Source organism: Mya arenaria, chromosome 9, assembly GCF_026914265.1.
Source record: "Mya arenaria isolate MELC-2E11 chromosome 9, ASM2691426v1".
Lineage (NCBI taxonomy): Eukaryota > Metazoa > Mollusca > Bivalvia > Myida > Myidae > Mya > Mya arenaria.
The window spans coordinates 34353905-34474928 of NC_069130.1; the positions used below are offsets into that span (position 1 = coordinate 34353905).

The 121024-nt window shown below is 35.2% G+C and overlaps 2 protein-coding genes across 7 annotated transcripts; one reads left to right on the forward strand and one right to left on the reverse strand.

Moving 5' to 3' along the window:
- Positions 1–18536: 18536 nt before the first annotated feature.
- Positions 18537–81054, reverse strand: LOC128203656 (activated Cdc42 kinase-like). Of its 5 annotated transcripts, none has more exons than XM_052905161.1 (20): positions 80967–81054; positions 68347–68514; positions 67435–67517; positions 63410–63619; positions 62020–62172; positions 61503–61694; positions 61017–61114; positions 59968–60094; positions 54045–54194; positions 47402–47508; positions 43158–43306; positions 39058–39222; positions 37628–37766; positions 35089–35209; positions 33821–34045; positions 33483–33509; positions 31620–32877; positions 26406–26439; positions 24036–24087; positions 18537–23633 (listed from the first exon to the last, which is right to left on the reverse strand). In XM_052905161.1, the coding sequence occupies exons 2-20, from the start codon at positions 68486–68488 to the stop codon at positions 23388–23390; spliced, it is 3678 nt and encodes a 1225-aa protein (XP_052761121.1). In that variant the 5' UTR covers positions 68489–68514; positions 80967–81054; the 3' UTR covers positions 18537–23387. The 5 variants fall into 5 exon arrangements, 4 of the variants coding, with proteins under 4 accessions (XP_052761121.1, XP_052761119.1, XP_052761120.1 ...); XR_008256002.1 differs by having other exon boundaries at positions 23556–23633; positions 26375–26439; XM_052905159.1 differs by lacking the exon at positions 26406–26439 and having other exon boundaries at positions 31436–32877.
- LOC128203657 (enhancer of split m5 protein-like) lies at positions 80027–111318 on the forward strand. Of its 2 annotated transcripts, none has more exons than XM_052905164.1 (3): positions 80027–80098; positions 109639–109731; positions 110054–111318. In XM_052905164.1, the coding sequence occupies exons 2-3, from the start codon at positions 109678–109680 to the stop codon at positions 110723–110725; spliced, it is 726 nt and encodes a 241-aa protein (XP_052761124.1). In that variant the 5' UTR covers positions 80027–80098; positions 109639–109677; the 3' UTR covers positions 110726–111318. The 2 variants fall into 2 exon arrangements, with proteins under 2 accessions (XP_052761124.1, XP_052761123.1); XM_052905163.1 differs by lacking the exon at positions 80027–80098 and adding an exon at positions 108776–109025.
- Positions 111319–121024: the final 9706 nt, after the last annotated feature.

Genomic DNA, 121024 nt, shown 5'->3' on the forward strand with positions numbered 1-121024 from the left:
TAACTTGAGAACGCTTTGACCCAGGAACCTCATACTTGGTAGGTGTATTGGTCATGACCAGCAGATGAACCCTATTGATTTTGAGGTCAGTGGGTCAAAGGTCAAGGTCAGTGTGACCTTAACATGAAAAACGGTTTCCGATCAATAACTTGAGAACGCTTTGACCCAGGGACCTCATACTAGGTAGGCTTATTAGTCATGACCAGCAGATGAACCCTATTGATTTTGAGGTCAGTGGGTCAAAGGTCAAGGTCAGTGTGACCTTTACATGAAAAAGGGGGCATAAAAACGGTTTCCGATCAATAACTTGAGAACGCTTTGACCCAGGAACCTCATACTTGGTAGGTGTATTGGTCATGACCAGCAGATGAACCCTATTGATTTTGAGGTCAAAGGTCAAGGTCAGTGTGACCTTAACATGAAAAACGGTTTCCGATCAATAACTTGAGAACGCTTTGACCCAGGGACCTCATACTAGGTAGGCTTATTGGTCATGACCAGCAGATGAACCCTATTGATTTTGAGGTCAGTGGGTCAAAGGTCAAGGTCAGTGTGACTGTAAGCTGAAAAAAGGTTTTCTGATTGTCCATATTTTATTTTCTTATATAGTAGACAGTAGAAATTTATATGTCACTAAATGCATGAGTTGAAGTATCAGTTTTCAGTGAACATCTAGTTTAATTATGCCCCCCTTCGAAGCAGAGGGGTTATATAATTGCTTTGCACATGTCGGTCGGTCTGTTGGAAGACCAAAGCTTGTCCGAGTGATAACTCAACAATTCCCGGACCTATGGTCATCAAACTTGACATGAAGATTAGGTATGACCAGTAGATGACCTGCCTCATATGCATCCAATGACAAATCAGCTGTCATTTCAGTCCATGCATATTTCATTCAATTGTCCAAATATTTCTGGCAACTTGGCGCTCAGGGGGCATAATGTTTGACAAACATCTCTTGTTTTAAAACAGCATCTCATTCGTTTTTTTAACACTTTTTTTAATAAGATTTTGATCAGCTTGTAAATCCGTTATCTTCTTTTTTGTTTGATAAACTTTTACAAAGTAATAAGACTTATTTCATGATAGTTTGATGTCGAGGATGACATTCAGCCTATGGGCTTCAGGCAACAGTTCAGATGTCAACCCCTTTCACCTCAGGACAACCGTTTTGACTGTTACCCAAATAAACATGAAATTACTGTATACTGAACACTAGTTTTTGTTATCCTTTTGTGGATTTTTGTTTTTGTTTTAAATATGTCTTATCAATCCATAATTTCAGCAGATGGACCCAGATTTGTGCAGTGCAGAGAGATTTCTGAATCAGATGCTGTGGAGTTCAACTTATGCTTCATTGCTAAAAATTGGAGGAGTTGTCTTGACTGAACTCCCATGCGAAATCTGCACCCAGGGCATGGATCTTGAACAACAGTGATATTTACATAAGAAGATAAAGAAATACATCAGAATTAATAGAGACAAAGCTTACCCTAGACCATCTCAACCAAAGCAATGAACACACTGTAACCTTTTCTTCTTACAATTTCTTTTGATGTATCTGTCATTAGTGATGAAACGTTTATCGAGTATAATCGATAAATCGTCGCTGACAATGCTATGTCCCCGACAATTGATAGTGGTTGTCCAAAATCGATGTCGCTAATGTTACTTCCAGGTACTATGTATTTTTTCTTACGTAAAAGAAAGAATAAGAAGAATAAGGAGAGCTATCCTACTCGCTCGAGCGTCGGCGTAACCACTTATGTTAATGTTTGCGTACCACCTCAAATATTTTTAAAGTCCATTGACATATGGCTTTGAAACTTTGCACACTTGTTCACCATCATGCCCCCAAACTATACACAGGAAGAGGTAACTCTATCAAGCATTTTGACAAAATTATGCCCCTTTTTCGACTTAGAATATACGTTAAAGTTTGCAGACCACCTCAAATATTTACAAAGTCCATTGACATCTGGCTTTGAAACTTTGCACGCTTGTTCACCATCATGCCCTCAACCTGTTCACAGGAGGAGGTAACTCTATCAAGAATTTTGACAAAATTATGCCCCCTTTTTTACTTAGAATTTATGTTAAAGTTTGTGTACCACCTCAAATATTTTCCATTCAATTTATGTAAATATCTCAGCACATCATGTATTGCATTGAAATCTAATCCAACAGTGATCCATGCATTCTTCGACAAAACTTTTCAATCCATACACCGAAAACCGGCGGAATAGTCGAGCGCGCTGTCTCTGTGACAGCTCTTGTTTTTTCTTTCCGGTAATATCTCGTTGAATTCATTTAAAGAAGAGATGTCACTCTTTTACACAAATGGGGTGAATGTAAACACTTTTCCTGAAATACTTTCAAACTCTCACAAAATTAAACATTGTTTTTAATTGTTTATAAATTTATAACACCTAAATAATCTGTCCCTATGGTGTTGTGGGTCCAGTCTTGCCTGCAAATACTGGGGATCCCATTGATGCATTCTGTTTTTGAAACCTTTTTTGGTATTGTTTGATATTAAGCTCAGGTTAACAAATATTTAATATGCTTTGACATGGATAAAATGCTATGATAACTTACTTGATGCGGTGTGCATCATTTTGCAATTGATGTGCAATTATCAAGTTTGTGTTTAATTTTGTTGTTATGTTTTTTTCGTTAAGTTATTAAAGACAGAAAAAGGATAGGGATATTTACCCTCTGTTGCAAAAATCATGACTATAGCATCACACATACTGATTCCAGGTCAAACCATTTAAATGATCAAGATTATACTATGTATAAAGAATATATTCCTAAATGATATAATGAACTTTCGATTAGTGTTCGATAGTAAATCGAAAAACTTGGTCCGTTTCAATTTGATTATCAATAGCAAATGGAGTCTGATTTTCAAACACTATTTGTCTTACAATTGATGTATGGTAGGTTGAAATATGTTGGTATACAATTTTCTATCAGGGTTCCCATGGTCAGGGGGAAAAGGGTTTTTTCAAGATCAGGGAAAAGTCATGGAATTTTGAAATGGTCAGGGAAAAATGATTTTTTGACAAAAGTCAGGGAATTTTATGATGAAGGGGCATTGGTCATACAACTACTCTCATTTAGTGACAAAATGCTGAGGCAGTTTCTACCATTTTGTATTATTGTTGTCATTTTTAAAGCAACTGTGCACCAGATGACCAATTTGCAAGAAAAAAAGATTTTTTTTGAAAAACTGACATAAACTTGGTATTTATGTGTACAATGCATTGAAACTTACAAACTAAGTACCTCATAGTTTACAATTTATTTAAGTTTAGCAGTTATTTTGTATTTTTCCATTTAGAAAGTTTACTGGGAATGTATACCTAGTAGAATTCATTCCTTATGCGTGATTGGCTAGTTGATGTTATCAAATTGTCCTGAGATTTATTACAGAAAAAAACTTTTTTTGGTGCCAATCTGGTTTACAGTCCCTTTAATATATACAGTTTATACACACATTTTGTACTTTATTAACCAATAGCTTTATATTGCTTTATATGCTTGTGTAAAAGTACTTGTGGTATAAGCTCATGCACTTTATATTTATCACAGGGTGTTTGTAAATTTGTGAGCTGAGTTACTATGCATATATCACTTAACTGCTAATATTAGAGCATTGTAATGCCATGTATGAGCTTGATTTGTATGTTTATGATTCTCTTAATTCATTCCTAAGTATTAGTATCAGTATTTAATAGCTTTTACTGAAATGACCTTAAGGAGAATTTTTATGATTATTATTTATACAAGTTTTGTGTTGAATCCATCTAAAAATCATACAGAGAAAAAAAAATACAATTAAGGGCAGATTTTGTTTTAATTTAATTGTTTGTCTTGTTTTATACTACCAGTAGAATGAGTAGATACAAACATTTCATTGGCTGGATTTTTTTTTTTACAATACTTTTTGAATCTATGTGATAATTTTTAGATAATACTTAGGATGAAGAGGGAGATTACTAAAAAAAAAGACTTAACATAATATTTATTGAAATAGTACAAGGAGGTAAGGGTTGGCTATGGGGGAGGAAGGAGGCCAACATCTTAAGTACATTTCATGCTCATATATGACCTGTATGTGATACAAACATTTCATTGGCTGGATTTTTTTTACAATACTAATTAAATCTATGTGAATTTTTTGTAGATAATACTTAAGATGAAGAGAGAGATTACTAAAAAAAAGACTAAACATAATATTTATTGAAATATTACAAGAAGGGGAGGTAAGGGTTGGCTATGGGGAAGGAAGGAGGCCAACATCTTAAGTACATTTCATGCTCATATATGACCTGTATGTGTGGTTTTGAGCACGTGAATTGGTCAGGGTAAATTGAATTTAGTCACGGAAAAGTCAGTGAAAGGTCAGTGAATTTTGTTTTGCCATCTTTGTGGGAACCAAAAATTGACATTCATTGTATTATTCGCCTGTGAACATTTTACAAAATTCCCTTGATAGCTTTACTTTAAAGATGATCTCTTATTCCTAAATAAAATGTACCACAATTAATACAAATGTTTTTACATACCATAAAGGACAAATACATGTCAAAAACAATAGTTCTTATGAAGGATACACTGTTAAATTTTAAGGAAACGTGCAGAAAACACAATTTATACATTATGAGTGGATAGTAGATCACAATCTTTTAGAACTCACCAGTAATTTAATATTTTTGCTTTTTCAGCTATTAATACATGGATATAATCATGTTATCAGTAATTAATAATTTCTGTAAATGCATTATGTAGTATAAAGTAGTTAATCACTCAAAATTTACATGTTATTCATGTGTATGAATTGAATTCGAATAAGAGTGTCACTTTAAAGTAATTTCAATTAATTTTTATGTCTGCCTGAATCATCAATTTGAAATTCAGTGTTTGACCCACTTTATAAGAATGCTGAACTGCAATGCCAAAACAAAACATGTAATATATATTTAAATGTGTATTTAGTTTTGTCATGGTAACATTTCAGTTTGTTTTCTTTATCAAAATTATTATTTACTATCAATTTGTATCTTAGTAAAATAGGTGTGTAACAAAAGAACACAGTTTATTATTAGCTTTCCTATAGTTGATAGAGATTTATCAGTGAAATTAAACTACCATCGTTTTCATTTAATTATTGTGATTTTCTACATTTGTCTTTAAAATGGTTGAAATTTGTGAACTGACTTAGGGCTATTCCATTTAAACATATAACTCCCGGGGGAAAGGCACTTTAACAATATACCACCCCCCTGCAGAAGCAAATTTACCCTTTCAGGGTCAAAATTAGCCAAAAAAGACATCCACCCATATACATGTACTATTTAAATAATTGCCTTCCCTACATGAGTTATATGTTTACCAGAATAGCCCTAATTGGAAAAGGTGTTAAGTGTATTGTTTTTTTACTAAGTTCGATAATTTCTTTTGAAATTATATTGTGTATAATGAATATTGCTACAAAATGCATAAATACCAGAATAAACCTGTTAATTGTATTACTATTTCTGAATCTTTGGAATGTAGTTTTTTTGTACAACAATGATCCACTTTGGACATAATTAAACTCATGTCTTAACATAACGTTCATCACAAAAGTAAAGTTTGTGCATATTATTGAAGCGTTTTAAGTCACGTGATGTATGGTCAGTCGAGGGGTTAGCCGGGAATATGCACATGGTTTAATTGTATCAGTCATTTGTACGCTAGACTAATAAGTGGTTAACTTGATTTTATTCAAATTTGAGTCGTTTAACCTTGGCACAAAGATGTTTATGCATTTTATGTTATTATTATAATCAGAAAATTGTTAAGTTCATTTGGAATATTTATATAAACATGTGAATCGTTGGTTAGAACAAAAAAAGGTCACAAAATTGAAATATTTTAAAAAGTATGATGAATAATGATTGAAATACAGATACATTTTGATCTCATAGAAATTATGAATGATATTTGAAGCATTATGGTATCCAGGAACAGTTTTCCAGAGTTATTTTACAAACAGTTGAAGTTTTGATCTCTGGTTTTTACCATGACTTGGAATATCATAACGTTGTATTATTCGAACATTGTATATAGATGTTGTATGGTAACAATTTTTGGTAAATATGTATATTTGTAATTTGTTTAAAGTTTGCCCGAGAAGTTTAAATTGATCGCAAGCCTTGCTCAAAGCAAAAAAAGTGTTACTAGCCGTGTGTTTAGTTGTGTTAAGATATAACAAAATAAGTATTATTACACATACTCTTACCGTTAAGAAGGTATTTCTAAAACGACTGCCTAAATTACTTTTGTAATTTGAGAAGAATTTTAATGCCTATACTTTTGTAATTTTAGTGTTTTTTAAATGCCATTACCTTTGTCATTTGAGTAGATTTTTGTGCCTATTATAACTTCAGTAATTTCAGTAGTTTTTTAAATGCCTAGCTAGTTGAAATTTCTCGAAACCTCCTAACAGACTTAAGTAGCTTATTATAGTTAGCAAAAATGCATACTTTTATTGGATTTTGATACATAAAAAATGGTCAATTGTAATTGACAATTCCTATTTAAAGTAGACTAATACTCAAAAGAAGTAAATATAATGCAAATTATTGAAAAAAAAATAGTGAGCTTAGCTTAGTCCTGTTATAAGGGACTTGAGAAGTTTCGAGAAATTGGGGTGATCATGATTGTAATTAAAGTATTGATTAATGCCTTTATTTTTGTTGAGTAGTTTTTGAAGACCTGTTGTTTGATCCCTGGTGTTTTTCATATTGTATTGCATATTATTGTTGTTGCCATGGTAACATTGTTAATGTCAATGAAAGTATTATCATGATATTTCTAGAAAATTGTCACCATTTAAAGATTATGTTATTTTGTGTATGATATAATTATACAACAACAAAACATATAAAGACATGAAAAAACAGGTTTTCTTCCATTATTATCTCTAAAATTGCACCATTTATAAAAATGAGCCAAGTGGTGCATTCCATCAGCAAGTTTTCCATGTCCAAAACCTTTGGCCAAATCAAGATAATTGTATAAGGCCTTGTGATGCATGTTGTCGCAGGGTTAACTTATTATCTTGGACTAGAATAGTGTACAAAAACTCGTGGCCAATTGTTCTTTTTAATCATGTTTCGGAAAACCCCAGGTTATATGATTAGGGTATGATGATCTTGGCCGTCGTATGTTCACATCTTCGTCTTCGCCTATATCCATCTATAATAACCCAGCACATATGTTGTGCACTCAAGATAGCATGCCATTTTATTAATCAGAACACACAAAAACGCAATGACGCTAAAAAAGAGGTGTGACTCAAATTCAAACTGATATGTAGGTGACGGCAACTGTTTTGGGGACAATTTTTAAAATGACAACTATTGAAAAATAACAGCATTGCTTATGGTTAGTTTATCAAGGTCAGTTTTGAGGTCTGTCTCCAACATGATGCCATAACGACTTAAATGGTGTTTAAAAATGCCATATCGTGTGACATGAAATAGAAGTGACAACTAGTGGCAGTCAAATCCTGACACTGAAAGACTAGTAGAAACAAAGTGAGATACAAGAGATCAGGGTGCAATATCCTTAATCTATGCAAAGACATCTTTGTTCTTTATCGTGCTCAGCATGACGCCTTAACCACTAGGCCACGGAAACAAAGCAATCGAACCACTGGCACCGGATTTTCAAGGGACCGGCCAAAGTACTTCGAGCCTCGAGTATATCGAGACAAGCGGGATGGCTTACAGAATGTTATTTTTTTATTTGTTATTGGCTACGCTATCTCCCCAAGAGAAGGAAGAGTATTTATTGGGCATAGTTATGCACCCTAAATTTCGTAATATGACTTATTCGATTATTAGAAAATATCATTTTATTTTTTATTTATAATAAAAATACATTTATGCGAAAACAAGCAATTGTAAACAGTGGGTAACACAAACATAGCTTAAAAGTTATATCAAAATGCATAGTAATTAAGGGATGGATAACAATTAGAGACATAACTTAAAGTGATGGCATGTTTATTCAAACTGTTAAACCATTTAAATTCGATAATAATTATAATATCAGTCAAGCAATTTTAATCGATTAGCGCCTTGTGCTAAATGAAGCCATTCAAACAAATCAAGGCGTGAGATTTTTAACTGAACCCGCGAAAATGACATCGACCCAAGCAACCAAATCAAAGTGTGAAATTCTTGTTTGGGACCGCGAAAACCACTTCGAGCGTGGAGAAATATCGACCCTCAAGATATCGAGCCATCCGATCGAAATTTATATGAACAAAGAGTAAATAAAAATCGGTCCTTTTAATTTGGTTTGAGCCAACGAGGATATTGAGCCATGAGATATCGAGCCAACGAGTTTTTGTACTGATTTGTCTATTGTGCCAGTGCTGTCATTTTTTAGCTCGACTATTCGAAGAATAGGTGGGCTATACTACTCGCCCTGGCGTCGGCGTCTGGTTAAAGTTTCAGGGCAAGTTGGGATTTTCACTTATAAGTCCAATACCTTTTATTCAATTGAGTTAATACTTCACACAGTTGTTCAGGGCCATCACATGATGAGGTTAGATTACTCCATATTATTCTTTACACAGATTATGGCCCCTGATTGACTATGAAACTCAGGTTAAAGTTTTAGGGCAGGTTGGGATATTTATAAATAACTTTTATACCCTTTGTTCAATTGACTTAATACTTCACACAGTTGTTCAGGACCATCACACAATGAGGTTACATAACTCCATATTATCCTTAATACAAGTTATGGCCCCTGATTGACTTAGGTTAAAGTTTTAGGGCAGGTTAAAGTTTTATGGCAAGTTGGGATTTTCACTTAAAACTCCAATACCTTTCATTCAATTGAGTTAATACTTCACACAGTTGTTCAGGGCCATCACATGATGAGGTTAGATTACTCCATATTATTCTTTACACAGATTATGGCCCCTGATTGACTATGAAACTCAGGTTAAAGTTTTAAGGCAGGTTGGGATATTTATAAATAACTTCTATACCCTTTGTTCAATTGACTTAATACTTCACACAGTTGTTCAGGACCATCACACAATGAGGTTACATAACTCCATATTATCCTTAATACAAGTTATGGCCCCTGATTGACTTAGGTTAAAGTTTTAGGACAAGTTGGGATTTTCACTTAAAACTCCAATACCATCCATTCAATTGACTTAATACTTCACACAGTTGTTCAGGGCCATCACATGATGAGGTTAGATAACTCCATATTATCTTTTATACAAATTATGGCCCTTGATTGACTATTGGACTTAGGTTAAAGTTTTAGGGCAGGTTGGGATATTTATTAATAACTTCTATACCCTTCATTCAATTGACTTAATACTTCACAAAATTGTTCAGGACCATCACCCAATGAGGTTACATAACTCCATATCCTTAATACAAGTTATGGCCCCTGATTGACTTAGGTTAAAGTTTTAGGCAAGTAAAAGTTAAGGGCAAGTTGGGATTTTAATAAAAAAAAAACTTCTATACCTTTCATTCAATGCACTTAATAAAATTCAAAATTATTTACGACCATCTTACAACAAGAAACATAACTCCATTTTAACCCTAAATACAAATTATGTCCCTTGAATATATATATATATATATATATATATATATATATATATATATATATTTATTTATTTATTTCTTTTCACAGGCACATTTTTACATTCTTAACCAGTTTTTTACCAAGGGAAAACAAGGAGGGCTATACTATATGGTCATTGATTTTATTTTTTTTTAATTTCTTTTGAAAGGCATATTTGTATATTTTTTACCACATTTTCATAATGGGAAATCAATTTATTTGAATGACTTGCGTCATTTTTCGGGTGGTGGGAGGGCAGCATCAAAGTCACCTTATGTATTGAATAATTTTAGTTAGGTTTGACATAAATAGACCAAACTTGGTAATATTACATTGTTATTGTATTCACTTCTAAGTCAAAGCGGCGAAGTTGAGCGCGCTGTCTTATGACGGCTCTTGTTTAACATTAATAATTACTGAATTACATTAAACGACTATTACCACTCCCTATCACCAGCTTGAGGGATATTCAATGTTCCAAGATGGCTATACACAAGATACTAAAACGGTGTCATATCCAAATACTGGTAAGACTTCGTGTCAGTCTGTGGTGTTTATATATTCTATACTTTCATTGTCATGATTATGATGATGGTGAGTTTTCAGTAAGGCGATCATGTGTGTGAGCATTCGGCAACACAAGACACACCGGGGATGTGACAAGGTCAAGCCATAATGCGGCCGGTGCGTAATACTTGGCCCAATTGTCCCATAACGGTCAAAGACATCGTCGAGGGACGTTATGAGCACGAGGGACATTTATCACAACCCGCCATGTTGTAACCTTGTTTTAAGTTAGACATAACCACATGTCAGTCTGACATAATAATATGCAGTAAGACATAACCACTTGTCAGTCTGACATAATAATATGTCAGTAAGACATAACCACATGTCAGTCTGACATAATAATATGTCAGTAAGACATAACCACATGTCAGTCTGACATAATAATATGTCAGTAAGACCGCATACCAGTCTGATAAAATGACATTTCATTCAGACATGATAAAATGTATGTAAGACATTATTGCATGTCAGTTAGATTTAATCGCATAATATGTCACAACATAAGACAGCTGTGCCGTTGTAACGTTGTAAACTGACCCCCATAGAATAATGACCCCCCGGTCATTATTTTATATAGAAAAGTGACTCCCCGGTCATAATATTATGACTCCCCCACACGTAGAAAAATGAAACATAGAATTGTGACCCCTATAGAATAACGACCCCTAACCCTAACCCATCTAAGGTACACTTACAACATAATTACCCCCACCGATTGGTATCAGAGGAGAATATGGCAATGACACCCGTCCGTGCCTGCGTATGTGCGTGCGTACGTGCAACATTTTCTTCTGTGACCGCAACTCTTCATTCATAATTAGACGGAATTGATTCAAACTTTCAGGTATTACTACTACCGATGCCTAGTTGTGCAGAAAGAAAGAAAATGAATTTGCTCCACCTGTTCGGGAGTTATGGCCCTTAAATTCGAACATCATCTTATTGTCATGGGCGTCACAGATCATAAAACATGGGACTTCCCCACAACCGATTTGTATATTTTATGCCTTATATTGATATAATTGTTTACTTTTTCTACTTAAACAAGCCTGAAAAGTGACACAAATACCCCAAATCCAAAGAAGGATGTCTCTTCAACATTATACTGAAATTTGAATAATTTCTAACGACGAGGGGCGTCACAGGTAATAAAACCACTGGGCTACCCAACACCCGTTTCGCCTATTTTTGGAGGTATATATGAGTGACATATAGGTGACAGGTTAAGGGTATTTGACATCACTTACATGGGTGGCATAAAACATTGTGCTTTTCCACGTTTGAATTGCCTTTTTATCAATCTTGCACTCCAGAAAATTAACTATTTTATCGTCAATAGCATTTTTTCGTAATGAGCCCGCGAGCCCATGCTATTACGAAGTTAGTGTAACACGTAGGATGCAATTACACTACACTATGCTTACACTACATTGTACAGAAGGTAAAATAATTATTATATACATATATGCGTAACATAATGCGATGTCACAAACGTATCTCAACGAATCTTGGAAAAATCTTGGAAAAATAAAACTTAAGCCTGTTGAAATACTTGAAGCATGATACCTTTATATAGGTAACAATTAAAACATGTTCTAAACAAAAAGTAATGCATCTTTAAAGCCAGGGTTTCGTGATCTATGTTCAAAGTATTTTCTACCGTGAAAGTTGCAGGGGGTTCAAGTTGCAAAAGGATTTCTTTATGTATCCCCATTCCATTAGGTCATGTGTTTCTATTGGCAAAGGTTTGATACGGTGAAACAATATCCCTTTAGTGAGACTTATCCGCTTTAATAAGCAAGCGCGCCATCATTGCGCCACGGAGGCTCACGGTCAAGATCTTTCATGTGAGGAAGCTAACCAGCTAGCTTGCAGAACGTCGGTGGTTCTACCAAGGTGCCTGCCCGAGCCTGAAGATTGCCCGGAGAGGCACATGGGGTCTTCCTCCACCGCCACCATGTATAGCTGGTATGTCCACACCATAATTTTGTTATGCTACCGCAATTCGATGGGTAGAGTGCATTAAGGTGGCTTGCCAGTTTTCTTTGACGTCGGTCGACGTAACAATGGTCGAAAAGTAAAGATAATCGTATTGCCATGATTCCTCGCTATGCATATACAATCAGACCTTCGGTTAATTGTGTACGTTTCTGGGTCAAAAACAAGGTCACAATTTTTGCCTAACCCTCACCAAACTTGGTCAAAATGAATATGTTAATGATATTTAGGTCACGTTTGAAACTGGGTTATGTGGGGTCTAAACTAGGTCACGGGGTCAAATCTTCGAAAAAAAGTGCGAATGTTGTAGAAATAACATTTTAACGCGATCTTCACCAAACTTGACCGGGGTCATAAAATTATGGCCCTCGGTCATATTATTATAACGGGGGGTCATAATGATATGATCTCCGATTATGACCACCGGTCATAAAATTATGACACCCAGTCCTAATAATATCACGACTCCGAAGGCAAAATGAAGAATTGTTATCCTATAGAACAACAAAATATCATCTGTTTTCTTTAAACACTGACCCTTGTTATAATCCGGGATTCTCTTGATCTTTCAACACACCAAATATTTGTACTCTCAAAATAATCCATTGAGTTTATGGACCATCAATATAAATGAAATGTTTGTATAATGTTGTGTGTCATGGTCGAGTCTAAAAGGACGGGAGGCGAACTTCGGATCCACAGGTCGTGGGTTCAAACCCTGCCCATAACAAGTTTCTTTCCATCAAAGTGTCTTCAAACCATAAAAATGTGCTTGTCGAGGGACGGTGTCCACAATCATACCTAACTTTTAATTAAATTTGGTATAAGCTAAGATTATACACATTACTATGTTTTCAATAACTCAATTTTTAGACTTAGTACGTTTATTTTTAGTGAATAGAAAGAATAAGTAAGAAATAGAAAAAAAAAATTATTTGTAAATAAAGCCTTACGTAGGTTTTTTGTTTTACATTTTTATAGCAATCTTTACAAGATATTGTAAACCATCGGGTAACGTCGCTTACAAGGTCATGTCTGGGACTTTGGGTGCCTATTAATGCAATCTCATTAAAATCAGATCCCCAATACACGCTTCACGACGTTACGTACATAACGTAATGAAATGAAGTGAACGTCACGATATGATTTTAATGAGATTGCTATTAATGACACTGTCATCTGTAAGACAATTTTCAAATAAGCTTAAAGCTGCTGAGCCTTCGATTTTTCGAGAACTTTAAAATTTCTTTTTAGCATTAAATTGTGTTTTTCTTAGTATAATTGTTACAGTAAATAAAAATACAGCTTACTTGCATCACCTTATTTAAGTAAATAAAGCATTATCGTTAAATGAAGCAAAGTAAATCTTTATTGCTAGTTCCGAGCATCGGTGGTATCGGTTCACTCTATTTCTAATTTTTAATAGATGTACGCTTATTTCTTAGCGGGGCCTCTAAGTTATACTGCTGTTTCATCAGCTGTAGACGCAGCAGCAGCAGCAGCAGCAGCAGCAGCAGTAACAACAACAACAACAACAACTATAAGCAATAGAAACACGACAGTGACCTGAATTGATATTGAGTATGTTAGTAATAGGTTAGGTGGGGGTCAATATTTTATAGATAAAATCGGGGGTCATTATTTTATAAGGGGTGTCAGTATTTTAAAGAAAGGGGTCATTATTCTATATTAAATAATGACCGGGGGGTAATTATTCTATGGAGGTCAGTTTACAACGTTACACCGTTCCATAGTTGTAGGCCTCATTACAAATGTGCGGCTTGTCAGTGGTAACATATAGTTTGGTACCAAGATTCATGTGAACACCTTGAACGGTTTACGGTATGGTCAATATATGGTTCTTTTGTGAAGGTCGACACCAAGAACTGACCAAAAGTTAAAACGTACGAACAAAAACTAATATCTGTGTACTTTACATAATTATGGTTTATTAATTAACATAAAGTATATAAAACAATTGTATTCCCGCTTCACCTTGTATCCGCCAACTTTGTCTTTTCGGCCTCTGTTGGTGGCTTCAAATCTGAAATGAAAATATTCAAGGAAATGAAACATTTATACATAAACTATGTCCATAAATTTTTATGCTGTTTCAGTGCTTAAACAAACAGTAAGGGAAATAGCACATGCAAATAAAGGGTTAAACTTTGATCATTTCTTGATTGAATATTAATATCGAATTGAAATAGCTAAAACATTGAACTCGGTTCTTGAGTTTGAATCTGCCTTACCCCTCACATCCCTCTTCTTCCTCTTGATGCCGACTGTCTGCGCCGGCTCCGCTATCTCGGCGACTTTCCGGTCGGTCAGATTTGACCGTTCATTCGAAGCATGTTCCTTCAGGCAGTCCGGTACGCTCGAAAGCATGATTGTGTGAGGGCCCTCGTAGAATGGATTTAATGGATTTTCTATTATAAAGTCTTCATCAGGATCCCTGCGAACAGTGATATTGTTCTGATTGTTCCTTTCTTGATCTTGCTTTCCCTAAACCAATGTGTTTCGGGCAAACGCGTAGAATGGATTTGAGGGATCATCTATTATAAAATCTTCATCAGTATCTTTGCAAGCTGTGAACTTTTTTTGACTGTTTCTTTCTTGTGCCTTGCTTTCGTAACCCACCGTGTTTCGGACAAACGCGTAGAATGGATGTAAAGGATCTTCTATAATTAAGTCTCCATCAGGCTCCTTGCCAACTGTGACATTGTTTTGACCGTTTCCTAATTCTTCGTACTGTTTTCCGTAGCACATCGTAAGCCCGGAAAACGCGTACCTTAAGAGATTCGCAAGTTGCGGGATTTTTTCTTTCTTTACGCTTCTGGATATTCTTCTCCAGAAACTATTTCTAATCTGCAATTCTTCTTTTTCGCCTTTTTTCGCTTACTTTCTCTAAAATATCGAGAGCTGTGATTCTCGTGTTTGACTGCTATTATGACAGATAAACGTCTGGCATGGCAACGACGTCATTTTATGACGTCAATTTAGACTGGTATCTAACGTTTACGTTAATGTACGTACACACATAGAAGAAAATCATAGGAACCGTTCTACAAATATCTTGCTGAAATGGCGTTATTTTCACATGGAGTTTTTATTTCAGTTTTAGTAAGATAATTTATTTATTTTTCCTTAACTGATTTTTTTGCGCGGGGAAGTTCACGGCCTCTAAACGCCAGCTCCACCACTTTACGGTGGTGCAAAAAAAAAGAGCTGTGGACACTTCCGTGGTGGAGCTGTGCCCATTGTTTACATGAACAAATGTGAGTATGATTTATATTTTATTTGATAATTTTATTGAACGGACATATTTCGAAAATCGAAGAATGTGGTACCGTGTAAGAACACTTCTACTGTAGGCTGGTTACTATTTCGTTTCAATATTGTGCAAACTGTGGTGCCAGGAGCTTTTCTCCCGAATCAGACTTGTGCATATTTTGAGATCTGATTGCAGAGCAAGTACATTTCGGTGCTTACACACCCCGTAAGAACATTCTCACGCATGCAAACATAACTGTTATATATAGTACCTATGCCGGAACACAACAAAACTGATAAGCACTTCTTAAAAAGGAAAAATGCACATATTTATAAAAGTGGTGGCGCTGTTGCCCTAGTGGTGGCGCTATCGAGTTTGTTTTGCGCTTGAAGTAATATGAAAAGTTAACGCTTTGGGAATGAATACAAAAGTAGCTATGTTTATCATTCACATTCTCCGATTTTCGAAATATGTCCGTTCAATAAAATTATCAAATAAAATATAAATCATACTCAAATTTGTTCATGTAAACATAGGGCATAGCTCCACCGCGGAAGTGTCGACAGCTCTTTTTTTGCACCACCGTGAAGTCGTGGAGCTGGCGTTCAGAGGCCGTGAAGTTGTTGATTAACGTATGAAACTAAATTCATTTCGCTTAGCAATAGATTATATAGACATAGAACACGCTGATCGGGGAATTCCGTCAAATTAACGTTGAAGGCTCAAAACCACAGTTCTTTAACCCCAAGATCTGGATGTTAATACAGGAAAAAGAGTGCTTGTGTTCATATACCTGTGTGGTATCAGTATATTTTTAAAGTTGCATAAAAGAGAAGAAACAGGTGCTCTTTTTGCACGCAGCGTAACCTTGTGAAGCGTGTTAAGTGGAGTATGATTTAATAAGATTGGCTGGCGAGCTGCGTCAAACTCACCCAAGAAGCTGAACATTTTAAGTCGGAGTTGACATATTGTAACCAAACACAGTCTTGATATATGGAAGTGTTTATGGTAACATTTCATGAGATTACATTTGGGACTCTTAACGTTATGGTTAAAGTCACTTTCATAATTTTTAAAAGTACGGTGCCCATATGATGAACGAAACTATTATTAAGTTATTCGATGGACCCCCTACATGTAGTTTGACGACCGACCGTCCGCCTGCCCAACGACATGCCTCGTTCTAATAACCCGGTTTTTGTTGAAATAAAACTGGTTAAAAGCGGTTGAAACAGAATATAGTCAGTTACGGTTGACACCTGCCATATCGTGATCAAACTTGGTATATAGGATGGGTTTATAGAAACCTTTCATGGGATAGCGTTTGGGACCTTAAGGTCAACGTCAAGGTTACTAAATATAGAAAAACGGTTCACATATTGTGACCAAACTTGGTATATGGAAAATTTGATGAATTGCGTGTTGGGCCCCTAGGGTCAATGTCAATGCCACTGTTTCTAAAACTAGAAGAAAAAAACAACACACGGTTGAAACTGAATATCTTTAGTTATGGTTCACATATCGTAGTTAATTTGGTGTATAGAAATCGTTTTTAGACCTTTCATGGGATTACATTTGGGGCCCCTAGGCTCATGGTCAATGTCACAAGTACTTAACAAGAGGACCAAAATGGCCCTATATCGCTTACCTGAGTATGACCAACAAATCGGTGGTTATTAATGATGTTGCTGCTTGCTAGGCAAGTCCATGGTTGCCGAGTAATTTAATGTTTGATAAGGAGTTATGTTAACAAGAGTTAAACAGACAGCATAGCAAAAATGTGATATTCAGATTCAACAACACATGTGTAATGGTTCAGTGTGTGAATACCACGTGGTAAATTGCGTCATAAATGCTATGTCGGAAGGCAATATTTTGTTCGAATGAATACTTTAAACAAAGATAACTTCACTATTTCTTTGCCATAGCGCAGTCTACGCCGCTTACGGAGTCCCGCCTTCGGTCTTTGACTAGAGTTTGATTGAGAGTTTAGTTTCTTAAAACTCTTCGACAAACCTTTTTACAATACGGCCGTCTGAGGGAGCACTGTCAAAACATTATTTTTGAAACAGGTTTGTCGAAGTGTTTGATGAAATTAATCACCTTATCAAACTTCGGTAACAAAACGAAGGCGAAGCTCTTTAAGCGGCATAGACTGCCCTTTGTTTTATTTAAACTAGTGTAGTAGAAGTAATGTTATCTTTGATATAAGTTTTTTATTGTAAGCAACATGTTGCCTTCTGACGTAGCATTTATGACGTAATTTGTCACGTGGTATATACACACTGTGGTTTGTTCTTCTATTATTCCTTCCAACTCCCAATGAATATATTTGTAGTGAAGATCTTTCTAAATATAAACTTGTGACTCCTGGGGCGGGACCACTTTCGACCCTAGGGACATCATTTGAACAATCTTAGTTAAGGACCACTACTTAATTTTGTATTTATTAGGCTTTTTAAGCTCTTATGTAGACTATGTGTTAGACAATTGGGCTGATATTCAGAGCTTTGTTATAGTTAACAACATTGTTAAAGCTTTACTGCTCAACATGTCCCATGGACACACCTGTGATCTATAGTATTTCTAACATAATTTGAGACAACTGTTTCAGCTGTGCTAGTTTCTTTTCAATATATAACAAGGTACATAACAATCCTTGATAGACATACCAATTTTTGTATATGTAGTATGTATGCACTATGCTGTTTGTGGAGTTTTGTGCTGTTCTTCCATGTTTCTTGTTTGTGATTTTTTTTGTTTCTGTCTTCTATGTCTTTGGCGTTTACCCAGTGCCATTAAACCAGGTTTAAACTTTTTGCTACTGAGCTTGTTTCTGTGGTTTTTCACATAAGTATGCATGATCAAATAGTTCACCTTCACAAGTTAACAACATGCTTGACATAGTTCTTAAGAATCGGCCCGATGGGACTGTAATACAGACTATGGTTTTTGATAGTATTAGAAATGGGACATGTGTAATATAGTGAAAATATCTTGAACATGGGTTCAAAAAATAACAACAGTTACATATATAAACAACATTTTATTGATTATTTAATACAACATTACTGAAATACAATTAGTAAACTGACATAGTATTGTCTGTAATGAAATGACTAACATTATATTGGTAAATATGGCACTGATATGACAGGAAAACTAATGACATATACAATTTACAAAGGCAGAAAACTACACAAATGACAATGCCAAGGGCCCCATTCCAATATGTTATCTTAGTCCTTAACAGAGCTGACACCAAAATGGAGTTAGGCCTAAATTGTTATGATCTTTTAACAGCCTTACAATCTTTCTTGATTGGAAAGGGGCCCCGACTTGTTACAGTTGTAGGCATATAATTATCTAGGAACAGACATATAGGAGGGTTTATTTTATCTTTTAATGTCTTCAATTTTTTATTTCTTTAGCGACTAATGCCATTTTAATTATATATATATATATATGTAAGTTTTAGAACAATATTTCAGTGTTGAAATTGTTAGGCAATTTTGTTTTAAATGCCATTGTTAACATGTAGCTTGCTTTCAAAATTCCATCAACTTCAAATTGAAATGAGGGCATTTCAAACATTTTTTCCCCAAGAAAAATTGCATTGAGCTGAAGTTTATTGAATGTCTTAAAGGTTTTGTATGGCATCATATTCATCTGAACATATTAGGTATTCATAATGAAATAAATTCGGTCATACCATATTAAGGCTTTATTAACTAATAGTCTGCAACCACCACACTTAATTCCATTATACTTCATAAATACCATGGGACAATTGACTTATAAAATCTCGTTGCAATGAATATGGATGAGGCAGGGGAGACAACTCTTCTTCTAATGGATTCGCATGTTACAATTATATATTTTTCAATACCCCTGTAGTATCAGTCAGGCGCCATATCCTACTGGTCTTGACTACTGCATTGATTATTGTACTGAAAAGGTGGACCCGATTAAATTCCAGCAATCGCCAGAATATCGTAAAGCATCTGATACCCTGCGCAACCAATGAAACTACCTCTTAAATTATTCATGATAACAAGATTTTCCAAGCCAAACCGTCCTGGGTTCACAGGGAAGTATTGTGTAGTAATGTAACAGGGTATCTGATGATGCACTTACTGAATGGTTGTTGCAATAACATGTAAACGGAAGACATCATAGGAAGTGTTAATGTAAAATAAGATTTGCACAATTTGACCAGCAGTCTTCATGAAGCAAGGTGATAACAAACATAGTTAAGCCAAACATTCATGTTATCAGAATATATTTATACTGAATTCCAGCACTTATAACACAGGAAATTCTCATTTTCTCATTGGCAAAATGATGTATAAATATAAATAATTTAAGCAAAACAAGAGTGATGTGTTTAAGACTGCTCTAACAGTGTGCGTCAATGTTTATTTTCAACAAAATATGTTCATAAATTGCAATCAGCAGTGAAGCTTTGTTTTTAACAAACTACATGGCATTCCTTTAAAGGGTAACAGAACACAAGAACAGAATCACAAAACTAAATGGGCAGATTGTTCAGAACTTGGTTAAAGTTAACAATTTTGTTTACAGTTAACAATGTTGTTAACATCCTTGTTGTTAACTTTCAAATCTTAACTGTTTCAGAAGTTCAACAGATACAGTTGTAATCTACTATATGTTTAACAAGATTTAAGACAACTGTTTTTGCTGTACTAGTCTTATTTAACTCTACATAATGCAAAAATCATGAAATATTTCATGTTTTAGAGTTTACAACGATGTCGTTAATTACGTTGTTAACTTTGACAAAGTTCAGAACATTCGGCACAATGTATAACCTATCAAAGTGAAATATTCTTATTTCACACACAGTGTTGCCATACACTCTAAACAAAAACAAAGAATTTGCACAAGAAACAGTGAAAATATGTACAGTGTTATAGAGATTATTGCAAATGCATTTGGCAAGTGAGGGACTCAAAAAAAGCATACACATTCATGGTAGAAGCAACAAAGGAAAGGTGAAAATGCATTAATCCATAGAGATAGGATATTTACACAAATAATTGTAATAGCAGACTCATTAGTGAATCTTGAACTAAGTGTTCAGCTTTGAATCAAACTTTGTATGTACTCTCATATTGCAGTCAATTCTTTTGTAAGGGTTGATATTTTTCAAATCCAAATGGGTAGCTGTTCAAGTTCTACACCAAAGCTTAACACTTTCTGATAACAGTGAGTTTATAAATTGACTTCTAAGTCTATTAGGGTAGAAAACTAGAATTAAATCCAACAACCTGGAAATATTGCAATGACAAAATATTAAGGCAGAAAGTCATGTCATATTGAGCACTATGAAATTATGATCTAAGCTAAGGATTGCACATGTCCGCAAAATTGTACAGCAAAGGTGTATTTAGTTCTCCTCCAAGATAATCATAACAAACAGATCTACTGCAATAAGTTAACTTCTCATGGTTTTAATACCTTTAGCACACAGAACCAACAAATATCATCTTAGTTTCAAGCAGTGTTTGTTTAAAATCAAAGAGTTTTACTCTTTTTTTTTGAAACCAGAGAATAGTAAGCAGAGCATCTTAATTTCTGATTATGAACTATTTAAAAAAAAGAGGCATTTTTTTCTCCACTAAGGGAATATAAATTAATTGCTAGATTTTCATCCCTGCCTGCCCCCTTTTTTTCTGCTGCCCCTTAAATTTTATTGACTCAAAAATGCTGAACTAGGTTTTGTATTTGTTCATCAGTCCGGGAACAGCATTTACTTATACCTATGGTGTTGATGTATAACATTTAAATGTAAAAAAGGAAAAACATGTTTATGGTCCCTTATAAAAAAGAAAGAGCATGAACACATATTCAACGGTCAAACAGTCAAATAAGAAAAATAGAAAATATAATGTCAACCCCTGAAATTAAAAAAAAAATTTTGGATGAAAATCTAGAAATTAGTTCCTATTGGCCTTACAATGTATGTACCTGAATGAAAGCACACAACTGAATAAGAAAGTCTAATAAACAGAAGCATAACAGAAAAAGATAAAAAAAAGTGAAATTCAGATCTGTATCCATGAATATAATACAAACTAAAGTGATTATCATACATAAAATAAATGATTAATAACATCTGGGCAATCATATCAACGACTATCATACCATCATATTTTTTCATACTTTATTCTTGGTTTAAGTGCAATACATTTTTTTTAAAAGAATAGGTTGGCTGAAAAGGTTGCACTTTGATATTTGAATTTGCAACTTAATATGTGAATTGATATCTGCAACTTCAGCCTTGACAATTGTATAAAACGTTGACAAGTTTTCCACTCGTTATCTTTTCGCTAGTTGACTCATTGAACTATTTGATTAATAAGTCGATACAATTGGATGAATATCGACCAATCAGTTGACTCATTGAACTATTGGATTAATTAGTAGATACAATTGGATGAATATTGACCAATCAATAGCCATTTTGGATAACATTGACCAAACCAAAAACTTTTTGTTGTATACATTAAGCTGTCGATTTTCTCGATTTTACGGTATTTTGTTGTATATCCCTTGATATGATGACCCAATGTAGAGTTTGCACAATGTAAGGGTAATTACTATCCTAGGATATATGATCTAATTAATAATATACAGTGTGTTAGTAATGAAATTTAACCCTGGGTGTATCTATGAGCTTATATTAATAATTATTTACACATTAAATACAAATACAAAAACTTTCATTAACTCCCCATTTGTTACAGTATGGAACAGTTGAAATCTCATGAAATGTTACAATGTTGAAAAGTAGTAAAAAGTATGATTCTAGCTTAGAAAAAAAATCAATAATTATTTCCTGCTCAGGTGTGCACTGGATGATCTTATTCATCATGTCAACTTTAACGTGGCACCATATTCAAAGAGTATCTTGAAAAAATCTCAACCATTTTTTTTTTTATTTTTTTTACTTCCGTGCTATATATTTTTATTTGATGCTACATGCATATATTTAGCAGAAAGAAGTCTAAACATGGAGTTATACAGCTCTGGAAATTGTCAATTTTAAATATATAATCTTAACTAAAATGTTTTTTTTAATACACCCCGATCAATTTTACAGCATAGTGCTGAGGGCTGAGTGTGAACAAATGTCAACGTTCGTCCGTTCTGTTTCAGCTGCAAAAAGGGGGCATAACTCAACCATGATTCAATCCAGAGTTATGGGCTTTGCAATGCATGAGCATATCGTCTCCGGCAACATCTGTACCAAGTTTCATTTGAATATCTCAGGGTTTTGAGTTATGGTTAATGATTTTGTATGATGATGATAAATAACGCAAAGGCTATGACAATATCTGACCTTTGACATCACTAAACAAAACAACCTCTCCAGATATGGCAGATATTCTAATAATTTAAAGCATGGCATTTTTACATACTTCTCATTTATACATCTCAAAAGTAGTCTATGAACAGAAACACTTAACAAGTATTTGTACACATTTACAATCAGCAATTTAAAGTTAACAATTCATGAACACCTTATACATTATGAAGTGTTATGTACAATAAAGATAGATACATGTAAGTCTATATAATGAACTGTTTGGTTGCATACGCAGTTTAGTGTTGAACTTTGTTGCGATATAAAAAAAAATCACAACTAATTTTGCTCATACAATGGACCTTCAAAATTCAAACAAACATGACCTTTTAGAGAAAAGGACAGTTCAAGGTCATTCATACATTATTCCACCATATACTAGTATAATATTCACCTTCATTAAAGGTCATGTATGACCTTCAAGACGAAGGTCAAGGTCACATACAGATAATGCAACATAACTAGTTTTACTGACTAGACACCACCATTTCACTACACATCCACACACTCAGGACTGGGTGGGGTAAATCTACCACTGCGTGTCGGTGAGGCTCCATCAGCGTTCAGGAGGTAATCTGCAGCACTCTGAATATTCCAGTCACTTGCTAAGAGGGCCTCTTTGCACCTACTAGCATCCCCCAGCTGAATGCTGAGTAATTGTTTTAGTTTTATTAGTTTAATAGCTTTGTTCAAGTCTTTAGTATCATGCAGGGCCTCACGGCAGTCTTCTCTCGTCACCTGGGAAATTGAATTGGTGAGATGTAAATATTAGTATGATTTATATATGTAAGCACTGATGGCCAGCATGCCCAAAACATAGGAAGGATAGTAAAGTTATCTATTTCAAAGCTTGGATTTCTTCTTTAATTATATCATAATACACATAAACCAAATTCTGAAGAGCAAAACCAGTGTCCAATAAATAAAATGAAGCAGTATTTGTTTCATTTTGAAGAAGATTGTTCCACCCTTAAGGTTATCCCAGCTGCCTTACACCACTTTGAGGTTAAAAAGATTCAACATGAATAAGTTAGATACTTACTCTTATTCTTTGAGATATTTAAGCTAAAAGTTTTTGTAATAATATAATTATACACTCAGTGTGTTCATAACATTTTCTTTAAGGACAACAATACTTACATCACTGCCAAAGAGTTTTTGCATCAGTTCTATTTCCTCACCATTCTTCTCCCTGAAATAGGTCAAGGTCACAAAAGGTTAACTCAAGGTCATCAAAATGAATTGAAGGCCATCAGGTCAAAAAAGGGCATGTTCAACTTAATGGTGACAAATCATGCTTATGAAGACACAAAATGATAACTAATATGAAATATGACTGACACAACATAAACTTTACTACCATTAAATTGAAAATGAATGAAAATTTGGCAAAGGTCAAAAAGTCAAGGTAAAATAATAAGTTTCATTAATTGCATTTAAAGACAAAATGCGGTACTTCATGTATTAAAATAGTTAAAATAAGTTTATTCTTTATAATGTGCTACAAATTAAGCACTCAACCAGAATCCCTTTCAGATAGATTTATTCTTTTTATTATTCTCATTCTTGAAAAAAGAATTGTGCAGGACATGCTGTTAAAACTGTGAAAATTTACCTCAGTACCAAATGACAGAATTCAATTGAATTAAACAGAGCTACACAGCTTAAATAGTTTTATACATATTTTACATCAATTTCTATTCATTTTTCCATGTGAATGTTTAGGTTTCACAAAAAATCCCTCTTAACATTATCAAGAGTCGGTGTTTACATTCATTTTTCATTTGCTCAAGTTAAACACCATATCCCCATGCCGTTGAAAGATATGAAAATGTTATTTCTGTTTAAAACATGCATTTTCAAATGGTTATCTATCGAAAATTGTTATCTCCACGAAACAGTCTGGGTTTCCCGTAATCTCCCCGGTTTTTCTATAATTACCTACATTTTACCACGAATTCATGAGAGCAAAAACCTCATGAAATGAAGAATTCCAAGAAAGGCTAATATGGCCGGGATCTGTATGTGTACTGTCAACAAAATAAAATTTATTCTAAATTAAAGGTTCTAGTTTTAAATTCAAAGAATAACTAGAAATGTTTTTTTTTCTTTATGTGCTGTCTCCGAAAACTGATGTTTTCCCTTAAACAGGAGCTTAGTTGAAGAAAGAAATATTGAAGAAGGGAGGAAAATAGTTTTAACATTCGCATTTTAAAAATAAACAATGGAAGATAATTCTGCAATGAAGTGCCCTTGAGTTATAGTTCTTGCAAGGTGAACAACATCAGACTCTATCTAAATTTTAATCAATTCCTTCATGTGGTTTTTGTGTAAAGTGCAAGAACAAAAAAAAAAAACATTATAAAAGAAATGAACAAAGGGAGATAACTCTTGAATAAAGTGTCCTAGAGTAATAATTCATGCCGAAGGATCCAAGAGATATAAAGAATATCATTTTCAAATATTATCAACCATTTTCTAATTTCTCTGTGTTAGTCATATTCATTTAATAAAATGGTTTCATTTTAGCAATTTGTGCCTGAACATTGCTAATATGTAATTCAAATGTTAGAAACCTACATGTACTGATATATTTATACAATTAATTTTTTAAGCTAAATTAATCAAACTTTTATCAAGATTTGATGTCAATAGTATATGATGTCATTATATATTTCCCAATCCTACATCGGTACACATGGAAGATAGCACTAGCTAACAGGCAACAGGATTACACAATATAATCTATGTACCGGTATATTATATAATTTGATTCACTTCACCTCATAAATATTAATTATCCAAAACAAAATTACACTGTGGGCCCCATAATTTATCCGAAAGCTGTTAAAAAATGTCCAAATAAGCATAAGACCTCTGTATTGAGGCCCTGCACTGCATTTTTGCTGAACTTGTGAAAAAATTGAATTTAAATAGATTAAAAAAAATAATATCAAACCAATTCTGAAGCTAAGTAATAGTGCAAGAATTTGGGCTTGTTGAAAAACAACTTATTATTTAATTCATGTAATCCTGTCTACTGTAGAAAGAAACTTTAGTTTTATATAGTTTTTATATGAACACAAACATGATATTCAAGAATACATCAGACAGTAACTAGTGCTAGACAAAGACCGCTTCACCCGAGATATAAATGCACCATTTTTTATTACAATAATGGCGTAGGACAAAGTCCTTGAGAACAAAATGGGGGGATTCATGTGAGAAATATAATTGTCAGATTAATTTCAGGCACAGGCGTTGTTAATTTACATATTCAGGTGTGTTTTGAAGAGTAAAAGGAGTTAACGATTGCCTTGCACGCATATAATAAATGAAATCTTTGAGAGAGACAGGACAGTTTTTAAGATGTTTGTTACTTATATAGACATCAAACAAACTGAGAAGATGATTTATAATTTTGCAAGCTATCAACTATCATATTTTCCATGCAACGTGTACTTATTTTAAAACTGAACTGTTTTATTTGAAAATCTTGATTTTCCTCACAATTCAGTTACTTCAGGGGCCAAGGGAGGTGACTCTGGAAAGCAAAAACACACAGTGGGTACAACACAGTTACCTACCTTTGTCCAAATAATATTTTTTGTGCAGAAAAATATACATGGAAAAACTACCTCTTGTGTCCAAATATCTGACATCCAATTTATAATTTTTATATGGGTGTGAAGTTATGGCTTTTGATGAATTACTCATTTGACAGAGGAATGGTTTATATGACTTTTAACTAAACATCAACAAATTTTGCAGAATATCAGAACTTAACAAATTCTAAGAGTAGCATATTATTACTTCAAGTAATATGAATCTTTGAAATAGTTTTAAGGTTGACATTTGTTTTTCTTGTGGGAATTATGAAAGGATACAGAGGTAGTTTTACTAAGTGTTAATACACAATGCAACATACTGGTTTTTGAAGCTGTTTAAACAAAATAACACTTGAAATGCATGTTAATAACATAAATATTGTTACAACTAGACAAGTCTTTCAATTTAGCATTTCACATATGTATAAACAACAATTTCTGAAATAAGGACGTCTGTTGCATTGTGAAAGAAAATTTCTTTTTTGCAGTGACAACGATGAAAATGATGGTGGTGATGATGATAATGATGAAAATGACGGTGATGATAATGAAAATGTTCACAATGAACACATCCTGTGTTTGCAAAGTGTCACTGACGTAAATTTCAGAATTTATTCTAATCTCCTTTGGATCAGAAAATCACACTAAATGAGTAATTTCTAGCTCAAAATCACTTGATCTTGGTTTAAGATGTCACAGGCCTGAACTCGCTCATGTAATCCATGTATTATTTGTGCAAGAATTGTCCTTTTGATTCAACAACTTGAAAACCCATCTCCTTGGACCCTTGTAAGATGCCACTGAGCAAGACCACAATTAAGAAAATAAATGTTTCATGTTCCTCTACCACCTTTGTTCTTCTTTTGTAACTTCCAACCCCTCAATTCCCTAATGTTATGACACACCCACCCCACAAAAAAATATATTGTGCGGTTAAGTTACATCTTGTCCAAAACCAGGTAGAGTAGGTAGTCTTTTTTCATTAGACTCTATGTATGAGCATTATTGTCCTCATTCAAGAATGGCGTTTAAGTTAGCTGGAGTATAAAGTTTTTTAACCACAGCACATGTTAAAAAAACATGCACTTTAAAAGGCCTTAAAATAATAATCACCCTACTAGAAAGATAAAAAAATTCAGGTGTAAGAAATTTGTGCTAGTCCCTCTGGAAACGCCAAACAGATATTTCTTTAATTGTGGCCCAATTCAATGTTTTTTTCTGCCAACATTGATCCAAGAAGATGGTTTTCTTGAAGAAGTTTGAATCTCCGATTGTTCTTTTCCGAAACTATCCTGAAATGAACTGGAACACACAAATTATAGCATTATTTTCAGCATGAATTTCATGTCTTATCAACAGACAGTATATTTGTACAAGAAAGTGTAAATTATGAAGACTTGCCCTTTTTAAAAAAGCTAATATTTTAATTGATAAATAAATAAATAAGAGTAAATACACCAAAACCCCAAAAAACATTGATAAAAGTGCATGCCATTTTCCAATGAAGACATTTCCATCACACAAATGAATTTAATTCACAGACACAAATTAAGAACTTCCCAACAAGTGCACAGAAGTATCACAATGACAAAAAACTCCTTTTCTAAGTTTCTCTAAATAAAAGTTATTGATGTGCTACAATAACCAGAGAGTTATAATTGCACTAGACAAAGCCAATATTTCTCTAGATGCAAAAAATGCAAACATTTATTGTTATCAAACATTAATGAGAACAGATTAAAGTGAAACAAAAAATAACTTGTAAAGTCTAAAAATCATTAATTCCACGCTCTTATCTTTAGTCCAAATGAAATGTGTTAGAAAATGTCTTCAATTAGATCATGCAAGATTTTCATGCACCAAAAATGCGAAGTAACAAGCATGCAGAGACACGATGAAAACACAGGCAGGGCTTATAAGCAAAGCGCTCTTCATTTTAACATTTCACGGCAAATTTGACCTATATGCTCAAATTGAATGGTCAAAACTGCAGAAAATTGTCCAAATGAAGAGAACTTATATTGTTATTTAACATCCCATACATCTTTCAGGTCCAGCTTCAAATTTGGTCAATATGTAAGTAATTAAGCTGAACTTGATATTTTTCATTCCTATCAAAAATCGTTTTTTAACAAGATATTTCAATAACTGCCTGTTGTATTGAACAAATAAAGCTAAAAATATTTAGATTAGCAGATCAATGATATTAGATGAAAATTTTAATTTTAAATATTTTTGGTGAAAGCGGCATTAAAATCAATTAACAGTAAACCAGACTTACGACAAGAATTGCCATGTTTAATGTACATTAGATTAACAAATTTCCTTCAAGAATGAAGTGATTGATGTTACACGTATAATGAGAAAAATAGTCTAAATGAAATGCTTAAGAAACCTCTCTAACAAAATAAAATACAACAGATAAGTATACTTGCATCGAAATTTGCGATTTCTTGATGATTTTATAATCAACATTTTTTTCTAATGTGAAACAATTGATGTATGAATGATCATGAAGATGACGATGAAACAAAGCAATACGCGTTGAATACATGGGATATTGATGCAATATCAGAAGTTGGAAACGATGGTTTACAAGCAGATGGCTTACAAGCAATGTTTTGCAAATGTAACTACAGGAGAGCTACTAAGTCTACACTAAAGCTTGTCTGGGTGTTATTGAGTTGTACAAGGGACAAAATCGGAAAAAAAATCTTATCTAGTCGAATAATGGATGTTAATGGAAAAACTTATATTTAGTATTACTATACATGTGTGTAATGGCGCCTGTAACATGTGTACAAAGTTTCATCAGAATATCTTGAGAGATTTTGAGTAAATGCCAATGTTTAAAGTTCTGCATTCTGTTGTCCTCTTTTTTTTCTCTAAAGAAAAAACTATAGACAAACTAATTTTTTTAATGATATTCTTACTTAAGAAATGAAAAAGACTTGAAACATGTGATAAAATAGATGAATGAATGTTATGAGTTTATCTTGTTGGGTGACTGTAGAGTTGGTGCTATTCATATACAAAGGCTCTGTCAATGTTAAACTCAACTAAAATGAGTAAAAGAAAAGTTAGAAGAAAGCAGTACACCACAACGACAACTGTGAATTTAGGTGACAATTTCACGGCAGAAAATACAAGGAACGTTAAAACAAAAGAAGTTAGGACAAATTACACATACAGAAGGAAGTTAGGAAAGAACATAATATTAGGTTTTTTTTAGGATCGACAAAATGAAATACCCACAATATAGTTGAAGTGCTTCAAGATATTAACATGCATACTACTAGATTTCAGAATTTTTTAAAATGCTTCTTGAAACTTTCCCCTATTAAAAACCTTTTAAAACAATTTTAAAAGCCCTATTAAAAAATAATAATATTGTTTTAAAGCTGCACACTCACAGATTGAACGTTTTGACAACTTTTATATTTTTTGTCTTGGAATGAGCCAATTTTTGCGAAAATCCATGGATACCAATTAAATAAGACTGGTGACAAAAAATTAGATCGCAGATATTTGTACTTAAGTTCAAAAATTGATGTTTTATGCATTTTTCTTATACCGTTAGTAACGGTTAAAGGCATAAAACATTAATTTACGAACAGAAAATGAAAATCTGCGATCTAATCTTTGGTCAGCCATCTTCTATCATTGGTATGCAGATATTTACACAAAAATTTGCTCTTTGCAAGACAAAAAATAAAAAAGTTGTAAAAACGGTTTATCTGTGAGAGTGCAGCTTTAAGTAAGCAAGAAATATTTAGGTGTACTCACTGTATTATTCTCATGATTTTTGTGTGTATTTCAGTGAAAAAAAAGGTGTAACACATATAAGAAAAAATACTGCAAAAAACGGAAGTCAGTGAAAGATATAAAAAATCCACAAAATATTACCTATCTAGAGCAAATTCAAGCAAGTCTTCGTAACTAACACCATCTGTACACTTATACATTGCCATCATTTGTGGCGATTCCAGTTCTGATTCTTCGTCCGGTTTTGACCGACTTCGTTGAGATATTTTTAAAACATTTTCAACCCAAAATGGGTCCATTCGATCATAAAATCCCAGCTGCTCCAAGTTACATTTAACATTTTTAATACCGAACATCCTAAACCCCCTTGGAAAAGTGGAAGAGCCTGACAAACCTCCTTCACTAGACAAGTTCACTTGTTTGGTACTTTGCAGAATAGGGGTGGCAGGCTCGAAGACATTGTCGTCAAAATCTGCATCAATGTCATTCATTGCTATAGCAACGTGATAAGAAGGAGGAGCCGGAGCGAGAGGTAGGTTTGCAAGAGAGCTTGTGTCAAAGTCTGATAATAAAAAAAGATTTTCAGTCTGCACTCCTTCCACCGGAGTGGGTGGGGGTGTTCGTAATTTGTAACTATAACTAGAACTTAATTTTGGCTTGTTAAAGTCTGGTAAAGGAAATGGTTTTCTGTATTTCTCCTTACTTACAACCAAATTATTCACAATATCCGGCAACTGTGATCTTGAGCTAGAAATATTTTCATGACTAGGCGAGTTTAACGTCACATCAGGATTTTCACTCATTGGAATAGGATATGGTTTTTTATATTTCTCACTTTTCGAAACTAATTCTTTAATTACCATATCCGTAAACCTTGAATCTTCATTATCAAATTTCCCATATAATTCGTGAGATTTATTATTAGAATCTGCAGTTTCAATTTGACTATCAGTGACACTTCGCAGCACAGGCTTTGCGGCATTATTGTACACATTGACACCAGTGGAAGCATTAGCCTGGTTAGTAGGTGAATCTACAAGCAGAAGCGGGTATTTCCTTTCCCGTGGCTTGCAGTTCAAACTGACAGTCCTCCGCGGGTTACGCTGAGGAAGTGGAAGGGGGTTATTATAGTTATTGGATATGCTATTATCACAAATGCTAAAAGACCTGGGGGGAACAGCCGGGGCACTGGATTCAGCCTCATCGGTATCAGGATACGCGTGTTGACCAACAGTTTCCCCTATTTCCCTGCTTGAGTCCATGCTAACTGAATGTTGAAGCGACGACGATGCCTGCGTGGTTGTAAAATGAAGCTTGGGGTGTCGAAGGGTGGGTTTATTTGTACTCATACCTGATCCAGCCCTTCCCCCTCGCACGGGAATAACCCCGCCTCGCAGCATACGTAACGGGTTTGTATCAACTTCTTCCTCAACTTCACCACTGCTCGCCGCTGCAAAAGTCTTTCCTGGTATACCCTGTGGTTCACGTAGATTTCTGTTGGGTGTTGTTTCACCATCGCCAGATGGTCCTCTTTGATGATCCAAAGAGCGACGAAGGCGACTTTCACGTGCTAGTTTACTCATAATCTCCCTTGGCGACGGGTCTGCCATTTCTTCATCGAAAAATGTAAATTTTGATGCTGATGATTGCGACACGTCTGATTGACTGTTTGATTTCTGCCCTGAATCCATACTCGTATTCAAACTATCCATTTTACCACTATCACTAAAGGTTTGTGAATTCCGGTCACTTTTTAAACTCTCCTCTGACCGTTTCCACTCAGGTTCACTAATAGCGAGTGGCGCAGATATTTCAAACGCATTGTTTCTAGCACTTGTTGTTTCATGTGAAGAGGGTGTGTTTTTAGCACTATAATCAGTTCTATCAAAATCTTTGGCAGGAACAGGAGGGGGTGTTGAACGAACAGTAGGTTCAACTCTGTGTACCAGCTCCGGCCTAGGTTTGGGCATTGGCGGTTCGCCCCTCTTAGGCAAACTAGGTGCTGATATTTCCGGCCTTGGGACAGGGGAGGGCCGCTCAGGAGCTGCAACTCGGCTAGGAACACGAGGTACCACCGGGGGTGAGGCCGAACTTCGATTGGATATTGACTTAATTGGCGAGGCCCGATCTGGGGTTCTCGATACACTAGAACTACTAGAGTCTGCAAAAGCAAAATTCTGCCCACTACTGCCATTACTATCAAATGATTCTCGTTTATTGTCAGCAATCGACTTATGCTGATATCCACGTGATCCCTCCTTTATCGATCCATGAACGACTAACGCATTATACGCTTCTTGTGCCTCAGCGGGAACTTCTTCAGCCTCTTGGTTTAAACTTTCTGAAAATGTTCTTTGTCTTTCCTGCTTTGGACTTTTCTTAATTGAGGCTTTAATTCTGTGAATCAGCCTCGGCGATTCCGAGCCAGCGTCAGAATGCTCAGAGTTTTGCGATTCCTGTCGCATCATCTGCGATCGGCCAGAATGAGAGGCAAACTCGTTAGCAATGTTGATTGCGTCTTCCATCATGCGCTCGTCTGATGTAGACATAGGTTTAACCTTTGCCTGAAGTCGGTGCCCGTCTGGTTTTACAGCTGGTTTTGGTGCCTCCTGAAATAATACCAGTAATTTTGAAAATACACCTCAGTTTACTTCATTAAATCAAGATAAAATATAAACACCTATTCAAACAAACTTTTAACATGTATTTTACTGTACAGCTTACTTCAAGATTAAATTAAAAGAAAATCTGAAAATTTTGAGAAATAAAAGTTTTTCAGATTCAAGCAAGCGCTGATCTTTGTGTAGTATAATTTCTTTATTTTTTATTAAATTCATATAAAAAGTCATAAGTCATATTAATTGTTTCAAATCTTAATTACACCTGTATCCCATGCAAAATACAATCCAATGAATTAATGTGATCACCGGCATCCACTTATTGTTAATTCTTGCTGTGTCAATTTTAAAGTGCATGTTGTGAAACAAAGTCTTTTTTTTATAATTGATTCAAACAACTACAGTAATTTCGATTTCTAATAACACCTCATCTGCCTACTAAAATGGGTTAGTCCTTTCCTCAGCCACTAAAAGGTACTAAATATTTCTCATTTGGACACAGCCTGTGTGCAACCAGTGAATATATATCTGTTACTATGGCAACAGTTTCCATGACAACAGTGATACAACGCAAGCTGTGGTTTCCACAAACTAACCTTCTGACTTGCAAACCTTCTTGGAGCCTTAATGCAGCATAAATGTACAGAATATGCATATCAAATTGCCTTGACATAAATCATTACAAAATGTTTAAACATGAACACAATTTTTAAAACTTGATTAAAGTGTGAAATTTGAAGTAATTATGAACAGGAACATTAGTGATCAACCTATTTAACTATTTAAAATTGTTTCGACAGTTCACATGATCATTGTAAAAATCAAGTTTTGTTCGAAAACTCAAATAACAACCCTCTTTCTTCCCATATTTCTATCAGAGGTATGAAACTGGCAAAATTATTAAATCACAAAATAAAACTTTTTCCACACTTACAGCTCTAGGTGGCCCAGCAGGGAGGGGTGGGGGTTGACCCCGGGGCTCAGTGAGGGGAGGTGACAGGGACCGGTTCCTTGCTGGTACTCCAGAGCTAAATACATCCTCCTGGGAGCCACGAGAGCCAGTTGAAGACTTTTCATTGGTTGATTCTAGCTGGGACTCTTTCTCACTCAAGGCCTTAAGAACTTCGTCCATGAATGAGCCACCAAAGTCTAGGGATGACTGGTACAGAAAAGAAAAAAAATCTTTAATAAATTTCAAAGTGAGCCTTGTAATTTTCTGATGACAATAAGGCTGGGTCCATATTCGCTAACCACGAACAATTTTAGTCCAAAGATTGAGTCTCAAGATTTGCTTGTACATTTTTTATTGGAAATATAATAAAGCTTAAACTGGCAATCTATGTTGCAAATACAATGTTAAACTATTATTTACACATTTTCAGTAAAACAAACCTGATCTATAGATCATTTATGACATTTAAGAATTTGCTTTTGTGAGTCTGCGTCAAGTTAGAAAATGAAGAGTTAAAGAATGCATAATTATCCAGCAAAAAAGAGATGCATGACTGGTATTTATAGCTATAAAATGATTGGTTCATTCTAGTTCATTCATGCTGGGAGCCAAATTACTCGCATGTTTGTCTGGTTTGCAAATGATACGGGTAGAAGGCTGTTTGCTTTTTTAACTTGATAACTTTAGCAAGCAATATTCCAAACATTAATGATTCAACGTCCAAAAAATGAAGCATTTATCAATTTTTGTGTTTACGATCTTGTCTTTCCAAGTGAATGGAATTGCCAGACGGATTCTGATTCAACAATTAAAAAGTATCCGACCAGAAATCCTGCCACACTTCCATTTAATCATGAGTTATCAAAAAGTTTTTGCATGTGCGCTGGCTAGTGGGGAGACATTCGAGCCAACACTGAGAAAGTTAATTTAGCTTCACTAAACAAATAAGTTGTTAGCCAGACTGTGTCTGGGGCCTAATGACGCAGTCTCAGCAAGTCTAAATGAAGACTCATTAAAAAAATTCATAAATTAAATTTCAATGAATCATCTTTATTTCTGTCTAATTTCATCATCTTAACTCCACTAGGAAAAAATTACAATGAAATGAGGATTTGCACTAATGCCACTTGAGGTCAAACTCACCCTTGAGATGGTTTGTAGCCATGTCCCAAGGTTTTTGCCGAATAAATGGTTTCTCAAGCACATATTAACTAAAACTTAGGAACTATAAGTAAGTTTCAATATCTCACCCCGAGGTCAGGCATTTTGAAATCCGCCAGAAGAGAGTCATCATCTATGTCCAGGTAGCCATCTCTATCATCGCGTTCGTCTGTCCGTCCCGTTGTAGATTGCAATGACTCGACACTGATCCTGTTATTAAAATGTTAATCTGATAATTCTGTCAATTCTTCAATCGGTACTAGATGTTTAAGGTATATTAGGGAAGTTTGCAAAATTTAACATAAAAAATAACAAATGCCATTTTATCATTGCATTAATATTACACAGTAGTTATGATATATTTTTTGAAAGTAAGCGATTTATTGGTCAGTTTAGGCAAAGGTTTTTGACTTAGCAAGTTAATCTGATAATTGAATTTGAAGCACTCTAGGCAGATTTAACTGAAATTCGTGATTTAACGATATTTTGTTGTCTGCTCGATATTTTGTCTTCTGCTCGATATTTTGTCGTCAGCTCAATAATCTGTATTCTGCTTGATATTTTGTCATATGCTCGTTATTTTGTATTCTGCTTGTTGATAAAATGTCACCAGTATTTGTATTTTTAATTCATGTGATAACATTAAAATAACTTCTTCTATCATACCTCACATGACATTGTGGTTACAAAAGTACATATTCTCGTCATGAAGCATGTTTAATGTCAAATACAACAATTTTTAATATGAATTTTAGTGCATAGATTTTGTATTTTTAGATTGATAGATTTTATCTTTAAAGACAAATCAAAGCTGATACAAAATTGAAGGCAAAATCCTTAAAATCATATATCATTGTTATTTCTAGGTTTTACTTTGAAAGATGCAGCTGTAATATTGAAATCATTGCAAAAACATATTTTAAACAAATTTTATGACTTCATAAAATGTTCATACAAAATTGTACTTTATTGTTATCAAATTTACATTTCACTGGAAGTGTAACAAATTTACATCAATAGTCTAGTTTCAACTTTTATTGCCCTGAATCCAGTACGGATAATAAAAGTGCAAGAAATGAAGCAAAAGCAAGGCTGTTAATATGCCCAGAAGTTATAAAAAGAGACAGAAAAAGCAAGTAAAGAAGAAATTCCATAGTACGCCTGGTTATAAAAAGATTATAAAAACATACCGGTACTTTAACAAAAAACATCTGTTAATTTTCCTCTGTTAAGTTATAACAATTTCAACTCAATTATATTTAGAGTTTTAATGTTAACTTCATTGATTCCTACTAGTTCATCTCTTTTTCTCAATAAATCAAGGGCAATAACTCATTTATAATAACCGTGCAAGTTATGGGCTTTGCTATATGTGTATTATAACTACTTGTAACATTTCCAAATATTATGTGAATGTCAAGAACAGTTTTTCAAGTTATGACCAAGGTAAAAGTTTGCATAACACTGATGACAAAAAGGCCATCACAAACAATACCTCATTATTTTATCTTCAAACTTTAGAACTCGCCGAATTGAATATGTGACCTGTGGAGAGTGCAATGGTCACCTTGACCTTTGACCTACTTATCAATGTTTTTTATAAGGGGCATCTACTGACCATGACCTATCTCTATACCAAGTTTAAAGACTCTTTAACAAGTCATTCAAAAGGAATCAATCCGAAACCAAAGTGTGATGATGATGATGTCGGACAAAGTAATCGCTATGGTGTTGCCGTGCTTTGCAGACGACACTAAAACACTCTGATAACCAGAACGAAGAAGTCAAGAAGGCTGAAATGTTAGTACATCTTTGGATAGAAGCAGTGTTGTTATACAAGAAAATATTTATGTTGTGCAATTTCTACGTACTTGTCACTCCTGTCCAGGGGGTATGCGCAAAAGAAAAGTAAACATGCTGATAAGTTTAAATGAAACATAGCTGGATAAAAACAAAACATGAAATATAGCCAGATAAAACTAAACTACTAATGAAGCCAGGTAAAACTAATCTTCAAATGTAGCCAGGTAAAACTAATCTTCAAAAATAGCCTGGTAAGACTAATATTCAAATGTAGCCAGATTAAACCAAACTTCAAAAGTAGCCAGGTAAAACAAAACTTCAAAAGTAGCCAGGTTAAACCAAACTTCAAATTAGGCCAGGTAAAACCCAACTGTCAATGTAGTAAGGTAAAACCAAACTTCAAATGTAGCCAGCTAAAACCAAACTTCAAATGTTGCCAGATAAAAGTAATTATCAAATGTAGCCAGGTTTAACCAAACTTCAAATGTAGCCATGTTAAACCAAACTTCAAATGTAGCCATGTTAAACCAAACTTCAAATGTAGCCAGGTTAAACCAAACTTCAAATGTAGCCAGGTTAAACCAAACTTCAAATGTAGCCTGGTTAAACCAAACTTCAAATACAGCAGTATGAACCAAACTGATACATCAATGTTTCATTATGTTTAATGTTTAAGTTCAAATCTTAAATTTTTCAACACTTACTAGCAAACAAATAGGTTAAACAAGTTCCACATGTAACTAATATACCTAATAACATTCAACATTCTCAACACACTAAAAGTGATCATTCCAACCAAACAGATTTATTTAGTGCTAGACATACCAAGATCGTCCAAATCCATTGGTCCTGTGCGGTCCCCCGTTCAGTGACGAATCAGACAGACTGAGATGTTTGTTGTCCTTATCTGGGCTGTCGGACATGCGGGAGAGGTTGATGGAGTTCCGACTGTCGTCAAGCTTGCCTGGAAAAGATTGGACATTGATGCACATCCAAGCTTGGAAGAAAGATGTACAAAGCTAATAAAATGGACATGACCTTCAGTAGTGATGGCATGACAATCAACATTAGTCAAATTATCGGCCATGGGCGACCAACAAAGGCATGAATTGATTAAGGTCATCAGTTCTAAATTGTCATCAAACTTTATTCTTTTACTTAAACACTTTGTTAACTTTGTTATTAAAAATATGCTGGTCAAATTTGAAACATATAATTATAAATAAGAATATTAATTCAAACAAAAAGGTTACTTTCAGACCAAGATTTATTATGTAAATACACTTAAAACTATTTCAATGTAATATTTCATTTCAATAATGGATTATTGTTGTCCCTATCGATTAAATGATCATTTATGTTTGTCTCTATTGATTTCATGATCGATTAAGTTTGTCCCTATCAATTTATTGATCATTATGTTTATTTCTATCAATTTGATGATCGATAATGGTTGTTCCTATCGACTCAATATTGAAATTTGTCCGATAGGAACTACCATTATATAACCGATAATCCAGCCCTATCGTTTAGACTAGCGACCTTAGTGAAATTTGCCCTAAATTGAAAGTTGAAATTACAAGTGTATCATTTTATTCTATAACTATAAGAACTAAATTCGAGTGGTGAAAGCGAAAAGGTTCTATCTGCTTCTTTATTTAATGTCACTTAGAACCTTTTCGCATTCACCCCTCGTAATGATAAGGTCAAAGCTTACCAAATCACATGTATGGAAATAAATTACATTTAAGTGCTTTATAACAACTGTATTTTGAAAGTTTTCTGGTGCATCAACGTCATCCTCAAATTCTGAATGTGTCATCAGATGCATTTTTAATTGTTTACATCGCTTGATTAAGTAAAATGTTGAATTGCACCTGTCTTGACAGAATCAACATTGCAAATGATTCTTGTTATCAAAATGAATTTTACCACATAATTAATCTTGTAATCTTTCTGACAAATCGGTATTTTAATAAACCAGCATCTAAAACAAGCAACAAATAATCGAAACTCAGATAACATTGTCTCCTGTTATCCTTAATTATTAGAGATAACACACAAATTCCTGGCAAATAATCTCAAAGATGAATCATTACTTGGAGTTTTAGCAATATATCTGGAAACTGTAATCCAATGATATTAATATCATTTAAAAACCTGGATAATTGCAACATAATTATACATTTTGCACTTTTCAATTTCCATGCTACAGTGGTAGAAAAAATATGCATAGAAAATTAGTTGAAGCTAACCTATAGAAGATGTTTTAAGAGGCAGTTTGTCGTAATTATCTCCTATGAAACCAACATCTCCAAATATGGCCCCATCGTAACCGATATGTCCAGTGTGTCGGAGGTCATTCTGGGGACGACTGATCATGTCCGGGCGAATCTTCTTGCTTCCTGAACGCTTTGAATCTGAGAAATAAAGTATCGTAACATATAATAAATCTGTCATAAGTCTGATTAGGGCCATGATTTTGTTATATTTATCAAAAATAAATGAACAATGATATAGTGTAAAATACAATTTCATATTGATAAGGAGCCATTGAATATGATCTGATATTGAGGCCTTACCAACCGAGGTCAATATGTTTTTCTGCCAATAAATATCAGATCATATTTCAGAATTCTTTAGTAAACAAATGCTTTATGATATAACAATAAATCCTAATTCATGATGAACATGCAACAAAAAACATAAGCAAGAAATAGGACAAAATAAAAAGTGTAACAATACATTAAATGATGTCATTTCCTGAATTACGCCCTTTTGTACATTTTACATGACAGAGTAAGTCAGAGATGACACCAATGGATTTATTCTAGCAACGTTTGCGCTTACATGTCGTAACTGATTACACGGGTACCAATTAGATGTTTATTGTAGATCAGGAATATGTACAGGGAAAAAACCCACAAAACACATGAAATATTAGATATTATTTGTGTCACTGATCATTTGCTGGACCAATCAGAAACTGTTTTTTTATAGATCATATACAAAACGAGTTTTAATCACATTCATCATCACAATCATAATTTTACAAAAACACTCATAAATATCATTCATGTTGAATACTTGCTATATGGTTGGGCAAAGTATTTATAATAATTCATGGAGCTGAGGCCAAAAGGTACCAAGTGATATTAAAATTTAGGTGTTGGTACCTTCCTACCTTAACCCAGCAAATTATGAATCTATGAAGGTGTTTATTGACAATGCAGTACAAAGCATAAATACTTATCAATTATTCAGTGTATTACATGCCTTTAATATCATTCAATGATTCCCTTAAGTTTGAATAAAATATTGATAAATTTGGTGACAGCAATTGTATTCGTTATTTCTATAATTTTCAATTAGACTCGATAATAAACAAGAGATGTTTGTCAAACATTATGCCCCCTGAGCGCCAAGTTGCCAGAAATATTTGGACAATTGAATGAAATATGCATGGACTGAAATGACAGCTGATTTGTCATTGGATGCATATGAGGCAGGTCATCTACTGGTCATACCTAATCTTCATGTCAAGTTTGATGACCATAGGTCCGGGAATTGTTGAGTTATCACTCGGACAAGCTTTGGTCTTCCAACAGACCGACCGACATGTGCAAAGCAATTATATAACCCCTCTGCTTCGAAGGGGGGCATAATTAAACTAGATGTTCACTGAAAACTGATACTTCAACTCATGCATTTAGTGACATATAAATTTCTACTGTCTACTATATAAGAAAATAAAATATGGACAATCAGAAAACCTTTTTTCAGCTTACAGTCACACTGACCTTGACCTTTGACCCACTGACCTCAAAATCAATAGGGTTCATCTGCTGGTCATGACCAATAAGCCTACCTAGTATGAGGTCCCTGGGTCAAAGCGTTCTCAAGTTATTGATCGGAAACCGTTTTTCATGTTAAGGTCACACTGACCTTGACCTTTGACCTCAAAATCAATAGGGTTCATCTGCTGGTCATGACCAATACACCTACCAAGTATGAGGTTCCTGGGTCAAAGCGTTCTCAAGTTATTGATCGGAAACCGTTTTTCATGTAAAGGTCACACTGACCTTGACCTTTGACCCACTGACCTCAAAATCAATAGGGTTCATCTGCTGGTCATGACCAATAAGCCTACCTAGTATGAGGTCCCTGGGTCAAAGCGTTCTCAAGTTATTGATCGGAAACCGTTTTTTCATGTTAAGGTCACACTGACCTTGACCTTTGACCCACTGACCTCAAAATCAATAGGGTTCATCTGCTGGTCATGACCAATACACCTACCAAGTATGAGGTTCCTGGGTCAAAGCGTTCTCAAGTTATTGATCGGAAACCGTTTTTCATGTAAAGGTCACACTGACCTTGACCTTTGACCCACTGACCTCAAAATCAATAGGGTTCATCTGCTGGTGATGACCAATACACATACCAAGTATGAGGTCCCTCGGTCAAAGCGTTCTCAAGTTATTGATCGGAAACCATTTGGTATTCCGACTTTCATGTAAAGGTCACACTGACCTTGACCTTTGACCCACTGACCTCAAAATCAATAGGGTTCATCTGCTGGTGATGACCAATACACATACCAAGTATGAGGTCCCTCGGTCAAAGCGTTCTCAAGTTATTGATCGGAAACCATTTGGTATTCCGACCGACCGACCGACCGACCGACCGACAGACAGACAGACCGACCGACCGACATGTGCAAAACAATATACCCCACTTTTTTCAAAAGGGGGCATAAATATTTATACATAGTAACACCCAGTCGCAATGTTATCTAAACACTCAAGAAGAAAGCGAACCCACTTAGTTAAGTAGTGCTCGCAAAAGCGTACTTATGCATAAAGCTAAGAAAAGATCAGATGCATGAAATATTTAAACTTCAGACATGAGGAAATAAGTACTTGCTTCTTCAAGCACCGTTCAATGTGATAGTTCAGGGTGTTAACACAATAGCAGGAAATAATGATTTAAAATGCTTTTTTTTTAGTTGTATGGTTTCAGATTTGTGTTAAGAGGGAATTCATTGGCCACATGCAAAGATTTTACGACAATCTTTTTTTCAAAGATAGAAAACTGAATAGGTCTTTTGATGTTTGTAGAATGACTATAATAGTTTGAGGGTTTAGCGCACAATGGACGCAACTCCTTCAATTTCTATTAAAGTTGAGCCAGTCTTGCACTGAACCATCAAATTATCGAGTTTAAACTAGACCTCTTACTAAAGAAAGATTCATTATTATTTGCTTCATTATAAACCCATTTTACTAACTTAAAAAATTACCATAAAACTTTCCTGAAATTTCACTTTGTTCAGAATGTACTTTTTATTTCATGCATGTACAGCATAAAATCTATCAATTACATGAATTTTACCAAGTTTGCATTTAACCATGTATTTGCAGAGTGTTTGAAGTGTTTTAATATGAAATAACACATCTTGAAAAGACTCTTAAAACAGCTTATGAAAACAACCTTGTGTTTGTATTTCTAGAATCCTGACAAAGAGATGTTCAATTTAATGCTCCCCTCCCACATTTTCTACTGAAAGCAAGAACTCCAGGGGGCGGTTTTATATATCACGTCAATGAAAACTTGACTTTCAATGTGTGTGATAAACTCCATGTGTAAGCAATAAGTTTGCCTATAAGAAACTCACCTGTTGTTTGTGTTAAATATCATAGGTAAGCAAGAAGTTTCCCTATAAGAAACTCACCTGTTGTTTGTGTTAAATCTCAAAGGTAAGCAAAAAGTTTGCAAATTAGAAACCCATAATGCATCAATGTAAGAATTGAAGAAACAGTAAATAAGAGCACAACAAGCGGGTTCCAATGCTCTTCTTTTTGTGTCTATTCACCAAGGAGCATAACTCTTAAAGGCCTGGATCAGGGGTTATCCCCTTCTATGCATTCCCTGTATAATGGCCTGGTACCACAGCAGGGTTGCTTACAGATTTGTTAAACTGGTCCTTTAAAGGTGCACAATAAATGTTGATTTTTTTTTAATTAATAGCTACGTCACAACAAATTTCCCTGTTAAAAAAGCGCCAAAATATCGCTTTTATTTTTTTATTTGTACCTAAATCATATGCTTGATTTGTCTTGATCTTTTTATTAAAGACAAATCAGATAAACATAAAGTGCATACAAATTGAAGAAAACTATTTTTGCATAAACCTATATTGTGCGCCTTTAAATAATTTACCCAACGTGATGAGACTTGGTACCAATGTCCACTGTAACTGTTTAACATGTGTACCAAGTGACTACAACAATGATAATGAATGACATCTAGGCAATATGACCCCGCCCCCAAAAAGAGACGACCTTAATCATTATACCTTTTCTTGAAATAGATTTCTTTGGTGTTGAAGAATCCGGGCTGCTTTTGGGCTCAATAAATGGAACAGTATTGCAAGGGTCAAAGTAGCCCGTTTTTCCGCTCATTAGGGCTCCCTTCCAAAGTCCTGGTACAGGGGGCTGTGAGGGCCTGAAATGTACAAATGGACTCTCAATAATATTTCAGGGGGCAAACTAACCTGCTCTTCTGCTAATTTGGGTTCCTTCCATTCTTACAGCCCTGGCAGTGAAATGAAGGAATGGGCTCTCTTTTAAGGATTACAGAAAGACATTAGGGATTCCCTCCAATTCTTGAGCAATTGTGCAATGAAAATTTCAGAAAAGACTGTAATACAAATAAAAAAACCTATCCCGAAGTAAAAAACACTTAAGGCCTAAACAAAAAAAACATTTGGTTCGGGTAACCCCACCCTACCAACGGCATAGGTGCCGACCCTACTGTTTTCAAAATCAGATAGTAAAAATAATTAAATTGTGTTTTAATATGAAGTTTAAAACCTATAAAGCTTTTTACAAAATAAAACTTTCACTATTCCCCAATGATAACAATATCTTATATAAAGCCTAATAAAAATATAAAATGAAAGGCCTACGTACCCTACCTGTTAATAAAACGGGACCATTACCAAACAATTTGAATTATTTTGGCCTTATTTGTACCATATCAACATACAAACATTCCAATTTTCATAAATATGGTGCACACATTCACAAAATAACCTGAGGATTTTTTTTTTGGAAATGTGAATACATGTAGTAGACTAAACATCTAGTGAATAGAAATGCATAATTTTATGAGCCAAGTTTTGAGTAGTTATACAATTTCTCTACACTCCCAATCAATGGATATGTCAGAAATGGGCGCACCAGACAGATATGAAGGCCATTAGGGTGCATTCCTGGCTGATATTGCAATCATTTTGGCTGTGAATTAATTGACAAACACATTTCTAAAGTGCTGGCATGCTCCAGACATAAATAAATTATTGCAAACAACCTGACCCATTTTTTTTTTATAAAAAATATTTGTATATTTTACATTTTATGTTTGATATTGCAAAACCACTCACCCATTTTTTATATATATATATTTCTTTTCATTTGCATATTCTTACATTTTATGTTTAATAAAAATAAATAAATTAATAAACAAGAGTCCCATGGAGGGTCTCAATGACAAAGCTCGTCTGTTTTTGTTTTTTCTCAGTCAAACAAGGGGCATAACTCAACAATTATTGAAACTAGAGTTATGGGCCTTGCTGTACAAGTGAATATTGTCTAGGGCAACATTTGTACGGAGTTTCGTTTGAATACCTTGATCGGTTTCTTAGTTAATTATGACCACAGGAAATTTTTTGCATTCTGACACAAATAGCCTATGACATAATACCTCAACCTTGTTTTGCTAAAAAACATACTTAATTAGAACTGTATAGTAGTTGAAGCGGAATTGTAAAAAAGTTAAAATAATGGTCGAGCAGTTTCATGAAAAATCCAAGGTGTGATTTCCTACCAAGGAACACCTAAAATTCTTTATGAAACGACCCCAAATATTTTATGGTGAGATTAAGTGCAGAAACCACTAAACAAATCACATACCATCAGAATATTAAGATTTATGATTGTATTTTTCACAGTATGAATACCAAAAGAACAGGTCTTAACTATGAATCTACTATAAATAACAGCCCACTGTCTGTCTATATCAAAACACAAACTATCCAACTCTGTCATAAAGATTAACCATGCTTTACCTCATTTAGTGAATTGCATAAAACTACAATTACTATACAAACATTAACCAGTGTATTTATTTAATGATCCACTGAAAAGTATATGTATATGTATAAATATATGACTCAGAGAAGCAAATTTGAAAGTGCAGAAACCATCTTAAAATCTCTTGCAGAAAAGATAAACCAGGGTTTCAAGCATGAGTCACAGTCCTGAATATATATATACATCTTTTTGACATGTCGGCTTATCATGTTACGCACAAAACAGGAGTGGTGGGGGATAATTATTACAACGTAACATTTCACGATTAGGTACTATGTCACCTTATGTGTTCAGTTTGAACACACTTAGCTTTACCTAATTTAGGTAGTGGGAATGTGAGTGGGGGTTTGTGGTAGTGGGGAGGGGCAGAGGGGGCGGGGGGAGGCTGAAAGTATGTAATGAAATGGTATGATAGTAAAATGTCCTAGAACTATGAAATATAAGCAATTTTACTTTACAGGCAGAGGTTCAATACTTTAAGGTTGTCCTGTCAATTTAGTGTTAAGCGCCACACTCCTAATCAAGGCCTCTCAGGTTTGACTCCCAGCCTAGTTACATGTGAGTTTGGTTTGTGGTCACCAAACTTGGTAAATGAGTTTTTATTTAGGTTTTTACCACAACTTAAGACCACACGCTTTCACAATATCAAGCCTTACTTAACTTTTCACAATAGTTGTAAAATAATTTAAGTTTAAACTGACAATTACTTAAGCCAAGGTGATAGATTTGGCTAGTCATACTGGCTGGTGTACATGTCAAGGTTTAATTGTTTACAAAGTTTCAAGTGAAAGTTTATTTGAATGTCATGAATGTATTAAGCATGAAGCAGCCAAAAACAAGCTATATTAAAAGTACGACTTGGATTTGTTCCAAACCTACAAAGTGTATATTACAGTCAGAGCAAAACTGTTAATGTGTTATTGGGAAAATAAATAAACAAATTCTCTGACAGTGAATAGGAAATACAAAAGGGAAGTTTTAACCTAAATTTACATTAGAAAAGCACACTTTCAACTGTTTCCTCAAACAACTAAAAAAAAACCTCTTCACAGAGTTTAAACATGAAAGCGGAGGAGTGAACCAACCAACTCTCATCTGGGGGGATTTCCGGTAGAAAAAGGGGCATTACTAAGCCATAACTAAAGCAAGAGGTATTGGCCATGCTATACAAGACTGTGCATATTGTCTGAAGCAACATGTGTACCACATTTCGTGTGAATATCTCAAATGTTTTTTTGAGTAGCGCTTTTTTCACGCAAATGATGCCACAGTCAACTAGGGGAGGTTCTAGGGGAGGTTCAGTCTTTAAATTGGCCTTTAAGGAGGCACACTTTGGGAGTGCAGCTAATAAAATATGCCCGCTTCTAAAATAATTATACGAACAATACATGGTTTTATTGAGTAAATTGGGGCTTGAGGTCGTTCCCAAGTAAAGATTTAGCCATTCAGCCATAAAATTGTAGTCTGACATAGTGCATTCAAGTGCATTTTTATCATATTGTTTCTCAAATAAAGACATAAAAAAATTGACTTGAATGATTTTAGCGGGTGTGTGTGCTACTTGTGCCTCTGTCTTAAACCGCTTTAACATTAAGCTATCATTTTTACCCCAGCTTTTTTCTTCCAAGGACAGACAAGCTAATAACAGCTTTGATATGAAAATGTTTGGGTAAAGAAATACATATGCAAATGTTGATGAAATTAAACACTATAAAATACAATGACTCCAATTTAACCTAGAATTAGTGCAAACCCAACCATGACACAATTTGCATTGCATTACAGTATATTAATTACAATAACAAGGTTACTATTTGTTACATTTGGCTGCCTACCTGGGCAATTTGGCCCTAAATAAGCATAATTAATGTCTGTTTTCCATGTTATTACCTTATGCAAGACTGGCTGCAGATATAGTACAAAAGCAGAATGTTTATACGGTGAAAAAAAAACCCGCAGAAATATTTGCATATCTTTTTTTAATATTGAGGTAAATATCTGGCAACAGTTTACTTTATTTCGGAGTGAAATTTCTCAGGCAATTATCTGAATTACAAAATGAACATATAACTAAATTAAGTGATGTCATATGAGTATTATACTCTGATTATTAGATCTGAATTTAGATTTTGTCAAACAAATTTAACAAGAATGATGCAAAGTGAATGCCAACCTTTGTATGTCAAAAATGGAACAGGGCATAATTCAACAACTATGACTTCGGCAATGTTCATGTATGTACCAAGTTTCGCTTGAATATCATCAATGGTTTTAAAGTGGTGGCCAAAGGTAAAAGGTTTTGCACAACAACACCAACAACAATGACCCCAAGACAATGACAATATCTCATCCTTTTTCTTCGAAAAACAGAGGACCTCAAAATAGAAGTCCTTGGTCTATTGTACAGCAACTAAAGTCCTTATTTAGGTTTTCAGAAGGTTCTTACATTTTGTCGAGAACCGATATGACGTCGTATGCCCGGTAATAAATATAGTCTTTTGGCACGGTGACTTCTGGAAAGTCTTTCACAGCCTTGACCTGTGTCGGGCGCATCTGAAAATATAAGTAAGACAATTATATAATAATATAGTCAGATGTTTAAACACTTTCGATTTTGTTAATTTACACTCCATTGTGGTGTGTGAGGGGTTAGATTTTTATATATAATAGCAATATAGTTGAACATTTAAGCGACTTTTTTCACTTCAACTGATAGGATTGTGATGGGGGGGGGGGGGGGGGGGGGGGAAGGTTTCATCTCTAAATAAAGCAAACATATCCTTATCTAAGAGCATGTCACCTGGGAAAGAGAAAGTCTATTTAAGGTGCAATATGATATCAAGATTAATCAATTTTCATTTCAATTTCCTTATGTATATGTTCAATAATACCCTTGATTTGTCCTTCAAATGATATACATTTCAAATCTTAACACCACAACGCTTCTTTTCAATGAATTCATATTTAAACAACCTGGACAAGTACATTCAAAATACACAAAACTGACATGAGAAATAAATAATCTTATTACAAACTAGGAGTATTGAACTTTCTGAAATGCAATACCATATTATGAATATTTGCAGAAGTTATTGTCAATAGAACATGTCCCTACAATACAAATTTTTGATCAATATCAAGTAAGAACAGAGAAAATATGCACAAAAAACCCCTCATTTCCTCCTTTATACAAATTATATGTTTTACTAATTCATACAACCATGTTATATAAACAATACATACCAAATCCTTTTTATGTTTTTTACTTTTATTCATATTTCTCTGTGGTTTATATCCAGTTTAGACAATCCAACGTTTAATGACTCACAAACAGCCAATGCTATTGCATTCAGAGTTCAATCAATCAATCGCTAGCGGAAGTTGAAACCGCGGTAATTCCTTATACAAAAACATTCATTATCCTTTTTGACAGACTATCACAAAATATTATTTTTTTTATTTTTAAACTTGTCTTAATCATAAAAGTCAACAAACACCAATTAATACACTCAAAACACTTTCCTCCATACACGTAACACTATCCTATATCCTTCATACACAACTGTATTATAAACTATCCTTAACTAAAGAGAGAGACTTGTACTTTATCTGAAAACGTCTCGTCTTGTAACAAGTAAAAAGGAATGTCGTAATTGTGAGCTCTCGATTATTCAACAACTGTTGCATTGCAAGCCACAACTAGTTAACCACTTCATGATCATCCTGTAGCATGACGATATTTCCATTTTACAATCAAAACACCGAACAATAACCGCAAAGAATAACTTTCACATTGAGTGTTTACACTGCTTTCACAGTTTTACTTTAAATATGTGGTCCGTTTCTCAACAATTTAGATGCTATTTAATTACGCACCTCAAGATGTAAATAAATGCGTATTGTTAGTATATAACAACGACCTATTAACTTAAATAAGAGCAATGAACTTAATTGACTGTATACCAGTCTACCTTGGGTGTGTAAAAAATCTTGGCTCGGTATAATGTTTACAAAGCATTGTATTGTTTACAAAACAGAATAAAAGACAGTATTTAAAAGAAACACACACTAAAGCTTTGCATGGCTCAAAATAGGGAAAACTTATTAAGCTACAGTTCTGCAATTTCAGGGAATGAAGAAAATATCAAGCTGCATAGAGGAATTTTGCAATGCATGTACACTTATGATATTGCTTTTTCTAATCAATATTTCTGAGTTGATATTTAAAACACCTTTTTTGAAAATTAGAGCTTTATTTGTCTGCTTAGCCAAAGTTTATTTCATTGTGTAGGTTAAAGATGCATTCTTACTCCCAAATAAAATTTACCACAATTAATACAATTGTTTTATTATACCAAAAAGGCTGAATAAATATCCAACAAACAATGGTTCTTATGAAGGATACCATGTTTAATTTGAAAGAAAGGTGCAGAAAACGAGGTATTTCTACCTTATGAGACGATAGTAAATCACAATTAATCTTTTAGCACTCACGAACCATTTAATATTTTTGCCTTTTCAGCTATTTAATACACGGTTACAATCTTGTTATCAGTAGTTAATATTATCCATAAATGCATTATGTAAGTAGTTCAAGATTTATCACTCAAAAGTTATGTTTGTTATACATGTGTATGTATTGATTTTGAATAAGAGTGTCACTTTAAACAATCAAAAGGTCGATTTGCTCCACTCACTAAGTATGTAACTAAAATTCTTGATATAACAATATTTTTGTCATACATTCTTTGATAAAATTTCCTAACAGTCAAATGACTCATAGATAATATACAATCGTTATGTGAATAGGTGTACATTTTATGACAAAAACATTCTAATCAAAGAAACACTACCTCAGAAATATGACCTAAAATAATAAAAAAAACATCGCAGTATCAAAGCTATATAACAAATCCAGTGACCCATTGATTTTAATGGTGTCCTTTTCTAATTGAAGCATGATCAAATTACAAAGAGATGAGATTGCAATCAATGTTTTGTCCATGCAGTCAAAACAATAACATTTTCAGGGGAATGTACTCTTGTTAAATTTCAATTTAGTCTGATCATTATTATGTGTCTTTTAAGTTAACAGTCTGATTTGTCAGATTTGAACTATTTTTTATGATAAAACATTTTTTTACTAAAAAATAACTCTACAGAACAAAATTTTGCTTAGAAAGAAATTATTTTAAATGGTCTCACATAGCAATTACTTCAGCAGATATTTTTTAAAGCTGCACTCTCACAAATTGTCATTTTTCGTAATTTTTGTCTCTGAATCAGCTTATTTTACAATCAACGCCTATAATTCATCAATCATATAAGATAAGTCACGATAGAAATGATCTCAATTTGGAAAATGACCAATAATTTCAAGAAATAAACAAGTTGTCAAGAGGGTCTATCTGTGAGAGTGCAGCTTGAAGTTAAAGCATCCCTCCCCCCCATTAGTGTTCAAGCATGTTCCTTCTGGACAGATGCACATTTCATCATTTTAAACGAAATCCATTAAGCAAAATAAAACCGCCAAATTTGCATTAAGTAACAAATTTAACAGCCAGATTTCCATTTATTTATTATTTGATTTCAATAATTAGGTTCATTATTTAGAAGCTCACGCATGCCCAATGGCTAGGTAAGAGGCATCGAGAGGCATTTTGTGCTGAACACTAAATAAGTAAGCATTTATTTTTGGTCTTTTAAGTGATAAATGAGGGATTGGCTGTGGCCGGCCTGCGGACTTATTTACTTAAAAGACCAAAAAATAAGAATTACATATATTCATTTGAAAAAGCATTTTAAAGCAAAAAAAAAATACCACAAACACCAGAGGTTAAGACATAAAGACATTACCACAAACCAACTGTATATCTTATTTACATTGTGGTTGAAATACAGTACAACCATTTTATTTTCTTACCATGACTATCTAGTGGAAAAAATGTGACATTTTTTACATGACAATTCAAGCATACAGAATATATATTTCATGTAAACATGTATATACATATATACTTATATACATGATATAAATTCAAAATAAAATTGGTAAATATATAACAATTATATGAATTTGAACATAATCTTACCAAAACATTCCAAAGAAGAGTATTCATTTCAAGGTCCGAGTCCAAATAACTTCATTACAAGCCACTCAAAATCACTTTTAACTTTAAACTGGTATCATTTTCAAACAATCAAAACTGTATTGATTTAAAAAAATTGAAGCCATAAGGTAAATGGTTAAGCCATTTCATGTATTCAGACACATGTATTGTCAACAGAGGCCTTTTTTAATCCCAGTTAGATCCGGTATATAAACACCAACTTAAATCCATTTCAATTTTGGACATAGATATTATCTCGATAAAAAATTCAGTTCATGAAGATAAATTACAATTACAATCAACCTTCGCTAAGTTACCATATCATCATTTTCAGTAAATACAAAACATTCCTAAGTCATGTTTGTGCAGGGTTCGAAAAACGGCCAACGATTTACCACGAAAATAATTGATCTATAATCTATCAACAAACCTTTTTAGTAACAATGCTATCTCCCCAAAATAACGGAACATACAATGCTGTATCAGTTAATTACGATACTGCAAAAAAGCATTAACCGTCAAACAGCCAAAGGACAATTACAATTTATAAAACCCCAAAATACATCAATGTCATTATCGTAACATTTTTTGTCTCATTGACACCCTGGATAATACAATAGCAAAGCTGATGTCACAATTTACAATGAACGATTTGAAATTGACAAGTTATGCTCACACAAAAATACTTAACATGCGAAGGTATAAGTCAACAATCAGAAAACTAGATAAAAATCTACATGGACACTGGTCACACACGACATTAACAGGCTTCAACTTCAATGGTGTATCAAAATGATGTCTGTAGGCTATTAAACCATCCTTTTAACAGTTAAACAATACTCATTTTGACAATCCTTGATGACACCATTCATGATTTGAACTGACAGTTTATAATAAATTTGAATGAAACAAATTCAAGCACTCATTTGAAATGATGACACAGATTCATTATATTTACAAAGTGGTAACAAGCCTTCAATATTATCAGAAATATTATCAAGATTTTTATCTATCATTCTGATAATGCTCAAACATAATTAGCCACAGCAGCATCCAATCATTCAATTTTACATAACCACCTTTGCTTGACTGCATTATCATCATTAGAATCATTAGCATCACTAGAATCATTAGCATCATTAGCAGCAGCAGTAGCAGCATCAACAAACCAACACAATTTTACATAACTACCTTTGCTGAATTGCATTTCATCATTAGCAGCAGCAGCATCAACAAACCAACACAATTTTACATTACCACCTTTGCTTGACTGCAATATCATCATTAGCAACAGCAGCAGCATCAACCAACCAACACAATTTTACATAACCATCTTTGCTGGACTGTGTTATCATCATTAGCAGGAGCAGCATCAGCAGCAGGAACCATCACAATTTTACATGACCACATCATCATCTTCCTTAGCAGCAGTAGAAGCAACAGCAGTAGTAGCAACAGCAGCACCATTATAATCAAATCAACATTAATACACTGACTGGTCAAAGGTCACAAACAAGAGTACCAGAAACAGATCAATATGGTTGTCTGTTTTTTTCGTTGCTGAAGAAGGGGCATAACTCTTAACCATTATTCAAGCCAGTTATGGGCCTTGCTAAACATGGGCTACTGATAATATGTATTAAGTTTCAAGTTAATACCATAAAATGTTTTTTCTGCTATACCAAAGGTTATATTTTTGCACGCCCACAACAGCACATGCAAGTCAATAACAAAACCTTGACATTTCTCTTTGAAAAATCTATAAAAAAACAACATGCAAGTGTAAATGGTTCATAATTTTACTAACAGGCCTTAGTATCAGTTACTTGATTACAGTAAATTAACATAACACTGTTTGTCAATAAAAGTCACTTAGACATGTATATAGCACTTGCAGTGGTTGGAAGTTAGCACACACATCTAGTATAAGCTTGGTTTTGCAGATAGCTTCAGCAAATTGTACAAAGCTGATTAACTTTCTGATTTAGTCAAAGTTAGCCAATATGTTTATAGATTGGTCAATATTTATCGGAAAAAATATAACTAGAGCTGTCACAGGAGTGACGAATACCCCCAAATGCCGCCTGGACACAGGAATGGCAAACCATTCCTTTGAAAAGAGGCCATAACTCCAAGGTTACTGCACACTGCATCTTCTTTTATCATGCATGTATAGTTTTATTTAAATATGTTGGGTAATTTAGAAGTTACACTGCTGACAAGAAAAACTAGCCTTTCATGAGTTATCGTCCGGAAACCGTTTTTCTATTTTTAGTAACAGTGACCTTGACCTTGGCCCCACCAGCCCCAATATCGAACTTGACCTGTATCTTCTGATGTTACACCTGTGTACCAAAAATTGTTCAAATCTGTCAAGCCTTTCATGAGTTATCGTCCCGAAACCGTTTTTCTATTTTTAGTAACAGTGACCTTGACCTTGGCCCCACCAGCCCCAATATCGAACTTGACCTGTATCTTCTGATGTTACACCTGTATACCAAAATTTTTTCAAATCTGTCAAGCCTTTCATGATTTATCGTCCGGAAACTGTTTTTCTATTTTTAGTAACAGTGACCTTGACCTTGGCCCAACCAGCCCCAATATCGAACTTGACCTGTATCTTTTTTTTTTGTTACACCTGTGTAACAAAAATTGTTCAAATCTGTCTAGCCTTTCATGAGTTATCGTCCGGAAACCATGAAAACCGACAGACCGACCGACAAGCTCACTCCTATATACATTCAGACGGTCAAAATTGTACTTGCATTTAGGAGGAAAAACATTATTTCGTGGTGATGGTATTTTGAATGATTGGAGTTGTTGCTGCCTATGGTATTAATGTGCTGTCGACTACAATCATCATTATTATGTCTGAGTACTATTCCTCAGTGTCCTTAAACACTTGTCAATTTTGTACAAAAATGAAAAGTTATATTTTTTTCTCTCTCTTTCTCGATTAGGCCAAAAAACAATACTAACTTGTGGAAATAGGATGTACATTTCGCCAAAAGTTGGCCTGTGTTCAGCATTCTGGTCCCAGCATTTTAACATGAGATCATAGTAGTTCTTTGGGCATAAGTCTGGCCTGTCCAATCGCTCGTGGTTAGGAGAGTCTATGGCGTCCAGGATCTGAAAAATATGGTAGGTTATTATTTCACTTAATGTTGACAGGACTGGCTCAAAATAGAACTGGCTCAAGACTGGCCATTTTGGGGAAATGCCGTACCTTATGCAAACATGATGCTCATTATCGACACGATACTGGTTGTCATTTAACCATTCAATTGACCATTAAAGGGATTAGAATTTCCTCAATGAACAATTGCACGTGGTTACATTATCCAGTGGCCAAACAACCTTCGACAAGGGACCAGGCTGGGCAATGCTCCCATTCCGGTCATGTTAATTATGACCTTGAAGTGATAAAAACCCCACAAAACTAATATAATGACATTTATCAACGTTACAATGGAAACTACAGGGACAAGCCCAGTAGTCAAATATTTAACGCTTTCCTTCATAGATGCGCCTTATTTGGCTTAAGTCAATTAACAAGGGGATTAACTTAGTTAACTTTGAGTGGCAGACTTGGTCCCGATTTCTAGTAACAGGCTAATAAGCTTGCTGTTTCATTTCCTTTAAGATGAAATAATAAAATTGAAACATTATTAACATACATATAAAAAAATATATATCAAAGGCAAAGACTTTGAGGAGCAATGCCAGCATCACTTCAATTAATCTGTTTCATACTGTAGAAATGTTAAGCCTTAGACTCACACTCAGATGCAATTCAGAACATCTGTTGGCTAAAAATCTCAGCAACAGCATGTCTTCAAATGATTCCAAAAATAAACACAGCACAACAGATTTAGAAAAGCCCCATAAATCATCGACTCATTTCTAAGAATCCTATTGTTCTAGGAACAATTTTGTTCCTTGGAGGGATTTCAAACAGTGCAGTGCTACTGCTGAAAATAAGGTACAAAAATTGCTCTAGGATTCAGATAAAATGTCCCCTGGATCCATACTGTTCTTGAGGGAGCCTTTACAATAAAGGAATTTAGTTGTTACTCCATTTATCTTAACTCTGTATAAACGTCTCAAATGGCAATTCATCAATTCATTTTTATATCCGCAATTTCATGTTCATTTTCAATGTTCACTAAGAATAAGTCCATACAAATATGTAGCAAAATAATGAAACTATTAGACTAAGATAATTTCAATTTACGACTAAAATCGACTAAAATCTTTTTTAAAACGGCCACCAGATGCTACATGTAAATTTGTTATTTTGTAATGCTTTTTTTTACCTACAAAAAAACAAAACAAAAATGAACGAAATCCAGATTTCCACGAGGCTCTAGAAGTCTTTGAGATGAGTATGGAATCTTTCTGGATTGACAGCCACAAAATAGCAAAGAAGAGTGGCTTGAAGTCTCCAACATAAATATTTACATTTTCCAACAGATACATAGCATATGGCTATAAACCAGCCTCTTAAGTTTACCACAGAGAAGAATTCATGGTATGTTACTTCATGACAGATAGTTTATACTGGTGTAAAACAATACTGAACTAGGTGTTAATTCATTATTTCATACCACCTAATATGCTGAAATGATTAATCGGAATAAGTAATTACACACTTTATTTCCTTGATATTTTTCAGGCGAACATCAGCGTACTTTTTTTTCTATTTACAGAAGTCACACACACACACTAACACACACACACACAAACACACACATGCATACACAAACATACTATGATGTGCATTATTATGGTCGATGTCCCCTATACTAGCTAATGTATTCAAAAAGAAAATTTTAAAAATATAAATAAAGTTTTTATAACATAAAATATTATGTTATTTATGAATTGATAAATAAGAAAGCAAACACAATTTTGTTGTTGTTGTTTTTCCACACAAACAAGGGGCATAAATTGACAATTATTACAGCATGAGTTATGGACCTTACTAAACATGTGCATACTGCTGACTCTGGTAACATGTATACCAAGTTTCATTTGAATACCCGAAATGTTTTTTTTGAGTAATGGACAAAGTTAAAGTTTTGGAATGCCGACACAAACAACGACACCAAGGCTGACAAAATACCTCAACTTTTATTCTTCAAAATAAATACAGACAACGTCAAAATGCAAGTTTATTTTGGTTATAGCCTAAAGGACTGAAATCATAGGCTGGACTTGATAAACTTGACCTGAGGAGAACACCAAAAAGTTAACAAAAGGAAGACAACTCCTGCAGCTACTGAAAAACTATAGGCCGGGGAAGGTATGCGTGTATATAGTGAGTCTTATATTCAATAGTGGGCCATTTCTTAAAACATTAATCAAAAATCACTCACTGAAAAATTTATAGTACATAATAATGAGGACCTAATTCTTATGGGGAACATTACACTTATTTTTTCTAAGGTCAAACATATCAGTATTCAACGTTTATTACCTAGTTTCTAATCTTGAGTAATAAAATGACATTCGAAAATGCCATTTACTCTCAAATTTCTAATTTATTTGAAACTTAAACTGTAAGTGAAATTCTGATCAAATTTTGCAAATATTTGTGTAACTAGTCTGAAAAGATTTTTGGATGATTTTTTTTATGATATATTTTTACATTTTAAGTTTATTTTTTAATTAGATTTCTGCTAAAATAAACAGTTTTTGGCAGGAAGTATATAAAATCTAATGCTTTTTTTTAAACTTTAAATAAAACAGGTGCAGTAAGACTCAGATATGAAATGATAAATATAACCGTAAAACAGTGGCTGATACACTGGGCTTTAAATCCTTTGATGATTTTTTTTTTTACATAAAAACAACCACATATATCAGGGATGCAATGCATATTTGTAAAAAACAGAGGAAACAATTACAAAAAGTGAGTATCGCCATCTCAGGAAAAATCTTTTTTTGTATAGATCAGATAAAATGCAACAATTTTAATTATGAAGTTTTGTGAGGCCAAAAAGTTGTCATCCCTGATATATTTGTATCAATTAAAACATACACTGACATTGCTTTTTATTACTTATCATATCTAATTTACGTAAACATAGTGTTATTTATTATATCTTATTAAATGAATTAATAATATATATACATTATTATTGTTATTCTTTCTGTAACTTCAATCATAACTTTCTACTCAAAAAAGCATTCATCCGACCAATTTAAACAAAAATGATCGTAATCGTTCGCACTGTTATGCTTTTTGCACATAAATCTAGCCTAAAAGTGCATATTCCTGACAAAGCTTGAGGATTCATCACGATTCATTATCAATGATGATGAGGATAATTGTTTGTTTCAGTGCACGATTGCAATATAATTCACTGAGAATGCACCAAAAGCTATAGTTCACGAGTGGTGTAGCTGAGAGTAGAATATTTACTCTTGGTGTTCACAAGGTGAAAAATGTTGCAATCTAACAGTGAAACAAAACAAAAAAATTAAATTATATGCCTTAAAAAGATATGAAAAGCGTGCCAAATTGTAGGTGAATGTAACATCATTTAGAAAATGATGTCATGAAATTGTGTCCCAGCCCAAGGTGTTCTTACATTTAATTTGAAAATGAGAACCAGCTAAAATTTCAAAACAATGAAAAATATGCTATTTTATTGTGTGAAACTGAGATAAATTCATGTAAATCACTGGAAAGCATAAAATAAAAAACAACATAACTTCTCTTTATTCACCTAGGCAATAAACTCTAAAAATGATGAACGCAAAAAAATGATGAACTGTATTTTTTTTTTTAAATTCATAACCTTTGTCCTAAATTCAGCCAAGTACATCAACGATAACACAAATTTTAATAGCTGTTATCAAGGACTTCATTTTTTATCAAAGATGTATAAGATATTCCCAGCACTTAATCCCCCCCCCCATGCCAAAACCTGTCAGAAAACCAAATAATTAATGACAATATACAGGAACTGATTATATCAGCATAATGAAACTTCCTAGAAAATGGGTTCATGTATATATTTTTGAACTTGAAACAACTGAGATTTTCATGGGTCAAAGCTAGAAGTTACAAAAATCTTCTATAGATTAATGTTAGTTAGTACCTTCTGGGATGAACCACAAAGAATATTTTTAGATTATTTTTTATAGCTGCATTTTAACAGATAAACTGTTTTGACATTTTTTTTTATGTGAATGAACTAACTTTTGCATAAATGTCTGAAAACCAGTGATATAATACTGCTGACAAAAAATCAGATCCCAGTTTTTATATTTATGTTCAAAAATTGATATTTATGGTTAAAAGCATTACTAACGCTTTAAAAAATGAGTTTTCCGGCAGTTTCCCAAACAAGTGAGATCTGTTCCATTGCGAGTCATCTTATTTGACTGAATTGAAGGCATTGATACCAAAATTAGTGGATTCCCAGACAAAAACTAAAAAAAGTCGAAACTGTCAATCTGTGAGAGTAGATGAACATAACACTGAATAAGTATATACTTTTTTCATTTAAGCCTGATTATGAAGACATCTGTAACTCATATGAATCACTTTCTATGTCTGTTTCCTAGGTAGAAACCTGTACTGAAGTCTTGTATTTTAGAAGACGAGAGAAAATAACCCTGGTTTGTCTCAAGCCCATGACCTGTTGAAAGAAAGGCCGACACCTATACCACTATACCATCCTCATCTTATACGAAATAACTATATCATTGGTTTCATCCTTAAATCATGAAGCTGTTCTCTGAACACTGTTTATATGGTGTTATTAGAATCATAAACTTTGCAGTAATACAATGATTAAATATCATCATAGCTATTATGACGTTACACAAGCCGTAAGATGGATTTTTGCAAGCAATGTCACACAATTTATATAGGTGTAAAATAATATACAAATATTCTTCTACAAACCATGCTTAAATATGTATCATCTTCATATTATTTTTCCATTTTTACTCTTTCTTATGGAGAAATACATCAAAGGACATGAACAGAAGCCGCTTACACTTTAAACCAAACAAGAACAACAAAATGGATGCTGAAGCTTATCTGTTTTTTGATGGCCAGACCAAAATTATGACAATACTTCAGATTTTTTTTCTTAGAGAAACAGATCAGCTTTAAAGAGATTGAACATTCAACAGCCTTATACGTAATTTATAGGTAGATAAAAAGTTTACAAGCTGCAGAGAAAAATGTGTTTATAAATTTTACCAGAAAATGAAGATAAACGAAGATTCTAGCCTTAAGATATGTAATCTTCATAGGTAGGGCATTCTTGAGATTTAGTTTTAACTTTCCAAGAATAAATTTACCTTAAGATAACCTGGATCAATCACTATCTTCCTACAAAATAATGATCCTCAACATTTTTCTCAAAACTGACATATATATTAACAGGAAACATAAAATTGGGGCCATGTAGTACAACTCAGAAGCTTAAAGGAAGAAATAAAAATGCCGCAGATTGAATTGCATAGTTAATCTGCTGAACAGACTAAAAAGGGGCAAAACTTGATAAATATTTAAGTCAAAATTATTGACCTTGCTATACATGTGCATTTTGACTCTATAGACGGTAACATGTGCGCCAAGTTTCATTTGAATTTTGAGCTTAGGCGAAGGTTAAAGTATTTGCCCAAGAACAATGAGATCTACTACGACACCAACCCATGAAAATACCTGGACTTTTTCATTGTAAAAGAACAGACGAGCTTAAAATTATTATGAGGTATTTTTTTATCATAGAAATCTCTTTGCTGGCATGTATGCTGGTTGCTAAAACAAAACACAAAAAGAAAATCCAACAAAATAAACCAAGTACCTGTCAACACCCTCTAGATATTACGAGGTAAACACAGACCCCTAAAACATCCCAATATAGCTTTATACCTGTTGTCCACTAAGGCCAGCCCAGGGTTGGCACCCGTACGTGAACATTTCCCATAGAGTCACGGCAAACGCCCAGACATCACTGGCCGACGTGAACTTGAGGTAGTTAATACACTCAGGAGCACACCTGCAAATTGATTTCAGTTATCAACATACGTAACCTTTCAACAGCAACATTTCATCAAGTTTCTGAAGTTTAATCTTTATTTAAATACGCTTGCCAAAGTTTGGCCCAACTAATTAACGAATTCCATAAACTCCATGCTCAACAGATGTTTTCACCAGAGCGATAGGTTATGTAACCCATTTTGGGAAACGCATATACATGTAGCAAGTTAAATATAATTTGGGTCAATGTCGTATTTTTCTTTACATTAATTACAAGGACACAATGACAATGATGGCACCAAGGGTATAACAATATGACCGTGACCTTTTCTGAAACAAACAGACAAGCTAATATTGGTTGACATTAGCGCAAGCCCTGCACTGGTTAAATGCGTGCCCAGCTTGCCTTAAATTCTGTATTTTATATAGCAGGGCTTCTTAAGAATGTTGATGCCAAGCACACGTGTCTGAATTTGGGCTTGTTCACCCAAAGTCTAATTTGATAGATTTTGATGACTATAGCAGCTATTAACATTTTGAAAAATTGTAGCAGTATAAACATTACATGAACATAATTAACACTCTAACAAGAGTACTGTACAGTGATACCCAACACTTGCCTGTTTTTCTGTCAAAAAAGGGACATAACTTGATGATTATTACAGTCAAACTTATAGGCCTTGCAAAACATTTGCGTATTGTCTCTGGCAACATGTGTACCAAGTTTCATGAGAGCTTCTTAAAACTGTTTTCAAGTTATGGTCAAGTTATGGCTATGGTTGAAGTTTTGACACAATGTCGCCAACGACAACACCAAAGTTATCACATTACCTAAACATTTTTCTTCTGAAAAACAGACAACCTTAAATGAAGAAAAACATCCCTGACATGTTTTAACTTAAATAAGTCTACAGTATTTATTGACAGCCTAAAGTCCATACCATGCTATAGGCAGTTTGAGGTTGATGGTGAAATTACTCTGGTAGTAGTCCTTCCCACGGCCCAGGGCTCGGGACAGACCAAAGTCGCTTATCTTAATCTGAAATGTAGGATAAATGAAATTTAATCTGACATTTTTTAGCTTTTTTCTTAAAATAATTTATTCATGAATTAACTACATAATAGCGGGCAATATACATGAATATAGATAATTATTTCGAAGTAACAATATAGTAGGATTGACACAAGAGCACTCATGAAGATCTTAAGTACTCGCAGCTTTATATTTTAGTAAAGTTAAATAATGGGCATAATTTATCAAATACTTTTAGCCACAATGATGTGACTTTATTGAAATTACAAACACAATTATCATGTTCCATAATAATATCCAGACATAAAAAAGGTGATATTTACAAATTTAAATTTCTCGTATGGCAGAAATCCATTTTAAAACTAAACAAATCAACCTGGTTTATTCTACTTACAATATCCTTTGAGAACACAAGTATATTCCTAGCAGCCAGATCCCTGTGTATCAACCTCTTGCTCTCCAAATATGCCATACCATCGCTGATCTGCTGAGCAAAGTCACATAGCCGGAGAAGGGGGAAGTCTTGCCTCTTCAGGGGGTCTTTCAGGCAGTCTAGGAGTGACCTCAAGGGGGCTAGCTCCGTTACCTTAGGGGAGAGAGAAAGAGACATATCTTTTACACCCTATGTGTATGCTATGCTTTACAGGCTACACAAAAAGCATGGGAAAGGCCTGACAAATCAGTTAGTCTTTCAGGCAGTGTACGAACAACCTCAAAGGAGCTAGTTGATAAAACATTTCAGAAAAAATCATCCAAATAATAAATTCAAAACTAAAATAAAACCTCCCAACATACCAGCATAAAAACTCACAAGTAACCAGCATAAAAACTCCCTATTAACCAGCATAAAAACTCCCTACTAACCAGCAAAAAAAACTCCCTACCAACCAGCATAAAAGCACTCTACTAACCAGCATAAGAGAGTTCTCTTTATCCAGCACCACGCCAAACATGTGCACAATATGGTCATGGTCGATGGTCTGCATCAACCCCGCCTCCTTCAGGAACTCCTGGGTTCCATTCTCTAACCGATCCCGACTCAGGCACTTCAATGCTACTTCAACCTGTAAAGTACAATGAACAATGGAGCTGTCTATCAACAAGTATACTACAAAATATCGTAAGCTAAAGAGTTTACGTTAAAAATTGTGTTATAATCACCAATTGAATTTAAACTGGTACTTTCAATATCTCACTATCTGTTACTTATTTAATTAATCATACTATTTTATTTTGAAGAATATAATATTACTTCTTCGAACTACCAACTTGAGAAAGTGATCATGTGATAGAATGCTTGATGATAGGGTCCCGCTAAGTTTGCATTTAAATGTTGCAATTATGGTTAACCCATTTTGTGTTCTATCCCATTCCTGAGTCCACATACTCCTCTGATTTCTCATTTACTCTTTAACCATTCACTTCAAGAATAACTAACACTCCCTCATCCCCTCATCTTTCTTTGCTGCCTTTTTTATTTCTCCCATTTTTCATCCTGCCTTTGGATCCCCTTTTGAATCCACACTAAACACCTCTTTAACTATCCCTCTACTTTTAAGTTTATCTAGTATTTTTACACTTAACTCTTTCCTCTTTCCACTGCCGTCCAAATCCCCTGCTAACAACTCACCCTTCAATTATCACCCTTTTTATTGAGTTTTCTCCCCTCCCCTTTTCTGCTGTACAAATTCTATACTGCACCATTATCAAACCTTCTATATCATTTTCCATAACCACTACCTTAGAATCACCCTTTTTATCATTTTCAACAACTTATTTGAAGAGTGAAATTCACATGTTCCCCCTATTTTATTTTTCTTCAAATACTGTTTACAAAGACTACTCACCTCCTTTGTTGTCCAAATCCTCAGCTGCACCACACACACCCCTTCTTCCTATTATCAAGGTACATTCATTCGCCCCCTATTTTTACACTTTTCCACCATTATCTGTGCCCCCGGCCCCTTCAGTGCCACTCCAAACACCTGTTTCCCTATAATGTAGTCACTTAAAGTCACCCACTATTTCCCCTTTCCCCCTATTTCTCACCTTACCCCACCCCTCCCTCTGCTGTGGTCCAAACCCCTGTTGCACCACTCCAAACTCCCCTTCTCCCTAATTCTCACATTGCCCACCTCCCCTGTGGTCACCCGACACCAGCTCCAACTCCCTTTCTCCCTACAATGGAGTCACCTAAATCACTAGATCCCCATTTTAATCACACTTTCCCCCTCCTCTGCATACTCTCCTTCTACATTCTATTGAGGCAACAGTAAGTCACTAATTGCCCCTATTTCTCACCTTTTCCCCCTCTTCTGTGGTCCAAACTCCCTGCTGCACCACCCCAAACTCCCCTTCTCCCAGCGTTTTCGTAATCTCAATCAGGTCTGAAGAGATGATCTGCTTCCCTGTGGGTCGTATGTAGGATATTGGGCGTGATATTCGATGGTCTGGGGGAGGGCTCAGTGTTCGATTAGGGCTGCTAGTCAAGTTTGCTTTATCCATCAGAGCCTGTAAAAGATATAAGTTCATAGTTGTTATTAATTAACATCATTATACAAAATTCATCAGCAAATTATTTATAAAAACTAGTGGTGAAGACTGCCCTATTTTTATAGGTTGAACAAGTGCAAATCTATATCCGCCCCCTCACCCCAATTTTTGTGGGGGGCATAAAAATGGGGAAAGAAATATCATAATTATATTAAATGTAAGATTTTTTTACCAATCGTCCAAACAGCACCATAGTTTATAGATGGCAAGAGGCATGTTGGGTTATCTGGCTTGTGTCATCTGGCTTGTAATTAATCAGCATTTGACATTGTTTTAAATTGCTACTGTCTCAACTGCAAAAACTCTAGAACTGTGAATGAAACCATTGTACTTTTTTTCAAATAGATTAGCATTTTGAGGTTTTGAAGCATTGAAAAGCGGTGACCATTACTCCGCCCCAATCCACCTTTGCCTTCAATTTAAGTTTGGAAATATCAAGAGAATGCCTGAGTTAGAATGCCAGACCGCATTGAAACTAAAATTAAAGCCATTTGGGTGAAACACTTATCATGATTGACAGCCGGAAACAGGCATAGCTAGAAATGCCACGATGGTGCGGAGACTTCCAAATGCACCTTCAATCCAATTTGAAATGTTCACTGTGACTTTTCTAGTTTGGGCAGTATAACATGACCTCGTCGTAGGTGCAAAACTGCAATGTGAACATGCTTAGTTTATTCGCTAAGTTGAATCAGGTAAGTTCATGATATGTAGTAAATCCACACAAAAATTAATTCATAATTCATTAATTCATAACCATGCCTTCTATACTGGTAAAGAACAGCTGACCCTGGCAAGAAAAACAGATGCGTAAAATATAATCTAATGAACCATACCATGAAAATATACATTAAGTTTAATGGACCATGCTTCAGTTGTAGTACAGTAGCAGGGGATTTTTTCAATGTACCGTAAAATACCTTATGTTAACAGTTTATGTACATTTTACCTTTTAAAATATATACCTGCCACTAATTTCTAAGCCGATTCTAGTCTAGCTTTTTTTTTCAAAGTCAGGTGAGTTCAGCCTGAAGTTTAATATACGACAGAAAATGCATCTAGCTCACTAGTTTGGTGCAGAAAATGTAGTTAAAAGCTCATTATTCAAGGGCAGGTAATGCAGCTTAAAGTTTACTATTGAAAGGCAGGTGATGAAGGTTAAATCTCACTATTCAGGGGCAGATAATATAGCTTACATCTCACTATTCAGGGGCAGATAATATAGCTTACATCTCACTATTCAGGGGCAGATAATATAGCTTACATCTCACTATTCAGGGGCAGATAATATAGCTTATATCTCACTATTCAGGGGCAGATAATATAGCTTACATCTCACTATTCAGGGGCAGATAATATAGCTTACATCTCACTATTCAGGGGCAGATAATATAGCTTACATCTCACTATTCAGGGGCAGATAATATAGCTTACATCTCACTATTCAGGGACAGCTAATATAGCTAACATCTAACTTTTCATGGGAGATAAATAAGCTTACACTATTCAGGGGCAATTTATGAAAAATTACATTTGATAAAGCTCTTTTATCCAGATGGATAAAACATAAATTCCCTAAATTCATATTGTATTTTTATATGAAATAGATCAGGTTTTAGGCAACTTTGGTAAACATAATACCTTTTAATACAGTATGCATTCCACAAGCTACGTTCACTTGGGAAAATTATTAAAATCACCAGCATTTTAATAGCATGTAAGGGAACATTAAATAAATGATAATTTTTACTGTTTTATAGACCATACCTTGATAACAATATTGATACAGACCATCATTATGAAACTTGATGGAGCCACCGGCATTATAAAACAGTTCTAATCGTTATAAAAAATGGTTTAATATCAAGACCTTTATTGTTTTAATGTCAGAAAAGTTAAACTTGATCATCTTTGGCCTATATTAATTAATAAACAAAATTGCTTGTATTTTAGAAATATCAAACTTTCAATAAAGGATTTTAGTGGTCACTTAATTTAGTGGTCACTTAATTTAGTGGTTACTTAATTTAGTGGTTCCTTAAATTATCTTATATCTGTATCAATGTCACAAATGGCAACAAGTTTTTTTGTTGTTTTTTTCTCATCTTTGTGTTCTTTTTTTAATACTGACTTAAGTAAAAGTCAGTCAAATATTTAGCAATATATGGGAACATACGTTTTTTATAATGTACATCAAAATAATGATATGTGAACAAAAAATGGTATGTGTAAAAAAATGGTATGTACAAAAATGGTATGTTTACAAAAAATGGTATGTGTACAAAAAATGGTATGTACAAAAATGGTATGTGTACAAAAAATGGTATGTACAAAAATGGTATGTGTACAAAAAATGGTATGTACAAAAATGGTATGTGTACAAAAAATGGTATGTACAAAAATGGTATGTGTACAAAAAATGGTATGTACAAAAATGGTATGTGTACAAAAAATGGTATGTACAAAAATGGTATGTGTACAAAAAATGGTATGTACAAAAATGGTATGTGTACAAAAAATGGCATGTGTCCTTGACTTAACATGTCAATCACTAACATCAAAGAGATTCAAAGGTAGGGAAACATTAGCTGCAGTATTCTGTATACTCATGGCCTTATAAATAAACATTTTTAGTCATGGTCATGATTGTGATTATATGCCATCTAAATAAACACTGGAATTCTATTTTCTGATTAGGTATGCACCACCCCCCCAAAAAACTGGAATTCTATTTCCTGAAGGGAAATGGCCAAGTGAGGTACTATTTCGGTTGATGAATAGCTACAAAGACATTATATCTTAACCTGACAGCTTTCTTGTAATATATTATGTTATTGTGTAATCAGATATTATTTTTGTATTTCTATAGAGTATCCTCTTGCATTTAATACATAGCTTGAGCTTGCTATGTCAACTGTCCATTAATATGATAACTTGCAGGATTTGCATAATTGTTTTTCTTACATAAATCTAAAATTATATTTGAGACCAAAATAATTTTATTTCATATTATGTGGAGTCTTTGTTCAAGTTTAAAAGCAATCAATATCCCCCAAAATATTAAATATAAAAAAAATATCTAGAAAAATAATCAATATTAAAAAACAATAAATAACCCCCAAAAATTAGTAAATATTCAAAAAGGTTCAATACTCAAAAAAAAAATCAATATAAAAAAATCAAAATTCATGGAAATGTCAATAATAAATAACCAGTTCTGATAGTTTTTCACAATGCAGAACACAATATTTGTTCAAACAACAACAGCCTTTCATACTTAATAAACACACTTAAAGAATATTAAGACCGTGTAACCGTAACCATATAAAGTAAAGTAATTCAACTTCACAACAGTACAATAAAGCAACAAAAAGAGAGACCTCCACTGGGAAGAAACTGCCAATTAATTTAACAGCATGTTGTTATGATTGCATTCTTTGCACTGGGACGCAAAGAATTTGCAACAATAAATAGAGATTGGGCATGCTTTTTGTTGTCACTGGAACCTTTAAATGTCAAGTGCTTTGTATGAAAATATCATACCACTATTTATTCAACAAGATTACATTTTTCAGTATTTATTTACACTTTGAACCACAAAATATTTTTTTTAATAAATAGTGGTATGATATTTTTAAGGAATCTAAGTTTTTTGATTGGACTGATTATTTTGATTCTTTCCTGAACACACGATTAATGCTGCCAGTTGCCAAAAGCCAAAAGTGCCCTCAAGGTTTTTCTGATTCCAAGAGGACAATTTAATAAGAACCTACCCTTTTAAATTTCTCCAGTTTTCCCTGAGGACATTCCTTCTTGTAGAACTTCTTAAGGCGCCTCATCTCCGGCTTGGTCATGCCTGAAGTACAGGTACATTTCAGTTGGACGTTTAAAAATATTAATAACGATGCTGAAACAAGTTATTACAGCATTATATTAATCTGAGAGGGTGGTTCTTGTTGTGGTGGAAACTGGAGACCTCGAAAAAAACCCACTTGTCTTGCTGGTTGATCACAAACCACAAACTCACACGTGGCCACCCTGAACGCCTTGGCGAGAAGGGAATGCACTTAATCCACTGTGCTAACAACGGCACTAACTGGACAATTACACAATTTAATACATTTTAATGCAATGTGCTGTTTCTGAATATTCAGTTTCTTCGATGTAATTATTGGCTAATTATGTAGCTTATTTATGTTGCAAGGCTTGTTATATGGAAAATTCAACCTTCAAATAATTGGCTCAAGTGCTTGTTATGCAATATTTGATTACATAGGCACAGACTCCTAAAGCATTTACATGTTTGTAAGACAATATTGAAATACAATGCTTTTCTCAGCACTTAAAATGTTCATGCAGATTAAGAGAAAAAGGCAATTGGAAGGCTTAATGGCTTTTAATACATTTGTAAGGATTTACAAGGATAATCTATTAGTACATCACCAATCCTGCTTAAGCAAATCCCAAAGCCCATTTGCTGTATCTCAAAAAAGGGGAATAACTCGACTGTAATTAAAGCTAGAGTTATGCATGTGCATTATAATGGACTTTAGCAACAGGCATTCCAAGTTTCATTCGAATATTTTAAAAAAATTGAGTGAAATTGAACTGTAAAAACAGTTTATATAACATTAGTATGATAAAATATCTAAGACTATTTACGAACTTAAGCAAAAAACTCAAACCTATAGACAGTAGGTCCTCCTCTGCAACGTATTTAATCTGAGGCACGGACGCGATTTTGAGCTCGTTCTTGAAGGCACTATAGTAATGGTCCAACTCCGCTTCCAACAGGAAATCACGGAGATCTCGGATTGACGTTCCCATCTCCGAGCCGTTAGTTACTCCAACCACTGAAAATAGACAAGGGGTAGTGGTTGGGAAATAAAGTCATACTAGGTTATAAATCATAATTTCATCTGTTCAATAACGTATTATTTGAAGATAAACAAATGGCTAAAACACGGTATTTGTCCATTTTATATTTTTTGGTTGTTATACATAGATTGAAGGAAAGTGTGTGATTTCAAACTTAATTCTTTGCAGCCAAAGCATGTAACCTAGTCCACTCCTGCTGGCCTCCAAATTTCAAGTGAAAATATCAATTTGTATTCGAGTAACAGCAAAAAACATATCCCAAAAATGGCCATTTTCAAGCGTTATGCTGTCTCATTTGATTTTTTTATATATTCAAACTGTTATATATCTATTTTGCATGATGATTTGGAAAAAATGCATTACCTCAGCTTATAGAAAATTTCAAGTGCTAAATTTTGGTGGGTAAATCAAGAAAATAGACAAATTATTACAGAAAATATGACTTATTAACATAAAGTGGTGCTTTTGCCAATTTTTCAAAATCACAATAAGTATCCCTTGTTATATGCATGAAAAACATTGAAAATTCACCCATTTACAAGTGATAACTGTTTTGTAAGACTGATTATTAATCAAACTTCCAATTTTTTGTTGCTTTGGGCATTCATGATTCACATTCTTAAAAAGAAGGAGGTTCACCTGTAAGATTTTCAGGGTTAAAAAATCTGTAGAGTCCGTAACCATGGGTTTGTATCTACATATGTATTAATGACAGAAATGTGGCATTCCACAAATAAAAACCTCTGTATGAGTATGTTTAATGGCTGAAATATTTTTGGAATATTTTGATTTTAAGTTGCATTTTTTTTACATATTTAATGTTACGGACACTACAAAATCTGCCTTCAAATTTTGATTTGAAATTTCCATTGTTTTCAATAGCATATTTCTTTATATTTTTTCATGGTAAAAGCAATTTTTTTATTGTGCAATATTGCATCATCTTTTAACTATTGGAAAATACCAATAAAACGGCTGATGCAACAATATTTCTGATGAATTATTGCATCATCCAAAACAACCGCCTTTCTAAGAAATACAACAGTCCAGCTGTAATGATGGAATCAGCTAAGAAAATGGCTTATTTTGGGTAATAGTCGGTCAGATTCCAGCAAGAAGTCCTTTCAAATGGAAAACACTAAAGGTGTTGGTTCCAGTGATGCTCTAGGTATGTATTATCCTTATCTAAACATTCCATGCTATGTTATGTAGGGTCCGTAACCAAAACCGAAACCATATGTCTGTACATGATGCCCTGAATTAATGCAATTGTCCACATGAAATGCACATGTTGTGATGCTTATTTGTTAAAATTGCCATGCCCAACATATAACAAACTAAAATGGTCTTAACAGGTTGTTTAATGGAAATCCTATGACAGTATGACACACAATTTCATTTTGTGTAGCCTATTACGGAGCCGAGATGAAATATTTTTACATAAAGATTGGCGTGTATGCCAATGAATACAATCAGTGTTATAATATACAGATCACAGACACAGTGGATACTTGTTAAATGTACAGAATTGAAGCTTAAGTAATATTTGATTTGGACTTGTACTCAGGTTACAGACTCTACAAAATACGGCCACTTGTTTTTAAGTCTACTGTAAGTATGTTCAAAAACATTTTTATGAACAGAAACAATACAATTGAACCATATAGGGACATTTATACCTTTTGAGGTTTTTCTTTTCACAAAACCTGTCTTTATATGAAGATTTATATACCATATATATTAATATTCTAAGGTATACATTGAACCCAACCGTTTAAGGTTAATTAATATTCAGAATGTCTTTTTACAGAAGAGAGCCGAAAATCATCACTGCGATCCCGGAAACTTGAAAAAAATGCTGAAATGAATGCTGAAAAGAATGAAGACATAGAAAAGAAGCAAAAGGAGAAAAACAGGCTAAAAGTCAAGGCATGGAGAATGCGTCAGAAAACAGAAAACTCCACAAAATATTCTGAAATCAAAAAGAAAGACACAGAAAGAAAGAAGGAAGCTCGAATGAAAGTGAAACTCATGGCCAATTCAGATCCTGAATTAAAAGCCTCCTTAAGAAAGAAAAAAGCTGAAGAAATGAAAAGATACAGACAGAGAAAAAAGATGAAAACAACATGTTCTTCTGAAGATCCTGGTGTTAAAAAGAGTAAGAAACCGGCTCTGGAAGAAAAAAAGAAAAAAGCTGTAAAGCGAACACAAGCCTGGAGAATGCGAATTAAACTTAAGTCTCCTACAATTCCAATTGTTAACACAGTTGATGAAAATGACAGTCATGGAGAAAGCAGACAGAACAAAAGTAACTTATCCCGTGCAACAATATACAGACGAGCGCAAATGGTGAAAAACATTCTGCCTAGGACACCAAAGAAGAAAGCCGCCATTTTAAAGAAGCTTATTGAGTCACCTTCAACATCCAAAGTACTTTCTGACCAAGGAGTAACAATGACACCAGCTTGTAAGAAGAAACTTGAAGTAGCAGATGCTATAGTGAATTCCTTGAAAGAAAGTATTTCCGAAGTAAACATTGGTGTTCGAAAAGACAGAGAAAAGAAACATGCATATGATGTAATACGTGAATCAGTACTAAGGAAATACAAAAAGATCACAGTTAGTAAATATTTCAATGTGTCTTACAAGACAAGGAAGATGAGAAATGAATGGTGGAAAAAGAAACAGAGAAAAACAAGATGTGATGTGATAAGTGATCATGTGAAACAATCAGTGAAAGAGTTCTACCTGAGTGCTGAAATTAGCAGAGAGGTGCCATCCAAACGTGATGTTGTTAGAATCAAAACTCAGACTTGTATGAAAGAAACACTACAGAAACATGTGATGACAATGACACTAGAAGAAGCACACAAGTTATACAAAACAAGAAGAAAAAGCTGGAAACGCATATGTGTGGCCTGAGAAGTCAGACGTTTCTCAGGAGCCAACAGAACATATCATTTCAAAGCTAGAAGCTCCTGAACTTGTCAATGAAAGAGGTCATTTTAAATTCAATACACAGGAACTCAGCAAAGTTAAAGTTAATCTGTTGAAAATACACAAACATGTGTATTTCAAATAGAAAATGTTGAGCATGTGTTGGTTCTTACAATGTGTAGAGTCCGTAACCGTAGTGCAGTCTATTTCTATCTCATACAATAAATATGTTCTATTGATATAAACAGCAGAAACTGACTATACTTGATAGGAAAAGTGTTTATTTTAGAAAAACAATGTGCTTGGGGCACTTGGTTCTACAAACTTTAAAAGTTACAGTTAAAGTTGTGTGATCATTTTTGTCATTTTTTAAGAGTTCATCGCAACTGGGATGAAATATGTTTTTTTTTATGCTTATCTCAAGCAGAGATTTTATGCATTTGTTTGTTAACATTCTAATTGTTAGTTTTCTGTGTTAACCTGAATAATACAGACTTGTTTCCATTAAAATCTTTGTTGTTATATGCCTGTTGTAGTGTCTGTAACCTTACACTGACCTGTATGTAAAAGTCGCCAAAAAAATTAATTTATAAAAGCGACTGTAGGAAAACAAATATCATTTCCAATGACTGAAACTTTAAACTAAAAATGGACAAAATTTCATGGCCCTGCATGGAAGTTCATTTTTCCACCTTGGTGAGACACTTAGGTGGACAAATACCATGTTTTAGCCGAAAAGTAAACCAATTATTGGACATCCCAACCACTAAAAACAGCAAAGATCAAAGATGGCAAGTAATTAAACTTGCTGACACAGAAAACATTTAAACAAGAGACATAATTCAACATAACTTAATCAGAGTAATGATTCTTGCTGTCAGTGTTATCATTTAAACAAGGGAGGTAATTAAACAAGTATTCAAATAAGGGAGGTAATTCAACACATATTTTCATCAGAGGAATTGAACTTTCTATTACTTCACACATTTAAGCAAAAGACATAATTTGACAATAAATCAGGTCTTTAGTAATGGAATTTGCTGTAACTGTAATCATTCAAACAAGGGACATTATTCAACAATACATTAGTCAAAATAATAGAACTTGCTGTCAATGTAATTATCTAAACAAGGGACATAATTTAACAATAGTTTAGCAAGAGAAATAGAATTTGCTGTCATTGTTAACATATAAACAAGGGACATAATTCAACAAATATTTTATCGAGAATAAGGGGACTCTCAGTCATTGAAAACATATAATACAACAAGGGATGATATCAATAAATATATTGTGAAAATGATCATTAAACTGTTAATCTTATTTTAAAGGATTACAGGATTAAAGACCAGATAGCCAGCTAGGTAATTCATGCTAATCTCAGGCATTCCTAAACATATCCCCTTTGAACTCTTGACTCCTATAATTCCTCCATGTGGTCAGAGCATTAGTTTATATTCTGGACAGTGGTCAATAAACATTAAACAGATGGAAATTAAACAAGTTGGTCAAAGATCAATATGAGTAAAACCAAATGAGATCAACTTGAAGATAATTTGCATCAATTAGTATAGATAATTTAACTAAATTCAAAAACCAAAACAATGTACCTTTATGGGAAAATTACAATGTAGTCTTCTCAAAACCAGCAGTCAAATTATGTTTAAGTGCAAGTATGTTAATAATTTATCAAATCATTTCCATATTATGGCTGGGGTGTTTTTCATACCCCACCCCCACCCCCCTGTCAACTGTTAGTTTACAAACTAAAAGCACTTAAAGCATTGTTTAGACCAAGAATGAGATCTTAAAGTGAATACCCATAATAAGACCTCCCTGGCTCTTTAAAAGACTTACAAGAGCATGAATGTTTAAAAGCACATTAACAGTAGTTATAATCAGTAAAATTTCCCTGGATCATGGACTGTCCGAGTATACTTCACAGTTTTTTTATTGCTGGATGCACACAACATTTTGAACATATAAATCCTAACACACGTAGATAAAATATTCCAAAAAGTATATATATATAGGAATTTATTTTATCAAAGTCATTCTCATTTGCTTATAATCAATAGACTTTTTCACAGCTACACAGAATCATGTTATAAGTCACCGCAAATAAAATGACACAAATCTGTGGTATTCGAACAGTAAGATTAAAATATCAAAATGCCATAATCGTGCATATTATTTCACAAACCAGAACAAAATCTTTCAGCAGCTGTCCTTAAATTTAACGCTGCTCTAGTTCCAAAATTCACCTCGCGCGCCTAATGCAGCTGCCTTTGGTTCTCATGCACACTTCTGACAGCATGCCTTAAATACAGCCAATAATTCTATCTAATACATAATTAAGCCCACCAGCTATGTCAAATTGCATTTAATCAAGCAGTTTCACTTTCAATCTAAGTTTGCTTTAACATGAACACAATAATGTCATGCAGCTTTAATTGTTGTCATGAGAACGTTTTTCACCATTTTTTTCTCCAATATCAAATTTTACAATGCATCTTTTACTTTCATACCTCACATTTCACTCAAACTTGCAGGATATTATTAAATTCCAATACAAATATAAAACGTAAAAATATTGCAATTTTACAGCTTAATTAACACTTCTCAATCGCAAACACTTTATACTAGCTGTCAAATATTCTAAACCGACAGTGCAGCAAACTTTGGAGGGCAGTAAAAATATATGACGAAAAACAAGACTGAATCCCATTACCCTTCTAAATCATTGATAATTCATCCCAGCATTCAATTTCCGCATTGATGACAAAAGTAATTTGATTGAACCTATTCAACACCAACCAAATGGCATTATCTTCTTCAAAATTGCTAAGGACTTTAATTCCATTTAGCAAGGTCAACATCTTTCAATACATACACACTAATCTCTTAAGTCCCAAAATAATTATAAAACCAACAAAAAATGTCATTTATCTATCACTAGACTGTAGACAGTTTATCATAATATCTAAATACTTGAAAATGTCTGCCGTATTGTTCAGTTAGGTCTCCAAATAAGACATTAGCAGACTAACAATTTAAGAAAACATTTACTATACCTTAAGATAAACCTCAAGTGTTTTATTATTATTTCAGCTACAGACCATAAAATATATTTATTGTGTCAGAAAATAGCTCATCAATATGTTTTACTGTTATTATATATCCACAGTTTAAACAAGGTTTTATGTATCTTATAATTTACAGATATCATCATGCATAAAACTGCATGTTACTTTTGCAAATTTTTGGTACAATTAAGTTTGACAGCTTCCCAAACAAAACAGTTGAAGCATTTATGCATAACAACAGTTTTAATTGCGATGCTCTAAAGCTGCACTCTCACAGATTGACCATTTTAACAACTTTTTTATTTTTTTGTCTTGGAAAGAGCAAATATTTGTGTAAATATCTGCAAACCAATGATATAAGATTGCTGACAATAAATCAGATCGTAGATTTTCATATTTCTGTTCAAAAATTAATGTTTTATGGTTTATGAAAAATGCATATAACATCAACTTTTGAACTTAAATATGAAAATCTGCGATCTGATTTTTTGTCATCAGTCTCATATAAATGGTTTCCATGGATTTTTGCGAAAATTGACTCGTTCCAAGAAAAAAAAAAAAGTTGTCAAAACGTTCAATCTGTGAGAGTGCAGCTTTAGGTACAGATAAGATAAAGACTCAAGCAAGCATGAATTTTACTTTAATGTAAAATATATATACAAAATTGCAGCTTAAGCTTTTGCAAAATTTAACATTATAGCTTAATTTGACTAATATTTCAATTATTCTCAGGTCAGAATAACATTCATATTTGGTTGAACTCTTTTTGATCAACTAATTTATTTATATTCTATCGTTAAATCAAGAAAAAAAACAAAGAGTTTGCTGGTAAAAAAAAACAACGTTGGTCGGGTACCCCCCACCCCCAGGAGGGCACTGATCCCAAAACATACCTTTTTTTGTTTAGGCCTTATATGACAAAAACATCGAAGACAATACCCTCAGTTGGAATCATTTATAATCATGATAACGTTAATGATAGTAGATACAAAACTTCTACGCAGTACAATTTATATATATAAGCCACACTGTTAACAGTCACAAAATCAAGGAATGCATTTGTCAATTAAATCGCACACAGCCCTGACATTTGTGCCTCCAGTCAATTTAATTCATTTATTTCATTCACAAATTTATTACATCAAGACAATGAGCCTTTAGGCCAAAAAATAAAGAGTTTAGTTTCTCAGGCCCCACAATTAGCTTATTACATCACGCTTCGAAAAGGAAAATACAATTACTAAAATAGACTTTATACCATTTTCTAGCCCAAAACATTAAAAAAAATATTTCGAAATTATTATAATAAGATTATTTTTAGTCCATGATAATTTATCATTATTACATTAAGACTGCCCACTATATCGGTTTGACATACACTGTACACATTAAAAATATGTGGTTTAATTGGTAACAAGACTAATTTGGGAAAAAAAAAAATCAGTAAAATAAAACAAGAAATGCCACTATGCGACAAAACCTGGTTTTCTATGATTGACAGAAGAACTTCAGCCTGTGTCTGTTTTTCTATTTTTAGTAACAGTGACCTTGACCATAGGGACCCCAAACACAATCACATGAAAGGTATCCATAAACTCTTCCTTTATACCAAGTTGGATCAAGATATGTCAACCCTAACTGAAGTTATTCAGTTTCAACCGTTTTTCTATTTTTAGTAAAGTGACCTTGGCTCTAGGGACCCAAAATGCAATCCCATGAAAGGTATCCATAAACTCTTCCTGTAGACTAAGTTTGGTCAAGATATGTGAACCCTGACTACGTAGTTATTCAGTTTCAACCATTCTTCTTTTTTTAGTAAAGTGACCTTGATCCTAGGGACCCCAAACACAATCCCATGACAGGTCTCCATAAAACTCTTCCATTATACCAAGTTTGGTCAAGATATGTGGACCCTGACTAAAGTTACCAGTTTTAACTGTTTTTCTATTTTTAGTAACAGTGACCTAAACCTTGACCCTAGTGACCCCAAACGCAATCCCATGAAAGGTATCCATAATCTCTTCCTATAGACCAAGTTTGGTCAAGATATGTCAACCCTTACTGAAATTAATCAGTTTCATAGGCGAGTTTGACGCCGCCGGCCGCCCTGCTGCCGCCTGAACAACAACGTTCATCATTCTAATAACCAGGTTTCACTTTGTGAAAACCTGGTTAAAAACTCACGTTTCTTCCCTATTTTTTCCCCAAAAATGTGCCTGGGAAACTATTATTAGCTTTTCTTGGCCTAACATTGGCCTTCTATATTACGTACAATGTTGTGTCTTTACAGTTGTGTATATTAATTTAAATTTTGTATTATAAGAGGATGTAATCTCCTTCCACCACTGTGCACCATTTAATACTTCTCCGCTTTCCCAAAATTCTTCATAATAAATGATATGTAACTATTTTTTGTATACAGAATAATTGCCATGTTTGGGTTTCTGTGTACCGCATACCGCCATCTGCAGCCCAAAAAACTGGAATACTGCATTAAAAATTGAGGGCGAGATTTCCATCATATACACGAATGTTTTGTATGATTGATTTTTTGAACCTTTTTTCTTGGTTGTATCAAGAAGTATTTTGAGGTAAAAAGTTTGGCTGGAAATGTTTCACTAGTTTAAATCAATTTGTACATTAAAATTTAAACTCAATTTATGACACTCACCCAGTGGGCATTGTATTTACTTGATCTCACCAATGGCCTCATTTTTCTCAAAAAATAATACTGCTGACTTTAATTTAATTTGCATAGTAGTTACACTGTACTGCTAGGAAAACAAAACCCATGGACATTTTTTGGTATCAAGCTGACATTTTAGAAAACTGAATGTTACCATTTTTTGTTTTGCTATTTAATTAAGAACAAGACCACAATTATATTGAAAACATGATTTACAAAGTCATAGATTTAATCTGCACTGAATTTCATGGGAATTGACTGTCAACATAATAGATTTTTATACTGCAAGACAAGAAATCATCAGCATTTAGACAGAATTTAAACTGAAATTAAACTTCAATTTACATAATCTTAATGTGTGTGCTGGCTGAAATATTGAAATAAGCACATTTGTTTAACATATCATAACATTACAATGGATTGCAGAAATTGCATTATAAAAGCTTGAATTAAAGCGGATTTGTATGGATTTACCTTCAAGCTTTCAGAAAATTTAAAACAAATATTTTACTATTTTTATATGACTTGTAACTCCCAAGTTTATCCCCCACCCCCCAAAATTTCAAACACCATAAAGCAGCGCAAAAACATGTGCTATTATGTTGATGACAACTTTTGGAAAACTGAAATAAAGTGATGTTCCAATGATTCATTATGATAAAAAATTGGTTGGTTGGGTCGGAAATTGGCAACAATCAATTGTACTTGGTCGATTATAATCAAGATTTATATTTCAGGACATATGCACTTTCGCTTACACTTAGTCTTGGAACTGTGCATGACGTCGTTATTGTTCAAGCTTATCATTCTTAAGTATTAAGCATATTGGCTAAAAAATAGTAGTTTTACAAAATGAAAAATTTGTCTTTGTATTTCGCTTGCTCGCTCCAATTTTACTCACTCACTCAATATATGTAGAGCAAAAAAATAAAATTGTGTGGTCTGAATGTAATTATTACTTAATTTAGTTGTGCATTCAACTCTCATCCTGATACATAAAAGGTCAATAACAAAAATAGTTTGGTTACGGTTACTAAGCAACTATTTTAAATTCAGGTCGGTAGTTAGGTTTGTTTTTATAGTACTGTAATAAAAATTAGGCTTTATTTTATGTAAGAATGTCATTGTCATTGTTTGGTAATAGTGTTTAATTAATCTCCTGTATAATTAAAGCTATTAAAAACACACATTTAATATTCATTTCCAATTTTATTTTTTTAACTGTCACAGACTAAAAATGGCTGGGTCGGCACTAATTAATTTTGTATGAAGGATGGGGTATTACCCAACCAAAAGTGTTTTTTTTGGCCTTAAATGAATGGATTTAAGGACATGTAATTTATTTAAACATACAATTTAGCTAGAATTGAACATCTCAATGTAAAATGAAATTCCGGTGTCCTTATTTGAAAAGCATGTTAGAAAGATGTTAGAAAGATGCCGACTCGGTATAAAAAGAAATCTAAAACCATTTCTCCTAGTTATTATTAAACACTTTTAAAGCAAGCCATCTTTTTGTGTCTTTTACGTATCATTTTTGTAAGCCATCTTGAATAATAATATCATGCTAACCATGACATAAATTTCACCAAGTAAAGTACAAAATGTTTTTCAGATTATTTTCGCATTAATTTATTCAAATATGTCAGAAACCTAGCTTAATTCACCATGCAAATAACACCATAATTGGTAAATATTTTGACTCAAATTACCCTTGTGACTCCTTATGACAATTTTCCCCCTGACCTAGTTTGTATTTGGTTACAAAAATGAGTCCCTGACATGAAATGATGTTCTAGGGGGGAGCAGAATTCACACTAGAGTTTCAGCCATATTTAGGAACTTCTGTAACACCTGAGTGGGGTAACGCCATGCATTAAAGCTGCACTCTCATTGATTGACAGTTCTGACCAAAAGGGCCAAAAAAAACCACTGTGACCTTTTGATTACTTTAGCTCAGAGGAGATGACTAACAAACATTGCACTTCGTGAGTGGACTTCTTCCTAGCCAAGTTGACCTGGGCTCGATTCTCAACCAGAATGCATGTGAGGATTGTTTGTCACCTAACCAGGCTGTTCTCTCAAAGATCATAAGATGGTGGTCTAGGGAAAAAATGATTACCTCTTACAGCTGATCATCCTTGATTTGATACTGCCACCTATGGTTTCCCAAGCCCTGGGTCTGTTGGCCCTAATGGTTAACAATTTTCCTTTGCTTCATAATAAGATCAAATGATGATCAAAAGGGTTTAGGGTCTCAGGGCTCTCACTAGGCTGAAAATTTTGGGAGAAGTGACTTCTCCCTTCAGTCAATTTAGGGAGAAGTGTGGAGACTTTAGGGAGAAGTGATACTTTTCATAACACCTGATACAAAATCTATGCCATACCACACACCTCAGTTTATATTCACATTCAAATTGATTGCTATAACTATATAAAATGTTCATAAAATAATGTATCATTTTTGGCTCAGCAAAAGTGTATTTGTCAATGTCACATAGTTTATCTCCAAATAGCATCTAAAATGAACCAAAAAAATACATCTAAGGATTTGAAATAATCATAATGACCTCATAAATGAACTGTCAATAAAGTAGGGGGACGAATCTTGTTTTGGTACATTCGGGATAGGGTACGAATGTCACATTCAGCTGTGCTGTTATTTACTTGTCTCTGGCTAAATAATTTTAAATATGCTGACATTTAAGAACCAAATGACATTTAAATCAGTGTCCTTGATGAAAAATTTACCAATACATAATGGGAAGTTGAAAAATTAAAATTGTTCTGACAAAATGGTGATCTCGCCGATTTTTTTGGACATCGTAACTGTGACAGGAGAAAATTACTGTAAGTAAACTACATAAAGCAAAAAAATAAATATTATTTTGTGTTTACAAATAATTTTTTACATGAACAATTCACTAAAATCAATCAAATATTTGGTGATACGTCATGTTATTGATTTTCTTAGCGCCTACTTGCCGATGGCCCGAGATGGCTATGACCGTCTGCTTCAAAAGCAACAATGTTTATTTGTCTTGCATTGTTTGTTCAATACATATATTTATTACTTTTTAACTTAAATTAATGCTTGACACGATTTTCATAATTATGTCTCCAATTCTATCTCATTTTAACGAACTTATATCATTTGATCAGGATCTTCTGAATGTACATTCTGATTGGTTAACTTTCAATAGCTCCGCCTACTGGCGAGGCTTTGGTAATTGGATGACACGGCCCAATTATCGGATTAGGAGATTAACAATTTGTATGAATGGCTTATTGTGATGTTTTGACTAATGGGACATTGGCCAAATACTCGCTGATTGACAGATTTACAATGTGCTAAAATTTTCGGCAAAGTCAATGTCGCTTTGATGATACAAATGGGCGAAGTCTGGGAATTTTAGGCGACCACTTCGCCCAAGTCGCCCCCTCGCGAGAGCCCTGGGTCTGTGGTAATTTGATTGTAATGGGTCCCAATAAGGTTAATATTCAACAACAGTTAAATGAAGGCGTTCCCAGGATACACAGTAAGGTTGAAACAGGAGTCCCCAGCAAGAAAGTTGCGTCAGGGCCTCTGTTTTTTTGCATCAGGGAAATCCCTACCAAGACTCCTGTCATTCTCCTGTTGATTATGATTTAAAATCTTGTAGAAATTATATTATTGATTTTTTTAAGATTTAAACAACATTCGAGGGCAGTAACTCACCAAAGGGAGATAATATCACACAGTGTTAACTGCTGATCAGCACAGCCAGACAAACGTCCTTGGTCATCTAGCTAAGGTTATCATCTGAAAATATAGAATAATTGCAACATTGTAACATCTGTTTGGAACAAAAATCTATAAGCTGAAAAATTGATTATGTTCAAATAATAATTATTCCATTTTTGCTTTAAACTCAGAATTTCGCTGATAAAATTTACACATCATAAAAATGTCAGAGCAATAATTTGGCAATAAAAAGCTGAGAACCACCAATGTTGAAAATTGTGCATTTGAAAGGTTTAAAATTTAAAAATTGTATATACATAAAATGCAATTGAATAGAAGTTCAATGAAATATGATTAATGTTAGCAACAACCCAACATATTGCATACCAAAATGAGGTTTAATGCAACTTTATAGTAAAATAATATTCCTCAATAATAATGATATTTATGTTTGCTAAAACTGCAGTAAATCAAATATTTTAAAAGCATACACTTCAAAAGATATCATTAGGTACATAGAACGCATTAACATCTTAACTTATTCCATAAATATCACACGTATATAAACACATACCATATAATCTTTGTAATTAGAATACCAATATATCCATAATGATGTATGAATGTGCTGGAGAAATATTTTTATGTCATCGAAAGAATGTTATCTTTCATATCAAGCAACGAATGTAGATATATATTAGTTCAGCCCAGTTTTTCTCACATTTTATATCTGCTCACTATTCCGTGAACAGAATAATATACCAACTTACAAACCCAAGTACGTGCTTATAGTGTATAGTATGTATTTCTATATGCTTCGATAAATAGGTCATTACATGACTTAATTGTGTCCGATTTCATTTCTTTCACAGTCCCTCAATGACTATATAAATTAGAAATTAATTGAATTACACTTTGTGCATGAATGCATTAACCCTATTTTCATAAATCAGATGTGTTTCTCATATCTTTGTAATCAAAACCCTGAACACAAAATACCACTTAAGCGAAATAGTCAAAAACACACAACTACATGAAGAGCAGACTATCACAATATTAGTATAAAACTGTATGTACATCTTTATTTGCAAGCTTTTCATTCATTCATTCACTCAAATACTGTCACAATGCATTAGTATAAAACACTATGTACATGATCTTTATAATTAAGCTATACATTCATTCATTCATTCACACAAACACACTAAAGGAGAGTAGACTATCACAATTAATGCATTAGTATAAAACAGTATGTATCGTTTGAAAATAAGCAATCCATTCATTCACTCATTCAATGATTGGAGCCAGAATTTTGCAAGACCATCAATTATTCAGAAGACAAAGCCTATTCCCACTTTTCATGAGTGACTTTAGTATCACAACTAGAATTCTGTCGAATAGGAAATGCATGTTGCCAAGTCGCCGAAGCCCTCCTCATAATTGAGTCCAAACCTATGCAAGTTTTCGACAGCACTGATTGAAGAATTAGCTGCTGCCACCACAATATGTCGCCAACAGCCGTTTACAAAATTATGTAATAGCTATATGCCACTTTTTAAGGCGATAGTTACAACGCAATAGATAACTGCCTTCAGAACAGCATTCAATATTATCTAAAAGGAATCCAAAGTTCTAAGAGACCACAAGAATCTTAGATAACCCAAACAAACTGGCTTATGAGAAGCAAATTTATATTGATCCACAAAACCAGCTTTAACTGGACTTTTGGCTTTAATATTTAACTGTACAAATTGTCTAGCACTTGAAAAGTCAGATGTTCACGGAATGGTACTGTATATATACATGACAAGTCTGAAAACTGAACCATTTTCCAGAAATTGCATGCAGAAGTATTATAAGCCATAAAGCCCTAGGAACAGTGGTGAGGTTGTCCAGGTGGTCAATAAAACAGTTGGATGACCACCTGATTTCCACTTAACAGGGCACTGAACCAGAATAAATAACTGGGGGCAAAAATAAATCTGTACAATACATCAACAGAGCATCTTATATTTTGAGTGTGTTTAATTCTCATGAATAAATGATAAATTAAAATCCGAGGCCTGCGTTGAAACCATGTTAGCAACAAATACCGAATCACTAATTACATTTAATCACTATATAACTCATCATTGTCAAGTATCCTAATGAACAAGTAGATGAAACAATGTCAAAGATCTCATAACAAATCTGCCACAACTTCACAAGAGAACCCACAACAAGCCCACAAGAACATTGCAATATATGCAAGCAAATTCATGAGACAGTCCTTGCAAATCTAAACCAAAAACATATCACCCTAAGATAATTTACAACAACACACCACTGGAACAGCTAAGGCATGTCATCCAGATGGTCAATAAAAACAGTTGATTGACCATCCTTGTGACCATTTCATAGGATACTGAACCAGGAAAAATACCTACTGAGCAAATAAATAATCGTATTTCATAAAATAATGAACAACTTATGTTTTTCAAGTGGTTTGTTTATGAATTTTAAAAAGCAACTTAAATTGAAGTGAGAATCATAAATCTGATTCCTGGGCCTGCGAATTTAACAGCTACCAATATTAAAACACATCAAATTTACCACAAAATTACCTTTATTAAACCCTTTCAAAGAAACCACATCAGACGATGTAAACATCTTTGAAGACTTTGAAAAGACCTTCGAAATCATCAAAACATAACAATCTGAGTGTGACCCCACTCCCCACATCCCCCACCCCAAGGAGAAGACATCTACAAGGGAACCTGGCTTATCTCCCGGGCTCAATTACTCAAAGATATAAAAGACCAGGTGTTGTCATAACTTTAGTGTTGTAGTTAGTGCAATCTTTGATAGCATACAATAAACACTTGTGCATTATAAGCTACTGCTGCTTTTTGGAGAAACGTTTGATTGCAAATCTAAATGTAATTGCATCTGAATAGCATTTTTAATTAGAAGACATGATGAGTCATAGTTTCTTTTTCTTCGAAAATACACTAGATCTTAAGTACCACTCTAGATTTTATGTAGGGAGGTTAATTTTGTCAGGTTAATTTTGTCTCCCCAACAATGGCGGCATACTCCGGCATACTCAGAAGTGTGATAGCACATGCATGTCAGGATGTCTAAGGTCAAACCCTACACCATATGTTGCAGGGAAATGTGTTTGGTGGTGAAAAGCAGGAGCATATTTCAGCATATCTGTTTTTTGAATCTTGACACTTTCACTGAAACATCTGTTATTCCACATCAAAATGTTTTGATATTTTTCTTATTCAAGTCGTGCACAAAAAATGTAACAGAACAAGAAGTACAGAGGCCTCAACCCGAACCAACAAATGGTGCCAAATGTTTGGAGCATTGACGGATTGTGAAGAAAGCTTCAATGATCTTAGTTAAGTGAACTATGATTTCCAAATTTTGACCTTAGTAAAATTTCAATGTAACATGCATAATCATCAGGGTTCTGGTGTCTGACTTGAAAGGCCAGGAGAAAGTGATCTTAGTGGGGTTTAACCAACAAACTGGGTGAGGGGCGGACACCTATAGCTCTAAAGGGTTACTTTGCAGATGTACATTTATACATATAGAGAACTCAGGACACCAATTATCTTGGTTTCTCAAATTCTGGATATTATTTAGCAGGGCTTAATTGTTGGAAGAATTTAATGCCAAGCATTAGTGTAAGAAGTCAGGCTTGTTCATTCAAAGTCTGATTTTGATGACTGCAAAAAGAGACTGCAGAGAATGCTTCCTAGGCTATGTAAAGAATAATTTGTAGCAGCAAGTTCTAACAACATTACACACACACACACATGGATCACACCAATAGGAATAGGTACTCCAACAGACAGATAATCATTCATCTACAGACATTCATGTGTTTACAATACCATCTGTGAAGACTTCAAGTTGTTTATATTCATCTAGTAAGAAATCATTACATTTTGAAACACAGGTAACATTCCAGGCTCTGTAAGATCTTTGTTCACCTTAATGGAGTGGGTTAAAGAAAAATCCAAAGTTATTTAAAAGCAGTCAAATGCAAGTATTTAGTTCAACAAGGGCCCTTTATTTGCAATGTATTCAGATTTTAGATTAAAGTCATTAAACATTGAGACAGCCTAGAAGGAACAAAATGCTGAAATCTCACAATTAGCTGATATATTTTGAAGAGAATGAAACAGTCAAGCAGCCAGAAGCAATGATACTAAACCAGTGGCCAGATTAAAAGAGAAACAACAAGTTGCAGGAATGCTTAACATTTCCTTGTGGCTAAATAACACATTTCAAGGGAACTTAACATTGACTAATGAAGAAGCAGAACATCTCAAGGGAGCTTACTGTTGCCTAATGAAGAAGTAGAACATTTCAAGGGAGCTTACTGTTGCCTAAGGAAGAAGCAGAACATCTCAAGGGAGCTTACTGTTGCCTAAGGAAGAAGCAGAACATCTCAAGGGAGCTTACTGTTGCCTAATGAAGAAGCAGAACATCTCAAGGGAGCTTACTGTTGCCTAAGGAAGAAGCAGAACATCTCAAGGGAGCTTACTGTTGCCTAAGGAAGAAGCAGAACATTTCAAGGGAGCTTACTGTTGCCTAAGGAAGAAGCAGAACATTTCAAGGGAGCTTACTGTTGCCTAAGGAAGAAGCAGAACATCTCAAGGGAGCTTACTGTTGCCTAATGAAGAAGAAGAACATTTCAAGGGAGCTTACTGTTGCCTAAGGAAGAAGCAGAACATTTCAAGGGAGCTTACTGTTGCCTAAGGAAGAAGCAGAACATTTCAAGGGAGCTTACTGTTGCCTAAGGAAGAAGCAGAACATTTCAAGGGAGCTTACTGTTGCCTAAGGAAGAAGCAGAACATCTCAAGGGAGCTTACTGTTGCCTAATGAAGAAGAGGAGCATCTCAAGGGAGCTTACTGTTGCCTAAGGAAGAAGCAGAACATTTCAAGGGAGCTTACTGTTGCCTAAGGAAGAAGCAGAACATCTCAAGGGAGCTTACTGTTGCCTAATGAAGAAGAAGAACATTTCAAGGGAGCTTACTGTTGCCTAAGGAAGAAGCAGAACATTTCAAGGGAGCTTACTGTTGCCTAAGGAAGAAGCAGAACATTTCAAGGGAGCTTACTGTTGCCTAAGGAAGAAGCAGAACATTTCAAGGGAGATTACTGTTGCCTAAGGAAGAAGTAGAACACTTCAAGGGAGCTTTCTGTTGCCTAAGGAAGAAGTAGAACATTTTTAGAGAGCTTACTGTCTGTTGCCTAAGGAAGAAGCAGAACATTTCAAGGGAGCTTACTGTTGCCTAAGGAAGAAGTAGAACATTTCAAGGGAGCTTACTGTTGCCTAAGGAAGAAGTAGAACATTTTTAGGGAGCTTACTGTTGCCTAAGGAAGAAGCAGAACATTTCAAGGGAGCTTACTGTTGCATAAGGAAGAAGAAGAACATTTTTGGGGAGCTTACTGTTGCCTAAGGAAGAAGTAGAACATTTCAAGGGAGCTTACTGTTGCCTAAGGAAGAAGCAGAACATTTCAAGGGAGCTTACTGTTGCCTAAGGAAGAAGTAGAACATTTCAAGGGAGCTTACTGTTGCCTAAGGAAGAAGTAGAACATTTTTAGGGAGCTTACTGTTGCCTAAGGAAGAAGCAGAACATTTCAAGGGAGCTTACTGTTGCCTAAGGAAGAAGAAGAACATTCTAAGGGAGCTTAACATTGCCTAATGATGAAGCAGATCATTTCAATGGAACTTAACATTGCCGTATGAAGCAGCAGAACATTTCAAAGGAGCTTACTCACAGTTGCCTACTGAAGAAGAGGAGCATCTCAAGGGAGCTTACTGTTGCCTAAGGAAGAAGCAGAACATCTCAAGGGAGCTTACTGTTGCCTAATGAAGAAGAGGAGCATCTCAAGGGAGCTTACTGTTGCCTAATGAAGAAGAGGAGCATCTCAAGGGAGCTTACTGTTGCCTAATGAAGAAGAGGAGCATCTCAAGGGAGCTTACTGTTGCCTAATGAAGAAGCAGAACATCTCAAGGGAGCTTACTGTTGCCTACTGAAGAGGAGCATCTCAAGGGAGCTTACTGTTGCCTAATGAAGCAGCAGAACATTTCAAAGGAGCTTACTGTTGCCTAATGAAGCAGCAGAGCATCTCAAGGGAGCTTACTGTTGCCTAATGAAGCAGCAGAACATTTCAAAGGAGCTTACTCACAGTTGCCTACTGAAGAGGAGCATCTCAAGGGAGCTTACTGTTGCCTAAGGAAGAAGCAGAACATCTTAAGGGAGCTTACTGTTGCCTAATGAAGAAGAGGAGCATCTCAAGGGAGCTTACTGTTGCCTAATGAAGAAGAGGAGCATTTCAAGGGAGCTTACTGTTGCCTAATGAAGAAGAGGAGCATCTCAAGGGAGCTTACTGTTGCCTAATGAAGAGGAGCATCTCAAGGGAGCTTACTGTTGCCTAATGAAGAAGGGGAGCAACACAAGGGAGCTTACTGTTGCCTAATGAAGAAGAGTAGCATCTCAAGGGAGCTTACTGTTGCCTAATGAAGAAGCAGAACATCTCAAGGGAGCTTACTGTTGCCTAATGAAGAAGGGGAGCAACACAAGGGAGCTTACTGTTGCCTAATGAAGAAGAGTAGCATCTCAAGGGAGCTTACTGTTGCCTAATGAAGAAGAGGAGCATCTCAAGGGAGCTTACTGTTGCCTAATGAAGAAGAGGAGCATCTCAAGGGAGCTTACTGTTGCCTAATGAAGAAGAGGAGCATCTCAAGGGAGCTTACTGTTGCCTAAGGAAGAAGCAGAACATCTCAAGGGAGCTTACTGTTGCCTAATGAAGAAGAGGAGCATCTCAAGGGAGCTTACTGTTGCCTAATGAAGAAGAGGAGCATCTCAAGGGAGCTTACTGTTGCCTAAGGAAGAAGCAGAACATCTCAAGGGAGCTTACTGTTGCCTAATGAAGAAGCAGAACATCTCAAGGGAGCTTACTGTTGCCTAATGAAGAAGAGGAGCATCTCAAGGGAGCTTACTGTTGCCTAAGGAAGAAGCAGAACATCTCAAGGGAGCTTACTGTTGCCTAATGAGGAAGGGGAGCAACACAAGGGAGCTTACTGTTGCCTAATGAAGAAGGGGAGCAACACAAGGGAGCTTACTGTTGCCTAATGAAGAAGAGTAGCATCTCAAGGGAGCTTACTGTTGCCTAATGAAGAAGCAGAACATCTCAAGGGAGCTTACTGTTGCCTAATGAAGAAGAGGAGCATCTCAAGGGAGCTTACTGTTGCCTAAGGAAGATGAGCATCTCAAGGGAGCTTACTGTTGCCTAAGGAAGAAGCAGAACATTTCAATAGAGCTTACTGTTGCCTAATGAAGAAGAGGAGCATCTCAAGGGAGCTTACTGTTGCCTAAGGAAGAAGCAGAACATCTCAAGGGAGCTTACTGTTGTCTAATGAAGAAGAGGAGCATCTCAAGAGAGCTTACTGTTGACTAATGAAGAAAAGGAGCATCTCAAGGGAGCTTACTGTTGCCTAATGAAGAAGAGGATGCATCTCAAGGGAGCTTACTGTTGCCTAAGGAAGAAGCAGAACATCTCAAGGGAGCTTACTGTTGCCTAATGAAGAAGAGGAGCATCTCAAGGGAGCTTACTGTTGCCTAATGAAGAAGAGGAGCATCTCAAGGGAGCTTACTGTTGCCTAATGAAGAAGAGGAGCATCTCAAGGGAGCTTACTGTTGCCTAATGAAGAAGAGGAGCAACACAAGGGAGCTTACTGTTGCCTAATGAAGAAGAGTAGCATCTCAAGGGAGCTTACTGTTGCCTAATGAAGAAGCAGAACATCTCAAGGGAGCTTACTGTTGCCTAATGAAGAAGGGGAGCAACACAAGGGAGCTTACTGTTGCCTAATGAAGAAGAGTAGCATCTCAAGGGAGCTTACTGTTGCCTAATGAAGAAGAGGAGCATCTCAAGGGAGCTTACTGTTGCCTAATGAAGAAGCAGAACATCTCAAGGGAGCTTACTGTTGCCTAATGAAGAAGAGGAGCATCTCAAGGGAGCTTACTGTTGCCTAAGGAAGAAGCAGAACATCTCAAGGGAGCTTACTGTTGCCTAATGAAGAAGAGGAGCATCTCAAGGGAGCTTACTGTTGCCTAATGAAGAAGAGGAGCATCTCAAGGGAGCTTACTGTTGCCTAAGGAAGAAGCAGAACATCTCAAGGGAGCTTACTGTTGCCTAATGAAGAAGCAGAACATCTCAAGGGAGCTTACTGTTGCCTAATGAAGAAGAGGAGCATCTCAAGGGAGCTTACTGTTGCCTAAGGAAGAAGCAGAACATCTCAAGGGAGCTTACTGTTGCCTAATGAGGAAGAGGAGCAACACAAGGGAGCTTACTGTTGCCTAATGAAGAAGGGGAGCAACACAAGGGAGCTTACTGTTGCCTAATGAAGAAGAGGAGCATCTCAAGGGAGCTTACTGTTGCCTAAGGAAGAAGCAGAACATCTCAAGGGAGCTTACTGTTGCCTAATGAAGAAGAGGAGCATCTCAAGGGAGCTTACTGTTGCCTAAGGAAGAGGAGCATCTCAAGGGAGCTTACTGTTGCCTAAGGAAGAAGCAGAACATTTCAATAGAGCTTACTGTTGCCTAATGAAGAAGAGGAGCATCTCAAGGGAGCTTACTGTTGCCTAAGGAAAAAGCAGAACATCACAAGGGAGCTTACTGTTGTCTAATGAAGAAGAGGAGCATCTCAAGAGAGCTTACTGTTGACTAATGAAGAAAAGGAGCATCTCAAGGGAGCTTACTGTTGCCTAATGAAGAAGAGGATGCATCTCAAGGGAGCTTACTGTTGCCTAAGGAAGAAGCAGAACATTTCAATAGAGCTTACTGTTGCCTAATGAAGAAGAGGAGCATCTCAAGGGAGCTTACTGTTGCCTAATGAAGAAGAGGAGCATCTCAAGGGAGCTTACTGTTGCCTAAGGAAGAAGCAGAACATCTCAAGGGAGCTTACTGTTGCCTAATGAAGAAGAGGAGCATCTCAAGGGAGCTTACTGTTGCCTAAGGAAGAAGCAGAACATCTCAAGGGAGCTTACTGTTGCCTAATGAAGAAGAGGAGCATCTCAAGGGAGCTTACTGTTGCCTAATGAAGAAGAGGAGCATCTCAAGGGAGCTTACTGTTGCCTAATGAAGAAGAGGAGCATCTCAAGGGAGCTTACTGTTGCCTAATGAAGAAGAGGAGCATCTCAAGGGAGCTTACTGTTGCCTAATGAAGAAGAGGAGCATCTCAAGGGAGCTTACTGTTGCCTAATGAAGAAGAGGAGCATCTCAAGGGAGCTTACTGTTGCCTAAGGAAGAAGCAGAACATTTCAAGGGAGCTTACTGTTGCCTAAGGAAGAAGTAGAACATTTTTAGGGAGCTTACTGTTGCCTAAGGAAGAAGCAGAACATCTCAAGGGAGCTTACTGTTGCCTAAGGAAAAGAGGAGCATCTCAAGGGAGCTTACTGTTGCCTAATGAAGAAGAGGAGCATCTCAAGGGAGCTTACTGTTGCCTAAGGAAGAAGCAGAACATCTCAAGGGAGCTTACTGTTGCCTAAGGAAGAAGAGGAGCATCTCAAGGGAGCTTACTGTTGCCTAAGGAAGAAGCAGAACATTTCAAGGGAGCCTACTATTGCCTAATGAAGAAGCGGAAGTGAACTAAACATTATCTGATAAAGCAGCAGAACATTTCAAGAGAACTAAACATTGACTTATGAAGAAGCAGAATATTTCAAGGGAGCTTAACATTGCCTTATGAAGCAGCAGAACATTTCAAGGGAACTGAACATTGCCTTATGAAGAGCAGAACATTTCAAGGGAACTTAACATTACCGTATGAAGCAGCAGAACATTTCAAGGGAACTTAACATTGCCGTATGAAGCAGCAGAACATTTCAAGAGAATTTAACATTGCCTTATGAAGCAGCAGAACATTTTAAGGGAACTTAACGTTGCCATATGAAGCAGCTGAACAGTTTAAGGAAATTTAACATTGCCGTTCGAAGCAGCAGAACATTTCAAGAGAATTTAACGTTGCCATATGAAGCAGCTGAACAGTTTAAGGAAATTGCCTTATGAAGCAGTTGAACATTTCAAGAGAATTTAACATGCATGGTTTAGAGGCAGAGCATGTCAGGGATACTTAACATGCCTGATAAAGTAGTAGAACATTTCAAGGGAACTTAACATAGCCTAATAAAGAAGTAGAACATTTCAAACAATGACATTCACTTGGATGATAGTGTTTTTGATTTTTGCTAGAGCTTCATACATTAAAGGTCATTCCTCTTGAGACCTATATAATCATATATTTGTACATGCAGAGTAAAATCACCTAACACAAACATATCATGAAATAAGAGTTGTCCTCAATTATTTTCCTTGACAGACATCACCAGTGACCTTACACCGACATCATCTTCATGATGTTAGAGGTTTTCAACATCCAAATTTCATTAAGTCAGAATTATTGGATAAACAGGTAATAGAATCTGCTGGTTTATTCAATTAAATGATAACAAGATGATACCTGAAGACCTATGGCTACCCCTTAAAGAGTGGTTAACTACCAATTACTAAAGGTTGATGACCAGAAGATGATAGTTTCAAGATAAATATCTTGTATATCAGATATCGGGCCAAATTTACCAAAAATCTTTAAGTAGCAGTTTTGAACAGTTAAAAATTGACACCTTTTAAAATGCTGAGTGGTACAATTAAAATTTGCTAGGAGAAATGGTATGCAGACCTATTTTCGATCCCCCCCAAAAAAAAATTGATATAAATTCAAAGAAAAGAAATTTGGGTTATTGCATAAAAGAGAGCACCTGAGAACCTGATCTTTAAGTATGTTGTTTATACTCATTCAAGTTTGCTAAATTAGGCAGAAAGCTTATAAAATCACTATCAAGTCTGTTTCCTGGGACCAGTCCAGTTCCACAGACCAGTCCAGTGTCCTTTTGGAGACCCTATGATAAAGTACTCCAAGTTTGGGTTCAAACACACCTCTTGGGTGAGAGGTGGTCAACTATACCACACGTGACAACCATCCTGACCCCTCATAAAATGGTCCTTTCCTAGTTTTTTTTTAGTATTTGCACATACTTTTGGGGATAAACCATTGAATTGTGAACACATTTTTCAAGAGTAACTAGTGGTAAAATTTGGAACTCTGCATGACTTTAAAGAATAATTCATTTTATCTTTATGCGTTAGAAACTCTATTAGCCATAAAACACCAATTTTCAAAGGTTAATATGAAAAACTGCAATCTAATCTTTGGTTATCAGTCTTTTATCACGTTTCCAGACAATTTTTATTATAGCAAAAATCAGCTCATTCCAAGACAAAAAATTTAAAAGTTGGCAAATTTGTCAATCTGTGAAAGTGCAGCATTAAAGCCATTTGATAGATTTTAAAAAGCATCTAACACAATCTAGATACATATACCATAAAGTAACGAGTATTAGCTCTATAATTGAGGTTGTCAGTATCAACATTTAACAAAAATTTCAACAATTATTATTCATTATACCTGTTTTTGTTCCTTCCTTTGGTTTTTGGCAGAACAATCCCAAGTTTTTATGCACGCCGTAAATCACTCATAAGCCACAAAAATAAGCTTGAATTATTATAATCTCCAAATCCTTGTCCTCCCACTAACACAGAATGAGCAGTTTCAGCTTCACTTCATTACATCCATCTGAAAATATAGTAAAAGCCACAAATCAGGTCACGATGAAACTATTTTAATGGCACAATAATTTGGTTATAAATTAGACAGACAATGGCCAGCCATGCTCGTAAAATATATCTAAGGAATTGTAATGGGACTAGCTTAATTACAAAATGTATATATGTGATAGAAATTTACTATCCAGGGGTTGACAGTCTGAATTAATCAACCTTACCATATGATTAAAAGCTACAGATGTAGTAATATATTGCTCTCTTTGAGATAGAAAAAAAGTCAGCATAAATCTTTGTGTTTGTTTATTTAATGTCTTTTAACAAGTGCATATATCTTGCAAAAATGATTTTTGTGCTAAATTGTGTTCACCTATGAGCCGCAATATTTCACCTCAAGATTCTGAATCACTATGCACAGAATACACACAACGATGATTCTACCATGTTTAAAGCTGCACTCTCACCAATTGACAGTGTTGACCTTTTTTTATTATTTTTTGGTCTTAGAATCAGCTGATTTGGGCATCAATACTCTCAATAAATACAAACCAATGCTGCATGGAAATACTATATAAACAAGAGATGTTTGTCAAACATTATGCCCCCAATGTCAGATCCATGTTGCCAAGAATATTTGGACAATTGAATGAAATTTGCATGGACCAAAATGACAGCTGATTTGTCATTGACATTGGATGCCTTGGAGGAAGTTTTACGATTTAAACCAGTATAAAAGTATTAAAATCAATAGGGGTCATCTACTGGTCAGGCCCAACCTTCATGTCAAGTTTGCTGACAATAGATCCAGGAATTGTTGAGTTATCACTCCGACAAGCTTTGGTCTACCGAGGGACGGACGGACCGACCGACATGTGCAAAGCAATATACCCCCTCTTCTTCGAAGGGGGGCATAATTATATTAGTTGTCTGGTTAGTTCAGTGGTTAGCACATTCACTTATCACCTAGGCACCCCGGGTTCAATTCCCGGCCTGCCGCGCATGTGAGTTTTGTTTGTAACAATGTCACCAAGCTGGACAAGGGGGTTTCCTCTGGAGACTCCAATTTCCCACACAACACAAGACCACACTCTCGTGTAACATCGTATCAAGGAGAGTGATTAATATAATGTTGTAATAACTTTTTTCACAAATTAACTAACCCATTCTAACATACTCAACTGTACACTAGATACTTGTAGAATTACACTATTACAACACTGGAATGCCAAAAACAATGTTAATTCTGCAATTACTCATTTCGAACAAGTACATAGAAGTAATTTCCTCCTTGCTACAAATCATCATTAATAACAGTTACAGGTCCAAACAAATGAGTAATTACATGCTGTATGTATGTGGTTTCCTGAGTTAGAGCTCATTTCGAGATATATTTTTGCAACTGTTTTTCTAATTTTCTCATGAGACTTGTAAGCATAAACATGAGACAAATATTATTCCCAAGCATAAAAAATTGTTGTTTAGGTAACATCCCCAAAACTACTAGGTAGGGAAGGTAGTTTTGAACTTCGTTAAAGTTAACAACAGGATTAACGACATTGTTGGTGAACTATTTGATGATATGTTTATATATTTAAATGAAAAAAGTACAGCTAAAGCTCTTGTTAGAAATACTGCAAATCATAAGTGTATCTGTGAAACTTTCAAAAGGATTATTGATTTGAAAGTTAACATCGATGACGTAAACAATGTTGTGAACTTTTCTGAACAATCGGCCCATTAATGTTGTACCGATGTACTCAAGGATGATGATAATGTATGTTATGCTATGTCTCCTAAATTCTATCTGTTTATCTCTGAACTTACATAAAAACATAAACACGTGGGTTGGCTGAGCTGATAAGCCCTGCATTTGGCTTTTTTTACTCCACAGAGGTACTAAAAACATGACAAGATGTTCATGATAAAATCTATTTTTCCAAAGCTTGAGTGTGGTGGCATCAACAGTTAACATCAACCTAGGATATAAATATGGTTCACATGAAGCTTGGGGCTTCCGATAAGAAAGTTTTTTCTGAAATTCTGAAACATGACACACAAAAACATGGCTGTCAACAAGAGCACCAGAAACTTTTGCAAGTCCATTTTTCAAGAAAAAAACAATGGACATAACTCTTGAAAGAAATATCAAAGCCCAAGTTATGGGATTGCTAATTATATACATATTGTCATTATCAACATGCATACCAAGTTTCATGTCAATTTTGTCGAGGGTTTTTTAGTCATGACCCAAGGTTTTTTTCAAATAATGCTGTAGATAATGTCTTGTAATGCAAGTTTTCAATTGTAAAATAAGGCTTTTGAGCAGAATTCTAACATTGCTTCTTGGATGAAGATATTGTAACAGCCTGGCTATATGAAACTCAATTCAATCAAGCTAAACAAATGTTTTACTAGTGCAGGGCTTGCGGGCTTGTGCGAATTTCCACAAATGCAAAACTGTTCAAGCTCTGAGCTAATGCAGCAGTTTACACAGTTGGCATACGTTTGATATGAATTACAGCTGCAACACTTTAATAGTTCACTGAGCAAAGCTATATAACAATCGTATTTATTCACGTCACAAATGAAAGCGTAAATATGATAATCACCTTGAGAATAAAATTTTCATTAAATATTCTTCATCATACTCATAGCATCTATAAACACTGACAGAAATATTGCATCGCGTATTAATTGTGTCCTGAAATATATATATGGAACAATAACACTAGATTTTATACCACAAGCTGATGTCTTTGCCTTCCATGAAAACCCTCATAAATATAACAAGAGCTGTTGTAGGACAGCGTACTCAACCATACACCACTTTGTCTTATAATAAATACAATTATGATGTGATATGTGCCTATGTGTTAAAAGCAGTAAAAAAAGGCAATTAAAAAAATAAACAAGAAACACCACTATTTAACAAAGCAGATTGACAGAAGAACTTTGTCATGAGATTTAGTTTTTACTGTGTTTTAAAAAACAGTGACCTTGACCTCCAATGGAAGTCCTCCATAAACTCATCAAATATACAAAGTTTGGTCACTATACAAGTGTGTATAATCTATAATCATGTGTACCAAGTTTTTTTAAATATCTTTAATGGTTTTTGAGACATAGCCAAGGAGGTAAAACTTTTTTGCATGCTGACCCTGACGCCACCAATGAGACCAAAGCTATAAAAATATTTTCGTTAAAAAACAGACGACTAAAAAAACATGATAAAACATTATCTACCTAAAAGAAAACACTGGTCCTCCTGGCCACAATCAATACTCGAAGAGTAGACACACAAATCCCACACGGTCACAGACAATTCCACAAACCACTTTTCAATTCATGATATACAGTTAACGTTATGCCATAAATACTCCATAGACCTTATTGGAAAAGAACAACATCTAAGTGTAAAATCCCAGCATCGTTACACACTAAAATCACACATAAAAAAATATATCAAACATCACAAGAGCCCCTATTCCATTCACAGACTGAGTGGGAAACTCATTAACCAGCACCATACAACACTTATGACCCAAATAAGGCAGTCACTTCTTTCCTTAGAAAATGACTCACTTAACGGGAATGACAAAGCGAAAAGCCATAATTACGTCCGCCTTATTTAATTCCCAGTTTTTGTCCCAAAAGGGTATTGATCTCTCCCACTAACTTTCTACTACAATAACTTGTCCCAGATATCAGTACAAGGTACTGTATAACAATCTGTCCTCAAAATCTTCCAACAAACATGATAACCATTATATTGAGCATTGATTAAGTATTTATTGAGAGCTTTAGTGAGAACTTGCAGCATTCCAGGGATGCAGATAATCATTAATGCAGGGGGAAAACGTCAACAGATGTTACTACTGAAGACAGAGAGTGTTCATGCAGTGTTGGTAGTTTTACACAAAGGTTTAAATAAAATAGCTCAAAGCATCCATGATTTAATACACAGTCTGAATAAATGGTGCAACTAATTGGAAAATCAATGAAGTGCAGTGGCTGTGCTGTGCACTAAAGGGATTTTATGACGAACATTTTCTATTCTAATGGCATGTTGAAACGCAAGAAAAATCTTAGATTCTTAAAATGTCTACGTTCTGTTCTCTGTATAAAAAAATGTAGTGGCAACCTTCTAGCTTTGCTATAAAATTACCTCCCTTACAAACGTTTTAGTTTATATACGTCTATCAAGGTCTGTACGCGCTCATTAGCTACATGATGGCTTGACCCCGCTGTGACTTCAAAAGTTAAATTGTGTTTAAATGCCATAAGTGACATGAGAAGTGACAGCAATTCGCAGTCAAATTCAGTCATGGAAGACTTGAAGAAACAGAGTGAGATACAAGAGATTCAGGTGCAATACACTAGCTCTTTGAAAAGAGACTTCTTCGTTCTTTAACATGCTTGATGTAAAGCACTGATACACGGGATACAACTTTCCTGGGTTGAACAAGTGCTGAGTACACCATTTTCCCAAAACTATCCCTTAAATGCTGAGTTCTGGGCAAGAGAGCTACTGTATTTTAATGTCTTTCGGATAGATGTGGCCTAGGTTTGAACTCCTGACCATCCGAACCAGAAGCGAACACTATGCAATTGAGCTATTGGAGCCTTCCCATAAAATCTTTATTGTGCTTCCCCTTTAAAGTAGACATATAATTTTAAGTGCACAATTATCTCCCTTTAATGCAGTCCAACTCCTTTCAACACCTATAGATTGTGGTTGATTATATCTTAATGAGCAGTCAGATATCAGGTAAATATTTCATGTTAAGTTTTATTTCCTATTTATTTAAGGAAGAAAAGGCCTCATTAAACCTTGGTGTTGTCCCACATTCAAAACCAGTTAAAAATAGGTCTCAAATTATCTCCCTTACATTAGGTAACAATATTTTATTAGCATGGCTTGTTGAAAAAAGTTGCTATTAAACACTAGTGTTAAAATTCAGACTTGTGCAAAAGTTTCATTTCACTGAATGCCTGAACAATTCTGCGCATATCTGATTAATTCAAAAAGAAAATTTATTATATAAGTTATTGGAAACTACTATTCAAGTTGACCCCTTTACAAAAACTACCAGTCGGAAATATCTCCACTTGATCAGATAACGCCATGTAACCATTACTTTTCCATTCTTTTATCACCCAAGATCATAACGGTTCATTACTTAATTAGCCAGCTCTGAGCCTTCAATAAATTTCAAACTTGATGCCTGCATCAGTTGTTTTATAGCCACATCAAAACATTTTATTAATAGAATACATATCCTAAATTTGAGTTGTCCCCCTTGTTACAATGATTGCCACAATTTTATCACATTTATCTCCCTTATCTCTGACAACTGCCATCACATTGAGTCTGTGGTTCATTATCTTAATGAGCTGTGAGTGTTCCAGCATTCCTGGCAATTTTTGGTCAATATGACATGATTCCTTCAACTTGTCAGTGGTAGCACTGCTTTTGTTACACACATTGTAAACATCCTTGGTTTTGTGACCCAGAACACACAATTTTTTGCAACCTATTTCCAAACATTCTGTACCAGTGGTTTCTATTTATTCGTTGTTTCACTGATCTCAAATTTTCAATGAACTTGATGCATAAATTTATTTGATATTTTGTCTGATTAGTTTAATTATTATTTCATCATTAAAACATGACAGGTGAGGATTGTTTAAGCTGCAGATTTATTTGGCTTATCATAAAAGTGGCTTATCATAAAAGTCAAGTTTCAGACATGTTTTTTTCTATTATTTGAAAAATGATCAAAACAAAATAATATTCAACTTCCAAGGAACTGAGATGCAATTTTGAGGTTCCCACAACATTTATTATCCAATCTCTATTTTTACATAATTATTAAGCACGATATTCTTAAGAAATCAAGCTACAAGATTTCTTACCAAGTCTTCAGAACCACAATTTCCCATCTCAACCCAAGAAACTGTGTTTTTTACTTTTAAACTCTTCAAAACAAGTTGTCTAGACATTCAAATCTAACACATACCTTGTAATCTGTTAAACCAAGGCTCCAACTTTCTTCAACTTGTTTAAAAACTGCAGCAATTAAGACACTGGAAAAAAGCCTAAAATTACACTCAAAACAAACAAAACAGCCCAAACTGATGCCACCACCCCCTATTAACCACAAAATCAAGTGTAATGGGAGGTTTGAATAGGACGCCAAGTCCATCACCTAGGGGTAGATGATTTATTTTAAAACCTGTCAAGTGCAATTATCGTGTCTTCTTTGCTTACATTCTGCTTTTGCCAAGCTATGCATGCATTTTACCTGCAAGATAAAGAACCTTTGAATTTAGAGAATAAAGCATTCACGATTTTAATGAGATGGAGCTTCGATTTCTATGCTGCATGCCAGATTGGGACCTTTTTGGATCACAAAGGTTATGCTGATATACAGAAAAGTTTCAATTATTTCTTAATTTCGATATGCATGATGGACATAAAACAAGAGTGCCTCGGAGAGGATGCAAATGCTCGCCTGTTCTTGATTTTTTCATTCAAACAATTTTAAAAGTCAGAAGTATGGGGCATTACAGCCTTTTGTCGAATCCTGTTGGTAATGCTTTTCAAAATTTGTGGACTTGGAGAACATATTTGAGCATATATCAACATTTGTTGAAGGCTTCCAGCCGTCATTATCTTAGTTTTAACACTCCTAATGATTTGCCACAATTTATTACGTAATAAAAAAAAATCCCTAAAAATTGCCTTTTACAAACCCTGGACAAGTTTTTAAGAACTCAGCTTTCTCTGACTGACATGGAAAGGTCTATTTTCCATCACTGTTTAAATGGGTTTAAGGAACAAACCTAATTAATGGGCTTGAATAAAAAGGGACAAAAATACACAAGAATGCCAACCACTTATAAACCTCCGCTTGGCCTTGAGCCTGTTTGAATCCCGTTGACTGTAGTCCAACTCTTACCAAAAACATAGCCAAAAAAGATGTGTTAATTCAACATTATTTTTTAAATAATCCAAATATAAAACACAGAAAAATATTCCTGATAAAATCCTTGAAAACCACAAATAATTTACCTGATTTTTTTTACAGTAAAAATAAGAAACCAATGTCTAACTGATACAACAGTTAATAAAGCCAGTCAGGCTTATCAGTAAAAATCCACAACACAAAATTCCTTCAAATAAATTTTGAAATGCATTTCACTCACCATAGATAATGCACATGTATGCTTATCAGCGGTAAGAAAATGAAACCCTTTTATAAGTAAGCTCCGATAAGCAAACATTTCCTGGGGTTTGAAATCAATGGTAAGACTTGAAATGGATCCAAATAAATCTTGTTCATCTAAATTAGCTCTAAAGTTCCAAAATCTATGAATGAGACATCATGAAATAAAGCAAAGATTCTACATAAACTGATAAAATTATCTTCCAGTAATAACAGTTTTTCCGGTTCTGCGAAACATAGAATGGTCTAGCAATAAAATAACAGATCTATGGACATTATTTGCATTTATTTCTTGTACATATTGTTTTGCACATCTAAAACTGAGTCATGAAAATAAAGACTTTAGAACATCAGAGGAAGTTGTGAGTTCATTAAATAACGCTAATTGGCATCAAAATTTCATACAAGCTTTGATACAAATAATCCAGCCAATTTTGACCATTGCTAAAACAATTTAAGATGAAATGTAGAAAAAATGTTTGAAAACAATCAAATATAAAACACAAAAAAATAACCCCTCATCAGTACAATTTCATTATAAATAAGTTTTCAATCGAAAAATCATACATGATCTGTACAGACATCCTTGACACTTGCGAGCATCGTTCCGATTTTTGAACTTTAAGGACTTATGGACTCTGTGAATGTTTTTTAACAAACATCCCGAGTTCTCAATGACCTCGCAAATTTTTTCGAAAGTGGGAGCAGCTCACTGGACCCAAGTAGACCTTGTACTGGCATCACTAAATGTTAGTGCAGACTTAGTGTTAGAGCCCCGCACTGTCAAAGATTAAATAAACAATGTCAGTGAATGAGAATTATATACAGATTTTAAGGCATAAGTTGGCCATTCTGGGTTTGATTTTTCGCCCCATATTCAAGCCATTCCTTCTATTTCTACCAAGGAAAGACACCATAGAAACATCCAACTGGCTTGTACATATGACACAGTGTTTTTCCAATTTTTTGGGGAAAGGGACTGATCTGACTGGTAAAAATGTGTTAAATTTAATTAAATTCAGCCCAAAATTGACCCTTTGGGTTAAATGTATGGCTCTTAATCTCCCTTAAACCATTCTATATGCTCAAAACGGAAGCGACACAACTTTATAAATCATTATACCATATTTCATTCTTCCCATTTATATGATATCTATAACACATATTCCAAGCAAAATAAATCAAAACCTCATGTCAGGTTTACCTAAAATATGCTCATTTCCCATAAAATCATTGACCTCCCAAGCAACACCACTGATTGAAGGCTTATCAGCAACCAACCACCTGCCCCAGGTTATTGAAATTTGGCATGATACCTGGGCATATCCTAATATCAACACATATTCATCCCCCATACACGGATGAATCATTTTTCTGGCCATCAATGTTTATTTAAAGGAATCTTTAAAAGAATGTGGGGAGCCTGAGATAAAACATTTTGTTTTACAGCAAGTTTTAAATATGCTCACTTTTAAAATTGGTTGTTTGGGAAAAAGACACGTTTTTTAACATGTGAAATCTATGTTTCAGCTTAAATACAATGTTATAGTCATTAGCCCAATTTATGTCCCTTGCAAAGCTCAATCCATCGGCAAAAACATTACATGATTTTGAAAAATTGAAGTCTTCTTTCAAACTTTATTTGGAGTCTTGATTTCTTTTTTTTCTGAAACTTTATTTTTTACATTACAAACATTACCTTTTTTTGTTAAATCATATTTTTTGTTACATTATGACCACCAGCAGACAACAAACCAACAAACAATGAACTGCTTCAGTTTTATCCACTTCCCCAATCTAACCCCACACCCTCCCTTGTTTACCAAATACTCTGAATTTTGCATAAATTATTATTCCTTTACTATCTTGTTTGCGGGTCTGCATAACATATAATGCCAAAATTTAAGTACCTGCATACCCACTACCTGAGCCCCAAGTCTTTCATAATAAAAAATAGACCCTGGATGCTGCATACATAAAACAGGGGTGTCAGCTTTTCTTTTTTCAAGGGTATTCGAAGTCATCCACCTACTGACAGCAAACTTTATTGAGCAAGCTTGCATAAAATATTCAAAAAAGCATAAATTTTAACCTACCTACATCACACAGATAATTCCAGTTCACGCACTTCCCCGAGCTTACTCCACAACTAACAACCGATGAATGGATAGGAAACTGATGCCAGAAACAGCCACTTCAGAAGTTCAACATCTGGAAGTAATTAATTACCCCTGGGAACCAAGGGGAGTAACTCTTGTATAAAAGAAAAAGACCAAATCAAGGCCACTCCATTTATTTCCCTTTGCATTTTTAAAAAAACAAAAACAACTTGACTAACAACACCACAAGTATAACCTCTGTAAATCAAGGGGAATAACTCAATATCAAAGCAAAGTAATAAAATAGTACCTTCACATTTACCTCCCTTGGCATTTTTTTAACAGCATGTCATGACTGCAATAAATGGCTGGAATATCTACTAGACAATCGGTAATACATCTTGTCAGAGCATTCAGAAAATACTGAGGTAGGGCCATGAGCATAATAGGGACTATGAGACAGTGATATAATTCTTTAAGAAAGTAAAAAGTAGACAGATCCAGATATCCACTGATACAGCCAACCAGGGTACAGACTTGGCAAAATTCTATAACTCATTCAAACAACCAGTCTGAATTCATTCTAGAGTTGTTTTAATAAAAGAAAAAATGAAGTTATTTTGTCATCAATAGGAAGATGCGATGTTATTGATATGTTGATAATTATATTCTGATATGAAGCAGAATTGATACATTCAAATGCATTTTAATAACACTTGAAAACTAGATTCTTCAATGTCTTTGAAATATGGAACAAAATATTATTTACCACCAGTATTCCGTAATAAAGGGTACAAGGGTATCTCTAATCTTATTTTCTTTCTTCTTTTTTTTTTCTTTTTTATGCAAAGGCACAAAAATACAGCATTAGTGAAAGACAAAAATAATTGTCAGTTTAATCATTAGTATTTGTTGTAAAATATTAAAGAAGATAGCCAAGACCAGAGGTCGAAATTAACTTCAGCCCACATGCCCTGCACTGGTAGAAATGTCTTCCAGGCTTGCTTAAATTCTGAATTTTTTAGAAGGGCTTGTTCAAAAATTTGATGCAAAGCTTGTGCTATATATCCAGTGCTTGCTTGTGTAAAATAGTCTAGGTTCATTTAATTGCGCTATTTAAAGTTTACTTGAGCTAAATCGCCAGGGCTTGCTTGTGCTAAAATTTTAACTAATGTTTTTTTTAACATTACAATTGGACAAACAAACCATTTCTGTATGCAAGAGTTGGTGTTCACTAAAAGGAACAAACTTTATCTCATTTTATTATCTTTTCTGTTTATTGAATTTAAAGCTGCACTCTCACAGATTGACCATTTTTTACAACTTTTTTATTTTTTGTCTTGGAAAGAGCCAATTTTTGCGTAAATATCTGCAAACCAATGATATAAGATTGTTGACAAAAAATCTTATCGTAAATTTTCATATTTCCATTCGAAAATTAATGTTGTATGGCTTTAACCGTTACTAACGGTTTAAGAAAAATGCATAAAACATCAAGTTTTGAACTTCAATATAAAAATCTGCGATCTATTTTTTTGTCAGCAGTCTTGTATCACTGATTTCCATGGATTTTCACAAAAATTGGCTCGTTCCAAGACATAAAATAAAATAAAATGTCAAAACGTTCAATCTGTGAGTGTGCAGCTTTAAAGTGTGCTTGTTCATTTCTAGCCAAAATTGGAATTTCAAAAGTTAAAATGAAGCTATTTTCCAAACCAGAGAAGCCTCTGCCCCATTTCCAAAATGGTAAAAAAAACATTGAAGATGATATTTTTCAACCTGTTTGGCATAAATTATATTCAATGAGACGTGGAAAGCATTGTCACAGCTCAGTTCAGTGCAGCGCTTGTGCTTCAAACATTACCAATGGATTAAATTATTCATTGGAGAAACTGTTACAGTCGGGGTCGTTGCTGACAGCGAGGGTAAATTAGCCTTAATTGGTTGTGCATGAACACTGCCCTCATATTTATCATCATCTCCCCCATCCCACCCCCTACAGTATAAAAAGTTAAAAAACAACAACAGAAAATGTATGAAGCAAAATAAAATAAGATGCAATTCATATTACAGGACGGAGATTTTGGTTGAAAAATGGTAGAGAAGTCAGTCAAAAGCTGTACACGAACTACAGTCAGTCGTTCTAAGATTGATTTACCCCACCCCACATTTGACTGCATAGACCGTCGTAAATTTGATTATTTAACATAATTCATTCAAAATTGGACATGTTAATATATGCATTATAAAATATCATATCAAACAATTGTTTTGCATGCACCAGTTTCTATCAAACATAAAGATATTCATATTATTTAACAAAAACATCTTTTACCGTAGACCCCATCTTTGCGCAGAAGAAGCAGCCATTTTGTTACACGGGAAATAATTCCCGCGAAAAAACGTATTTCGCACAAATATTGTTACCTCCCTTTGACCGTAATTTTTTAAGAAAATAAATATGAAATAAAAGTCATTAATTTTGAATTTCATATTAATTCAAGTACTGTAACGGTTTTTATATAACAATACATAAGCGGAGTTAATCAATTTTCATTTTAATAACACAATCGGAGATTATCACAACAAAAAGCACCGCTTCAGACTAAAACAAGCCAACATATTGAAGTAGGACGCCCAAACCCACTTGACAGCATTGAAACCACATATTGTTACAATTCTAACGGAGGGGCGGGCTCTTGACCAATGTCGAGTCCCTGAATCATAAGGAACCCGACACACACATACTGTATATATGAATTTTGGATGCCCGGTGATGTTATGTTAATATCCGTTAACGTCTTGAACATTTTCATAAAAGTAAAAAAAAAACACATCTAGAATCATACCGAAAAAAAATTAACAAACAAGATACTTTGGCTTCAAATATGGTTGAAGATGCCAAAACACTTCCGATTTCAGCTGAAATAGACTGCAATAATCTTATCTCTAATACAATGTACTCTTGATTATTTCTTCACATTAGTGGGGAGATACCCGAGCTGAGTGGGAGGGGTGCGTTCCCGCCTATGCAAACATTGTTGGGGTGACACCCGGGCGGAGGGAGTGCGTTCCCGCCTATGCAAACATTGGTGGGGTGATTCCCGGACGGAGTGGGAGGGGTGCGTTTCCGCCTATGCAAACATTGGTGGGGAGATTCCCGAGCGGAGTGGGAGGGGGTGCGTTCCCGCCTATGCAAACATTGGTGGGGTGATTCCCGGGCGGAGTGGGAGGGGGTGCGTTTCCGCCTATGCAAACATTGGTGGGGAGATTCCCGGGCGGAGGGGGTGCGTTCCCGCCTATGCAAACATTGTTGGGGTGACACCCGGGCGGAGGGAGTGCGTTCCCGCCTATGCAAACATTGGTGGGGTGATTCCCGGACGGAGTGGGAGGGGTGCGTTTCCGCCTTTGCAAACATTGGTGGGGAGATTCCCGGGCGGAGTGGGAGGGGGTGCGTTCCCGCCTATGCAAACATTGTTGGGGTGACACCCGGGCGGAGGGGGTGCGTTCCCGCCTATGCAAACATTGGTGGGGAGATTCCCGGGCGGAGGGGGTGCGTTCCCGCCTATGCAAACATTGGTGGGGAGATTCCCGGGCGGAGGGGTGCGTTCCCGCCCATGCAAACATTAGTGGAGATCATCCCGGGCCGAGTGGGAGGGGGTGCGTTCCCGCCTATGCAAACATTGGTGGGGAGATTCCCGGGCGGAAGGGGTGCGTTCCCGCCTATGCAAACATTGGTGGGGAGATTCCCGGGCGGAGGGGTGCGTTCCCGCCTATGCAAACATTAGTGGAGATCATCCCGGGCTGAGTGGGAGGGGGTGCGTTTCCGCCTATGCAAACATTGGTGGGGAGATACCCGGGCGGAGTGGGAGGGGGTGCGTTTCCGCCTTTGCAAACATTAGTGGAGATCATCCCGGGCAGAGTGGGAGGGGGTGCGTTTCCGCCTATGCAAACATTAGTGGAGATCATCCCGGGCTGAGTGGGAGGGGGTGCGTTCCCGCCTATGCAAACATTGGTGGGGAGATTCCCGGGCGGAGGGGTGCGTTCCCGCCCATGCAAACATTAGTGGAGATCATCCCGGGCTGAGTGGGAGGGGGTGCGTTTCCGCCTATGCAAACATTGGTGGGGAGATTCCCGGGCGGAGTGGGAGGGGGTGCGTTCCCGGTCATGCAAACATTGGTGGGGAGATTCCCGGGCGGAGGGGGTGCGTTCCCGGTCATGCAAACATTGGTGGGGAGATTCCCGGGCGGAGGGGGTGCGTTCCCGGTCATGCAAACATTGGTGGGGAGATTCCCGGGCGGAGGGGTTGCGTTCCCGGTCATGCAAACATTGGTGGGGAGATTCCCGGGCGGAGGGGGTACGTTCGATCCCGCCTATGTAAACATTGGTGGGGAAATTCCCAGGCGGAGGGGGTGCGTTTGATCCCGCCTATGCAAACATTTGTGGGGAGATTCCCTTGCGGAGGGGAGTGCGTTTCCGCCTATGCAAACATTGTTAAGGAGATTCCCGGGCGGAGGGATGAGCGTTTCCGCCAATGCAAACATTGGTGGGGAAATTCCCGGGCGGAGGGGTGTGCGTTTCCGCCTATGCAACATTGTTTAGGAGATTCCCGGGCGAAGGGGAGTGCGTTTCCCACTATGCAAACATTGGTGGAGAGATTCCCGGGCGGAGGGGGTGCGTTCCCCCTATGCAAATATTGGTGGGGAGATTCCCGGGCGGAGGGGAGAGAGGTGCGTCTCCCCCTGTGCAAACATTGGTGGGGAGATTCCCGGGCGGAGAGGGATGGGTGCGTTTCCCCTATGCAAACATTGGTTGGGAGATGTCTGGGCGAGGAGAGGGGGTGCGTTTCCCCCTATGCAAACATTGGCGGGGAGATTCCCGGGCGGAGGAGGTGCGTTCCCGCTTATGCAAACATTGGCGAGGAGATTCCCGGGCTGAGAGAGGGGGTTTGGGTGCGTTTCCCCCTATGCAAACATTGGCGGGGAGATTCCCGGGCGGGGGGAAGAGGTGCGTTCCCGCTTATGCAAACATTGGTGGGGAGATTCCCGGGCGGAGGGGGTGCGTTCCCGCTGATGCAAACATAGGTGGGGAGATTTCCCGGGCGGAGGGGTAGCGGTCCCGCCCATGCAAACATAGGTGGGGAGATTTCCCGGGCAGAGGGTAAGGGGAGTACGTTCCCACATACGGCAAACATTGGTGGGGAGATTTTGTCTTCAGAGGTAGAAATGTTTTGCGTCTGTTCCTTTCAAAACTGAAAATGAGCACCAGCCATCTCAATTTGATATTATGGTTGTTGGCAAAATTTGCTGTGTAAGGATCGGACTCATTTCATACAAGTCTAGCATCGGAACACCGACTAAACTGTGTCGGAATCCGCCGTAGCAAAAGAATGTGGGGAGGGGCTGGGGAGGGGTGACTCCCCAATTTAGAAATGGTTATAAGTACTTACTAAGACCCTTTTGCCTGCCTTATATTTACAGACATCCAGATATGTATGAGATGAGGATATTGTTTAATACGGATTATATTTTTTAATCTGTAAAATGGAAGATTTTTTTTCACACAGAATGGCTTTCTTGTAATATATGTTATGCATAAAGAATATTTTACTTGTTAACATATATTAAATAATGTACATTTGTAAGTAAATGCATTTATATTTTGTGACTATTAGCGTATTCGGGAGGGGGGCTATCCACTCCTCACCCCTTCGATTGTCAAAGTTTTTTACGAAGTAAAAGTAGCGACTCCAGACCCCATTGGGACATTTTTAAACATCTAAATAGATGTTCTGAGCGAGGGGCAAATATCAAAAGGTTATGCCCGAATTCCTGGATCTGCCCCTGGTGACGCATTGACATTCATTACATTACATTACATTATATTTAATATTCATCATATTTATTTGCTAGGATTCATTTGAGCATTGTCTTTGTTATTGACCTCAATGATTTCATCTTGTACATGCATTTGAGAAAATTTGGGTGTATAAGTTAAATTATACTCGCACTCTGGCAAAGCCCATTCGACGAGTGCTTACATAAGGCTTTTGGAGCATAGTGCAGATACAGAATGTAACCCTGGTTTGAGAAACCCTTGTTCTTTTACTGTGCACTTGTGGATCGCACTGTCACTGTCCCCTATTAAATGTCCCTTCCAGAGACGATTGTTGTTGTTTTTGGGGTGCGGCGGGGGATCGAACTTGCGGTCCCCTGGATTGACAGTTAAACGTGTAGACAACGGATCAGCCACGTGAAATAATTAACGTGTTGATATGATTTATAATATATTTACTTAATTTCAATTTTTTTTTAAATTGTAGTCTTTTCTACAACTTTTAATAAACACTCAAAATGATTAAAGCCAGCTTTTAATTTATTACACCTTCGGACACACAGTAGCAATCAACACAAGCGGCTTTTAATTATTATCACATTATTATTTCATTAAATTTTGACAAATTTGAGCAAACTTCTCAGTTTGGGCGCGAGGCAATAATTACACAACACAGCCATGTCAATTAACATTCTATTGTATCAATTGTGTCAACAATAAAAACAACAATCACACCAATTATTTGACATAGCGCCAAATGGACACGAGGAATGGCTCAACGCCTTTATTGACAAGTTGTGGAGCACTTTAGCGCTTTAAAACGGCCGATTTGATTGGTACATTTAACGTGTAAACACCATTTTGTTCCACACTTCGTGTTTTTATTGAGTACAACTTCCTTGCGTTTTGCATGCTTTTTTTCCCGCTAACTTTATAAGACGTCAAACTCCACGATATTTTCCAAATCGCGCGCCGAGTCAGATTCCTAACAGTTCTTCACTGAGTGAACACACAGGCAGATTTAGAATTGTTTTATTTAAAAAAAATCAAAAGTTGAAAGATACTTGAAACGTTAGTCATCATATTAAGAATATATTTCTGGTGTTTGGTGTCATAAAGTTTTGGAATACATCTTAAAAGATAAAACTTAAAATGGTTGGACAGGATTTCGCGGAAGCAGATACGACATCTCTTCGCCTCAGAAAGGTCAGTTTATTATTGATCGCTCTGATTGTTTTACTTATTTATCAGTAAATGATGTTAGTCATTGAAACAGTTTGATAGAAAAGCGTTAAAATTGTATAAAAGATTGTCAAAGAAATTCTTGCAGCCTCTTTTGGTTCGCACATGCTTTGAATTGTGTACTGGTTGTCTCTCTTGTTATAAATCTGACGCAATCAAATATTGCTATAAAATCGTTTCCCTGAACTTTATACAAGGACCTATTTTTAGAAACATTGACTTTTAAATTATTTAAATAAAAATAACGTTTTTTGTGTGAATTTAAAGTCTAGAGATGTCCTGAGCCGCAGTCAATTATTGAATTAAAAAGACTCAACTTCGAGAAGTTCCGTGTCTAATAAACAGACGCGAAGCAAGGGCCAATTTGGGATTACGCAGATTGATAACGGACGGCATATTAACCCTTTAAATCCCTACCCCACATCCGTTTTTAATTCAGATTCGGGGCTTCAGATATGACAAAAACTTCCACCTGTCGAGAATTCATTACGCAACTGCGTAGTCAGCTACGCTCATGATAATAGTCATTCATGAAATATCGTCGATTTTATTAACCATTTCCAACTCCTGTTTCCAGGTACGCAAACCACAGGTGGAGAAGCGTCGACGTGACCGGATGAACATCAGCATAGAGAACTTGCGGGCCCTCCTTGTGGCCGCCCATCCTCAGGTCAGTTGCTGTATTACAACATCTGGTATTATACACTGGACCCTCCTGCACTCTAATCTTCCCCACAAATTGGAGTTTAAAATATTAAAATTTGGTTGTCAAATGTAAAAAAATCTATTTAAATGCAATTACACCCTCACACCCTCAGACTCTCCAGCATAGATCTTTTTTTTGTATCCTTAATTGTATTAATGAAGTTGGTATTTTTTCAAATTGTTTCTCTAATCAGTCAGAGCTGATTTTCATGACGAGCGTATCCATGTCTACATAACTGCACAATGATTAAGACATAAATTCAAAAACATATTTTGTATGTTTCCAGGACCCGTCCATCAGACGTAGTGACAAAGCTGAGCTTCTTGAGGAGGCTGTTCGCCACCTGACCTTCCTCCAGACGCGTCCCAACCGCCAAAACGCTCCTGCCTCCTCCAACCACGACGACGCCTATGCTTCCGGTGTCCAGGATTGCACGAGGGAGGTCGCCAGATACCTGAGCGGCACTGGACGTGCAAGTATCCAAACAATCACCCAGCTTGGAACACACCTGCGGACTACCTGCATTCGAAGGCCGGACCAACACCCTGCCCGAGCCCCGGGAACACCCAGGACGGCTTTCGCAGCTTCACCACAGTCGACGAGCACACCGTTCCAGCCACGTGACCATGGCCCCGTTGTGAGGTCACTTCCAGTGATGTTCAACAGAAATGCCATCTCGCCAGTTAACCATTCCGGTCGTGAACATCCGTTTCCCCCATCGACGAACAACACGTTCAGCATACGCTTCACCACCACGCCATCCCGCACCGGAAGTCTGAGTCCAGCGAGCTCCACAACAAGTTCCTCTTCTAGCGACTGTTCCTCCTCTGTGGTGTCCACTTCCGGTATGTCCATTAGTGAGGACAGTTCCGATATGGTGCCAAATGTGTCAGGCGATGAGGGAAACGACGCAGCGAATGCCATTATGGAGGATGAGAGGCCATGGCGCCCTTGGTGAATTGGAAAGATGTTGTGTTTTTTTGTGTTGCAAAGTTTATATTTTTATTTGAAGTTATTCAGTTAAATAGCTGACAGTTCTGAAATAAAGATTAGCTGTTAATGGTAATGGCAATGATGTAGCATGTGACGTCATTAAGAAGGAAGGGTGCCATGGCGTTCTTTGATGTGATTGATTTTTGTGATATTCTTTGATTTTAGCAGTTTCATAGCCGTGTTAAGTGCTGTTAGTACTGGAACCGAGTGAGAAAGTGTGATTTATAGTTCATTGTTCATTGGCTAAATGAGACTGTTTTTGTTTTCATTAATTGATTTTTAATTAATACAAAAGTGGAATTTTGTGAAATAATTGATTATAGTACTGGAATCAAGTGGGAAAGTGTGTTACAACTCAGTTTATAGTTCATTAGTTAGTAGTTTATAGTTCATTAGTTTAATAGTTCTGTTTTTTTCTTCTCCATTTTTTGTGAGTTTAAAGACACGCGAAGGGCGGAGTTTGTGAACTTGATTATAGAACTGGAAAATAGCGTTGAGCAGAAGATACAGGATTTGCTGTTTTTGATATGTTATTTGTGATAATTTGATAACTTTTGTTTGTTGACATGTGCTATGTTTTATTAAACAATTAAACAATCCGGTTTATCACTGCGTTTATATATGTTTCTTTTAACCCCCCCCCCCCCCCCGCCCCCAACCGCTGAAACTCGAAGAGGATATAGAGATGGTTGGCCTGCTGGCATGTACCCTAAGCATTTAACCGGACTAAATTCAAAGTGTTTGGTATATTAAGGAGAATGCAGCGCTCAGGAACCATAACTTTGTCTGCGTATTTTTCGTTCTAGATCTTTTAAAACTTGTCTGTGGCACAACTACCAAGTCTGCATATTGAGTTCATATACATGTCAACAACCATAACGCTGGTTTTATTTTAGTTATTGCCCTTTGTTGACTTTCATCCTTATTTGTCATAGATTTTAACACTAAGACCGAAAGCGACTCAGAATTACTAGAAGTTAATGCAATTGGATGCATCTGTTTATTACAAGAGTTCAGACAGACACTTGATCAGATTTGACGAAAATATCGACACTTGATTTTGCCAATAAAACCTCCCGTTCACATTCAACGAAAGTGTAAATAAGATATCCGATTGGACTATTAAACAATAATTGGGTCATAAAGGTATCCAGATCATTCATACTAAAATGTGATCAACCAACTACACGATTTTCACGTTTTGTCGCATTGTGCCCATTAGTTCAATGATTTTGTGACAGACTTTTTAAAATAGTGCATTAGTCAAGTTGTTACAATAATCGACATAATAACAAGCATATCTGCCCTGTCTTTCCGACTCAAAAAAGGCAATTCAATTATCAACATGTGTCGCTAACATCTTTCCAAACTTTGAAGGCTATAGTGCCTGGGTCCATGTGCTTTTATATCTTAAATCTACGAAAACGCATGTTTTTAAAATGGATAAACAAACCAATAATGTGTAAAACGCTGTGAACTGCTATTTGCCACACCTAAACCACTATGAGAATTAAAGGGGGGACAATGAAGCTTTCAACTCTGGGTATAATATTTTTGAATTTGAGTTATTGCCCTTCGTTTATGTTTCCCCCTAAAACACGTTTGGGTATTGCCCTAAACTTTATATACAGAAATAACACGTGGAAGTGAAGCTCTGGCTATAATTTTTATTTTTTTTATTTTGAGTTATTGCCCGTTGCTCATGTTTTCCATAGCTCGAAGATTTTTGAGATGACAATTTTCATTACTGACATTTATCTTATTTGGGAGAAGTGCCATTCACCAGAAACGTAATTCTGGTTGCAATATGTTTTCAGTTATTGCCATATGTTCTTTTTCATCTTTCATTTTTGTCCGGAGCATAAATCAAGTCTGACATTGGTAACATACCACAGGCGCGACGCTGACTACGCAAATAGCAGTTGCGTAGAGAAATTGTGACAGGTCGAAGTTTTTGTCATACCAAAACCCCTCAAATTTGAAATAAACCGAAGGGGGTGGGGGTGTAGGGGCTGAATGGTTTAACATGCTGTCCTGTCCGTCATCGATCTGCGTAATCCCAAATTGGCCCTAGCTATGCCTCTGGGCCACGAGTTGTATCGGCATCTGACATTCTCTGCTGCAATATCACATGGCATCAACAACGCTATACAAACAAAGGTATACAACACCAGAGGCTTGTAAGATGTTTGGTTAAGTGAATGAATAACTTCACGAAGACATACACGCACAATGTTATACAGATAAAAATATAAAGGCTATATTTTGAATGTTATACAAGAAAAGGTAATATAAGTTCCCGCTACTACTGCATATTAGCATAGCCTTGGCACTGCGGACGCCGGTGGTGTCGTCGCCATACAAAAACCTGGCCTCAATATCACGAAAATACTCAAGTCAAACTTCAATCTGAGTTTCAACTTTTTTTTCCAAATTACAGCTTCATATGATTCAAAATTGGAAATGTTTTACCCTTTATAAAATCCCATTATTTCATTCATTATGTTGATAAAAGAATTTGGTCAATATTTTATAGAAAAATATTAGAGCAAAAATTATACTTGAGTCCAGTTAATTATTTTTGAGTTTTACTCGAGTACAATTTGTGCTGTAAATTTTTTAAGAATATTGAGCAATCATATTAATCAACATAATGTAGGTGATAATGTGCTTTTGAAAATAGAAAAACATATGCATTTTTTAAAAATGTCATAATGTTATATGGCAAAACAATGAGTTGAAACTGAGATTGAGATTTGACTTAAGTATTTTCGTAATATTGGGGCCTGACGCTTATATTCACCAAAAGCTTAGTACACTTGTCCGGTTAATAAAGCTTTGTAAAGGTTGGTTGTTCGGAAAGCGGAGTGGTGAGTGCTCTCGCTTCTCACCTAGGCGACCCGGGTTCGATTTCTGGCCTGGGCGCATTTGAGTTCGGTTAGTGGTCACCAAGCAGGACAAGTTGGTTTTCCTCGGGTACTCCGGTTCCCCCCCCCCCCACACACACACCACAATACCACACTTAAGCGCAACATCGTGCCAATGAGAGTTATTAATAGAAGTTGCAATAGCTTGTTTCACAATCGTTATAAATAAATAAGTTTTAACTGAAGCTTAGTACACATGCCATCCATGATAATATATACATTATATTGATGTTTTTTTCTATGAATTGACGAGTTTCATTTTTATCTGGTCCGTAAATCGAAGAAATGATCGAGTCGAGCCTTGGTGCTTAGTCGTCTTCGGGCAAAAAATAAAACCACGACCACACTCAAATCGTTCTAAATAATAACATGAACTTTTTACAAATATTACCCCTGGTAATAATTACAGTCCAACCTCGTTGGCTCGAACTCCAAGGGACCGGCGAAAAAACTCGAGCCTCGGAAAAAAACACGGCAAGCGGGAAGGCTTACCTTTAGTATATAGAAATCGGCCCTTTACATCCAGTTCGAGCCAACGAGTAATTCTAGTCAAGCGAGTTCGAGCCAACGCGGTTAGACTGTATATACATGTATAGCAAGACCCATAACCCTAGTTAGGTTCTACGAAGGTCTGGCGAAATTCTCAGACGCTTGCGGTGATCTTTGTCATAGCTTTTATTTACTAATAAAACAAAAATCAAACGCGTAATTGAAAATTATACTATTGAAAGTGATTTAGAATTAGAGTATACTTTTAGATGCATTTGTTTATTACAGTACTTCAGACAGACACTTCTTAGCTGATCGGACTTGACGAAAACACCAACATTGATAAAACCTCCCGTTCACATTCAACGAAAGTGTAAATTAGATATCCGATTGAATTATGAAACAGTTATTGGATTATAAAGGTTTCAAGATCATTTATACTAAAATGCGATCAACCAACTACACGATTTTGATGTTTTGTCGCATTGTGTCCATTAGTTCAATGATTTTGTGACAGACTTTTTCAAATAGTGTTATTGTCGCGTTGTTACAGAAATCGACATAATAACAAGCATATCTGACCTGTCTATCACTCAAAAAAGACAATTCTATTATCAACATGTGTCGCAGAACAAGTTTCCAAACTTTGAATGATATAGTGCCTGGGTCTATGTGTTCTAATATCTTCAATCTCCTGAAACGCATGTTTTAAGATGTTTAATCAAATCGATGCGTATTAACAATGTGTAAATCATCGCAAACTTATATTTGCCACATCTTCACCACCCTGAGCATTAAAGGGGGACAATATAGTTTTTCATCTCTGGTATAATATTTTTGAATTTGAGTTATTGCCCTTTGTCTATGTTTAAAACAAAACAAAACAGGTGTTGGTATTACTCAAACTTCATATAAATAATTAACATGTGGAAGTCAACTACAGTGCACAGGAAAAAAAGCTCTGGCTATAATCTTTTTTTATTTCGAGTTATTGCCCGTTGCTCATGTTTTCCGTAGCTCTAACATTTTTTAGGTGACAACTTTCATAACTGACATATATAACTTACCGGTAATCCCATGCACCAGAAACGTAATTCTGACTCCAATATGTTTTGAGTTATTGCCCTATGCTCTTTTTCATACTGTGTTTTTGTCCGGAGCATAAATCAAGTTAGACATTGGTAACAGACCAAAGACGCATAGCTGACTGTACGCAAATACGCAGTTGCGTAGTGAAATTTTGACAGGTCGGAAAGTTTTTTGTCTTACCAAATTAAAAACAAAACAAAAAACAAATTTGAAATAAAAACCAAAGGGGAGGGTTGAAGGGGTAAATATGCTGTCCGTCATCAATCTGCGTAATCCCAAATTGGCCCTAGTTACGCCCCTGGACCACTTGTTGTATCGGCAACTGTTACCCTTTGCTGCAGCATCACATGGCATCAACAATACTATACAAACAAAGGTATACAACACCAGAGCCTGAGAGGCTCTGTTTAGTTAAGTGAATGTTTCAGATAACTTCATGAATACATAAATGTACAATTGAAAATAATAGCATACAGGTAATATTCTGTATGTACTACAAGTAAAGGTAATATAAGTTCCTGCTACTACATAATATACACATTGTCATAGACTTGGTTATGCGGTCGTCTGTGCCATTGTTACCGTGCAAAAATGGACGCCAACTTAAGTCGTTCAAAATACTCACATTAAACGTATTGCGCATGCTACCAATGGTAATATATGCCTTATATTGTTTCTTCTTTGAATTGATGAGTTTGATTTTTATTTGGTCCGTAAATCGAAAAAAAAAGATAGAGTCGACTTTTTGTGTTTTCATCGGGCAAAAACTTTCAGCGTAATTAAATAATTATATCATGAAGCTTGTACACATATTACTCAAGATAATATGGATTTATGTATAGCAAGGCCCGTAACTCTAGTAAGGTTCCTCGAAAAACTCAGACGCTTGTGGTGATTTTTTGGTCAAAGAATTTCTTAACTTAGACAAAACCAAAAACCGCGTACTTGAAATTGATACTCTTGAAAGCGATTTAGAATTAGATTACTAGAAAACTGTAAGATACATTTGTTTGTTACAAGAGATCAGACAGACACTTCTAAGCTGATCAGACTTGACGAAAACATCGACACATGATTTTGCCAATAAAACCCCCCGTTCACATTCAACGAAAGCGTAAATTAGATATCCGATTGAACTATAAAACAATTATTGGATTATAAAAGTTTCAAGATAATTTCACTTAAATGCGATCAACCAACTACACGATTTTGATGTTTCGCCATATTGTACCCATTACTTCCATGATTTTGTGACAGACTGTGTAAAACAGTACTATTATCGAGTTGTTACAGAAATCAAATACTTGTCTGACATTATCACGGGGATATTTGATCCGTCTATCGCTCAAAAAAGACAAATTTACTAACAATAATTGTCGCATTACAACTTTCCAAAGTTTGAATGATCGAACCCGAGTCCATGTTCTCTAATATCTAGAGTGTTCCTTATAGAATGATTCAACACATAAATACGTATCAATATTATGGTTTAAAAAGGAATAAAACATTGTTAGTGGTCAACATCATATTTTGTCCATTTTGAAGGCAGTAAGTGCTCCAATACATCTATCTCAGTGATTCAGCAGTCAGCCGGGTATTAATTCTGACCAGGTTCAGCGATGAAGCTGGGGTAGTCAGTGGGTGGTTAACACAATGTAGTGTAGACCGGGCACTTAAAAACTTAAAAATGGTCAGTATGGACTTATTTAAAATGAATAATAACTTTATTGAGTCGTTACCAAGCCATATATTTTTGTAAGTACATAATAACCGTCCTTGTCCATTACAAAAGTGCATTCTTCCAAATTTGCAATAATATTACCCTTCACGATTTGAAATAAAATAAAAAAATGCAATTTTGACTCCTGATTTTTAGCGAACATGGGTCCACATTTAAAAAATAAAATAAAATGTAAGGAAAAACATGCATGTTAAAAACATATTTTAACTTCAGGTGAATAGGATGTTCGTTTGAATACTCTTGGCATTGCATTTTTTCACCCTCTTTTGATAAAAATCGACAAAGATATGAAGTGTCCTTGAGAAATCATAATGCGTATTTTTGCTTGTCTTCTGGACCATTCTTCGACGTATACTCCCATGGACCCGTTATAATAAACCTGACAAGAGTGACATCAAGTGAAGTGCCAATACACTTCTTCATAAACACAATCATCATTACTACAGCCACTTCAGCCCGCAGATACCCTAATGACAGGGCCGGGTTTCAATGTAATGAAGTAGCTATCTCCCGTAGTGGTCAATAAAACAATGACCACCTGTCGGGGCCTCATAATGACACTAATTGCTGTATTGATACAAGTGGGCAGGTAGACGGGCCTCGGGGGCTGGGATCAGCAGGGGAGGGGATCCTACCCCGTACATTGTTGTGATAAACACAACTACAATAATTTGAAACATTGTTTTTTCTGGAATAGTATGTTTTACTAGAAAGTGCGGTTGCTTTTATCAAAAACAATTGATAGATTAATTTTGTAAGTATCAAAACTATATACTAGTAAATAAATCTGTACGCCAGAACTGTATCATGGACGAAAACATATTTAGTTTGGTTTAAAGATGCACTCCTACTCCTAAATAAGATTTACTACAATTAATACAAACGTTTTAATATACCAAAAAGGATGAATAAATGTCGAAAACAATGGTTCTTATAGAGGATACCGAGTTTAATTTGAAATAAAGTTGCTGAAAACACGGCATTTCTACCTGAGACGACAGTAGATCACAGTAGATATTTTAATACTCACCAATCATTTAATATTTTGCGTGTTCAGCTATTAAATACACGGTTACAATCTTGTTATTAATCAGTAATTTATATTTTCCATAAATGCATGATTTAGTAAATAGTTAAAGGTTTATCACTCAAAATTTATGTCTGCTATACATGTGCATGTATTGATTTTGAATAAAAGTGTCACTTTAATGATAAAGAATTAAAGATGGCAAAATGGAACGAATGGGAATATGTTAATTCGTCAACGAACAAACGGTGATTGGATGGGTTGGAGAGGGAGTAAAGGGACTCTAATTGAATGAAAAATTGACCATCCCGCTCATGTTTTAATTGTGCCGTCAGGTCAGCTCAATTTTCGAAAGTTATTATTATCATTTTTACCTGTTCATTTCCATCACCAAAGTTTCAGGGGCTATGGGGGCTCTCATTTTTTGACACTAATATTTTATTGGCAGGGCGCCCCTAGGCGGGAACTCTGCAGGTCCGGTAACCGGTGAATACACAATCGATACTAAACCCCGGGTGCCGGGCCACCGAATACACTAGTTACACAATGTACGTGTTATCGGGTGGATCCTTTTGTCAATAAACTTGTTTATTCTCCATTATCACCCATTACGATGTTGGTTTCAGATTCGTTGATCATTCTGACATAAACGTCAATACAATTAGAGAAGAGTTTTTCATGATTAGTTTATTGCTGTGAGCAACTTCGAAGAAACATGCTGAGTCCTATTGTTGTTGTCGCACTAAAGAAAGCGGTTCAAATATTCGCCGCCAGAAAGTGTTTTTCATCAATCGAAAGTCGAAAAACACTTGCAATCTCTGAGATCTTAAATCTGCTAATACACTTTAAAAACTTGCTAAAATGTCACGTGAACAGACAAGATTGTGTATGACATAATAAATGGTAATCAAAATCATGCATTTTTTGTGCTAATATTGCCAATAAACTGAAACTAAAACTTATAATGATATCATAAACGTAATAGTGCAATATGCCAAGTTTTTGAAGTCATAGTCTATATAAAAGACTAAAATCTGTAAATCTTAATTATACATTCTCATTCATTAGAGGTTAGATCGTGGTACGCATAGCATCAAAACTCTGGTTAACGATTATGTAATTAAATTGCACAATCTTCATCAAAAAGGCAATAATACTAAAACTGGCCATATATGTTGAAAAAATAATGTTTTATAGTATGTGTGTATTTTTTCAATTAACTCCAAATATTTAAAGTACGAATTTTCATGATATTATAAGGAATTTTAGCAGGATTTAAAAAAGAATGGGGCTGCAGAAAAAGCACTTGGTAATTATAGGAAGAAATTAGCCATTGTATCGGGCTTTTACGAGTATGACCGAATAAGTACGAAATTATGTCTCATTTAAGTAAGATTATGCTTCGGTTGGCGAATATATCAAGTTTGTATGTAATCGTAATAAAATAATATCAATCTATAAACGGAGCAAAGTAAATATATGTTCATTCTATAGCACTGGATTCTGTGCAAGCTGGAGGACATGCTGATCCCATGTAGGAAAAAGGGTTCAAAGGGTATGGGTGCCACTTCTTAAGCTGCGCGACTTATATAATAATTATATAGCAAAACTATGTTACCGAAAATAACCACAGTTCGCTGCGCCATGAATAAGTTTATAATTAACACGACTGTATGATATTTAATTAAATCTCAATTAGCATATAACGAGGGTGCATTTCCGGTATGCTATTCATTAACAAGTATTCTTTGAAGTGCGGCGCTGCAAAGACACCTCAAAGCCCAGCATCCATAGTTCTCGGATACCTGCAAAATTCCAACACAGCACCCGTGCTTTTGACCAACAATAAAATCAAAGGGTATCAATCATTACTATTTATTAGCAATCGATAATTAATAACCGCTTAATTACTGGTTATCTAATGGCCGCCTTCATGGAGTGTCGCGGCTATCGCTAATGATAATCTAAGTATCAGTTTTCATGGCAACAGGTGCCACTTCAAGACCGGCGTCATTTACTGAGTCTTAGAGGTTGTATCACATGTGTGGTATACCAAATGTATTTTTGCGATAGAAAAAAAAAACTAATACAGGGCTTCCGTAAAAGAAAGTTTGCAAGTATATTACTCCCTAGAAATGGGTAAAAATTGATTCCTTGGAAGTACAAAAACTTCCATAATTTGAAAAAAAACACTTCCAACGTCAAAAGTCTGGAAGTTCAAAATTTCAAAACAATTGTCAATATTACTTTTTTGTCACTTTTTCAATTAGTTAAACTGTTTTTAAGTGAAATGAATTATTACGATATAAGTCTTTGAATTTGGCAAAGTAAAAGTTGCAAATTATTTGATTTTTAATAAACTTGTTAAAAAATAGTTGAGAAAGATATTGTATTCAGGAGACTTAAACTTTTACATTTCAGTGAAAAACTTCCAAAATTGATTGACAAAAAGTTCGTACTTTAAGTTTCAAATTATTAATTATTAATGGACGCCGTGCTAATACAGCTTGTAATACAGCCAAGTCCCTTTACATTGTCGCGATATGTTTTTGTTCATTATTGTTGGAAGCAACACCACAATAAACAAATACTGAATCATTTATAAACGCACTTATCCTTTAAAAGACAACCAGTAGTATATTCACACTGCTTATTTCAGACGTAGATGAAATTTATAGCATTTTCGTTTCCGATCAAATTCTTAAATGTTTAGAATGAAATATATGTTGTCACTTGTATATTTTTAAGAAATAAAATGTTTTTACCACGAAACGAATAGATATTTTTTCAATATTGCCTATAATTCATTCAAAGCACATGTTGCAATCGAAATAGTTTTTTTTTTCATAACCGGTACCTCAAGATCATGTTTTTCTCATTTTAAGGTCGTCTGTTTTTTTCAAAGATGATTTTTTTTATTGCGATAGTCTGTTGTCGTAGTGCTTTAACTTGAATCGCGGCTCAAGCACCGTTCATGATATTCAAATGAAA

Coding starts and splice junctions, on each gene's coding strand:
- LOC128203656 (XM_052905159.1), bottom strand. CDS start 68,488: ATGGGAACGTCAATCCGAGATCTCCGTGATTTCCTGTTGGAAGCGGAG. Junction 47,509..54,044: donor TGTACATCCTATTTCCACAA/GTTAGTATTGTT, acceptor TTATATTTTCAG/ATGCGCCCGACACAGGTCAA. Junction 39,223..43,157: donor GAAATCTATTTCAAGAAAAG/GTATAATGATTA, acceptor TTTATTTCTCAG/ATTCAAAGCGTTCAGGAAGC.
- LOC128203657 (XM_052905163.1), top strand. CDS start 108,972: ATGGTTGGACAGGATTTCGCGGAAGCAGATACGACATCTCTTCGCCTC. Junction 109,026..109,638: donor CATCTCTTCGCCTCAGAAAG/GTCAGTTTATTA, acceptor TCCTGTTTCCAG/GTACGCAAACCACAGGTGGA. Junction 109,732..110,053: donor TTGTGGCCGCCCATCCTCAG/GTCAGTTGCTGT, acceptor GTATGTTTCCAG/GACCCGTCCATCAGACGTAG.